Genomic DNA, 144179 nt, shown 5'->3' on the forward strand with positions numbered 1-144179 from the left:
CACACATACACACATATATGTGTATATATAATTGGAAGAAGTCATAATAATGCAAAGAAATCACATATTCCCACTTGAATATAAGGACAACTTCTCACTGCCTTTTTAGAAATTACAATAAAATTTTTTGACAACTAAAAAGGGCAAGAAGTGCTCTAAGGCAGCAGTTTTCAACCTGTGGGTTGCGACCCCAGCGGGGGTCGAACGACCAAAACACAGGGGTCACCTAAAGCCATCGGAAATACATATTGATGGCTTTAGGCAACCCCTGTTTTGGTTGTTCGACTCCCACCGGGGTCGTGACCACAGGTTGAGAACCGCTGCTCTAAGGTGTGTTTGGGGAAGAAAGCAGCAAAGCACTTAGCTGTAAATGGGTTAATAGTTAAAAAAGAAAGCCACAGCAAAGCAAGGAAAGGTCACATGTTAATTCTGAGACAACAAATGAAAGCAAAAGTTCAGCTCCTGCCCAAAGAAAGACAGAAAGGGCTCTAGGTGGAGGTGTGATTGCACCAAGCAGTACAACCTCAGTGAATAGAATTTTAATAGGTTTAGTGGCCAACAGGTATCGAATTCAAAAAGGACTTCTTGCCCTGGCCGGTTGGCTCAGTGGTAGAGCGTCGGCCTGGCGTGCAGGAGTTCTGGGTTTGATTCCCAGCCAGGGCACACAGGAGAAGCGCCCATCTGCTTCTCCACCCCTCCCCCTCTCCTTCCTCCCTGTCTCTCTCTTCTCCTCACACAGCCAACGCTCCATTGGAGCAAAGTTGGCCTGGGCTCTGAGGATGGCTCCATGGCCTCTGCCTCAGGTGTTAGAATGGCTCTGGTTGCAACAGAGCAACGCCCCAGATGGGCGGAGCATTGCCCCCTGGTGGGCATGCCGGGAGGATCCTGGTCGGTCGGGCCCATGTGGAGTCTGTCTGACTGCCTCCCTATTTCCAACTTCAGAAAAATACAAAAAAAAAAAAAGGGACTTCTTTTTGACTGAAACTTGAGAGCAGTTGGGGAGTACTTCAAGAACAGTCCCACCTGTGGGTTCTTGTCCTTCTTAAAGGGTGACAAGGGAGCTCATGAGGACAGCAGGAGAGGGACCATGGAAAACAATAGCCCAAAAAGCAAACAAAAGGCTGCCTGGCTTGCAGTCTGTGATCTGATTGGGGGCTGGTGGTGTCCTTTGACCCTTCTTTTTCTTTTTCTCTTAATTCAAGTTTGCAGCTCCAGTTGTCAAGGGCAGGGGGCCAGGGTGATGGCTGAAGGTGGAGCATACAGATGTGAAGCGTGACCCAGGGACAGAAGTGCTTTGTAAATTCCTCTGAAGTCGGACTGCACTTTAGGTAATTTCATTGTGTGTGCTTACAGTGATGCTGAGGCTGTAACTCTATTTCTTAGAAACATGATTCAGGCAGGTTGAGTGCAATGTATGCAGAGGTTCAGCACTCTGGCTTGTACACACACACTCTCTCTCTTAGACACACACACACTCTCCTTCTCCCAAAAGATTCTAGAGAAACTATGTTCCCAAAACTATATGGAGTAACAGAAAAAACAATAAAAACCACACAAGTTTCGTCTGACCAGGCAGTAGCGCAGTGGATAGTGTCAGACTGGGACGCTGAGGACCTAGGGTTTATAACCCCAAGGTCACAGCCTTGAGCGCCGGCTTATCTGGTTTGAGCAACAGCTCACCAGGTTGAGTGCGAGGTTACTGGCTTGAATGTGGGATCATAGACACGACCCCATGGTCACTGGCTTAAGCCCAAAGGTTGCTGACTTGAAGCAAGGTCACTGGCTTGAGCAAGAAGGGGTCATTCGCTCTGCTGTAGGCACAGCAGAGAAAGCAATCAATGAACAACTAAGAAGCTGCAACAAAGAATTGATGCTTCTCATCTCTCCCTTCCTGTCTGTCCCTCTCTCTCTATGTCAAATAAAAAACCCCAAAAAACACAGGTTTCATATCTCTAACATAACTACAAACCTCAAATTACCAGTAAATAGAATAAATACCTATTTCTACCAGAGCTATCTTTCCAGCTTCCACCATGAGGCTTTGAACAGAACTGGGAAAGGACCCCAGGAAAACTGAAAAAAAGAAAGGGGATCTAAAATTCACCTAACATCACAAAAAAGAGAACTTAACAATGCAGATGTTTTTTGTTTGTTTTTAAAGAGTTCTAGTGGATCAAACACTGACTGCAGGAAAATAACTTTAAAATGAGCAGGACTTGCCTGACTATACAGTGGCACCATGGATAGAGTGTAGGCCTGGGACACTAAGGACCCGGGTTGGAAACCCTGAGGTTGCCGGCTTCAGCATGGGCTCATCTGGCTTGAATGTGGGGCTCCCAGCTTGAGCATGGAATCATAGACATGACCTCATGGTCGCTGGCTTGAATAAGGGGTCACTGACTCAGCTGGAGCCACTGGTCAAGGCACATATAAGAAATCAATCAATGAACAACTAAGGTGTCACAATTGCAAGTTGATGCTTTGCATATCTCCTCTCTGTCTCTCATTTTTAAAAAAAAGAGGACTCAAGGTAATTTCCCCAAAAATGGAAAAGAAGAGGGAAAGAGACTGTAAAAAGAAAGAAGTGTTTTTTTCTGAGATTTGGTGGTAAAGAGAAAAGGAAGGAGAAATTTAGCATCCTGCAAGAATCCAAATCAAAGACCATGCAATCCTTTGCACTCCCTTCAAAAAGAAAGCCATCCCTTAAATCAATTGCACTTTACTAGTTTGACCAAAGAGGGCACTCTTGAACTAGAAATCTTGTAACCTAACCCCAAACTACCAGCACTATTCATATAGGATGCAGTTTTCATCAGCAAGAAGCTATAAGTAGGAAACAGAGCCTGAGGTGGTGGCACAGTGGATAGAGTATCAACCTGGGATGCTGAGGACCCAGAGTTTGAAACCCCGAGGTTGCCAGCTTGAGCATGGAATCATAGACATGACCCCATGGTTGCTGACTTGAGTAAGGGGTCACTAACTCAGCTGGAGCCACTGGTCAAGGCACATATGAGAAGCAAGCAATCAATCAACTACAAGTTGATGCTTCTCATCTCCGTCCCTTTCTCTTGCTAAAATAAATAAATTAATGAAAATAAAGAGCCCACAGCTAGTTGAGAATGATACAGTAAAATGATTATTGGACTTCAAAGATAAAGGAAAAATTCTCAACGCCTCTGGGTAAAAAGAATAACTTGTGGGCTGTCTGCATTAGTTTCCTATGGCTATCTTAACAAATTACTACAAACTTGGTGGATTCAAACAATGGACATTTATTCTCTCAGAGTTCTGGAGGCCAGAAACCTGAAATTAAGGTGTTGGCAGAGCACTGATTTCTTCTAGTGGCTCTGAGGGATAGTCTGTTCCATGTCATAGATTTGTCCAATTCTCTCCATTTCCACTGTAGCCAGTCTAGCCCGTTGTCACCCTCATCTCTGCCCTGGATGACTGCAGTGATCTAAACTCACTCTCACACACTTCATAGGTTCCTCACAGCTGCCAGTGATTCTGAAAAAAATCAGTAATAATTTCATTTTCTATAATGTGGCAATTAAAAGAATAAACTATGAAGATAAGTGGGCTAAATTATCTATTGTTGCACAAAGAATTACTCCAAACATTAATGGTTTAAAACAACATTTAATATCTCCCAGTTTCTGATTTGGGAATTGGGCAGACGTTGCTGGGTGCCTGTCTCGAGGTTGATCAGGAGGCCGCAATGGAGATGTCAGCCAGGGCTGCAGTCTTATCTGATGGCCTGACTGTGGCAGAATCTCTATCCAGGCTCATTTGTGTGGTTGTTGGGAGGATTCAGGTCCTCACAGGCTGTAGGTTGGTGGCCATTTTCAGTTCACGGCCCAAGGGGCCCCTCCACAAGGCAGCTCACCATTTGGCAGCTGGCTTCCATCTTTCTGCTGTGCCCCACCATGCTTGGCACAGACTGGGCTCGACAAATGTTGCTTAGTTATCCTGATGTTGAAGTGTGTGTCTATGTCTTCCTGTTGCCAGTGATATCAAGGTGGGAACAGGACTGCATCACTTTTCTGTTCTACCTGGGATAAAAGCCAAATTCCAGATAGTGCCCAGAGCCCTGCAATTGTCCAAATCCCTATCATGCTATTGTTGTCCTTACCCACAGTGCTTAGCCCAGTGGATTTCTCTGAATGTACAGGTTCTTCCCATTTGGGGATCTGGACCATTCTTTCCCCAACTCTGCCCGGTTAAATCCTATTTACCCTCCAGGTCTCAGCTTAATTATTTCTTCAGGGAGGCTTTCTCTGAATGTTAAGTCTAAATTAGATCCCATAGCATCTTGTATAGCAATTGCTAGTGTTTGCAATATTTGGCATTATTTGGTTCTGGGAGGTGGTTGTTGGTACGTCCGCCTACTCCAGCGCCATCTTGTCTCTCATATTTGGAATTATTTGATTAATATCTGCCTCTCACTCTAAACTATAATGCAACCAATGGACTATATAAGTTTTGCTTACCACTGTATTTCCACCCACTACAATAACAGACACTAACATATTTAATATAGAAATACTTCTTTTTAGGAATCTCAATCATAGGAAATTATCCAACTTGTCCTTTAACGCAGTGGTCCCCAACCCCCGGGCCGCAGACCGGTACCGGTCCGTGGGCCATTTGGTACCAGTTCACAGAGAAAGAATAACTAACTTACATTATTTCTGTTTTATTTATATTTAAGTTTGAACGATGTATTGTTTTTTAAAAAATGACCAGATTCCCTCTGTTACATTCGTCTAAGACTTCCTCTTGACGCTTGTCTCGGCCACGTGATACATTTATCCGTCCCACCCTAAAGGCCGGTCCATGAAAATATTTTCTGACATTAAACTGGTCTGTGACCCAAAAAAGGTTGGGGACCACTGCTTTAACGGGTCAAACTGACAAGAAATATTTGCATTCCTTAAATTCTATAGTGAAGATTCTGTTTACCACAAAGCAGTTTCATCTGGCTGCTATGTATGTGTTGGTAATATGATTTTGGGTGGGGGCTCAGCATAGATTTAATGGATGCTTTTCTAAAACATGTAACTGAAAGCCAGGTTAAAATAAAGACTATGTTTTTAATCCATATACTTAAATACCAATCTGGGCAATAGCAAAATGAGAAGCCTGCAAACTCAATTTTTTTTTTTATACCAGCGAAGACATTTTTAATACACAAAATAAAAACAAATTAAAAGCTAGTAATCATATTCCTTAGAGGCTGGACCTTGAATTGAAAAATTTTGGTTCCTGTTTTGTCTGTATTCTTTATTTTCCTTTATCCTAATCTTCTTTCTTTCTTTGGCTAGTCTATGATTAAATCAAAATTACAGTCATATTTTCTGAGCCTGCCAATCTAAAAAATTTCAGCTGTTTTTCCCCCACCTTCTATACATCACAGAAATTTATCACTGTGGCTCAAAATAACTAAATATTCTAAAGTTTCTTTATTCCAAAAAATAAATAATATAGCTTTTCTATACTTTCGGTATTTCAAATACAAAATGGTAACATCATCAGTCCTGTCCACATCATAGGACTGCTCTGAAGATAAAATACAACAATGCGGCCCTGGCCGGTTGGCTCAGCGGTAGAGCGTCAGCCTGGCGTGCAGGGGACCCGGGTTTGATTCCCGGCCAGGGCACATAGGAGAAGCGCCCATTTGCTTCTCCACCCCCGCCCCTCCTTCCTCTCTGTCTCTTTCTTCCCCTCCCGCAGCCAAGGCTCCATTGGAGCAAAGATGGCCCGGGCGCTGGCGATGGCTCCTTGGCCTCTGCCCCAGGCGCTAGAGTGGCTCTGGTCACGGCAGAGCGACGCCCCAGAGGGGCAGAGCATCACCCCCTGGTGGGCAGAGCGTCACCCCCTGGTGGGTGTGCCGGGTGGATCCCGGTCGGGCGCATGCGGGAGTCTGTCTGACTGTCTCTCCCCGGTTCCAGCTTCAGAAAAATACAAAAAAAAAAAAAAAATACAACAATGCAAGAGAGCACCCGGCAGGGATAACCATCCTTTGCACACCCTTGTGGACAGTAACATATACACACACACACACCCCTTATAATATTTCTAAGATTTTTGGGAAGTTTTGAGGGGCATTTTATAAAGTTCAATTACTCACATTAAAATTAGTTCACGAAAAAAAAAATGGTAAAAACCCCAGATCATTAAGAGTTTCAATTGAAATCACAAAGTATATACACGATCAATAATGTGAAGACTGACCAACCTGGTACATTCATGTTTAATCAAAGAAATCCTACGTTAAAAATAAACATAAAAACCTTCCAAATCAGCAATATTCCCACTTCTGAGAATAATTCAGACCAATTTATGAATTTCATCATTTCTAGCAATACACCAATCAAACTTAAGAATTCAATTATAGATAAGAATACATTTGAATTCCAAGCTTCTCCTATTAACCACATGGAAGGGGACACTGCCAAAGGATCCTTTTTACAATGTCTCAAATATATATTTTTATCTATAAGAAACATTTCCTATTATTTAGTACCTTAGGCTCAAGTAAAAAAGATTTTTGGCACAGAATTCCAGAGTCCTCTCATTTAATTTCCTGATAATTCTGGTGTCCTTGCCAGAAAATGATGACTCAAAGTACATTTTTAAAGTTCTGGCATCATTTAAATCTTTGAATGAATCTGTTATCTAGAATTGTTTGATAAATAAGTTTGAGTTAATTAAATAACACAGTCCTTATGCCCGTTAGTGATTTCATAATGGGGTCTTTAAAGAAAACTGGAAGGCCCTGGCCGGTTGGCTCAGCGGTGGAGCGTTGACCTGGCGTGCGGGGGACCCGGGTTCGATTCCCGGCCAGGGCACATAGGAGAAATGCCCATTTGCTTCTCCACCCCCCCCCCTTCCTCTCTGTCTCTCTCTTCCCCTCCCGCAGTCAAGGCTCCATTGGAGCAAAGATGGCCCGGGCGCTGGGGATGGCTCCTTGGCCTCTGCCCCAGGCACTAGAGTGGCTCTGGTCACGGCAGAGCGACGCCCTGGAGGGGCAGAGCATCGCCCCCTGGTGGGCAGAGCTTTGCCCCTGGTGGGCATGCCGGGTGGATCCTGGTTGGGTGCATGCGGGGTCTGTCTGACTTGTCTCTCCCCGTTTCTAGCTTCAGAAGAAAGAAAAAAAAAAAAAAGAAAACTGGAAGAAGAATCTTACATGGCAAAAGATATGCTGTCTCTGGTAAGCAACTGGCAATCTTGGATATATCAACAGTATTAAATGCTATCAATAATCCATGAGAATGCCAAGGAATCATGATTCTAAGTGAGCTGAACAAAATACAGAAGCAGGTAAGAATGTACCTCCTTTTGGCTAGGCTGGCCTACATAACTAGCTGTTACCCTGAAGAGAGGTGAGCTGCCTGTCACCACACACCCACCTCTCCTCACAGTTTAAATGAGATGCCAACACCTTTTTTTTTTTTTTGAAACTAAATACATTTTAATAGAAAACAAAATACAAAATAATCCTTTTCAGAAAACAGAAATATTTAATCCTTTTTCCACAAATTAGAACTCGCCTTATCCTCAAAGCATAGTTTTATACGCGTGCATATGTACTTACAATTTGTTTCACAAAGTGTTTGTTGAACTGCCGCTGCAATGCAGGAGGTGGGAGCCAATGATCTCAAAGAAAGACCAAAAAGCCACCCTCTGAATAAATGCTCATTGGGAAATTCAACATTTTCTAATTCTATCTTTGACTTATCACCTCAAATCATTTCTTTATGACAATCTGTCCTTTCAGGGAAGAGAATTGTTCCCAGAAGTGCAGCCATGACAAGACTCTTCCCCACCAACATCCAGAGCCCAGGGCTTCTCACTCAGATCCACCCACCCACTGCTAGCAACATGTCCAAGGGTGTAACCAATGTGTCCCCTGGAATCTTCCCTTTCTCACAGTACACTGTGCTACCAGATTCTCTGAATTCCCTGAACCTCAAAATACCGAGTATCACAGCCAGTGCCAGGAGTCAGACCTGAAGGATGAGAGCAGAGAAGGCCCTGCCAGTGCTAGGTTTCCTCTTCTCAATAATAATAATTACTATAATTTTAATAACAATAATAAAAAATCCTGTTCTCTGTAATTACGGGAAAGGAAAGACTTTCTCCAGGATGATCCTTGCCCCTCTTCCTTGTCCCCCGCCCTGCATTCTGACACCAGTGAAGATCCCCTTCCGCCTGGTGACTGATGACACGTGACCCTGCAGCATGGCTCCCCCTGGGAGCCCCTGTGGCTGTCCTCGGACAAGCGCAGCACCTGGCCAAGTCAGCACATCGTGGTTTCACAAAGGGGAAAAGGAGACAGACATGAAGGTGCTCGCACAAGGACACAGCAGGATCTTTGTAAGAGCTTGCCATCTGACCTCCAGAGCATCTCCATTCTTGATCTCAGGTCCACTAATCACTACCTCTGCGCCCCCCCCCCCCCCCACCGGTCCTTCGACACGTGGGGGCTGAGGGAAGGGGTGACATGCTCAGGATGTCTGCATGGAAGATGGGGAGAAGCGGGGAGTCTTTCACAGTCAGTCAGTGATTCCATCATAAGACTTGCGACCTGGAGGCTCTGCTCCACTGCTGCCCCAGTCCGTTTAAAGAATAAAAATAAAAAAAAAATCAATGTTCCTGATTTTCTTGTGTGATTCCAGTCACTAGGAGAAGGTTGCAGGCCATGAACTGCACACTGAGCACGTTGCTCACCTGCCCGGTGTACACACCCACGAGCTCACCAGAGGAGCCGTCAGCCGCCGCGCTGCAGTAGGTGTTCCTAATGTCCCAGACGCGCACTGAGTTGTCCATGGACGCAGAGGCGACCAAGCTGCTGTCTGGACTGAAGGTGAGGCTAGTGATATTGTCCGTGTGGCCTCTCAACTCTTTGTAAAGGGTCCCAGAGGCCAAGTCCCATAGCTTCAACCGTTGGTCCTCACCAGCGGATGCCAGGTACTTACCGTTGGGAGAAAAGGCAAGAGCAAGTACGGGGCCACGGTGGCCCGTGAAGAGCCTTACCGAGTTCCCCTGTTGAGCGCTCCATAGCCGGACAGTCTTGTCGGTCGAGCCTGTAGCCAAGTAGTTTGAATTAGGATGGAATCTGACACAGTCCACATCTGCCAGGTGTCCTGCATATATCCTCAGTGGGTACGTCCGATCAAATGACCACAGCCTTGCGGTGCGGTCATGGGACCCGCTGGCGAAGTACAGGCTATATGGGCTGATGTCCAGGTCCCAGACAGGGTAGGCATGTCCTTGGTACAACACAGTGTTGGTGAAACTCCCGAGGTCCCAGTACCTGATGGACATGTCTTCGGAACAAGAGAGCAACCCTGAGCTGTCGGCGAGGAACCGTGTGCTGTATACTGGTCCACAGTGTCCCCGTAGGACCTTCATCTCGGTGCCCACACTGTCATCCTCGTCATCCTGTGACATCGGCGGGAGAAAGGGGTGCAGAGGAGACACGTAAGAAAAAAGTGTTTAGTGGTCTGCATGGACACTACTTGGGAAATAGCATCTGCCTGGTAAATGACAGTGGTCTTGTTGCCCTTAGGGCGACCCCAGGAAAACAGCTCATAACAGTGTAACTGAATAAAAAGTCCCTTATAGCTTACAAATGGCTTTCCTTAAATTCAAGAATAAATCAAATCAAAAGATACAGAGATGCAAGGCTTGTATGACTGTGTACCTTATTCTTAGGTTGAAGATAACAGATTTTAAAAGCTGATTCAAAGTGAGCCTATGGTTAACTTTCATTGTTAAATCTGCCATTCAAAAAGATTTACTTTTGAACTTATATTCAGTTCTCAGATTCTTTTATTCTACGAGCATGTCAGGGTTAGCTGCTTTATAAGCCACACTGCTCCCCATTTCTTGTCCACTAAGACATATCCTGACATGTTCAGTGGTCCCATGACTGGGGTCAATGATGAAGGCAGCCTGGTCTCAATTCATGATTAATACAGAAACATCATAGGAGTTTAGCCAAAATAAAACCGGACATATCAGAATGGTAAGCCAGAAGGGTATAGTTATTAATAAATTACAATCAACACCCTGTGACTAGGCCTAAACTGCTGGTGTCCAAAAAAATAAAGAAAGATGAAGTTAGAAAATTCTGACGTTCTAGAGGCTCTCAAACATTTTCCCAAAGTAACAAAACAAGGCCTGGGTTCAGAACTGCTTTAAAGCCAACTGACTCATGTGATTCTTAGAAATATTCCTTGTCTGGGGACAGAAGAGAAGACAGCTGCTCAGGGTACTGGGAGAGTGAGTCCCCTTCCTCATCCTCTTCTCCACAAGTACATTATCTGTGTTCAAAATCCATGTCCCTTCTTTCTCTCATAGGCAAGCTCCTTAAAACTACAGCTGTCTCTATCCTGGAACTCATAAATTAAAATGAGTTTTCATTAAATGCTAGAAGAATGAGGAGTAAGATGAAGATTCTTAAACCAACTGGCTTTGTTGGCTTAGAAATATCTTTGAAAGCTTCAGGTTCTTGCACAGGAAAAAGGCATCCTTTTAACTTTTTGAAAACCATTAAATTCAAAGTAAAACAAACTCCTCCAATGTGTACACATTTGAGAAAGGAGAAAATAAACATGACTGTACACGAATATTCAAAGTGGCTATTCCAGACACTCAACATTAAAAATACATAAGCTTTTGGGAGCTTAATGTTCGACTATTACCAGAATATTAGTAATTTTACTTTCCAAAGAGGTTATTTCAACACTTTACAATTTCAAGAAAGACTACACCAGAAAGTCAATTTGAGAATTGTGGTAGCAAGACCTACCCTGAGTAGACAACACAAAGATCATCTGAAAGTTGATGGTTGAATATAGAGTACAGTACTATTTTATATAGTCTTCATTTGGAACAGGGTGTTGTAGCAGTGATCATTGCCCCCTTAGTGGGGACCAAAATGGCATGCTCGGAGATGGGGAGAGTGCACCAGGAGTCAAGTTGGCACGTTCCAAGTGTCTTGATGACTGTTGTCTTGAACCCATGGAAAAGTGTCTGGTTGATTCAACAGACCAAGAACTGACAAAATCAGCTCCTGCTAGCTATCACTATCAGCTCTTTGCGAAGACCACAGCTTAAATAACCAGCCACGTCTTCTTCTGTGGCTCAACTCAGTCCCACAGACCTCAGCACCGTCAAGATGAAACCCAAACAAGCAGCTGACTCACACATGCCCAGCCCCAGTCTTCCCTCTCTCATTCCTCTAGTCCAGGTGTGGTCAACCTTTTTATACCTACCGCCCACTTTTGTATCTCTGTCAGTAGTAACATTTTCTAACAGCCCACCGGTTCCACAGTAATGGTGATTTATAAAGTAGGAAAGTAACTTTTCTTTATAAAATTTATAAAGCAGAGTTACAGGAAGTTAAAGCATATAATAATAATTACTTACCAAGTACTTTATGTCGATTTTCGCTGTTTGGCAGAATAAATCTTTATAAAACAACTTACTATAGTTAAGTCTATCTTTTTATTTATAGTTTGATTGCTCCGCTACTGCCCACCATGAAAGCTGGAACACCCACTAGTGGGCGGTAGGGACCAGGTTGACTACCACTGCTCTAATCTAACAGGACAACACTCCAAAATTCCCTACAACTGAGCCGCTCACAGCAAATGCTCATGCATCCCAAATAGGAATTTTTGCATGTTTTTTTAATTCATTGATTTAAGAGAGAAGGAGGGAGAGGGGGAGGGAAGGAGGGAGAGAGAGAGAAACATCGATTTGTGGTTCTGCTTATTTATACATGCACTGGTTGATCCTTGTACATGCCTTGACTGGGGATCAAATCTGTAACCTTGGCATATTGGGACAAAGTTCTAACCAACTGAGCCATCCAGCCTGGGCCCAAATAGGAATTTTTAATAATTTTAAATTTTTGTTTATTGATTTCAGAGAGAGAAGAAGACAGAAACATCAATCCATTCCTGTGTGTGCCCTGACAGGGGATCGAACCTGCAACTTTTGTGCTTCAGGACAATGCTCCAACTTACTGAGCTACCCGGTCAGGGCCCAAATAGGAATTTTTAATACATAAAGTATATTTGTGTAATAATAAACTATAAAACATACATTATAAAACATGCATAAAAAAGAAATTTAAAAAGAATAAGAAATGAAGGCACAGCTGAGAATCAATCAATGAACAATTAAAGAGAAGCAACTACGAGTTGACGTTTTTCATCCTCCCCCTCTCTAGCCCCCCCAAAATAAACAAATAAAATATTTTAAAAAATAAGAAAATAAAGTATAAACAGATCTTTAAATATGGTCTGACACACGCCTGCACTGTAGTTTGCTGACCCCTGCTTTAAACCCTGTAGTCCCTAAAATCTCAGGCTAGTGATGGATGTCTACTCCTGGACTGAGGGCTCCATGTGCTTAGCTCACACTCCAGTCCCTCCCAGGTCAGGAGTGCTTTGGGGGTCTGGGATTTAGCCTTGGGTTGTTTTCCAATCAGCTGCCAGTGGAACAGAAAAAAATTAAGTGTGGCTGGGTTTGGGAGTGAGTTAAGACTTGGAAACAAGCGTGGTGCTGTTTCTACATGAGAGACAACAGTTGCCTGAACAAGATCAGAGATGGTGGTGTGGCCAGTGTGACTGGACATGTGCTCAAGTGTAAAATACACACCAGATTCCCAAGACTTGGGGCAAAAAGGAGAATATTTCATTAATAATTTTTTCTATTGCTTACATATTAAATGATAATATTTTTGCCATACTGGATGGATTAAATAAAATACATTATTAAAATTAACTATTTGTTTTTACTTTTTTCAATGTGGCTACTAGAAAAATTTAAATTACACATATAGCTTGCATTACAGTCCCATTGGTCAACACAGACAAAGACATAAATGACAGTTTTATATATAAATTACAGAACTAAATATTGACAAGACTGAATTCTTTACTTTTCAAACTTAAAGATTACCAGATTGTATGGATATACCACACTGTGTTTACTCAAGAATCAGCTGATGGACATTTGGGCTGTTTCCATTTTTTGACTATACGAATAATGTCTTTATGAACATTTGTGAACAAGTTTTTGTGTGAACATGTTTTCAATTCTTTTGGTTATATACATAGAAGTGGAATTGCTGGGTCTGATCACTGTTTTAAATGCCTACTGTTAAAAATTTTTTTTCTTTTAATACTTTTTATTTATTCATTTTTTTTAGAAAGGAGAGAGAGAGGAAGAGAGAAAAAAATGAGGGAAGGAGCAGGAAGCATCAACTCCCATATGTGCCTTGACCAGGCAAACCCAGGATTTCGAACCGGCGACCTCAGCATTTCCAGGTCGACGCTTTATCCACTGAGCCACCACAGGTCAGGCTGTTAAAATATTTTATCCACTACTTTCTGCAACAGTTATTGATTCACAAAGATTAAAGCAGAGATTGCAAACTGGCTTTTTAATTAGGTTTGCATGGTGCATTCATACTTCCTACCATCTGTTTGGTCCAGGTGACTTCACAATTTACCTGCTTGGCCTCTACAGGTATGTGAGTCTGTGGCCTTTTCATTAAGAGTCTTGATTTTAATTGTGAATTCTTCAAGGAAAAAAAGAAAGTCTAAATTCTCATTGAAGAAACATTAAAAAAACAACTTCTAGAATTAATTTATACCTTGCTTAATCACAGAATGTGTCTTGACAGAAACCAAAAGAAAACTTCCCCAAACTGATGTGATAAAATGGGAGGGGGTGTAGAAACCTCAAACAGGAAACACCTCAAAGACAGACTAGGAGGATCTCAACTTTATCCTGGCTGGGTAGCTCAACTGGTTAGAGTTATTCCAATATGCCAAAGTTGTGGCTTTGATCCCTGGTCAGGGCATATACAAGATGTTTCTCTCTCTCCCACACTTTCTCTCTCTCTCTAAAATCAATCAATAAAATAATAATAATTTGATATCTCAACTTTTAGCTCTAAAGTTTAAAATGAAATTTGTTGTCTTTACTACTTTCAATTAATGGTCAATGAACCAGAAAGTTACTTAAACCAACAGCTAACTGCTCCCCTTGTGTCCTTTGTTCTCTTTCAGGTGGACAGTTCCTCCGCCAACCCTTCCATTGTGCAAGCCTGAGACACAGATGTCATCCTTGATCTTCCTCCCCTCAGTCCTTCCATTAGTCCAGTAACCGAGCTCTTGTCTAACCCATCCACTGCATTTCTGTCCACTGTCACTACCCTAGTCTGGGCTACTATAATTTCCTGGAGAGCGGCACCATATTGCTTCCTCCAACTCCAGCCATTTCGAGTTTCTTTCATTTCCTGGAATTCATCAAGCTATTCTTCACCTTCAGAGAACAAGTCATACAGCTAGGGGAAAAATCTTAAAATTTATTTTAGTCTAATGTTTTTTTCCATCTTTGTATCTATCTTTCTTTGCTGTCTTCCCTTATATTAACTTTTAATGCCTAGAATATTCCCAAGCTCAGTATCATTGGAGCTTGTCAGTAGAAATAAAATTTCCTGTATTTACAGAGAAATAAAATTAGGGCTATATCCTCAGTTGCATGTGAAGACCCCCAAGAGGCTAGAACTGTCTCCAAAGAACAGAGAAATTTGATAATTCAATACATGTGCAATAAAAAAAACATTTTAGAGAGTGCCATAAAATTCTAGAAATCAAAGTTTATTCATTGGAATTTAGACTCTTTCCTCATGACAAGCTCCATGAATTGTATTGCTCAGTTGTAAGAAACAAACATTCAAAGGCCATACTATACTAACTGAAAGGTAAGAACAGGAATAGAAAAAAAGAGCTTAATTTGTATATCACATATATATATATTTTTCTCCCCCCCCCCCCCCTAGTGAGAGGAGGGGAGGCAGAGAGACAGACTCCTGCATGCACCCTGACCAGGATTCACTGGGCAAGCCCACTGGGGGCAATGCTCTGCCCATCTGGGGTTTTGCTCTGTTGCTCAGCAACCAGAGCCATTTTTTAGCACCTGAGACAGAGGTCATGGAGCCATCTTCACCACCAGAGGCCAACTCACTCAAACCAACTGAGCCATGGCCGTGGAAGGGGAAGAGAGAGAAAGAGAGAGGGAGAGGGGAGAGAGACAGAGAGGGGGGGGAGGGAGAGAAGGGGGAGAGGTGAAGAAGCAGATGGTTGCTTCTCCTGTGTGCCCTGACAGGGAATCGAACCCAGGACATCCACATGCTGGGCCAATGCTCTACCACTGAGCAAACCAGCCAGAGCCTACATCCAATATTCTTGATATCCTAGAAGCAGCTGGAAATTAACTCGTGGGTTTTTTTATTTAATTCCTTAATTTTCTAATCCCACACAGAGAATTTTCCCTCCAAAGCAAGTTGAAGCACAGCTATCTGATTTTCAGTGGTGATGTGATAAAAACATTCCAGCCCTCAGCATTTATGTGGTCTCTCAGGGAAAGTTAACTCTGTAAAGTTCAAGTTCTATCTCCCTGCACCCAGTGATTCTCAGTGACCTGACACTCAAGCCACTCAGCCTACCCCTTTCAATGACCATCCCCAAACAGAGCAAACAAGATCATTACACTGACTGATGGGTGAAATGTCAACTATGCTTTCTGTACTTTTCAGAACAGGGTGTGGACCACTATGGGGCACGTGATGCTAGAGGACTCCTGCTGACTCAGAAAGGCTGTGCACCCCTTGTAGGTGCACAGAAACTGGGCTTCTCGCTGATTTTGATGGGACTGGGAAATGGCACACTATTTATCCCAATTGAAAATGCAGACCCCTTCTGACCCGGGACTCTTACTTGTAATTGTTAACATTCACACGTCCATGTGCTTACTGCAAATCTCAGTATTAGCTAAAGGCCTTTAATTAGGCTTAGCAATGTTATCCACATTTCAGATGGTAGTAAATTCTGACCATCATTAGTAATGTTCAGTTAATGTTAAAAATTGTTTTCCTCTTTTCCGAGATTAGGCATGATCAGGACATCCATGCCTACAGCTTACATGGCATTAGTCTGGCTTTAACTATAGGTTGAGGGAAATGAAGTTCATTTTCCATAAGATCAGCCACATCTGGAAAAAAAATATTCTAAGCAAATTAGCAAGGCAGATGTAGGGAAGAAAAACAATATTCATACCTCCTCTTCCAGAACATCACAAGCCAAGTGGATGCGGGACACGTCTACTTGATGGGGTTCTGATTTTAACTTCTTGGATCGTAAACTCCATAGTTTAATACAGGAGTTGTCAAACCCAGCAACAAGCAGCTTGCTGTCTGGGGAGATTTCTGCGGTGTTCAGCAGCTGCTCTGTGTTATAGAAGGCATAGAAACAGATGGTGGTGAGGGAGGGAGGGCCATCCTTGACACGCTTAATACTCTCCTGCAAGACCTCCAGCGCAGCCTCGTTCTGCAGAATCGGAGCAGGCATGTCAGCAGGCTCTAAGCCGTTGCCCTCACTCCGCGAGGAGCTACCGCTGGCATAGAGTTGGTAATCTGTTCTCTTGGCAGGCTGCACATCAAGATGGATATGCAAGGTGAGGACTCTGCACAAGGCCGTGTTGTTGTCACTTTGGAGGTAGCGGATAAGGTAGTTGTAACTGTCTTCTTGGAGACGGACCACGTACTTGTTATCTAGGAATGCTCGAAGCTTAAAGTTAGACAGGATGTCCTGGACAGTCTGTGTGGTCTGTAGCTGCTCGATGACATCCTTCTGGCTGGCATTCTGCAGAAACATCCCATGGAAGCGACTGTAAAAACTTTCCACCATACTCTTCGGACTGTTCTGGACCAGGTTGAGATGGAGGTAGACAAAGAGAGGATAGAGGAGAGGCATCACTTCGTGGCTATGCTGGGAATCAGAATCTATAACGGAAAAAAGTGAGGACTTTATAATCAGTATAATCTCCAAGAACAATGTCACATTCCTGGGGGGCCCACTATCACACAACACTTTCTTGTCAGGATCCTATTTTCTGAGTCTAGTGATGAAAATATAGTGTGTCCGTAAAGTCATGGTGCACTTTTGACCGGTCATAGGAAAGCAACAAAAGACGATAGAAATGTGAAATCTGCACCAAATAAAAGGAAAACTTTCCCAGTTTCATATCTATTCAGTGCAGTTCAATGTGGCCTCACGCACAGATATTTTAGGGCTCCTTAGGTAGCTATTCCGTATAGCCTCTACAGACTCGTCACTGACTGATGGCCTACCAGAACGGGGTTTCTCCACCAAACTGCCAGTTTCCTTCAACTGCTTATCCCACCAAGTAATGTTATTCCTATGTGGTGGCGCTTCATTATAAATGCGCCGATAGATATTCACGTTGCACTTTGGTCATGGATTCGAATTTAGTGAGCCACAGAACACACTAAACTTTCCTCTGTACCGTCCACATCTTGACTGGCATGGCCATGGGCTGCTCCGCTGTATACACGGTGTTACATCATCATCTGCGCATGCGCACATGCTGCCACATCATCCTACAGAAACTGGGAGGGTTTTCCTTTTATTTGGTGCAATTTCACATTTCTATCGTCTTTTGTTGCTTTCCTGTGACTGGTCAAAAGTGCACCATGACTTTACGGACACAAAAGTCCAGGCTTTTGACTGAAGAAGGAAGAACATAGGCTCTGAAGCCCAGCAAATGTGGTTGGTGAAGTTGGCCACAAATCAGGAATTTGATGCCCAGAGAGGTTAAGTGACTGGCCCAAGTTCTTATTTTCAAGGTTCAGTATTTTCCCCAATACATTAGTGTTTCTAAAATTGGGAAACTCAGACCTCTGGAGATGTCTGCAGATATATTCTTGGAAGGGTATGTATGAGTTCTTTAGAAAAACTTTCTAAACTAGATGATAATTAAAACACAATGAACACAAGTATATTCAGACTTATCTGGAGGGCCATTTAGCAAATAAGTGTTGACATATGAATTTTGGTGCTCTATTTTGTTTTGTGATTACTGTTGGCATCCATAATCTGCAGGAATATCGGATATCAAATGTCGGGAGCGGATCAACGACTGCTGGCTGACAAGGTCACAGCAGAGAAGATCCACAACTGCTGGCTGACAAGGTCACAGCAGGAGAAGACCCACAACTGCTGGCTGACAAGGTCACAGCAGAAGAAGATCAAAAACTGCTGATTGACAAAGTCACAGCAGAGAAGACCAATGGCAACGGGGTGACAAAGTCACCACAAAGGAAAGGCACAACGATACTTCCCCCTTTGACCTTTTTGAATTAATCTGGCCTTATATCCCCCCTTTTCTGGGTGTGTGCTATTATTTATGGCACAGGGATAATAGTACCGTGCTTTCCCTGTAGATTCATAATAATTTCTTTGGAAATGAGACAGAAGGTGTAAGTTCCACAGAAAAGCCTGTAAGCCCCTTGAACTGGGCTCATAAACATATGATATCCTTCGTAAAGGGTTAAGTTTGTAGGAGAATTTCTTCTTATTAATCATGTTAGAAAGAATAAAGTTAGAACTTAACTAGTGTATGAATATAGTAAATAAATAAAATTTGACTAGACAATAGAACCTTAGGTATGGTGTAGCGGAGTGGCCCGTTGCGTGTCCTTGGATAGGAGCACAGCTGGCAAGTAAAGAATGCTTTGATAAGAGACTTGTTTTGTGACTGAAGGCAGTTGCTGGACTTTTTCTCAGTAAAACATTCTCATGAGATTTTTGTATTTTCCAAGAATAAGGAGAGGAATGTGGTGGGATCCATAGCAGCAATAGCAATTAATGCCTTCTGATATTATATTGCTACTAAGCTATCTTGCAGGTGCACTCTATGTATCTTTAAGCAAAAGTTACTCTTGATGCTATGCCAGTTTCTTAATAAGCAAGCCTTTTGAAGTCTTGTGAGAAAAATTAGAACAGTGCATGAACTCAGGGCCATTTGCCTGAGCAAGCGGTGGTCCTTTGCTAGTCCTTGATGATTTCGTCTGCTAATCTCTCTCTCTGCGCCCTTGACTCACAACAACAGTAAGGTAGAGTTATTAATTAGTACTAATCTTTTAGAAGTTTGTACCAATATTGTTATTGCTATTCAAGTTATTGTATAATTGTACTTTGAATAACTTACCACCTGATTTGTAGCTTATAGATATGAATTAACTGTTATCTGGAAATATGTAACCATAGTGAAACAAAATACCATGTGATTGTAACTTAGTGTGTGTGCATAAAAAGAAAGCTAGACCAGCATTTGGCAGAGATGCCTGGCAGTAAATGCTAACGAGAGAATAAAGAGAAAGAAAAGAATTCGGCTCTCTCACTTGATTCATGCCAACGCCGTCTCTTCCTGTGGGACCCCTGGATTCCCCCCGGAGCTGGACCCCGGCAATCAAAGTACTTATTTTAGTAGGTTCATTAACATGTCTGGCTACCCAGGCTGGCATATCCTAATGTTAAGATGACAACATTCATTCTTAATTGTCCTGTCAGTATAGTCATTTTGATTTTGTTGGTTAAACAGTAAAACTTCTTTTCTGCAGTGATCAGTTACAAACCAGAGATTTTCATGTCATTAAGCCTAAACCATTTGCCAATTTCAGGCTTGAACACCATGACAAAGAATATTCAAAAGAGTGTACAGCTTTGTCATGGGCCAATGAGAAAAGCTCAGAGGTGCATCTAACACCTACATCAGCAGCAGAGAGCAGGGCCACTGCAGGACACAGGTGCCTCAGGAGAGCTGAATGGAACCAGCCTGTGTCACCGCCATCAGCACCATCCCTGTGCCCACACGGAGCAGCCAATTAATTCCGGCAAAATCCATCCATTACACTCACTCACTGTTAATTTGAACTTTATTGCTTTTGTGGTTTTTGCTTATACTTTAAGTTTAGGTTTCATACATAAATATAGTAAGCATAAAGGTTTTATATCTAATGTAATGTTTGTACACCTAGCACTTCTGCTAGTATTCTTTTTTTTTTTTTTTTTTTAGGAAAAGAAACACACACATGGCTCAAGATTTAGGAACACTGCATTAGGGAATCTTGCCTCCCTAATTTGATGATAAATGTTACCACCATGCTATCTCTGCTTAATACCTTATTTCACTTTATCACAGGTGAATTAATTATCTTTATTATATGCGGCTTAAGTGTCTGTTTGTTGCCGATAGCTTATTGGTTGCTTGCGTAACTGTACTAGCCAATGGGGTGAAGTTGCCACAGCATTCAAATAGTCCCGCCTTCTGGCATGCCACCTCACAAATTGAGGTTAAAGATTGGAGCAATTATTATGCTGTTAAGAAATCTTAATACCAGAAGGGGTCTTTGCAATGGTATAAGACTAGAGGTTCTCCAATTGAAAAATAATGTAATAATAGCTAAGTCTTTGACTGGCTCCTCTAAAGGTGAAATACATGTCATTCCAAGAATTGATTTGGCTCCATCTCAAACAGGGTGGCCGTTTCAATTGAGACGTAGACAATTTCCTATAAAACTTGCCTTTGCTATGACCATCAATAAGTCTCAGGGCCAAACGCTTAAACGTGTTGGCATTTTTTTACCTGAGCCTGCATTTGGACACGGTCAACTTTATGTTGCCTGTTCAAGAGTTCGTGAAAGAACGGACGTAAAAATTAAAAATGATTGGTGGTCCTCTGCAAGGCGAGCTTAAAAATGATGGAAAGATCTACACAAGAAATGTTGTGTACAAAGAGATCTTTGACATGTGAATTAACATTTTATTATTTAAATCACCTTTATTTATTGAGCTAGTGGTGGCTCTTAAGAAATGTACTGCCAGTGGTTTCCTTCATTACACTCTACTTTAAGCAATTAAGAAAGTAGAAGGGAGAAACCCCGTGGGGCAGTAAGCAAAGGGGCGTCCTCGCCGCCTGCCCTGGGTAATTCAGTTTGAATTAGCAGACACCTTTGCACAAGTCATTTTAATTACAATTTATAATATCTAGAACAGTGGTCATTTTGTATGACCGCCGGGCTTTCTAGTATTATATATGCATTTTAGAATACAGGTGTCCCTACTTAAATACATATTTAGAGCATGAACTTAAATTATAATAATTCCACTGAACTGGAAGGAAAGACTTTCACCTGGCCACTTTGGGCTTTTCATGACTGCATCCATAGGCAGAGAAGGGGGTCCCTCTGCTAGCTGGGGTGACTGATCTGGACTACCAAGGGGAAACTGGACGGCTACTTCACCACAGAGACAAGGAAGAGTACGTCTGGAAAATACAAGACCCCAGAGGGTGTTCCTTAGATTAGCGTGCCCTGTAGTTAAGATCGATAGAAACCACAACCCAATCCAGGCAGGGCTAGTAATGGCCCAGACCCTTCAGGAAGGAAGGCTGGGTCACACCACCCAGTAAATAACCAGGACCAGCTGAGGTGCTTGCTGAAGGCAAAGGGAGTACAGAATGGACAGTGAAGAACACAGTTAAATATCAGCTATGACTATGTGACTTACAGAAATGAGGACTGCAATTGTCATGAGTATCCTTTCTGTTTTGTTATTAATATATGTGTGTTTATATATGTAAATGTCTTTTTCCTCTATCCCTTTAATATATAATTTAAGTTACACTGACTTTATATCATAGTATTTAAGTATTGTTAACTAGACATCACGGTATTTAGTAAGGGTATATCAGGAGAAGAGTGAGCATCACCAAGAACTCTACTTCCTCTCTGGGGGATTAGTGCGTCTTCAGCTATGCTCAGGAGAGCTGGATTATAGTAGGCCATATTATAACCTGTTAACTGTCTTTCCTTGAAGATTAAGTGTGCTTTAAAAAGATGGAAATGGGTGCCAATTTGACAGGGGCCTTGTAATGGTTAATTTTATGGGTCAACTTGGCTGGGCCACAGCACCCTTATACTTGGTCAAACGTTCTAGATCAGCGGTTCTCAACCTGTGGGTCGTGACCCCGGCGGGGGTCAAACGACGAAAACACAGGGGTCGCCTAAAGCCATCGGAAAATACATATTTCTGATGGCTTTAGCTGCCGAGAAGCCACGCTACGGTCTGCAGCAGCGCTATTCAGTTTGAACGCACGCCATTATGGGTGTGCATTCCAAATTGAATGCCTGCGGTCATGCGCAGATATGATTGCATCATCATCCGGGGCCTAAGGGGCGGGGGAAGGGGGGGGGTGCTCCACAGTCCATAGCAGCACGGCTGCTCGTCCATAGCAGCGCAATATGTGTGTCCGGCGCTTGCTGACGTCATCAGTGGGCGGGGGCAGCAAGTGCCAGAGGACAGAAGCCTAGGAGGCGGAGAGGCAAGAGGTGGACAGCCAAGAGAGCCTGTGAGACAGCCTGCTGGTGTAAAAAAGGTTAATAATGTAAAAACAGTACACACACCATACACACAATACTGTGTAAGTGTAAGGTGCTTTGTGTGTAATCATTACACAGTACACAAAGCAGCTTACACTTACACAAAGCACCATACATTTACACAGTGTGAACTACATCGGTCTTATACTATAAGAGACCACTATAAGATGTAGTTCACAGTGTTCCCCAATGTATAATTATCTCCCATATCTCCCACTATTTTCCCATATTCTGAATGAGGAAACTGCTGAAATCAGCGGTTTCCAGCATTGAATCTGCTTCCTATTGATTTCATTGGGAATGCGGCGGATTTTGTGGAAGAGAGCTCCTGAGAATCTTGGGTTACCAAACAATCCGCCGCAGCCTCCTTTTGATTTCAATAAGAGGCGGAGAAATGACAGTTTCAGACACATTTCTTCCTCTCCTATTCAAGTCAATGGGAGGCCGCAGCAGATTCCGCTCAAATATAGAGCATGTTGCTTAATTTTTTCCACGCTAGAACTTTTCCTAGAACAGAAAAATTCCAAAGGTGGAATCCGCCACCCCCAGTAGACTTCTATAGGAGGCAGATCTTTTACACTGCAGAATCTGCAGAGCAGATTCCTCAGTGTGAGGCCTCTTTCAGTCTATTGGGAGTGGCGGATTCCACTTTTGGAATTTTTCTGTTCTAGGAAAAGTTCTAGCGTGGAAAAAATTAAGCAACATGCTCTATATTTGAGCGGAATCTGCTGCGGCCTCCCATTGACTTGAATAGGAGAGGAAGAAATGTGTCGGAACTGCATTTCTGCCGTACAGGGGATCTCTCTTCTGCGGAATCCATGGGTCTCCCATTGAAGTAAAGGAGATGTGGATTCCACCGCAGAAACCGCTGCTTTATAGTGTGAAAGAGCCCTGAAAGATACCATGCTGTGCAGAAACTGCAGTGTATCCATGACGTAGTTCACACTGTTCTATATAGAAAACCTGCCACTAATCTGGAAAAAACAGATCCATTAGTTAAGCAGCTATTTACGGAACGGTAGCCCCAATACACTAGGTAAGGAGGTCCATTAGTAATAAATATTTCTCAATATATAATTAAATATTGTTTTTGTGATTAATCACTATGTTTAAATTATGTTTGATTTGTAGCAATGAGAATACATAATGCATATCAGGTATTTACATTCCGAATCATAACTGTAGCAAAATTACAGTTATGAAGTAGCAACCAAAATTATTTTTTGGTTTGGGGTCACCGCAACATGAGGAACTGTATTGCGGGGTCACGACATTAGAAAGGTTGAGAACCACTGTTCTAGATGTTTCTGGGAAGGTAACTTTTAGATGAGATTAACATTTAAATCAGTAGTCTTTGAGTAAAGCAGATTATCCTCCCTCAATGTGTGTGGGACTCAATCAGTTGAAAGCCTTAAGAGAACAAAGACCTCCCCCCACCACCACCCGCTCTTGGATTTGAACTTGCTGGGTCTTCAGTCTGTTGGCCAGCCCTGAAGACTGTGGGCCTGCTCACCCACATAATCATGTGAGTCAATTTCTTAATAAATCTCTCTATATATACATTCTGTTGATTATATTTCTCTGGAGAACACTGACTAATACAGATTTTGGTATTTCTTTAAATACTGTATTCTGTAGAAAACCTCTGTAAAGTTTCTTTCTCAAAATACTATTAAAAAAAAAGATTCCGCCCTTATCAATTAGACTGCCTATATATTCTATTGTGATGAAGAAGTGTTTTCAACTCCTTAAAATCTTAGTTTCAGGCTTATTTTCCAAATGAGAGACATTTTATTTTTGGTAAGTTTAGAAAAAAATATAGCCATCAAGAAATAAGGATGCACTGCTTTAAAACTTATTGAAATTCACTGTTGTTTGAGCTCAGTTTCAAAACTGCTTATTTTTTTTCTCTTGTTTGAATAGAACAGCATGTTATGTATAAAAGAAACATCAATCAACACATTCTATATGTGAAATACGGTAAATTCGCCTTAACTCTCATTTTGACCATTGTTCCCTTGCAGTCACAACATACACTGTGTATTTTACCAAAAGTGTGCTTGCTTATTTATTTATTTTAGAGAGGAGAGAGAGTAGAGAGTATGAGAGAGAGAAAGAGAGAGAAAGGGGGGAGGAGCAGGAAGCATCAACTCCCGTATGTGCCTTGACCAGACAAGTGCAGGGTTCTGAACCTGCGACCTCAGCATTCCAGGTCAACGCTTTATCCACTGTGCCACCACAGGTCAGGCTGTGCTTGCTTAAAGTATGTATTTTTTCTCATTACAAATTAACACATCTTCTGAAAAGTGTGTTTCATCTTCCTTCCATCCATCTAGCCACTGAATATATAATGAATGTCTACTTGGTCCTCCACTCTGCTGATGTTAAAACCTAAGAACGACGGAGTTTTTCATGGCGTTTGCAGAAATTTGTAGTGAAAAGGACATTAAGTTAAACACATACAGAGCTTGTCAGCCCTCATTCTAGTAGGGCTGGATGCCACTGACCATGACATCCTGTCCTTTGTTCTGAAATACTGACCACATCATCTGGCTTGACCCTTTACCTTCCCGCCCTTCACCTCTCGGCTTTCGGGCTCCTTTTCACGTTGAATGAACACTGAATGTGCATCCACCTCCTTTGAGCCAGACCCTTTACATCCATAATGGTCTTACTTCTGTTCAATATACTTCAGGCCCCTCCCTGGAGCTTAAGACATTCTCACCTCTTCTTCCTCCTTTACTCCCAAGCCTTGGAGAGTCTGGCTTGGTTAATCTAAATATGAAAGCAAGACCCTGCTTTCCATTCCCACCACACTGGCAATTCTGGGCCTATTCTCTGCACATCTCAAGCACTGCGGTGGACCTCAGGCTGGCTTCCTAGTCACCCCTCTTACAAATCCTATTACAAACTGCTTTCCGACCTCTAGTCACATCAACGGTTGTCTCCATCACAGAAGATGAGGTTTGGACTCCCATGTGTCTGGCTTCATCTCCAACCTGAGAGCCCTATTCTCAACAAAGCCAGACCCCCTTCACTGCTCCTGCACAAGAATGCCATTCCTGCCATCTTGCACTATTGCTCCCGTCTTTCCACGTACCCTGATCCTACTACTTCCTCTCTTCCACAGTTGGCTGAAACCCAACCCATCTTCCAAGTGCTAACTTAAATCCTGCATCCTACTAAGGCCTTCTCTGACTACACCATCATCTCAATTTGTTTCTCCTTCCATTCCAAGTGCAAATCCTCTATGGACAACATTCAACGGCTGATTTCACACTGGTTTGTAAAAACAGTTCTATGTTCAAATTTAGATTTTATTTAAAAACTTTTACTTTTAGAATTCTTATGTTATGATTAGTTTCCAATTTAGATAAATGGCTACATGTTATACTTTATCTTGGTGCCCAGGAAATATTTGTTCATTTGATTTGGTTGACTGCTCTTCAGAGACCCGAAGGTAGAGAAAAATGTTCCAGGAAAAGCAGTCTTTAAGGAGAAACATATATATTCACCCCTTCCAAATAATCTGTGACCAATGGATTAAAGAATTAAATTACAGACACTATAACAGACAACTTTCTCAGTTTTTAAACAATACACGAAATTACAAAGAAAAATGTTGTCATATCCCAATACATGGAAATGTAAATTTCTGGGCAAGAGAAATATAAAGAAGGTGCCACATTTTAGGAAAAAAACGACACCATCAAATGCGAGGAGTAGATAGTTATTTTACTTTAGGAGCTCTGGCAAATATTTTTAAAAAAGATCAAGGTCCAAAAGAGATAAATATGAACAGAAAACTTGTATCAGGATAAACCACATTAGTGATCAATATTGTGTACTGCAACATCTAGCCTGGTACGCTGGCAGTGCTTAACACAAACATAGGCTGAAGGACTAAAGAGAAAGGCAAAAGGGGCGGGGACTCTGCCACTCTCCTCTCTCTGAGCCAGCCTCGCCACCACTAGAATGCGAGAGAAATCTACCATGGAGACATAATCACCATTTTTAAAAAACCAAGTAAATTAGCTCTCTAAATACTGATTTAAAAATTTAAAAACCAATTAAAGCCTTAAAAACCAACGTCAACATAAAAAATAACTCATTATCTCCAAGTTCTTGCTTACCTCTGAATGAAATCCTTCTTATAAATTCAATTTTCCTTTTTTATCTATAGTGGAGATGGAAAGCAGCTGATCACTGTTCTGAGATATTTAACATTCATATGATATGAGGAGCTTAATGGAATTTCCTTTTTTCCAGCTAAACATAATAGACTCTTTTCATTAAAACTTTAATCTTTATGAATTTTTTTTCCATTTTTGTAACTATTTAACAAACTAGTCTGTAGTTATGAATTTCACTACTCAACAACTGTGAGACCGATAAGATAACCCTCTCTATGGTTTTATTTTGTAACTTTTATTTCCTGTACCATTTTGGCCATTTCCCCAATTTCCCCAACCAAAGAATACAGAAAGTATGGATTCTTACCTTTAAAATACTAACCTAGGCCCTGGCCGGTTAGCTCAGTGGTAGAGCGTCAGCCTGGCATGTGGGAGTCCCGGGTTCGATTCCCGGCCAGGGCACACAGGAGAAGCGCCCATCTGCTTCTCCACCCCTCCCCCTCTCCCTCCTCTCTGTCTCTCTCTTCCCCTCCCGTAGCTGGGGCTCCATTGGAGCAGGGTTTGCCTGGGCACTGAGGATGGCTCTATGGCCTCTGCCTCAGGCACTAGAATGGCTCTGATTGCGGCAGAGCGACCCCCCAGATGGGCAGAGATCGCCCCCTGGTGGGCGTGCCGGGTGGATCCAGGTCAGGTGCATGCAGGAGTCTGTCTGACTGCCTCCCCGTTTCCAACTTCAGAAAAATACAAAAAAAAAAAAAAAAAAAAAAACCCACAAAAAACTAACCTAAGGATCAAGTAAAATCAGGACAACTCTAAGTAAGTGTGTGTAAAACAGGGTATATTATTTTGGTTTACATATTGATACCTTATAAACATCTTTACCATTAAGATTAATCCAAGGATTATTCAAATAAGAAAAGAAAAATAAAACAATTTCAAAGTATTCCCACTAATACATGCTAATTACTCTCAATCCTGAGGACAGAGAATATGTTGTATTTCTTACACATAAAGTTGTTTTACATAAAGTACTCAACAAAAGACTGACTAATAACTAGAATCAACATGGTCTCTCTTACTGCAATCATCTTTCTAAGATTAAAAATATAATCAGTCATCTTAGGACTGGATGAAATCAGTTGGTTTCCCGTTTGAAATGCCTTCTTCATTTCTGGAAGCAAAGGCCCCAAAAAGGCTAAGTGACTCCATTTTAAAAAAGTGACTGATTTAAAAAGTCACACAGTGATCAGAAGAACTGATTAGAACTTATAGCTACTGATATTGTGTTGTGTTTCATTATACCACCCACAAGCTGATTGAAATTACAATTTTTAATTTTGGTTTTGCTGGTTCATGGAAACTACTGTCTTGCACTTTTGGAAATAAGGGGAAAGACCATTTGACGTATACTGTATACTAATTATTAATGATACCAATGTACATTTCAAACACACTGCATTTAAACATGTTACTCTACAGGGCTGATTTAGCTTTCATTTATTCAAAACAAGTCAGTCACTGTGAAGGCCATGGATAAAACAGTAAATAAAACACTTAGAGCCCTGGCCCTTGCAAATGTTAACCTTGTGATTTAACTCTCAGAAATTCCAACGGACTCTAAGTTTGAGGTAAGAACTGTGTTAAACTACCTTTGAGTCTCTAGTACTTAACATCATACCTGGAATATAACAGGTTTTGAGGGAAACTGGCATTATTCCCTTAATAGAAAAAAAGGTTCCTAGTGCTGAGTACTTACCGGTGAGAAAGTTCCGCAGTCGTCCGAACTGTACTTCATATTGCTGGGGCTCTGCCTGACAAGGGGCTGAAGACACTATGTTGGCACAACCCGATTCTGATTGGACTAAGGAGGAAAAGATACACAGATAGGGAGGGGAAAGAGAATTATTAGCCCAATATGTGGCAGGATGGATGGGAGAGGGTGTTGAGTTTGCATCAATAGCAACCAACATTTCAGTAGATTTTCAAAGTATGCTGGGCTTCTTGTTCAATATCCCAGACTGAGGATACACATCTATCTCCTCTCCCTCCTGATACCCAACAAAATGACAGCAGAGGAAGGAAAAGATATAATCACGGAATAAATTAGTTTAACGAGAGAGGGTAGGTCCACAGATTCATGACCAACTTATCTGGAAGCATCTGAGCCCACGTTCTGACATTTGACAATAATATGCCCTGGTGTGGGTCTATTTATAACCATTGTGCTGGGAATTTAGTGGCCCTTTCAATCTGGAAATTCATGTTTTCCAGTTCCGGACAATTTTCTTGAATCATTTTGCTGACTCTCTCTTGTCTTCTCTTTCTGGCACTCTTATTGTTTCAAGGTGAGATTTCCAGAATTGATCCTTTAATTTTCTCTCTCAAATTCCACTTGTTTTTCTGCTCTGCTTCCTGGGAGGCTTCCTTAACTTTCACTTCTTCCAATTTTTCAGTTTTACTATTATGCATTTGAGACTTGTTTGGAGGATCTAGCAGGGAGCGCAGCTACTCGTACACCCTTGACTGAAGAATAGTCCTCTCCTCTATTGGGGAATGTCGTCCTCTTTGATCCAGCGCGCAGTTTCGGGTCGGATGCACATGGAGCAGTGAGGGTGGAAGGGGACCCCCGCCTAGCCAGCCAGATCAGCCGGATCGACGACAGCGATCAATGGGGTGACAGATGTCGCAGCCAGATCGCCCTCACATTCGTATCACATATTTGAATTTATAAATTTTTTTTGGTCTAAGAATGTTCTTTCTTTTTAAAAATAGCATTCTCTCTGTCTCAAGACTATCAGTGATGGTATTTTTGAAGTTTTCTTTCCTCTGCTGTTTGCTTCCTTCAAGTTGCTTTTCACTATTTCTTTCCATCTCTATTTTTCACAGTAAGAAGATGAGTTTCTGCCAGGGCCTGACAGTCCCTAGCGGTCAGTGCACAGCTTAAAGTCCCAGCACGGAGGAACTCCGTGCATGTGCTCATCGCCCAGGATGACCCAGATGAGCCATTTCCCAAAGTCAGTGTCTTTAGGTCTTTTCTCTTGGGCAGGTCAGATTCACCAGGAAGAATCTTTTAGTTGCCTTCCTGGAGGACATGTGCCTGGCTGCTAGTGTTCTGGACAGAGGACCAGGGAAAAGAAGGCTGGAGTCTCAATATTCAGTATATACACTTAATCTCTGTTCTGTGAGTTTAGGTTTTCTAAACAGAAAAACAAAATTCCCCTTTTTTTGCAGGAAGAGGGAGGCACTGGGACAGAGAAAAGCCATGTTTCATAATAATCTGGGTGAAACATGAATACATTTCAGAGGATGGAATATGGATGCAGGAATGGTAATCAATGCAGGACTGCGGAAGCCATGACATAGAGCAGGACCCAGAGGAGGAGAGGTCTGTGTACTCTGCCAGAGCCCAAAGACACGCTGGAAGCAGGAGGGTGTTTTAGAATGCTGGGTGTAGAAAGAAGAATGAAACCCTTCCCTCACCTTTATGTTGCCACCACCTGAGTCAATCAATTACCAAGTCCTTTAGATTCTGAACACCTCTCCTCTCTTCTTCTCCACTGCTATTGCCCTTTCTTAACTCAGGCTGCTCTCCCTTCTCACTGCATGGCTCTGTGGCCTTCTAACTAGCTTCCCTGCTTCTCATCTGGGCCTTCCCACTCAGCACAGCTGCCATAGTGACCTTTCCAACATTCACACTTGATACCTGGGATAACCCCTTCAATAACCAATGACTCCTTGACCCCTGGCTATATGCTAGGCACCACGAGAACTTTTAGGAAGCTTTCTTTGACCTGTCAGGCTAATTTAGATCACAATCTTCTTTGCTTCTACAGAATCTGAAGCACCTGCCATACACAGAACTTACTAACATACGCCCTTCTGTTATGGCTGATTTATCTGCTCCATTTCCCGACTGGAAAGTTAAGCTCCTCAGTAGATGGAGCAAATCATAGCTATCTTTAGAACTTTCCAGCACAGCCTACAGCAGATGTTCAATAATTATCCGCTCAGTGAAGACAGAAGTATTCAGATTACTCAGATTAACAGAAAAGACCTAGGACAAAATCTTACTTTCACGCTTCTCACATTTGCTGGTGGTTTTCCAGGAACAACAGTGCCTCTCCTAATAAGCCATTATATGTAACTAAGGCGACTGGACTAGGGGAGTTCTGAAGTCTGCAACAGTGCTGGCCCCTATGTCCTATCAACAACTGCAGGTCCTGATGAACAGAGGGCAGCAGGGGACGATTGATGGACGTGAAAGGCTGTGACAGCAGCAGCAGGTTCTGAAAGCATTTACAAACTCTATCCCAAATCTATCATCTGGCCCTGTTCTTGTCAAGGGTGATGCGTAGAGTCTGGGGAAGGGAAGAATGGATGGCTTCCATGCTGAAGGCTCAGAAGGTCGATGCCTAACTGAGTCTCTTCTACTGTCTTGGAGAGATCAGAAACCAGGCTTTTTTTTTTTTTTCCTGAAGTTGGAAACGGGGAGGCAGTCAGACAGACCCCAGCATGAGCCCAACGGGGATCCACCTGGCATGCCCACCAGCGGGCGATGTTCTGCCCATCTGGGGCATCACTCGGTTGCAACCAGAGCCATTCTAGCGCCTGAGGCAGTGGTCATAGAGCCACCCCCAATGCCCGGGGCCAACTTTGCTCCAATGGAGCCTTGGCTGTGGGAGGGGAAGAGAGAGACAGAGAGGAAGGAGAGGGGGGGTGGAGAAGCAGATGGGTGCTTCTCCTGTGTGCCCTGGCTGGGAATCAAACCCAGGACTCCTGCACGCCAGGCCGACGCTCTACCACTGAGCCAACTGGCCAGGGCCGGAACCAGGCTTTTGAGGACATCCTTTGCTATTCGCTATCTCAACACTCTTTTCTATAGCCACAGCCATACACCCTGAGAGCAGAGAGGGTCTGGGTCCCTGACTTTGGAGGTAACAAGGAAAAAGGTAGCCAAGGTGGCTGCCACTACCAGCATGAAGGCCAAAACCACTCAGAGATGGAGCAGGTGGTGAGAGATTTTTAGAAAAGCAGAAGGAAGGACAGGAACAAAGAGGGGGAGGGTCCAGGGTGGGCAGGTAAGAGGAACCGGGCCAAGCTGGAGAAAGCACTAACTCAAACCCCACCCATGCCCAGGAAACAAGTTCGTAATCACCCTGAATGCACCACAGTGAACCGTGAACCCCCCCCCCCCCCCGCCAAATCTCCAGTGCATAAATTCAAAAACAAAATTATATCCACATAAAAAGCGGAACTCACAAAATAGTGTGACAATTATTTGCTGCTCCAGAAGAATTTAAGACAAATTTTTCAAAATGAGAATCCAATTTTGAAACAGAGAACAAAACCCCAAATTAAAAAAAGATCTCAGGAACATATTTATGTTGCCAATATTTGCAACCACTGATCCCAAAGCACTCATTCACCAAGCAAACCTGACTTCCACAGGCAAGGCCCTGGGCTACAGCAGAGGGAGCATACACAGGAGGCAGACGAGACCCAGCTCTGTCAGTCTTGCAGGATAATAGTTTATAGAAGGAGAAAGTTGCCTATAACACCTGGTAGAGATAAAAGCATTCAGCATTCTGGGGAGGGATATATTGCAACAGGAGGTTTTTAGAAGTAGCATTTGAGCATGGCTTTGAAGGACAGACAGCGTCTCGGAGGCCAGCACTCCCCTATGCTGCCTGCCCACTGAGGCTGCTGGATAGTCTGCTCTCTCCGGCACTATCTCCAGAAGGCAAATAATGTCTCATGGACCCGGACATGAGTCCTCTTGCTCCGGCTCTCCCAAGAGCAGCCCCCACCGTTACCTGTGAGGTTGGCTGCCATCTCCTCAGCAGTCTGTGACAGCCGCAGTCCTTGCTTTAGGGGACCGTCTGCGTCCACGTACTGCCGGCGTTTGAGGTAGCAGGACACTGCCATCTGAATCTGTTCGGTGCGCACTCGTTTCATGACCTGGGGGTTGGGGACCACAGGACACAGCACTGTGAGCTGGGACACCACTGGTTTAGCCAGGATGTCACACTCCCATCAAATAAACAGTAGAGAAAGACTAGCCATGTGAATAGCTAAAATACAAAACTAAGTTCCCTCAATACCAATCGGCTGCTCGCCTTCATTTTATCTATTTTCCCAGTGACAATACAACTAATGTCAATTATGAAAAACTGGAAAAATCATAGATAATGAACCCTACAGATCACCCCCCAACTCCATTTAATGCCAAGATACGGATCAGCCCCACTGACCTTTTCATTAGAGATGCTATCAAAGACTAAACAAGACCAGTTGAATTCTAGGGCCTTTAATTCTTCTGCCTACTCTGTGAGACAGGTGTTAATTAGCAGTGAGCCAGCCAAAAAATCAGGCAGGAGGCAGCACAAAAGCAAAGACCTGAGAAAGTCAGAAAATGGATAAATAGATGTTGAGAAAGTGAGAAGTTAATAATAGGGAAAGGGAATGCTATGCTGTCTCTTAATCGTCAGGAAAAGTCTGCCAGCATTAAGTCAAGGCTCTGAACAATATGTTTTCATATTAAACATATTATTCACCTCCCTCAGTCTCTATTTGTAACTGCAAGTACAGAAAAAGCATCAAAACGGTAAGACGGTATATAGATGAGTTAGAATATGTCTCATGAATTCTTGTAAAAAAAGGAAAATGGTGAGAAGTGTTCAATGGGAATAAATTACAGCTAATTTGAGGGTTTCCCTGGCACAATAACTATTTTCCTTGACTGTTAAATTTATTATCAAGAATGACAGGAATCCGTGATATCGCCAAGGGCCTTAAACAGAATACTGCGATGCAGATGACCCTTCTAGTTCCATCTATGCAAATACCGCAGCAAATTGTTCACCTTCAGGTTGAAAATATGGTGTCCATTTTGGAATGCACACAACATTATCCACATGCACATGACTGTCCCTAGCCACATTCTTGAGTCAAGGGCTCTCAATTTTTTTTTGGGGGGGGGGATCTGCTTTTGATAACATTCTTGAGTCAAGGGCTCTCAATTTTTTTTGGGGGCGGATCTGCTTTTGATAATTTTGTTTGGATATATTGAAGTTTTCAGTATTTAAACTTTGTTCAATGACATGCACTGGCTTTCTTCTTTATGATCTTTTCCATTCTTCCTAAAGATTGAATTCCCGTCTTTCCAGAAATCTATTTTTTTGTTGTTTAAACCTTAAAAATATATATCTGTGTCTAATTTTTATCCATCTGTAATTTCTTTCAGTGTAGAACATATGGTGCAGATACTGCAGCAAACAAATTGGTCCAAAGTCACTTGTAAATAATCTTTCTGACCTGATTTGTGGTGGCCCCTTTCATATAAAATGTTAGGACATCATCAATACATTATTTTAAATTATGTGTGTAGCAAGATTATATTACCTATGCATTTCATTTCTGGATTACCTAAGAGAGTATATAAAATACTTGTTTAAATGGAGGGGCACTGGGTCTGATCTGGTTGAGGTTCAGTGATATGATAAAACATATTAATAAATCTCTCAATATTAAACCATCTTTTCACTATGCATTTGCCCCACTTGGTTATGGTATATTAGTCTTCCAGTGTATTGATAACTTAGATTATTTTTTAATAGAGATTACTTAATTGCTACTCTAAGAATTCTGATACTTTGAGAGTGGGAATCCTTGTTCTAAGCCAGGGGTCCCCAAACTACGGCACGCGGGCCACATGCGGCCCCCTGAAGCCATTTATCTGGCCCCCGCCGCACTTCTGGAAGGGGCACCTCTTTCATTGGTGGTCAGTGAGAGGAGCACTGTATGTGGCGGCACCGCAAAGCACGGTGTCACTCACGTACAGTACTACTTCCGGTGACGCAGGACGCCCGCCTCACAGCTCTGGAAGCGCGTCATATCACTTGATATGGCTAGTAGTGACAAATATGGAACCAGACATTGACCATTTCATTAGCCAAAAGCAGGCCCATAGTTCCCAATGAAATACTGGTCAGTTTGTTGATTTAAATTTACTTGTTCTTTATTTTAAATACTGTATTTGTTCCTGTTTTGTTTTTTTACTTTAAAATAAGATATGTGCAGTGTGCATAGGGATTTGTTCATAGTTTTTTTTATAGTCCGGCCCTCCAATGGTCTGAGGGACAGTGAACTGGCCCCCTCTGTAAAAAGTTTGGGGACCCCTGTTCTAAGCATTCCATTAATGAAGACAGATAATTGTTTCTCTGTAGTTACTAAGAAGTACTACTGTTATCAGTTTGCACCAGTGCTCCTCTATAGTACTCTAACCTGGTTACACATAAGAATCTCCTGACTGAGTGTGTGGTGTGTATGTAAACTTCAGCCCTGAGATTCTGATTTAATGTTTAGAGGGAAAAAAATTAAATGCCCATAGAGCCTGTGACAGTACCGCCCTTTCCCAGATTGTCCCAAAGTCAGGACTAGTTAATCCACCACCTTCAACCCCCACCCCACTCCCGCCAGCTAAACCTGCTTTTAATCTAACTTCAAGAGCCCTTAGTATCCAAATTCTTCCAAAGGAGCCTGATTCCTTGTATTTTAAGAGACTAAAACTTTTCCAGATTTCAAACTGCCAATCTCTTGTTGCCATGGGAATGTATGCCTGTATCAATGTGTATCCCTTAGTGCAGTGGTCCCCAACCTTTTTTGGGCCACAGACCAGTTTAATATCAGAAAATATTTTCACGGACCAGCCTTTAGGGTGGGACGGATAAATGTATCACGTGACCGAGAAAGCGTCAACAGTGAGTCTTAGACGGATGTAACAGAGGGAATCTGGCCATTTTAAAAAAATAAAACATCGTTAAGACCGGAGTAAGAGATCACTTCTCTGATGAAAAAAAAAACCCCACAAAAACAAAAACCAAGAATGTGAAAGGCAGGAAAACTGACAGAGAATAGACTGGGTAGTGACAGTGTTCTCAAGGTGGGACAATGTAAATTCCATTTCTGAGGAGGGAGAAGGATAGGAAGGTCATTGAAGAGTAAACAGAAAGGACTGAAAATGAATGACAGTAAAAGTAGATTGCTAGGAACTAGTTTGCAAATATTAACAAATTTGCCCAAATTAGTTGCCCCTGATGGCAGTCTCTCTGGATCTAAACCACCCTTTATAACATGGGACTTTTCCTGAGGTGAGGAGGGAGCCACTAACTGTAGGAACAAGGCTCAGAAGGGCAAGAATGCTGGCATTAACTCTTTACTAGCCACACTCAACTAAGATACCAGGGACATGATCCAACCGAGTAAACTGCATTTGATTCCAATGAACATATTTCAAGAGAAATGAAAACATAAAAAGAGTTCTGCAGAGGACGCCCTGGAATAGGTTCACCTGAGATGAGCCTGTGCCTTGGGAAGCAGTGTAGTTCTGGTTCTGGCATCATCCAATCAACTCTCACTGGCCCTTGCTCAGGTATTCTCAGGTGGCTAATGAATCTTTATGGGGTTGCCTGAGAAACTTTCCTCTAGGGCATAAAGTTGTCCTACAGGGATATCCACAGCACTACTGGTGCATCTGAAGACATGCATGTAAAGGCTGGTTTTCCCTAGAAGTTTACTCCAATCTCAAAATTCACACGGGACATCCCGCATCTGATGCCAACAAGACCCACCACAGTCAGTCTCCTATTTATAAGTAAGATGGCCAAAGAAAGAATTGACATTTCTAAATTAATCTTTTCCATGCACAGTTAGAAAAAGCCAGTTTTAAAAGTAGGCAGAATGATGTCAACCCAATTCTCTGAGTTATTAAAAATGGCCATCCTTATTTTAAAAGGGCGGAAGGTCATTTGGAACTTGACTCACCAAGGGCAAATGTAAATGCCTCCAGGGCAAAATCTGGATCCAACATTGTTTTATAAACTAGCGAGTTTCCACCAAGCTTTGAGAGTCAATTCAAGAAAATGAGAAGTTGGTAACAACCATTTTCTTTCACAGAGAGTTCCCAGGAGACAAAGATTTTAAAGATCATTTGCTCGCTACCTAGAGATTTGGTTTATTGGAAAGGACATCAAATAAAAGACACTCACTCCCCTGTCTCCTGACCAGGCGGTGGCACAGTGGATAGAGCATTGGACTGGGATGCGGGAGGACCCAGGTTTGAACCCTGAGGTCACCGGTTTGAGCATGGGCTCATCTGGTTTGAGCAAGGCTCACCAGTTTGAGCCCAAGGTCACAGGCTTGAGTAAGGGGTCACTCAGTCTGCTGTAGATCCCAGTCAGGGCACATATGAGAAAGCAATCAATGAACAACTAAGGTGCAGCAATGAAGAATTGATGCTTCTCATCTCTCTCCCTTCTGGTCTGTTCCTATCTGTCTCTGACACACTCCCGTGAGTGCACATACACACGCGCGCACACACACACACAGACACACCTCAATCTCATTGGAAGGAACCTAACTACGAGTGGACATCAAAGACTCTAGAGAAGCCGTTGACACCAGAGCTCAACAGCTATTCAACAGCTATTCCAAGACATCAACAAGGACAGTACTCTGACAGAGTGCTACTGAACTCAGAACCCCTTTTGTTTGTCTCTACTTGTCTGCAAATGATTTTAGCCATAATGGTATATTTGTCCTTTAGGTTTTTCTATATAGTCCAACTATTTACCCTTATCATGGCTTATGTAAATGTAATACTACATGCTAAATACAGAAAAATGAGCTAGAAGGCAAAACCAGATCATGACAGTTCACTGGTTAGAAGTAATTCAGAGCCTCCCCCCCCTCCCTGCCCACCCTAGTGAAAGCTGTAAGACCTGACTGCATTCCACTATCTGCCCTCCCCATTTTGGGAAAATTCAGCCTCAGCTCAGATCCTATGGCTACAGTATTGCCCCACATCCCTGTGGCCACCAGGGTGTGTCTTAGGAAAGTGCCTTCTAAGTGTTGTGAGACCACACTACCTGACCAAAATGTTGGTCACTGATGCGGTTTTCAGGTTGATTAATAACCAAAATAGGCACCTATGGACAGAAAAACATAAAGGGCTTATATAGAAAGTAACCTTACGGGAGATTGGGTCATAAATTCCTAACTGGGCAGGTCATGGTGGGTTGTCATGCATCAGGCCCAGAACTTCTTTAGTGAAAAGTTTTAAACCAGTTCTGTCCATTGTTCATGTGCATCTAGGTTAACACACCTCTGAAATATCAGAAGTAATATCCCTTTAAGGGGTATTAACCCTCCAGAGGGCACATAACAAGTTAACCTTGTTAACTACCCTGTAATTCCATCCCTGCCTTGCTTTCTCCCACCTCCATGTTAATCTTCCTTAGTTCCTTCCTTAATTTCAAATGCATAAAAGTCACCACAAAACTGTTATTCTTTGGAGCATTTGAGATCTTGTTCCCCCAGCATGTGTTGTTGGTTTGCTCAAATAAATTCTTATAAAAATCCCCCCTCAAAAAATTAAAAGAATTCTGCAGAGAAGTCAGTTCCCTTCCTCCAACTTATTTTTATAGTACTAATATCCATAAATGGACACATTAAAGAAAACCCTCCTTAAAATAGATCTGCCTTTTGAGACTCAGACATGAGACTAACACTGCAATTTCAAGTTACCTGCTTAGCTTTTTAATCACAAAAGTCTTTTAAATTTGAGTTTGGATATAAATGTGTCTTTGTTAAAATTTCAGGATTTCTCATAATTTTCAATTTACCTAAATATGGTAACTTTTAAAGATAAAAATAGATGATCACATACCTTTTCTCTCTGTTATATTATTAGTATTTAAACTGAGGATTCTGACAAAATATGTATCTCTTTCTCATATGCCAATAGTTGTCCACTGTTTAATACTTCAACAATGTTGCCATATAAAATCAGGACATGATTATTTTCCTGTTTGATAGTAACAACTGTGCAGGAAGAACCTCAGCCACTCTGAATGTTTATCTACAGATATATAGGGATGCAAACACACATGGAACCCAGGCACACTTTTAATATGATGCAAATACGGGACCGCAGCTGAGTAACCCTTCCCTCTTCACTGCATCCTAACCCCACCTGCTTATATTTAAATGTACATGATACATGGTTGGTGGAGGGGTATTTGGAGAGATGCCTCCATCCCACTACCTCAAAGGCTAAGGACTACACAATTCCCTGAAATGCCAATAGAGTACTATATGGACAGCACCTGCCAGATAAGAAGTGGCAACTCTGAGCACAGATGGGTTTAAAATCAATCCAGCACATTCACCACCACTATCCTCGAATCAGCAGCCTATCTGAATATACTTACAGGTAGCTAGGTTTTTGTTGTTTATTGTTTAAAAACAGATTAAAACTATTTTGTATTTATTGTTAAATGAGATGTCATGTAAAGTGCCAATCACTCACTCTGATATTAGTTCTTTACTTTTTATTTGTTGCAGTCTGAATGGTTGAAGTAGGTATCAAAAAGGTCATTCTAAGTAGGACCTAAAAGTCTAACCTTTTCCATTAATCATGATAAAGTATATTTAATTAGCTTCGTGAAAATATAAATCATAGAGAAAAAATAAATGAGCCATACCACTCTTAGCTTCAGTCATACCTCAAGTGATTTTAAAATGATGATGGCCTTTTATATTCAGTCTTTGCTCAGATACAGAATGACATGGATATATATCATCTGTCCCAAGGTATAAATGACACAGGAATAATGCTCAAAGTTGGGGGCTCAGGATGCAACTGAAGATGTTTTTATTTTGTTTCTTGTTTTTGGCGGAGGTGGTGGGGGAGAAAAAGGGGAAACAGAAATCATACAAACAGGCAGCCAGATGCCACTAGAAACTGATTTCCTCCAACATCAGCTGGGACCTCTGTGACATCCCAGAAGTAAAGACTGCTTTCCAACTACTTTCTTTCCCTACAGCCCCCACTCCAGCAATTCCAAACCTGCACTTGTCCCCTTACCCAGCCAGCTGACCCTGTCTCCTACCTCAGTGCGCTATTTACTAAGACTTGAGATTCCTCAAATCTTGCCAAATCTAATAGTCACATGTCCACATTATCCTACATGCCTCCTTTCTCAAAACTCCCCTCTCAGTCGCACCCCCTTGCAAGCATGTCTTCTGTGCCCCCTCCCTTCTAATTCTTGGTCTGGTTCTCATTCCTCACATTCCCTACATCATTGCACTACTCACCCACAATGTACAGTCTCTAGTCAGATTGCCTTCCTGAGCTCAAGTCTAAAAGACATTTCTACCTGGATGCCGCATATGGGGGCATATGCAGCACTCCATGGATGCATCTGGCTCGCAGCCATGATGCGCAATTGAGTGGGGGCTCGGCATCCATTGGATGCCGCAATGGAGTGGGGGCTGTAGGGAAAGAAAGTAGTTGGAAAGCAGTCTTTACTTCTGGGATGTCACAGAGGTCCCAGCTGATGTTGGAGGAAATCAGTTTCTAGTGGCATCTGGCTGCCTGTTTGTATGATTTCTGTTTCCCCTTTTTCTCCCCCACCACCTCCGCCAAAAACAAGAAACAAAATAAAAACATCTTCAGTTGCATCCTGATTCAGTTGCACATAAATCAATGTGCTCAGATTTATGCTTCTTTAAAACCTTTTCCTGCTTGTAGTTGTCCTTTGGTGCTGTCATCTACCACTAAAGCCAAAAAAAGTCATCATCTTATGACTCTTTTCTAAGAGGCCACAGACTCCTATTCTACACAGGATTCTCTGTTGGAGTCATTGCTGCTTCCCGATCGTCACTGCTACTGTTCTGACAGAACAAGTCACTTCTCAGCTGGGCAGCCCCACCTCAAACCACCCTTTAGAACAGGGGTCAGGAATCTTTTTGGCTGAGAGAGCCATGAATGCCACATATTTTAAAGTGTAATTCCATGAGAGCCATACAATGACCCGTGTACGTTAGGCATTATCCAATAAAAATTTGGTGTTGTCCTGGAGGACAGCTGTGATTGGCTCCAGCCACCTACAACCATGAACATGAATGGTAGGAAATGAATGGATTGTAATACATGAGAATGTTTTATATTTTTAACGTTATTATTATTTTTTATTAAAGATTTGTCTGCGAGCCAGATGCAGCCATCAAAAGAGCCACATCTGGCTCGCGATCCATAGGTTCCTGACCCCTGCTTTAGAATGTAGCCCGAGTAAAAGACAGATCTGATTAGGCTAGTCCTAAGCTTGAACTCTACCCTCCAGCCGCGATGCAGGCCACCCATCTCACGGGCCCATAGATGCCCAGGCAGATGGAGAGCTCCCTGGGACAGTGTTTGTCTCACCTTTGAAACTCACATTGAAAATAAAGTGAGGGTTGTCTAACTTTTGTTTGGAACTGACAATTTACTTTAATGTCATGATTTGTCTAGATTTTTATGAATCAAAAAGCCATACATATTTGATTCCTACTGTAATACTGTTTTATGGCACAGAAAAGATATTTCTAGACAAAATTTCATTAACTTGAAAGAGTACGGGATGATCTACAAAATGGACATGTACAAATACCACATTTCTGACTTCATAGAGAAAACATCCATGTTTGCTTTATTTGCAAACACCACTATAAACAGAAAAAAAGAGGATATTTTACTCTCAGAGAAAGAGGGAGGATATGTCTTTTTGTGTTTATCATTCTCCCTGAAACTGAATTCAAATGCAGCAAGTGAGGATTCAGAGATGCTCTAATGACACTACAGTGTGTGTGTGTGTGTGTGTGTGTGTGTGTATGAGAGAGTGGAATGACCTTCAGTTTTTCATAGTACTGTACAATGAGACTTTCTGCAATGACAAAACTGTTCTAGATCTACACTGTTCAGTGTGTAGCCACCAGTCACAAACTGCTATTGCAACTGAGGCACTGAATTTTTAATTTTAATTAAACTAAATTTAAGTAACCACATGTGGCTCATGGTTACTGTATTGGACAATACAGTTCAGCACCTTAGCTTACAAATGTTAATTCACAAGTTTTGCAAAACACTTCTGATTACTAAATTACCAAAACTCCAAATTATAATACTTTGTAAGTAAAAAACTATCTTTTATTTATTTATTAAAGATTTTATTTATTGACTTTAGAGAGAAGAGAGAGAGAGAGAGACAGACAGAAGGTGGGGTGGCGGAATGGGAAGCATCAACTTGTTGCTTCTCATATGTGCCTTGACCAGGCAAGCCTGGGGTCTCCAACTGGTGGCCTCAGCATTCCAGGTTGAATGTCCACTGTGCCACCACAGGTCAGGTAAAAGCTATCTTTTATTATCAACAAACACTGTAAAGTTACTAAGATACAGATACACTTCACTACATCTTCCCAGATGAATACTTATTAGACTGCTAAACAAAGAACTATTGAGTGGAAGTTCTCTGAAGCATTTTCTAAATCTTGCCAGTATATATTCTTTAAACCTCTTTAGAGTTAAAAAGAGATGGGAAAAGGGAATTTGCTTCAGCAGAGCAATGGAGCAGTAATCTATGTAAAATGTCCAATGAAAAGGTAAGACCTTACCCTTGCAATGAGAAAATTACAAATTCCTTTAACTTAAAGAAAAACCTCATAGATTGTAGATAATTAGCTAAATGTCTACTTACAATCTTTAATTTATTAATTTACATGTGTTTAAAAGTATATTACATAAATATTAATTCCTTACATAAGGAATATTATCATGAAACAATTTTACTCCAACTAACCACCACCTTCAACATCAATGTCTGTGGCCCTTTGAGCCACTCTGGAATCTTTAGATTCCATTTTCCAGAGCACATCATCTCTGCTTCTACCAAATCAGCTATGACAGAGCATTGCTTGAATCCATATATGATGCCCTCAATAGAAATCTCAACCCAGCCAGCAATACCCCTTCAGGTGGGCATAGCTTTTTTCCTTTATCACAAACTTTATCGATTGATTGTATACATACTCAATCAGGCACCGACTGAGGTTATTTGAGTCCAGTATGTATTTCCCAAAGAGCATCTTGTTGTTGGAAATACAGTAATTGAGAAGTGTCTCGTAATAGGAGAGACTTGAATATGTAGTGACACTCTCTTTTCAAAGGGGTAACTGTCTTCTAATCAGGCATATATAGTGTACACATGAAGATAATTTTTAAGAGGGAAGGCTGCCTGGAATAGCTAAGTTCCTTCACGCCTCCCATAAGTGCTCTCTAGGCTTCCATATTTGGATTAGAATGTCTCTGCTAAGCCGTCCTTTTCCGTTAGAAGTCAGGCAGACACGAAGCTGCCAGGACAAGTGGATGAGCCTTCTCTACTTTCAACCCAATCTCATACAACTGCAGACACTCTTTTTCCAGAAAGATAATCTGATGTGATTTGTGCTCATCTTCAAAATGTTCTATTGCTTCCATTAGTGTGGAGAGTAAAAAAACCCACCCCTCAATCTCCACTGTGTCATTTCAAGGCTACTCTGATCCACCTTTATTAACCTAACTGGTGGTTACCACCCCGCCTTCTCACTTCAGGGATTTGGTCAGGCTCCTCCTGAAGGCACCCCCATACTGGCACTCCAACCTGGTTTAGCTAAATCCTACTCAGGCTTCACAGCTCAGCCATCTCTTCCTTCCAGAAGCTTCCTTGAGTATGGCCCCCTCAACCCACTGAACCCAGGGGCAAACCTTTATGACAGTACTCACCACACCGTTGATCTACTTCCTTCATTACCATTACTAATACCTGACACTTGCTGGGTATATACCACTTGTAAAAAACGATTTTAAGTGCCTCTCTTTTACACCTCACAACAACCCTATGAGATAGGTACAATTCTTCAGATAGGAAAGGTGAGGCCCAGAGAAGTGAGACAATGTGCCCAAGGTCCCACAGTGCCTCACTGGGAACTCTGGCCATAGATGTGAAAGCTCTCTTACTCTTTCTTTAGTGTTCCACTGCTCAAAGGGTTCTACATTAGATCAGGGCCTTTTGGTGGAAACAATAATGAAGGCTTACCTGATGCTTGTGAAGAGAGTGATCAGAACAGTCACTACCTAAGAAGCTGTCTGCCACATGGAGAGAGGCTGGAAAGTTGACTTCTAGTATTATCCACTGAGCAATGCTGGTTTAACAGGATCCCCAGGGCTCCTTTCCAGCTAAAGCTAACTGTCAAAAACAAAACCCCTTCCTTTTCTCCAGAGTTAGCCTTCATAGGTTTGCAAAAATACCCATTCCCCCAAACCCAAAAGTTACTGAGCAGTTAAGTGAGACCTTTACCTAGTTTCAGAGTGAAAGCAGCACACATAAATCTCACATTTAGAGGCAGGAGCAACAAAACTATTCCAAAGCACTTTGATCTAATTTATTGTTGATCACAAAGAAAAACGCTCAAGGCAAACCCATCTTTTGGTTTTCTAGTTTAACACTAATTTTCAAGGCAGAAAGAATTTGTAATTCATAAAGAAAATCAAGTTAGTTTGCTTCACATTTTACACACAAAAAATTTAGGCCTACAAGGAACCTTGAAGGCAGTTTGACAAAAAATAAATTATAATACCTCATAGTTAATATTTATTTACAGAGCACTTCCTGTTTGGCATTTTCATGTACAGTATTCCATTCTTTGGTACCCCAATAGCTCCATCTAAGTTATCAGTCATTTCTCTATTCTACCTTAAGAGGAAACTAAGGCTCACATAAGTTACACATAGTAACATAGTTTCAACCTCAGGTCTCTGTAGTTATCAAGCCTCCACTCCATTAAGTTTTTCGGAGTTTAAAGGTGTGAGACAAACTCCCCTTCCTACTCTCATTTTCAAGCAGGGCTGTGACCTAGGCTGGGGAACGCGACAGCGTCATCGTCCCCCCCCCCCCCCCCAACTCAGGTATCTGACACACTTGTATCACCTAACAGGAGAAAAACTCCGCCCTCACTGTTCCTCCCAACACTGCACCCAAAAATGATCGTTAACAGGAGGGGCCATTCCAAGATTTCAGTCAGCAAGGTCAGAGTTTAGTTCACTGAAAACGAGCGCCGCGTGGGGTTGGCAGACTTACCTATTGATCCTAGAATCACATGCTGCGAGATCCGCATTATAAGAACACTTCTTACATCTGATAGGAGAACTGCATCAAGCTCTCCTGCGCTGCACTTCCGCTAAGTCTAACATGACACCCCTATTCTAACCATAAACTCACTTCGGACCAACGCCTCACCTAATTCAGGTCCAAAAGCCTTGGAGCTCTGCGAATGCCACCTAAGCGCCCAATTCTTCCAGGGCTGTCATGAGTTAAACCCCCTGAAAGGCCACCTTGCAGGCAGCTCTCCAGCAACAACTACTCTAACTCGCGATCTCCCCTGTCACAAGCCGAGGTCGATCTCACATCCATCCGCCCCCCCATCACCGTGTGCGAAGTTTAATCTTGAGTTCGGGCCAAAGACGTTTCCTTTTTCCTTAAATGAAAAAGAGCTCTGGACGGGCGCCCCGGCCCGGCTGCCCAGCGCTCAGGACCCCTTCCCGGAGGGCGCCCCGAAGCCGCCCGGTCAGGACCCACCGCGAGCAGGAACGTGGTGCCCCTCCAGGTGGAGCCGCTGACTGCAGGCCACGCCGCCCGCGGGCGCCCGGGACTCGCAGGCCGAGGGCGGAGGCGCGGCCACAGCGCCCGCGCACAGCCAGCCCCGCCCGCCCCGCCCCCACCGCCCCGCCGGCGGGAGCTGCGAGCGCGCGCCCCGCCTAGGCCTCGCAGCGCGCCGCCGCCCGCGCGCCCTCCTTCCCTCGCTCCCGGCCCCCGCCGCCCGCGCGCCCCGCACTCACTGAACATCCCAGGCGGCTCCGGCTCCTCCCGCCGCCGCCGCCTCCGGGATCGGGTTGCTTCCGCCTCCGTCGTCTCTGCTGCAGGTCTAGCTCCGACGGCCAATTCAGCCGGGTCCCCGCGCCCCGCGCCTCGCCACCCCCGCCGCGGCTCTGGGCGGCCGCCCCATGACTGACTGACACGGAGCGGGCCGCGGGCTGGGCCGCTCGGGCCTCCAACGCGCAACCTTCTCCACCAATGGGCGAGGCGCCTCGGCGCTCTGCTGGCGATGCCTGGCGTGCGAGCCGCCCCGCCCCGCCGCCGTCGGGCGGAAGGAGCGCGGGGGCCGGTCCCACGTGGTGGGCAGCCTGGGAGCCCGGACTGCCGCCGCCGTGCTTGGCCCCCGCCCGCTGACCGTGTCCCGGCCAGGCCTCGAGGTGAGCTCCCTATGTGGGGACTGCCTTCCGTCTTCGCCCGTAGCGGGGGCCAGACGTGAGCCCCTTACCTGGGGACCGCCTACAGGTTGATCCCCTACCCGGGGTCGGCCTGGAGGTGAGCACCTAACGTGGTACAGCCCTCCGCCCCGCCCCCGCCCGCGGCCCCCTACCCGGCGTGGACTCGAGGTGAGCTGGTTACCTGGTGGCTACCTTCCGCTCCGGTCTCGGCCTCTCCTTCAGTTACTCGCTGGGCGAAAGCTCTCTGGGCTCACAACCTTAGCGAGATTCAGAGTAGTCGCGCGCAAGCAGCTTTTGCGTGGGAAATAACGGGGCTTTGCTGTCACACTGGGCTGTTCACACTCCTTGTAAGACCACTTGAGAAAACCCAGAGTGGACCGTTCGTAAACTCCGGGTGGATGCCTGGGGCATCTTTGTAGCCAGTTCTACAAACACTTTTAAAGTACTTTGTAGCTCTGGCGATAGCTGCGAACATATTGAACTTAGACGAAGTAACTGTTGTTAGGTATTGGACATTTTAACAAAGCAGGAAAATGACAGCTCTCCATTGTTTTTGTTCTCCGTGCTAGATACAGTGTAGGAAACCGTGCTGAGTGTGTCCGTCACTCGGTGTTTGCTCATTCGTTATGTAGTCAATCACCTGTGTGGGTGTGTGGGGGGTGGGGGTAAGTTCTGAAGGTAGATCTATAGAATTTCAAGCCCTCATAGATTTAAAAAATACAAGTGGCCCAGCAGCAATTTTTTTTTTTTTTTTTTAGTTTTGACAGTTTTATTTTAGAATCATGGGATTGCGGGTATTCTTTTGGTATTTCCATTGTTTTATTTTGTTTATTATTTACAATCATTTTATTTCAGTATTTAGTATCATGAAAAATTTTCTCTTTTAAAGAACTGACTTGTGTACTTTCATATAATTAAAATGGCTTAACCAGATATATTTTCCCTTTTTATGACTTTTAGGAAACTCACAGCTACATTTACCTCAGTTACGTAGCATTATAGCTGGTTGGTGTGTTTGCTTTCCTTTTTTGTTCATAATTTTATTGTATTTTCTATTTACAGTGTTAATTGTGTAGCTATATTTTGTAGTCCTTTTGGAAGCAGTGTGTCTTTGTAAATTTATACATTAATAAAGTTACAGTGGGAAGTTACTGTTGCAGCTGAAATAACAGTACTCTCATTGTGACTGGGTTTGTGCTATATTTCCTTTTCACTTGGAGGAATATTACTTTCTCTAAATACTTCTTATTTAATTCTTTGAACTGCTTAACAAACCTGTTGCTAATACATAGTTTATGTATATTTTAGGAGATTTGTACAAAATATAACTTTTTCAACCTAAAACCATGTGTGAATGAATCTTTTTTCACAAGTAATTTGAACACTTTGGGTTTTGTCCAGTTGAATTCTGCACACTCACCTTTAAGGATGTGAGTTCAATCACAGCAGGAACACTCCTGAATTTCCCCCAGAAAATTTTTGGGCCCCAGTAACTTATGTATAGAGTTATTTATGCCCAACAGTTCTGCTGATTTTTTTTTTAATTCATTAAAGGAAAATATACACACATATATTATGTAGATAATAAGATGTGTAATGTATAAAAAGGACTTCAAAAATGTCCTTCTCCAGAGCATTCCCAGCATGTCATCAGTTTGGCTCAAATAAACTATTATAAAAATTCTCAAAAAAAAAAAGATACGTAACGTTCATTTTTTGGTGCTTCTTGACTTTGACCTTAGTATAATTTTTTCCATTGTTTTATATTGTAGATAAAGTGTAGCAATGGCTGCTGTTTATTCTGGCATTTCCCTTAAGCTTAAAAGCAAGACAACTTCCTGGGAAGATAAACTAAAGCTAGCTCATTTTGTTTGGATTTCCCACCAGTGTGTTCTTCCAAATAAAGAACAAGTAAGTTATATCTGAAACATACATTTTTATAATCTAATATACTTATCACTTATATATATTACATGTTGACAGTTAAAATTTTTAAAGGTTAGAGGAAAAGTTTGGGAAGGAAACATGGTTGAAAGTCAATGTCTGAAAAACAATAAGTCAGGTAGGTGTTTCATTAAACAAACTTTTTCTGTTGCAAAACCTCCATTAGTGTCCCTTTTATATTTAGAAACCTCTCTTATATTCCAAATTAAGTATATATACATCAGTAAAAAATTGGAAATTAGATTACAAAAGTTAAGTTCTGATTGTATTGCCAGCTCCATTTGTTTTTAAATCCAGAGTGACACTCCATATGCTTGCTTATTGGAGCTTTGTTAAATATCTTTGCAATTTGGTGAATCAAAGGTTGAGAAGTAGCGAAGCGTTAGTATTGTATTAAGCCATTCTAGAAATGGATTAGGGACCAAGAAAGGCAATGCTCTTTGCTATCATTTCTCATCTTATTTGGCTAAGTGTATTTGGATGAGCTCATGAAATTGGGTTTGCCTACAACCCATATGTTAGAGATGTATTAAAGACGACAGCACAAAATGTGTCAAAGATGGATTACATCTGTTATATGACCATGAGGTACAGTATGTAGAACACTAGCACATCTAGTAGTTTTTAAAACTGGCTGCACCTGAGATTCTTGGCAGCTTGACAGTCACCTGGTAAGCTCTGCACAGGGCAAGATGAAAGGGGAAGTTACGGCAGACATTTTTTAAATTTTACTTTTCAATTATAGCTGACATGCTATATTATTTTATATTAGTTTCAGGTGTACATCACAGTGGTTAGACAGTCATCATTTACAAAGTGACCCCCCTGATATTTCAAGTATCCACTTGGCACCATGCATAGTTATTACAACATTATTGACTTTATTTCCTGTGCTGTATTTTATATCCCCATGACTATTCTGTTACTACTAATTTGTACTTTTTAATCCCTTCACCTTTTTCACCCAGTTCCTCTGCCCCCTTTTCACCCGAACTCCCATCCCCTCTGGCAACCATCAGTTCTCTGTATCTATGAGTCTGTTTCCTCATTTATTTTGTTCTTTAGATTCTGCATGTAAGTGAAATCATATGGCATCTGTCTTTCTCTGTCTTATTTAGCATAATACCCTTCAGCTCATCCATGCTGTTGCAAATGGTAAGATTTCCTTCTTTTTTATGGTCATAGCAGGCAACTTGATCAAGGTCTCCACTCTTCTCCTCATAGGTTCTTTTTAGCATCTGTCACTGTTCATACTATTACTGACAGTTCTGGTATTGAATAAAGAAATGTCACAATAATGGAAATTACACATGCCCATCCCTTTTTTTCATAAAGCACTAGTGCATTATTTTATAGAAGAATCTCTCTGCTTTTTAGACGAGGTAAGTGTATTTAGCAGTTACATGGGAAGCCAGAATACAAACCCGTCTTTTAACTTTGCAGTTTTGTTTCATTTTGTGGCCATTCTGAGCAACTATTGTGCTTCTAACACTTGAAACTTAGTATATAACTATATAAAGAAGTTAGAGGAGGCTGTTAGAGTTTAACATAATAAAACTTGCTGTTAGCCTCAGATGAAGACAAAATTGTTTTTATTCTTGGATAATAACATCTTGACAAACCAGACCATTTATGTAACATAATATTGTCAAAGGTGAGTCTTAACCCTTTGAGTAGTTTGAACATTCATGTATGTCCTCGTGCCTCCTGACCATCCAAAATAAAAAGAATTTTATTTTAAAAATGTGTAAGGCAACATTAAAAAAAGGCAAATGTATGTTCTTCTTGTTTCCATAAATTGGTTATCAAACAAACGTGATTTTAAGTTAATAAAACTAACTGGAACTGATTTCATTTTTTTAAAAAACACTCACTTCTGGGGGTCAGCAAGCATGAAAACTCACTACTCAAAGGGTTAAAGGAGCGCTTTCTCCCTGGTAGTTGGATTTATTTGTACATGGAATGTCTCTGTAAATGTTCAGTGTTTTTATTTGTTGGAAAATAAGTTCATTTATATTCAGATTATTTATTTATATTCAAATTATTGATTTATTTTTCCAAATTTAGGTATTACTTGACTGGGCAAGACAGTCATTAGTTGCATTTTATAAGAAGAAGCTTGAACTGAAGGAAGACATTGTTGAAAGGCTTTGGATCTACATGGATAACATTCTGCATAGCAAAAAATTACAGAATTTCATCAAGAATGGAAAGACAATTAACCTTCAGATTTCCCTAGTCAAGGTAATAGTGTCAGGTGTTCACTTAGGCTGTCCTGTATGTTACATGCATCTTTGTTGATTTTCTCTTAGTGCTGGAGGCTTATTTGTTTTAGGATTAATTGTATGAAGATTTAGAATATTCTAAGGTAGGAGAGAAGAAAAGAGTACAGGTATTTGAATTATAATGACTATATTACCTGACCTGTGGTGGTGCAGTGGATAATGCTAGTTTGAAACCCTGAGCTTGCCCAGTCAACGCCCATATATTAATAGGAGTTGATTATTTCTGCTCCTTGCCCTCTTCTTTCTCCTCTCAGAAATGAGTAAATAAAAGTAAAAAAAAAGATATTTACTGAATAAGTATTGTGTACTCTACACTGTGTGCTAAGAACTTTGTTAATATTTGAGAAAAGCTTCGAGTTATCTTATGGAGTGGCTATTGATTACCTTTTTAATTAGAAAAACTAGCCAGCAAATGATGCAACTTTGTGATTCCCCCCACACACCCTGAACTTTCTTTTGCCCTGAAGAGATAGCAAAGGCCAAAATCTGGATAGGAATTTTCTCAGATTCTTGACTCAAAGTGATTTTGAAGTCTCAGATCAGACTTACGAACTTCATTGTCAAAACTGAGTATTTGGAAATGCTCTGAGAATAGGTAGTAACAATGAAAAGCACTAAGAATGAGCACTTACTGTGTACCAGGCTCAGAGAGGTTAAATAACTTGCTGAAAGCCACAGCTTGTGAGTGGCCCAGACTGCCCGACTACAAAGCTGTGCCCTGTACCATCACACTGCCTTGCCCATGTGTGTGCAGGAAGAAGGAGAAACCAGTGAAGGCTGCTAACAGGAATTAAATAGTGCAGCTGCCTGATGGTTTATGTACTTTACTGGTTCTTTAAATTATGTTCTAAATTATATGTCACTTTTTAGAATAATAGACTGGTGACCACTAAAGTGGGTTATTCTGAATGATTCTTTGAGAGAATGGTAATAAAGTCTTTATTTTTTCAAAAGTCATATTCTAATATTTTTGTGTGCATTGTAATTATATAAAATATTAATTCTGTAGTATATGCATTTAGTATGTAGATAAATTATCCTTATTTGAGTATAAATGTGGAGAAAGTGTTACAGGTTAGTTGTGTGATCAGAATAGTATAGCAGTACATTGGCCTTTAAGTAATATGAGATTTTTGTTTCAGCTTTTCCAGAGCCAGCAGTTACTTGAATGCAGATAATCACACCTTTCATTGAACTACTGACAACTTAGCACCTAGAATAAATTTGATTCCCAGATTCTGTAAGGCTGGGATCAGGTCACTTAGCCTATGAGTGGATTTTAGAATCTGCCCAACCATCATAATTTCTGGTGTTTATGGATTTCAGAATTTTGAAAGCAGTACAAGAGGGGTTAGCCGTATAATACACAGTAACTGAAAACATTTCCTTTCCTCTTTGAAGAGTGTCCTTTTCTTTCAGCATTAAAAACAGAAACAGTATAATTGACTACAAAAATATCATTTGAACTGCAGGATCACAACCGAAGGCCGCTGTCCATCAAGCTGTAATATCTAAGCTGAATTGCCAGTTTAGGATCTTTGGAGTTTAAGCCTTATAAAACCCAGCTCTTTAAAAAGGGACAGCAGATTTACAAAGGCACTCCTCTGCATCCTTTTCTGAATTTATATTGGTAGGAGAAGGGTATGTTCAGGAATTGAAACAGGTTCAAGTTCACGTAGATGTGATAATCTGGTATTTCTTATCAAGATGAGGGAAGGAGAGAGTTGATTAATTCTTTTATATTTTTTATATGTATGTGTGAGTTAAGGGTCACTAATGAGTTTTCTTTCTCTCTTAATGCTCAGATCATAAATGAGAGAATAGCTGAGTTCTCACTTTCGGGATCTCAAAGAAACCTCTGTGCTGTGCTCAGCTGCTGCCAGGGCATCCTTTCGATGCCTGCCCTTGCTGTCATCTATACGGCCAGACAGGAGCTGATAGTGGCCTTGCTGAGCCAGCTGTGCTGGTCGGCCTGCAGGCAGCCAGAAGGCACTGTGGTGGCCCTGTTATTCAAGGTCATTCATCTGGCCCTTGGCCATTACCTCTTGATCCAACAGCAGCAGGTCACCCCAAGGCGTGCCTTTGGAGAGGTGACTGGGCATCTGCTCCAGCCCTGCTTGGTCCTGAGGCACCTACTCTCAGGGGGCACGTGGATGCAGGCCCGCCAGGGCCAGCTGCAGCAGGCGCTGAGCCGGGACCTTAGGAGTCAGATTGAAGCCATGCTTCAAGGTGGAATCTTTCAGCTCGAGCTGCTCTCATCCTACAAGGAGGAGCTCTTGGACCAGCAGCAGGATAACACAAAGATGGGGGCCATGAAGAATCTTCTAGCGCCCATGGGCACTGTGATTGCTAGGCTGGTAGAGGCTGGCTACTGTGAACCATCCCTGCATGATGCTGTTGTGGCCAGCTCGGTGGCCTTGCTCTACAAACTCTTTTTGGATTCTTACTTCAAGGAGGGCAATCAGCTTCTCTGCTTCCAGGTGCTCCCCAGGCTGTTTGGCTGCCTGAGGATTTCACGCCTGCAGGAGGAGCAGACGCAAACCCTGTCCACATCGGACTGGACCACAGAACTCCTGGTTGTGGAGCAGCTGTTAAACTCCGTGGCAAACAACATCTACAACATTGCGGCTGATAGGATCCGGCACGGAGAGGTTCAGTTCCGCTTCTTCCGCCGTGTGGCTGAGCTGTTGATAAACCACTCGCAGGCGTCTGTGCCCGCCTGGTTCCGCTGCCTCAAGGTTTTGATGTCTCTGAATCATTTGATCCTGGAGCCAGACCTGGACGATTTGCTGGCTTCAGCTTGGATCGATGCAGACATAACAGAATTTCGAACTAAAAAGGCCCAGGAGGCCCTTATTCACAGTCTCTTCCAGACGTATATCAAACTTCGACAGGTGCCACGGTTGTTTGAGGAGATTTTGGGGGTGTTGTGTCGTCCAGCAGCCGAGGCACTGAGGCAGCCATTGCTGACCGCAGGCCTCTCCACAGTCCTCTGTGAGTGCCTTGTGGAGTTGCCTCCAAGTCAGGTCTTGGACACATGGTCCCTTGTGCTGGACAAGTTCCAGTCTCTGGTCCTGCCTTATTTGTGGGGTGATTATGACATGGCCCTGAAGTCACTGTCGCTGAGCTCACTGCTGCATTGCATCATGTTCAACATGAGGAGCCTGGACAGCAGCACACCTCTGCCCATCGTCAGGCGAATGCAGGGCACGATGGAGAGGATGCTCCGAGAACTCATGAAGCCCTTGCTGGACCTTCTCCTGGACCCCCAGAGCCCAGAGCTGGAGCTGTGGCTGCAGAAGGTCAGCGATTCTGTGCTGCTGCTCTCTCACACCTGGGCCCAGGTTGACACCATGCTCAGGTTAAACTGTAGTCAATATCACGCCATGTCTGGGCCCCTTACAGGCATTGCCCTGGAGATCTCAGACCTCCCTTTATTGCTCCCAGGTGTAGAAACACACCATTGGAAGAAGATAGAAAAGATTGCAGCTCAGTTCAACTCTCTTGGCAGGTATTGTTTAGAACAGCTCTACCTGCAGAAGATGAAAAGGACTTTAATGCAAACTAGTTCCCAGTCTGAAGAAGCCCTCTGTGCTCTGAGGGACGATGCTGCCCATGTTCTTGGTTCTGGCAGAGAAAGATTGACTCAGGGGATAACTGCTTCCTGGGATGGCCAGGTTGGAACAGTAAGCGCAGTCACATACCCTATAGCACACTGGCACTTGATTGTGTCGAATCTCACAATCTTACTATCCTATCTTTGTCCAGATGATGTGACATACCTGGCTGATGTCATGCTGAGAACTTTGCCAGTGAACAAAGCCCAGGAAGACTCAGCAGAAGAAGAGCCAAACACTACACTTGAAAAAATATCCGAGGCCATGCTTCACAGTCCTCTCTTTCCAGAGTTGCAGTCCCTTCACTCTGCTTTCCTGCTGGGCATCACCAAGCAGTGCGCTAGCATCCTGTGTGCCGGCGCCCAGAGTGACCCATGTCTTCTCAGTCAGAAGTTGCCCTGGCTTTTTGAAAAGGACCTCATGGATATGGCTCATTGGGAAAACAGATTTGCCAAAGTCAGCCGTGAAGGTCCAGAACCAAGAGGAGAAATTGCCCAGAACTTACTGTCCTTGGTCAAGAGTGACTTCCCCATTCAGTTGCAGGGAGAGCAGTTAGAGCGTATCCTGGGGCTTTTGGAAGTCATGTCTGCCCTGCAGCTGGACAGCCTCTGGGTTCCTCAGCATGTGCACTGTTTCCTTCTGTTACTGTCCACGGCCATCACCAGGCTGGGAGGCTCTTGCTCCTCCTCACTGACCGTGAAATTTCTGATGACTTGCTGCCGGCTGCTCGGTTACCTGCAAAGAGGGAAAAGCGCCCGCTCAGTGCTCAGGGTTGTGTACGCCAGTGATATTTTTGAAATCATACTGACCTCCTTGTTCAAAGTCATTAGTGGCTTTCTGATCGATAGGGATGACCCCTCTTGGTTGGAATTCCTCCAAGTGATGGGGACATTCTTAGAACAGCTGATGCAGATGGTTGTCCAGATGAAGCTCAGCTTGGTGCTCAACTTTGGGAAAATCGTCGCGTTCCTTTCAACGTGCCAAGTGGACGCTGGTGCAGCTTCAGGCAGACGGTTGAAAAATCAGAATCCTCTGGGCTGGCAGCTCCTTCTGGTGTCCTTAACCAAGTTGTGCCATGTCCTAGGGCCTTTGGTCAAAGAGCAGAAGCAGCAGCAGCACGAGGGCCCCACCGCTCTGCTGGGGCTGCTGCAGCAGGCTGTGCTCCAGATGGGCACCTTGCTCCAGACAGGTGCGGCTTGCGGGGCCTGGCGCCTGTCCTCCACCTTCATCTTGGCGGTCAGCACGCTCTTGGAAGTGGATGTGGGCCAGCAGGGCAGGCATAGGGGGGCAGAGATCTCTCCAGGGGTGGACGAAGTGTTCTCCCACCCTGCCCTCTACCAGAGCGTTTACTCTCAAGTACTGTCCGAGCTGCCAGCTCTGGCAGGAAGCTCTCAGTCTCTCCAGGCAGCCGTGCGGTTTTTAACTCTCTTCCTTTTGGCCCCAGAACTACATTCCAAGGAGGAGTCTGTATTTACCTCCATGTTTCATTCTGTGAGGAAAGTTCTTGCAGGTAAGTCTTTTCTCAAGCTAATTCTGTACTCTAGGGCTTTCGGTAAAAGCTAGTGAACCGGCCCGCAAACTGAGTTGTAGCCTCTCCCCATTAGGAACAGGTGTGCATTTCAGAGGTGCAACACGTGAGCCGTGAGGATACCTCTCCCCAGCCCTCCCTGGGCATTCCAGGGCAGTGTGGGTGTTCCTGCACAGGTCAGCCGTGGCCCCCACACTTTTCAGTGTCTCACACAGTAGCCTTTGAGGTGTGTTGTGTAGCACCTGAGTTTTTCACTTATTTTTGCAGATGGTTCTAGTTTGTAGATTTGAAATCTCCACTTCTCTTTTCCAGCTTTTATCTGTCCTGGCTGGCCCTGGGTAGTCAACACAGATCATTCCGTTCATATTAGTGGGCTCTTTGTATCAGCTCCTCAGTGCCAGCAATTGCCTTAAGAAATGTACAAAATCTGCTAACATTTGATAAGTGACAATGACTTGATTCATAGGGAATCCCATAAAATTCCTTAGGGGCTGGGCTTCAGCCCCCTAGGTTTCAGTGTGGTACTGGCCATCATCAACTGATTGGCTCAGACTGTGACATTATTGCGGTGTTTTAGTGGGATGTCCCGGGACCACACAGCCAGCCAGTGTCTTCATGTACTGGAATTCTATACCTGCTGTCCCCTAGGTCAGAGGTTAATGGGCTAGATTCCATCCCTAACTGTTTCAAGATACCCCATATCGTGTACTACACCTGGTGTGGGTTTATCTTTTTGTTTTGGTTGTCCTAGGGGTTGCGGTTAGTTAGGATGATCTTTTGAGGTGAGGTTGGGGACTCTATCAGCCAAGCCTGACTTCAGACGTGTGCCAGCCCCTCTGTTTCCCAGCAGATAAGCTGTGATGGGCGAGGAGGAGCCATGGACCAGCTCAAGTACGAAAGTGTTAAATGGGGCCGCAAAGAAGCAGAGCCACTGGCTGCCTGGACCAGTTCCAGGGCTGCGGTGTGGTGCCTGAATAGCTGCTGTCGTCTCCCTGTCAGTCAGTGGCCTTTCTGTCTCTTCCTGGGTTCTGGACTGATGAAAGACTTCCATGTGACATGTTCTATGTTATTCTGTCAGCAACTCTTAGAGAATGGAGGCTGAAAGTTAGTCTCTTATTAACATGCATTACAGCATTCTAAATGAATGTCCTAAGAAATGGCAGCTGATGGTCTGAAGCTCTGGCCCCAGGGCCCCTTTGTTAAACAGAATGCTGGGTCATCCTATGTCCCTCCAGCGTCATGAGTAGTGGTAGCCCGTGAGTCCTAACTGTGCCCCTGGACTTGTGGTACCTCTGACCTCAGGGCAGTCTGAAGGCAAAGCTGGCCACCCCACAGCCCCCTCAGACCACGTGCCCGGCTGTTACCTCTGTGTCCAGGCCTCATACCTGGGCTGCTGGACTTTGTCTAGAGAAGGGACCAAAGTGGTGAGAGGTCTGGAAGGAGTGCCAAGTTAGGAGAAGCTCAGGGTGTTGGGCAGAGAGAGCCAGCGGTAAGGTGTACTGAAGGGTGGCCACCTGTGTCCATGGGGGACTCATCTGTGCTTCCCCCATAAAGGTGACGGTAGAATAGACTACTTTAGTTCAATTAGGAAGACTTTCACTTTTAAAAGTGCTCATATACATGTGGAACTCGATCCTATTTGGAGATAAAGTATTGATTTTCACTTACCTAATTAAGTAAACAGACTATGAAATGCTGTAAAGTGAACCAGACTTTGGGACTGTGGGTTGAGAGACTGCATGCAGACAGAGCTTTAGTAAGCAATGGCCTTGGAAGGATCGGTAAGCCAGGTGGAGATGGTACTCACGCTGAGCCTCCCAGATGGTCCAAACTGCAGTGCCAAACCCAGGAGTGGTGTGGTTATGCCCATCTCACTGGTGAGGGCATTGAGGTTCAGAGAGGTCATGCAACTAGGATCTTACAGCCTGTAGGAGACTGGGAACCAGATTTCTCAAAGTCTTTAATCCCTCTGCCCTCATGCTGTACATAGTGAGTAAAGACGGACACAGGAATGCATACCACAGTGTGCAGTAGTCTGATACAGTATGCAACAGACTGCTGGCTGAGACACAGCTGGAAACAAGCTGGGTCAGATTGTAAAGGGCTCTGTTATAAAATTCCAGGCTGGGGGAGGGACCCCGGCACATTGGGAGGCTTTCCTGCCATGAGTGAGAGAACTGGGTGACTATAACAGGAAGTTTCCAGATGTTTAAGTTTCTTTTTTTTAATTTATTTATTTATTTTTGTATTTTTCTGAAGCTGGAAACGGGGAGAGACAGTCAGACAGACTCCCGCATGTGCCCGACCGGGATCCACCCGGCATGCCCACCACGGGCAACGCTCTGCCCACCAGGGGGCGATGCTCTGCCCCTCCGGGGCGTCGCTCTGCCGTGACCAGAGCCACTCTAGCGCCTGGGGCAGAGGCCAAGGAGCCATCCCCAGCGCCCGGGCCATCTTTGCTCCAATGGAGCCTCGGCTGCGGGAGGGGAAGAGAGAGACAGAGAGGAAGGGGGGGGGGTGGAGAAGCAAATGGGCGCTTCTCCTATGTGCCCTGGCCGGGAATCGAACCCGGGTCCCCCGCACGCCAGGCTGACGCTCTACCGCTGAGCCAACCGGCCAGGGCCTCTAAGGTTCTTTTAATCACTTTAACATTCCCATCTGTTTAAAAGTACGAGCCCACCCCTAAGACCCTGCTGGTTTTATAAAAGCACTCAAGAAAAGTAGGAAAAACTACAGAAAGTCACAGTCATCTGTCTCCCCGGTCCAGAGCACTGTTGCTGTCCCTCAGACTTCCCTGTACTGTGTGCTGACAAGCACTCCACTGTGCATGCTGAGGGGGTTGGGCCTGTGCTGGGGTATCCCCATGCCCCTGGAATGGGGACTTCAATGGCTGTACACTGTTTCATCATGTGGCTGCTCTGATTTATTTCATCTCCCTTTGTCACATCTTAACAGTTGTGGTTTCTTTTCCACACAGATCCTGCAATTCCAGTTCAGGTAATTCAGGACATTGAGCCTCATTTGGGAGCCTTGTTCACCCACATGTTCGAGGTTGGGACAACAAAGGACTTCCAGGGGATGATGCAGTATATTCTCCAAGGACTGGACATCAGGAATGTGTGGACTGCAGACCAGCAGGTAGGTCGTTCCTACCTCCCTTGCGTGGCAGACACGTGAATATTAGCTCAAATGGGAAAACTTAAGATGTCACGTCACCCCTAAAACCACACACACAAGCCGACAGAGACTCTAGGCAGGGAGGGAGTTTATGGAAGGAGCTCTGGCTTCCGGAGGCCCAGGGCCTCCATGTAAGAGATATTATGTTTCACATTACAACTATATTCTTATTATGTAAAATATTAAATATATACTCAAAATAGACACATAAGTTAAATTCTGCCCATCCTTTCGATATCTCTTACTATACCTTTTTGAAAATTTTTAGTTGATTTGGTTAATAGTCTGGATCTCGTTTAAGAATCAAGTTAGCAGGCTGCCCTTTGGTCCTTTGCACCTTTGTGCATTTGGTAGTTTCTAATAAAGCCCTGCATTGCATTTGGCCTTTGTGTTTTGAAGAGCCTCTGCACGGAGCCCACACACTGGCATCAGCTCTCTAACTGGCCCCATGCCCTGGACTGGTGAGATATGCTTTCTTACCCAGGAGGCAGAAGGCCACAGAGCTGTCATGGGGCCAGGATTACAGGCTGGGTTTCTGGTTCTAAACTTTCTCTGCCTCAGAATTGTCTTCTTGACTCTTGATTATAATCTGCACAGGGATTGGGCTTTGATCTGGGTGGGAGGGGAGCTGGAGAGGGTGCTATATGTTAGAGTGGGTCAGCAGAGGAGACTCCCATCTCCCTGTGTGAGCCTGAGGCATGGTGGGACCAAGGCTGGCTTTTCTGCCCTCCACAGTGCTGGCCTATCTCCTGGAGTTTCATCTTGTGTGTCTGCAGCGTGGCTGGGCTCTGGCTTTGAGAAGGCCTTTGGGCTTTCCTTCAACGAGCCACACATTTCTATTCAAACCAGTCAGATAGAGAAGATTCACAGAGGAGGAGGTGAGACTAAAGCCCAGCATTTAGAGATGGAGAAGATTTTGGTGGGATGGCCCAGAGCAGGGGGACATTGCTTGATAGCAATGACAAGGGTGGTGTGGGCACAGCACAGTGAGCAGAGGGTGTGCGTGTGTGTGTGTGTGTGTGTGTGAAAATGGATGGGCATGGGAGGTGCCAGTGGGCAGGCCTTGGTGTGGAGACATACCCTGCAGGCGGGTGGGAGGGAGCAGGGCCACTGATGGCTGTGGGAGAGTGTAGGGGTGTGTGTAATCAAAAGGAGTCAGGGAAAGAAGCAAAGGGTGGAAGTCAGAATTTGTGGGTGGTGATTTGCAGTGTCGGGAAGAAGGTGAGAGGCTGAAATTGATGTTGTGCAATGCCCACTTATTGACGGCACCACGTAAAAGTGGGTTCTTTTCTGTGTAGTTCCCTTCTCATGGTTTAAAACCATCACCTATAATCACAGCATCTAATCCAATTATTTATTTATTTATTTATTTATTTTTAATGGGGTGACATCAATAAATCAGGATACATATATTCAAAGAAAACAAGTCCAGGTTATCTTGTTCAATTATGTTGCGTACCCACCACCCAAAGTCAGATTGTCCTCTGTCACCTTCTATCTTGTTTTCTTTGTGCCCCTCCCCACCCCCTTTCCCTCTCCCATTCCCCCCTCCCACCCGTAACCACCACACTCTTATCAATGTCTCTTAGTTTCACTATTATGTCCCACCTACGTATGGAATAATGCAGTTCCTGGTTTTTTCTGATTTACTTATTTCGCTTCGTATCATGTTATCAAGATCCCACCATTTTGCTGTAAATGTTCCGATGTCATCATTTCTTATGGCTGAGTAGTATTCCATAGTGTATATGTGCCACATCTTCTTTATCCAGTCATCTATTGATGGGCTTTTTGGTTGTTTCCATTTCCTGGCCACTGTGAACAATGCTGCAATGAACATGGGGCTGCATGTGTCTTTACGTATCAATGTTTCTGAGTTTTTGGGATATATACCCAGTAGAGGGATTGCTGGGTCATAAGGTAGTTCTATTTTCAGTTTTTTGAGGAACCACCATACTTTCTTCCATAATGGTTGTACTACTTTACATTCCCACCAACAGTGTATGAGGGTTCCTTTTTCTCCACAGCCTCTCCAACATTTGCTATTACCTGTCTTGCTAATAACAGCTAATCGAACAGGTGTGAGGTGGTATCTCATTGCCGTTTTGATTTGCATTTCTCTAATAGCTAAAGAAGATGAGCATCTTTTCATATATCTGTTGGCCATTTGTATTTCTTCCTGGGAGAAGTGTCTGTTCATATCCTCTTCCCATTTTTTTATTGGATTGTTTGTTTGTTTGTTGAGTTTTATGAGTTCTTTGTATATTTTGGATATTAGGCCCTTATCTGAGCTGTTGTTTGAAAATATCATTTCCCATTTAGTTGGCTTTCTGTTTATTTTGTTATCAGTTTCTCTTGCTGAGCAAAAACTTCTTAGTCTGATGTAGTCCCATTCATTAATTTTTGCTTCACTTCTCTTGCCTATGGAGTCAAATTCATAAAATGCTCTTTAAAACCCAGGTCCATGAGTTGAGTACCTATGTCTTCTTCTATGTACTTAATTGTTTCAGGTCTTATGTTTAGATCTTTGATCCATTTTGAGTTCATTTTTGTACAGGGGGAGAGACTGTAGTCCAGTTTCATTCTTTTGCATGTGGCTTTCCAGTTTTCCCAACACCATTTGTTGAAGAGGCTTTCTTTTCTCCATTGTGTGTTGTTGGCCCCTTTATCAAAAATTATTTGACTATATATATGTGGTTTTATTTCTGGACTTTCTATTCTGTTCCATTGGTCTGAGTGTCTATTTTTCTGCCAATACCATGCTGTTTTGATTGTCGTGGCCCTATAATAGAGTTTGAAGTCAGGTATTGTAATGCCCCCAGCTTCATTCTTTTTCTTTAGGATTGCTTTGGCTATTCGGGGTTTTTTATAGTTCCATATAAATCTGATGATTTTTTGCTCTATTTCTTTAAAAAACGTCATTGGAAGTTTGATGGGAATTGCATTAAATTTGTATATTGCTTTGGGTAATATAGCCATCTTGATTATATTTATTCTTCCTAGCCAAGAACAAGGTATATTCTTCCATCTCATTATATCTTTTTCGATTTCCCTTAACAATGGTTTATAGTTTTCATTATATAAGTCCTTTACATTCTTTATGTTTATTCCTAAGTATTTTATTTTTTTTGTTGCAATCGTGAAGGGGATTATTCTTTTGAGTTCCTTCTCAGTTGTTTCATTGTTGGCATATAGAAAGGCTATTGACTTCTGTATGTTAATTTTGTATCCTGCGACCTTACTGTATTGGCTTATTGTTTCTAGTAGTCTTTTTGTGGATTCTTTGGGGTTTTCGATGTATAGGATCATATCATCTGCAAAAAGTGATACCTTTACTTCTTCTTTTCCGATATGGATGCCTTTTATTTCTTTGTCTTGTCTGATTGCTCTGGCTAGAACTTCTAGTACCACATTAAATAAGAGTGGAGAGAGTGGACAACCCTGTCTTGTTCCTGATATAAGGGGGAAAGCCTTCACTTTAGTGCCATTTAATATGATGTTAGCTGATGGTTTATCATATATGGCCTTTATCATGTTGAGATATTTTCCTTCTATACCCATTTTGTTGAGAGTCTTAAACATAAAATTGTGTTGTATTTTATCGAAAGCCTTTTCTGTGTCTATTGATAAGATCATGTGGTTTTTGTTCTTTGTTTTGTTGATATGGTGTATTACGTTAACCGTTTTACGTATGTTGAACCATCCTTGAGATTCTGGGATGAATCCCACTTGATCATGATGTATTATCTTTTTAATATGTTGTTGTATTCGATTTGCTAGTATTTTGTTTAGTATTTTAGCATCTGTATTCATTAGAGATATTGGTCTGTAGTTTTCTTTCTTTGTGCCATCCTTGCCTGGTTTTGGTATGAGGGTTATGTTGGACTCATAAAATGTGTTTGGAAGTATTGCTTCTTCAATTTTTTGGAAGACTTTGAGTAGAATAGGAACCAAGTCTTCTTTGAATGTTTGATAAAATTCACTGGTATAGCCGTCAGGGCCTGGACTTTTATTTTTGGGGAGGTTTTTAATGGTTTTTCTATTTCTTCTTTACTGATAGGTCTGTTTAGGCTTTCTGCTTCTTCTTGACTCAGTCTAGGAAGGTTGTATTGTTCTAGGAATTTATCCATTTCTTCTACGTTGTTGAATTTAGTGGCATAAAGTTTTTCATAGTATTCTACAATAATTCTTTGTATATCTATGGTGTCCGTGGTGATTTCTCCTCTTTCATTTTGGATTTTGTTTATATGAGTTCTTTCTCTTTTTTCCTTGGTAAGTCTTGCCAAGGGTTTGTCAATTTTGTTGATCTTTTCAAAGAACCAGCTCCTTGTTCTATTAATTTTTTCTATAGTTTTTCTGTTCTCTAATTCATTTATTTCTGCTCTGATTTTTATTATCTCCTTTCTTCGGCTGGTTTTGGGTTGTCTTTGTTCTTCTTTTTCTAGTTCCTTAAGGTGGGAAGTTAAGTGGTTCACTTGGGCTCTCTCTTGTTTGTTCATATATGCCTGAAGTGATATGAACTTCCCTCTTATTACTGCTTTTGCTGCATCCCATAGATTCTGATATGTCGTATTGTCATTTTCATTAGTCTGTATATATCTTTTGATCTCTGCACTTATTTCTTCTTTGACCCATTCATTGTTTAAAAGTATGTTGTTTAGTTTCCACATTTTTGTGGGATTTTTTTCCTCTTTTTTGCAGTTGACTTCTAGTTTCAAGGCTTTATGATCAGAAAATATGCTTGGTACAACTTTAATTTTTCTGAATTTGCTGATGTTGTTTTTGTGGCCCAACATATGGTCAATTCTTGAGAATGATCCATGTACACTGGAGAAAAATGTATACTCAGTCACTTTGGGATGAAATGTCCTGTAGATGTCTATCATACCCAGGTGCTCTAGTGTTTTGTTTAAGGCCACTATGTCTTTGTTGATTCTCTGTTTGGAAGACCGATCTAGAGCCGTCAGCGGTGTATTGAGGTCTCCTAGTATGATTGTGTTTTTGTCAGTTTTTGTTTTAAGATCAATATGTAGCTGTCTTATATATTTTGGTGCTCCTTGGTTTGGTGCATATATATTAAGAATTGTTATGTCTTCTTGATTCAGTGTCCCCTTAGCCATTATGAAATGGCCATTTTTGTGTCTGAGTACTTTTCCTGTCTTGTAGTCAGCATTATCCGATATGAGTATTGCTACACCTGCTTTTTTTTGGATGTTATTTGCTTGGAGTATTGTTTTCCAGCCTTTCACTTTGAATTTGTTTTTATCCTTGTTACTTAGATGAGTTTCCTGTAGGCAGCATACAGTTGGATTTTCTTTTTTAATCCATTCTGCTACTCTGTGCCTTTTTATTGGTGAGTTTAATCCGTTTACATTTAGTGTAATTATTGATACTTGTGAGTTCCCTATTGCCATTTTATATCTTGCTTTCTGTTAGTTTTGTGTCTTGTTTGATCCTTCTCTTTCGTTTTTCTATGTTTTGTTTTTATTTGGTTGTATTCCATACATCTTTCCTCTGTTGCTATCTTTTTTATCTCATGTGCTTCTGTGGTGGTTTTTTCAATGGTGGTTACCTTTGAGTAATGAAAAGGGTCCATACCCTGTTCATTGTAGCGAACTATTTTGTGAGTAATTTTGCACTCCATCGTCCTTTGCTACTGTTAATCTCCATCTTCTCCCCCTCTTTCTTTTTGTTGTTGTCACAGTTTAAATTTGGTTTTATTGTGTTCTTGGAGCTTTTACTTGTGGCTCTGTTTTTTTTTTGTTCTTTGTATCTGATTGGAGAACCCCCTTTAGTAATTCCTGGAGTGGGGGTTTTCTGATGATAAATTCCCTCATCTTTTCTGTATCTGTGAATGTTTTTATTTCTCCTTCATATTTGAAGGATAGCTTTGATGGGTATAGTATTCGTGGCTGAAAGTTCCTCTCTTTCAGGACTTTAAATATTGGGGTCCACTCTCTTCTAGCTTGTAGAGTTTCTGCTGAGAAATCTGATGATAATCTAATGGGCCTTCCTTTATATGTTGTATTCTTCTTTTCCCTGGCTGCCTTGAGAATTTTTTCTTTGCTCTTGGTTTGTGTCAATTTCATTATGATATGCCTTGGAGTAGGTTTGTTGGGGTTAAGAAAACTCGGAGTTCTGTTTGCTTCTTGAACTTGAGGCTTTAGTTCTTTCCACAGGCTTGGGAAGTTCTCATCTATTATTTGTTTGAGTATGTTCTCCATTCCATTTTCTCTCTCTTCTCCCTCTGTTATACCTATTATTCTTATGTTATTCTTTTGGATGGAGTCAGATAATTCTTGTAGGGCTATCTCATTTTTTTTTAATTTTTGAGTCTCTTTCTTCTTCTCTCTGCTGTGCCTCAAGTTGCTTGTCTTCTATTTCACTAATCCTCTCTTCTATCTGACCTGTTCTATTAGCTAAGCTTGTTACTTCGTTTTTCAGCTCATGAATTGAGTTTTTCATCTCTGTTTGATTTGTTTTTATAGTTTCAATTTCCTTGGACATATATTCTTTGTGTTCATTGAGTTGTTTTCTGAGCTCCCTAAATTGTCTTTCTGTGTTTTCTTGTATATCTCGGAGGATTTTTAGGATTTCTATCTTGAATTCTCTGTCATTTAGCTCCAAGATTTCCAATATATTAAATTTTTTCTCCATAGATTTTTCCTCATCTAGCTGTGTTACCTCTCTTTCTTTTGTATCCATGATATTTGATTTTCTCTTCCTTAATGGCATCTGAGGGTGGTTTTGTTGATAGTATTAATGAGATTTAATAAAGAATAAAAAGTTAAAGAAATAATAAAAAAAATAAAAAATCGAAAATAGTTATTTTTTTAAAAAAAAATTAATAATGAAATAAAGAAAAATAAAATACAATAAAAAATTTTTTAAAAAAGGAAATTATTCCCCCCCTCCTTTTTTCTTCTCCTCTCCTCTCCCCTCTTTCTTGAGAAAATCTTGTGGTGAACTGTGAATTATAACAAACAATGCCTGTGATGGAGGGCCTGAATTGGGGAAAAGTAATAAAGGGGCAAAAAAAAAAAAAAAGAAAAAAAAGAAAAAACAAGAGCGTATGGACCCACAAAAAGCAAATAAGGAAAAAATTTGGGTCAAGAATAAAATGATTTGCTTTTAGGTGTTGGTTGTCTAAGAGTTATGATGAGAGGAATAAGAGGAAAACGGAAAAATGGGGAGACAAATTAAAAAATTTCTATTGTATTTAGTGGAACAAGAACTAGATAAAATGGAGAACCAGGGATGGGAGCACTGCTAGTGAGTTAAAAAGTGAAGTAAAATCCCCCCCAAAATGCCACAAACATAAGTTTGAGTCCCAGATAAGATAATTTGTTTTTTATTGAGGTTTGAATGAGAGGAGATGTAAAGGAGAAAGGAAGAAACTAATATAGAGGGAGAAAAGAAAGAGAGAGAGAAAAAAAGAGGGAACCACTAATAGAAGAAAAAAGAAAGGAGAGAGAGAGAGAGAGAGAGAGAGTTAAGGGTTTTGGAGTGCAACCCTCATAGAGAAAGGAAGAGAAGAGAAAAGATAATGGGAGATGTAACACTTATGGGTAGTGTAGTTCAAGGAGAGGAAAGAGTAAGACCGACAGAGAGTTAATCGGCCAAATTGGAGGAGGAAAAAAAGTATCAAGAATGAAGATAAGAGAAACAAACGAACAAATATAATAAAATGGGATAGGTTATAAAGTCTGCAGATTATTCTTGATTTTGAGAGGTTATCTTCTTGCTTTTTCTTTTCTCTCCCTCTTCCTGGTTGGTGACTCTCTACCCCGGGTTCTGCCCCTTTGGCACGCTCAGGTAGAGGTTTGCAGTTGATAAGTCTCTATGGTAATGTCATGTATTGTGCTTTAGTCTCGTTGGCAGTCGAGGCTCATTAGCATTTATAGGCTCCGACAGTGAGAGAGTCCGTGTTCCTGGAGCCTTTCTCCTAGTCTTTCCTTCCTCAATTAGTAGCCTGAGAATCCAGTTATGGGGCTGCTGCTGCCTCTGCCGGGATAGTAAGAGGCTCAAAGAGCTGGCAACTCCCCACTCTATTTCCACTCAGCACAGGGCTCTGGGTAAGGCTCAGTCAGTCAGAGCTGCTAGCATAATCAGGCGGGCTTTCCGCCCACTCAAAGACCTCTGGCTCTGTCTGCCACTCTCTCCGGTAACACAGGCGGGCGCCCACTTCCGGGGCGCTTGGAGGAAACTCTCACTCACTGGCTGCGCGCGCAGACCAGGATATCCGGCCAGCAGTCTCACGCTCTGAGTGAAACCCCCAACCGCAGGGAAAAGTTGCAGCGTTGGAATTGAGTCTCGCTCCGTCCCCGTGTGCGGCTTTTGCAAGGCGCTGGGGCGGCCCGAGATTCCACTTTGGCCCACACAAAGGCCCCTGACTCTGCCCCTCAGTGCGATAACACGGGCGCGCACTGCCGAGGCACTCGGAGGAATCTCTCATTCACTATCTGCGCGCGCAAACCCGGATATGAGGCCGGCCGCGTTTCCCTCTGAGTGAAACCCCCAGCAGCACGGAAAATTTCCACCGTTGGAATTAGTTCTCACTCCCTCCCGTGCGTGGCATTCCCAGGGCGCTGGGGCTGCCCAGAGACTCTGCCCTTGGCCCACAGAAAGGCCTCTGACCCTGCCTCTCCGTGGGGCAACACGGGCACCCACTCTCGGGGCCTAGGAAGAAATCTCTCGCCCACTAACTGCGCACCAACCAGGAGACCAGGTAAAATGGCCGCCCCGCTTGTCTTTCTTTGTTTGGGTTTGGCGCGAGTGTTAGCTTGTATTGCCCGGGTTGCCACAGGATCAGTTTTTCCTCGGCTTGGATCTCCATGCCACAGCCTGGTTCAGCCGTTTGTGCCGTGGCCTGAATCTATTCACCCCCTTTGCCCGCCTCAGTTTCTATATTCACAGTTACCAGAGAAAGCCGCCCTGTTTAGGTTAGTGAGGAAGGCGGAGCATTTCTTACTCCCTATTTCCTTCGGGGTTTGGTTATATATTTAGCCAATTTTTCACTCGACCATATCTTTGGGTGTATTGCAAAGCATCTGGAGGCTCCAAGTATAGGTTTTTCTGTTTCTGGTTGAAGATCTTGTTGAGTTTTGGGGGAGATTTATCGGAATCGCTTCCTACCCCGCCATTACTCTGACGTCATCTACCTAATCCAGTTATTTTACTTTGTCCCTGTTTCCTCTCACCCCTTGCGTCCGTGAGCACTCACAGTTCTTGAATGGAAAGTGAAACAAGTAGGTTGCAGCCGGCCTCCTCACAACACTGTCATGACAAGACAGGACAGGATCTCTGCATTTGGATCGCTGTACCCATTTGTGGCTGATCATTGCACCGTCCTGACACTTGTACATGTTTGGTGTAGTGCAGTGGTTCTCAAACGTTTCGAAGTCAGGACGCATTTAAAATCCTACACATAGGATGATGTCAGAGTAATGGCGGGGTAGGAAGCGATACCGATAAATCTCCCCCAAAACTCAACAAGATCTTCAACCAGAAACAGAAAAACCTATCCTTGGAGCCTCCAGATGTTTCGCAATACACCCGAAGGTATGGTCGAGCGAAAAATTGGCTAAATATATAACCAAACCCTGAAGGAAATAGGGAGTAAGAAATGCTCTGCCTTCCTCACTAACCTAAACAGGGCGGCTTTCTCTGGGAACTGTGAATATAGAAACTGAGGCGGGCAAAGGGGGTGAATAGATCCAGGCCGCGGCACAAATGGCCGAACCAGGCTGTGGCACGGAGATCCAAGTTGAGGAAAAACTGTTCCTGTGGCATTTCCGGCAATACAAGCTAATACTCGTGCCAAACCCAAAGAAAGACAAGCAGAGCAGCCATTTTCTCCGATCCCCTGGTTGGTGCGCACAGATAGTGGGCGAGAGATTCCTTACAAAGCCCCGGGAGTGGGTGCCCGTGTTGTCCCACAGAGAGGCAGAGTCAGAGGCCTTTGTGTGGGTCGAAAGCGGAATCTCTGGGCAGCCCCAGCGTCCAGGGAAAGCCGCGCATGGGAGGGAGCGAGAACTAATTCCAATGGTGGAACTTTTCCGTGCTGGTGGGGGTTTCACTCAGAGGCAAACGCGGCCGGCCTGATATCCTGGTCTGCGCATGCAAATAGTGAGCGAGAGATTCCTCCGAGTGCCTTGGCAGTGCGCGCCCGTGTTATCGCACAGAGAGTCAGAGTCAGGGGCCTTTGTGTGGGCCAAAGCGGAATCTCTGGGCAGCCACAGCGCCCTGGGAAAGCCGTGCACGGGACCGAGCGAGAGCTAATTCCAATGCTGGAACTTTTCCATGCGGTTGGGGGTTTCACTCAGAGCGTGAGACTGCCGGCCTGATATCCTGGTCTGCGTGCGCAGATAGTAAGCGAGAGTTTCCTCCAAGCGCCCCAGGAGTGGGCGCCCGCCTGTGTTACTGGACAGAGTGGCAGAGCCAGAGGACTTTGAGTGGGCGGAAGCCCCGCCTGATTATGCTAGCAGCTCTGACTGACTGAGCCTTACCCAGAGCCCTGTGCTGAGTGGAAATAGAGTGGGGAGTTGCCAGCTCTTTGAGCCTCTTACTATCCCGGCAGAGGCAGCAGCAACCCCATAGCTGGATTCTCAGGCTACTAATTGACGAAGGAAAGACTAGGAGAAAGGCTCCAGGAACACAGACTCTCTCACTGTCAGAGCCTATAAATGCTAATGAGCCTCAACTGCCAACGAAACTAAAGCACAATACATGACATCGCCATAGAGACCTATCAACTGCAAACCTCTGCCTGAGCGTGCCAAAGGGGAAGAACCTGGGGTACAGAGTCACCGACCAGGAAGAGGGAGAGAAAAGAAAAAGCAAGAAGATAACTTCTCAAAATCAAGAATAATCTGCAGACTTTATAACCTATCCCATTTTATTATATTTGTTTGTTTGTTTCTCTTATCTTCATTCTTGATATTTTTTTTTCCTCCTCCACTTTGGCCGATTAACTCTCTGTCGGTCTTCCTCTCTCCTCTCCTGGAACTACACTACCTATAAGTGTTACATCTCCCATTATCTTTTCTCTCCTCTTCCTTTCTCTCTATGAGGGTTGCACTCCAAAACCCTTAATTCACTCTCTCTCTCTCTCTCTCCTCTTTTTTCTTTCTTCTTTTAGTGGTTGCCTCTTTTTTTCTCTTACTCTCTTTCTTTTCTCCCTCTATATTAGTTTCTTCCTTTCTCCTTTACATCTCCTCTCATTCAAACCTCAATAAAAAACAAATTATCTTATCTGGGACTCAAACTTATATTTGTGGCATTTTGGGGTTTTTTTACTTCACCTTTTTAACTCACTAGCAGTGCTCCCATCCCTGGCTCTCCATTTTATCTAGTTCTTGTTCCACTAAATACAATAGTAATTTTTTAATTTGTCCCCCCATTTTCCTGTTTCCCTCTTATTCCTCTCATCATAACTCTTAGTCAACCAACACCAGAAAGAAAATCATTTTATTCTTGACCCAAATTTTTTCCTTATTTGCTTTTTTGGGTCCATACCCCCTTCTTTTTTCTTTCTTTTATTTATTTATTTATTTATTTTTTGCCCCTTTATTACTTTTCCCCAATTCAGGCCCTCCATTACAGGCGTTGTTTGTTATAATTCACAGTTCACCACAAGATTTTCTCATGAAAGAGGGGAGAGGAGAGGAGAGGGGAAAAGGAGGGGGGGAATAATTTCCTTTTTTTTTAATTTTTATTTTACTTTATTTTTCTTTATTTCATTATTAATTTTTTTTAAAAAAAAACCAACTCTTTGATTTTTTATTTTTTAAACTTTTTATTCTTTTTTAAATCTCATTAATACTAACAACAAAACCACCCTTAGATGCCATTAAGGAAGAGAAAATTGAATATCATGGATACAAAAGAAAGAGAGGTAACACAGCTAGATGAGGAAAAATCTATGGAAAAAAATTTAATATATTGGAAACCTTGGAGCTAAATGACAGAGAATTCAAGATAGAAATCCTAAAAATCCTCCAAGATATACAAGAAAACACAGAAAGGCAATTTAGGGAGCTCAGAAAACAACTCAATAAACACAAAGAATATATTTCCAAGGAAATTGAAACTATAAAAACAAATCAAACAGAGATGAAAAACTCAATTCACTGGTTGAAAAATGAAGTAACAAGCTTAGGTAATAGAACAGTTCAGATAGAAGAGAGGATTAGTGAAATAGAAGACAAGCAAGTTGAGGCACAACAGAGAGAAGAAGAAAGAGACTCAAAAATTTAAAAAAATGAGATAGCCCTACAAGAATTATCGGACTCCATCAAAAAGAATAACATAAGAATAATAGGTATATCAGAGGGAGAAGAGAGAGAAAATGGAATGGAGAACATACTCAAACAAATAATAGATGAGAACTTCCCAAGCCTGTGGAAAGAACTAAAGCCTCAAGTTCAAGAAGCAAACAGAACTCCGAGTTTTCTTAACCCCAACAAACCTACTCCAAGGCATATCATAATGAAATTGGCACAAACCAACAGCAAAGAAAAAATTCTCAAGGCAGCCAGGGAAAAGAAGAATACAACATATAAAGGAAGGCCCATTAGATTATCATCAGATTTCTCAACAGAAACTCTACAAGCTAGAAGAGAGTGGACCCCAATATTTAAAGTTCTGAAAGAGAGGAACTTTCAGCCACGAATACTATACCCATCAAAGCTATCCTTCAAATATGAAGGAGAAATAAAAACATTCACAGATACAGAAAAGATGAGGGAATTTATCATCAGAAAACCCCCACTCCAGGAATTACTAAAGGGGGTTCTCCAATCAGATACAAAGAACAAAAAAAAACAAAGCCACAAGTAAAAGCTCCAAGAAGAACACAATACAACCAAATTTAAACTGTGACAACAACAAAAAGAAAGGGGGGGTGAAGATGGAGATTAAGAGTAGCAAAGGATGATGCAGTGCAAAAGTACTCACAAAATAGTTCATTACAATGAACAGGAGAGGAACCCTTTTCTTTACTTAAAGGTAAGCACCATTTGAAAAACCACCACAGAAGCACATGAGATAAAAAAGATAGCAACAGAGGAAAGATGTATGGAATACAACCAAATAAAAACAAAAGATAGAAAACGAAAGAAAAGGATCAAACAAGACACAAAACTAACAGAAAGCAATATATAAAATGGCAATAGGGAACTCACAAGTGTCAATAATTACACTAAATGTAAACGGATTATACTCACCAATAAAAAGGCACAGAGTAGCAGAATGGATTAAAAAAGAAAATCCAACAGTATGCTGCCTACAGGCAACTCATCTAAGTAACAAGGATAAAAACAAATTCAAAGTGAAAGGCTGGAAAACAATACTCCAAGCAAATAACATAAAAAAAAAAGCAGGTGTAGCAATACTCATATCGGATAATGCTGACTACAAGTCAGGAAAAGTACTCAGAGACAAAAATGGCCATTTCATAATGGCTAAGGGGACACTGAATCAAGAAGACATAACAATTCTTAATATATATGCACCAAACCAAGGAGCACCAAAATATATAAGACAGCTACTTATTGACCATAAAACAAAAACTGAAAAAAATACAATCATACTAGGAGACCTCAATACACCGCTGACGGCTCTAGATCGGTCATCCAAACAGAGAATCAACAAAGACATAGTGGCCTTAAACAAAACATTAGAGCACCTGGGTATGATAGACATCTACAGGACATTTCATCCCAAAGTGACTGAGTATACATTTTTCTCCAGTGTACATGGATCATTCTCAAGAATTGACCATATGTTGGGCCACAAAAACAACATCAGCAAATTCAAAAAATCGAAGTTGTAACAAGCATATTTTCTGATCATAAAGCCTTGAAACTAGAAGTCAACTGCAAAAAAGAGGAAAAAAATCCCACAAAAATGTGGAAACTATACAACATACTTTTAAACAATGAATGGGTCAAAGAAGAAATAAGTGCAGAGATCAAAAGATATATACAGACTAATGAAAATGACAATACGACATATCAGAATCTATGGGATGCAGCAAAAGCAGTGATAAGAGGGAAGTTCATATCACTTCAGGCATATATGAACAAACAAGAGAGAGCCCAAGTGAACGAACCACTTACCTTCACACCTACTGGAACTAGAAAAAGAAGAACAAAGAAAACCCAAAACCAGCCGAAGAAAGCAGATAATAAAAATCAGAGCAGAAATAAATGAAATAGAGAACAGAAAAACTATAGAAAAAATTAATAGAACAAGGAGCTGGTTCTTTGAAAAGATCAACAAAATTGATAAACCGTTGGCAAGACTTACCAAAGAAAAAAGAGAAAGAACTCATATAAACAAAATCCAAAATGAAAGAGGAGAAATCACCACGGACAACGTAGATATACAAAGAATTATTGTAGAATATTATTAAAAACTTTATGCCACTAAATTCAACAACCTAGAAGAAATGGATAAATTCCTAGAACAATACAACCTTCCTAGACTGAGTCAAGAAGAAGCAGAAAGCCTAAACAGACCTATCAGTAGAGAAGAAATAGAAAAAACCATTAAAAACCTCCCCAAAAGTAAAAGTCCAGGCCCTGATGGCTATACCAGCGAATTTTATCAAACATTCAAAGAAGACTTGGTTCCTATTCTACTCAAAGTCTTCCAAAAAATTGAAGAAGAAGCAATACTTCCAAACACATTTTATGAGTCCAACATAACCCTCATACCAAAACCAGGCAAGGATGGCACAAAAAAAGAAAACTACAGACCAATATCTCTAATGAATACAGATGCTAAAATACTAAACAAAATACTAGCAAATCGAATACAACAACATATTAAAAAGATAATACATCATGATCAAGTGGGATTCATCCCAGAATCTCAAGGATGGTTCAACATACGTAAAACGGTTAACGTAATACACCATATCAACAAAACAAAGAACAAAAACCACATGATCTTATCAATAGACACAGAAAAGGCTTTCAATAAAATACAACACAATTTTATGTTTAAGACTCTCAACAAAATGGGTATAGAAGGAAAATATCTCAACATGATAAAGGCCATATATGATAAACCATCAGCTAACATCATATTAAATGGCACTAAACTGAAGGCTTTCCCCCTTAAATCAGGAACAAGACAAGGTTGTCCACTCTCTCCACTCTTATTTAATGTGGTACTAGAAGTTCTAACCAGAGCAATCAGACAAGACAAAGAAATAAAAGGCATCCATATCGGAAAAGAAGAAGTAAAGGTATCACTTTTTGCAGATGATATGATGCTATATATCGAAAATCCCAAAGAATCCACAAAAAGACTACTAGAAACAATAAGCCAATACAGTAAGGTCGCAGGATACAAAATTAACATACAGAAGTCAATAGCCTTTCTATATGCCAACAATGAAACAACTGAGAAGGAACTCAAAAGAATAATCCCCTTCACGATTGCAACAAAAAAAATAAAATACTTAGGAATAAACATAACAAAGAATGTAAAGGACTTATATAATGAAAACTATAAACCATTGTTAAGGGAAATCGAAAAAGATATAATGAGATGGAAGAATATACCTTGTTCTTGGCTAGGAAGAATAAATATAATCAAGATGGGTATATTACCCAAAGCAATATACAAATTTAATGCAATTCCCATCAAACTTCCAATGACGTTTTTTAAAGAAATAGAGCAAAAAATCATCAGATTTATATGGAACTATAAAAAACCCCGAATAGCCAAAGCAATCCTAAAGAAAAAGAATGAAGCTGGGGGCATTACAATACCTGACTTCAAACTCTATTATAGGGCCACGACAATCAAAACAGTATGGTATTGGCAGAAAAATAGACAATCAGACCAATGGAAGAGAATAGAAAGTCCAGAAATAAAACCACATATATATAGTCAAATAATTTTTGATAAAGGGGCCAACAACACACAATGGAGAAAAGAAAGCCTCTTCAATAAATGGTGCTGGGAAAACTGGAAAGCCACATGCAAAAGAATGAAACTGGACTACAGTCTCTCCCCCTGTACAAAAATGAACTCAAAATGGATCAAAGATCTAAACATAAGACCTGAAACAATTAAGTACATAGAAGAAGACATAGGTACTAAACTCATGGACCTGGGTTTTAAAGAGCATTTTATGAATTTGACTCCACAGGCAAGAGAATTGAAGGCAAAAATTAATGAATGGGACTACATTAGACTAAGAAGTTTTTGCTCAGCAAGAGAAACTGATAACAAAATAAACAGAAAGCCAACTAAATGGGAAATGATATTTTCAAACAACAGCTCAGATAAGGGCCTAATATCCAAAATATACAAAGAACTCATAAAACTCAACAACAAACAAACAATCCAATAAAAAAATGGGAAGAGGACATGAACAGACACTTCTTCCAAGAAGAAATACAAATGGCCAACAGATATATGAAAAGATGCTCATCTTCTTTCGCTATTAGAGAAATGCATATCAAAACGGCAAGGAGATACCACCTCACACCTGTTCGATTAGCTATTATTAACAAGACAGGTAATAGCAAATGTTGGAGAGGCTGTGGAGAAAAAGGAACCCTCATACACTGTTGGTGGGAATGTAAAGTAGTACAACCATTATGGAAGAACGTATGGTGGTTCCTCAAAAACTGAAAATAGAACTACCTTATGACCCAGCAATCCCTCTACTGGGTATATATCCCAAAAACTCAGAAACATTGATACGTAAAGACACATGCAGCCCCATGTTCATTGCAGCATTGTTCACAGTGGCCAGGACATGGAAACAACCAAAAAGCCCATCAATAGATGACTGGATAAAGAAGATGTGGCACATATACACTATGGAATACTACTCAGCCATAAGATATGATGACATCGGATCATTTACAGCAAAATGGTGGGATCTTGATAACATGATACGAAGCGAAATAAGTAAATCAGAAAAAACTAGGAACTGCATTATTCCATACGTAGGTGGGACATAAAAGTGAAACTAAGAGACATTGATAAGAATGTGGTGGTTATGGGGGGAAGGGGAAAGGGAAAGGGGGAGGGGGAGGGGCACAAAGAAAACAAGATAGAAGGTGACAGAGGACAATCTGACTTTGGGTGATGGGTATGCAACATAATTGAACGACAAGATAACCTGGACTTGTTATCTTTGAATATATGTATCCTGATTTATTGATGTCACCCTATTAAAAAAATGAAATTTAAAAAATAAAATAAAATAAAATAAAATCCTACACATAATTGTAGGCAGACTATATACAAATTTCTGAGAAATATGTTATAATAATTAAGTCAAATATTAAAGAAAAAATATATAAAGTCCAAGCGTGCTTTTATGGTAATTAAACAAAATAAATACAACAAAATTAAATTTATTCTGACATTAAGAAACATTTTTGTGTTACATTTTTTGAGTTATGCTTTTTAGAATTGTAAAAAAGAGGGGTTAAAAAATTTAAAAAAGGACAAAAAGTTAATCTTTATATATATATAGATCCATCTTAGTAAGATTTAGTAAATTTGGCAGGTCCAGCTTGAATGTGTTAAGTTTTTCCATTCTTGTGTTTATGAAAAACATGAGCCTGATGTGTCTTCGCGATTTCTTCAATGTTTGGGCATATATTTGATAGGCAAACTCTCATTTCCTCATCAATACATTGAAGAATTCCTCTCTTTTTACTCTTAATTGTGTTGAGTGCAGAAAACCCCCACCATACATATCATCTTGATACCAAACAAAGGATAAAAGAAACTTGCCTCCTGTCTTTCCGGGGAACATGGGGGGGGGGTAGTGTAAACAATCCAGCACCACAGCTTAACAGCCTTTTGCAACCTAATCAGGAAAGTGAGGTGGGGGGTTGGGCAGACTGTCAGCTTACAGCCAATTCCCCACACTCTGTCCCCCAAGAATCTAAACTCCAAAAACCCTGTTGGTTTTTTGATCCCTAACAGGCACGTATTTCTCTGGAATACCATAGGGCGCACCTGGAAATCTTATAGGGTGCACCAATGCATCCTGGTGCACATTTTGAGAACCACTGGTTTAGTGCGACACTATTGGAAAGACCTACTTTGCCCCAGTTCTGCGCACCTTATTCATTTATTCCCTGTTTGGGGATGCAGAGCATTCCTCTCAGGACCTCGCCCAGCCGGGCCTTGCCCATGACCCTGACACTGTGTCCTAATGGGCTCGGCTCTATGACCTCAGCACCAGTGACAAGCTTCTTCCCAAGGTGGACTTCTTAGGAGAGAGGCAGCTATTTCTGCAAAGTTTTTTCTCTTTTTTCCTTAGGCCATTTTGTCGGCTCTTAAATTGATCAAGTTGCTGCTGAACTGCCCATTTCGTGGAGAGAAAGCCAGTCTGTTCTGGCACACCTGCCCCCAGATCATCACGGCGCTGACTGTGAGTGCTCCACCTCGTCTCCCTATGCAGACAGAGGGTGCTGTTTGCTTCTGCTGGTCTCTGGTTCTGTGTGGAGTGTTCCAGGGGCTGCGTCCTGGAGAAGGCTGTCAACAGGGTGCTTCTCTGTCAGTGTGTGTCCGTCTTCTGTCTGCGCACATCAGGGTCACCAATGGAAGATAATGGCGTGGAGGTGGTGTGAGGACATTGAAGAGCATTAGGAAGCATTAGAGTTTTTATTGTTGTATTTTTCTGGGTGACAGTGTTGATATTAATGGCATTAACATCTAGGAGGTCACATCAGTTCTGGTTGGTAACTTCTTCCAAGGGTGAGGGGTTGCTGCCTTGCTGTGCTGGGCTGTGACCCTGTAGACAGGCAGCAATAGAAGAAATGTAGTGATAGATGGGGCTACTATGGAGGCCTGTTTATTTTTTTTCTTTTTCTTTTTTTTTTTTTTTTCCTGAAGCTGGAAACGGGGAGAGACAGTCAGACAGACTCCCGCATGCGCCCGACCGGTATCCACCCTGCACGCCCACCAGGGGCGACGCTCTGCCCACCAGGGGGCAATGCTCTGCCCCTCCGGGGCGTCGCTCTGTCGTGACCAGAGCCACTCTAGCGCCTGGGGCAGAGGCCAAGGAGCCATCCCCAGCGCCCAGGCCATCTTTGCTCCAATGGAGCCTCGGCTGCGGGAGGGGAAGAGAGAGACAGAGGGGAAGGGGGGGGTGGAGAAGCAAATGGGCGCTTCTCCTATGTGCCCTGGCCGGGAATCGAACCCGGGTCCTCCGCACGCCAGGCCGACGCTCTACCTCTGAGCCAACCGGCCAGGGCCGGAGGCCTGTTTAAATCAGATGAGGTGAGAAGTAATTCTGGAGCTTCCTTTGTCCCCACAAAATTTTGTGGTCATTTTAGTGCATTCCTTTATTGTAGGTGTGTGTGTGTGTGTTTAAAGTCTGTGCTACAGTGAGAGAAAAATAGCTTTATAGAATGGGATGATAATGTCGCAGGTAGATTATTGTTATAATCCCACCCAAACGTTATGTATCGGCACCTAGTGATTATGTACAGTCATCACAGGTCTTTTGTGTTTAAAAGCCAACTTCAGATTGGGACTGACTCAGTGTTTCTGTCCTTTGAAGAGTCTGGCATCAGTGTTATACTTTGGTTTGAATGATCAACATCTATTTGCCATCCTCACCAGCCCTGATGCAAGCTTGTGCTGACTGAGAGGACTGCCCTAGGTTAGCACATTTCCAGGACAGAGGGTCAGAAGAATAGACTTGCTGTTCTTGCTTGTTCTTCTGTTCTGTTTTGCTGTTTTCCTGGGAACCTGAGTTAGGTGATGAATCCCATCTCTAACTAATGTGTATGTGGAGGCGGGTTAGAGTTGGAGAAGAGGGGCCATGTGGCTTGTGGTCAGTGTTGGCTGTGTGCATGGGTAGGTCTGTGTTGCTATAAACACCAGGCTAGATATGGCTTAGATAGATCTAAACGGGATAATGTGACATTAGCACAGCCAGAACACCCAGAAAAAGATGAGCATTGTTAGACCCAGGCCTTAAGAGGCCTCAGCAGAAGTGCTGTTTACAGATAGTGGCACTGGGAAGAGGGTCGCAGGGGCTTGCTTGCAGGTTACGGAGGCAAGACTGAGCTACCTCTCGTCTGGAGTCTGTTCTCTTTATGCTCAAGAATCGTAATTGAACATCCTTAACTAGAACTGATTGTTCAAAACTGTAACAAATAAGTTTAATTAGAGACATGTAGAACTAATCTTTTAAGGAAAATATTATGTGTTTGATGTGAAGTTTTGAAAAATTGGATGAATCACAGTTTGATAAGAAATGGCTTCTTTTCACAGTAGATGGATCCAAAAAAAGTATGGCCTAAAATGGCCAAGTCCATAGTGGTCGCCCTTGGAGATGCCCATTGACCAACCACATGGATAAATTTGGGAGTTTGAATGTTCTTACTTCTGTCACTTCAGTTCTTACCTGTCTTCTTTATTTTTGTGTTATGTCATTTGAAAATCACCTTTATTTTCTCTCTCTCATTTCTTCCTGCCCTGTAGCTGCAAAACCAAGAGGCTTGTCAGGAGCAGCCCCTGCCCTTGGCGGTGTTTGAGCCTACCTTGGACGTCCTGGCCGCGCTGCTGCGGCAGGGGGAGGAGGCCATTGGCAACCCGCACCACGTCAGCCTGGCCTTCAGCATCCTGCTGACAGCGCCGGTGGACCACCTGAAGCCCTCCGAGTACGAGAGCATCTTCCCACGGGTGCACAACGTGCTCTTCTCGATCCTGCAGTGCCACCCGAAGGTGAAGACTGAGAGTTCGGGTCGCCTTCTCTTTGTTGGCATGGTGATTTTGCCTTCAGAAAAGCAGCAGTAAAACTTCACTGTAGCGGGATAAAAATGATTTGCTCAGTGAACAGTTGGCTCTAGTACTTTCCGGAGCCAGAGTGTCTTCTCAGGCACAGAGATGTTTGACCTTCCCATTGGGCTGTTTGAGTGTTGGATCTGACACTTTGAACAGTGTTTGCCTACTGGCTATTTAAGGAAGCTTATTAGAAATTACTCTGTTTTTGCAGATCAAGTGTTTAAATGTCACTCACTTGCTTAGCTTTCTTTTTGAGTTTGTAATTCAAGTGGGTATAGAGAGGGAGGCATCCTGAGTTCCAATCTTTTAGTATGCTGCCTTTTTTTTTTATAGAGAGAGAGAGAGAGAGAGAGAGGGTTAGACAGAGACAGACAGGAACAGAGAGATGAGAAGCATCAATCATTAGTTTTTCGTTGTGCATTGCAACACCTTAATTATTCATTGATTGCCTTCTTATACGTGCCTTGACTGTGGGCCTTCAGCAGACCGAGTAACCCCTTGCTCGAGCCAGCGACCTTAGGTCCAAGCTGGTGAGCTTTGCTCAAACCAGATAAGCCCTCGCTCAAGCTGGCAACCTTGGGGTCTCGATCCTGGGTCTTCTGCATCCCAGTCCAACGCTCTATTCACTGCGCCACCACCCGGTCAAGCTAGTATGCTGCCTTTTAAATTAAACTGACACTGGAAACTAATGCCTCAGAAAAGGTCCAGCCAATATTTATTGAACATTTGCTATGTGTCTCCTTTCACTGCTGCATGCAAATGTAAAAAGCAGGTGGTAATCCGATTTTACTGATAAAGACACAGAGGCTCAGAACTGCAGTGTCATCCAGCTAAGTCTAAGTCTTACATTTAGGACTGGGTTTCTCTGGCCAGTGTTCTTTTTACTGTGCCACGTCTACACGTGGGATGCCTGGGAACTCATAAATAAGGATAGAGATGTATCCACAGGCGTAGTCACTAAGTTCTGAGTGTTTTAATGTCTTAAGGATGGAGACCCGCCAGTGATGTGGGTTTTGAAACATTCATTCCCTGGCACACTAATCCCACATGATACTGGCCCACTCCAGCGCTGTCCCCTTACTGAACAGCTGCCTTTGGCTCTGCCTCTCTGGTCAGAATCTTTGTTATTCAGACTCTCTGCTGACAGAGTTTTATGTGACCACATAGTATAAATACAGTAGCAATCAATAACAAACTGAAATTGCAGGTCTTCTGAAAGATGTAGGATTTCACACAACTGATAAAAGTAATGTTAGGGTGTTTAAATCTCCTGCGAAACCAGTAACAAATGTCCATTTAGCAGAATCAGACTGTTTAATGAGAGAATTGACAAGGATAATGGCATAAGGATGATGTGACTAATAATAATTGCTCACCCTCATATTGCCTGTGGGGTAGAGAGGGGGAATGGGGCCCCTGTGGTACCTGGTCAGTGTTGGCAGTGTACGCAGTAGGTCCAAGCTGATGGGTGCACCAGGCTGGAATCTGCTTAGGTCGGCCGAAAGGGGAGAGGTGGCATGAAGCGAGCCCGGGCAGAGCACCCAGCAGAAGGGTCAGCAGCGGATGTTCTTCTAAGCATCTTACATGTTGTAGCTATTTCATTCTTATGATCAGTTATCATTCTCATTTTGTAGCTATGGAAACAAGCACAGAAAAGTTGGGTGACCTGCCCAAGATCACATATAAGCCAGGGTGTGAACTCAGATAGTCTGGCCCTGGGTTTTTGCACTTTCAATTATATAATAGAGGATTAACAGATCCTAGGAAGATTTGATGAAGCTCTGGAGTACTTTGCAGAAATAACCTTTTTCTGAACTTGTTGAAAATGTTGATAATTTGATGAAAAGAATGTGATGTTTTGTTGCCAAGCATTTGGCTGGATAAGTTGGACCAAGGAAAACAATTCCGCCCTTGGATTTATTGTTTGTTCATTCTAAGAATTAGAGCAGTGCCATCTGAAAGAACTTTCTGTGGTGAGGGATATGCTCCGGACTTGCACTGTCCAGCATGGTGACCACTGGCCACACATGTCTTAACCAGTTGAAATGTGGTCTAAGAACTATATGACTAAGACTTGAATTTTAATTAGTAAGTTGTCACATTTGATTTGTTTGTGGATACTTTATTGGACAGTTTTTTGTTTTGTGATCTAAGGATGGTTGAATATAAAAGAAGTGTGTTCATAATTTTCATATCATTTTTCAAGATAAAGTTCCAACCAGCCCTTTCATCACTAAGAAATGAGAAATTTTCTTTTATTTATTTTTTTAAAGTAAGAAGTGGGGAGCTAGAGAGACAGACTCCCACATGCTCTCTGAGGAGGATCCAACCAGCAACCTCCATCTGGGGCTGATGCTCAAATCAACCAAGCTATCTTTAGTGCCTGGGGCCGACGCTGGAATCAACCAAGCTATTCTCAGTGCCTGGGATTGACGCTCAAACCATTTGAGTGACTGGCTATGAGAAAGGAAGAGAGAGAGAAGGGGGAGAAAGAGGAGAAAAGAGGCAGATGATTGCTTCTCATGTGTGCCTTGACCAGGGATTGAAACTGGGATGTCCGCATGCCAGGCCAGTGCTCTTATCATTGAGCCAACTGTCCAGGGCAAGAAAGAAGAGCCTTGATCCTTATTTTAAATGTATTGGCTTTACATAATTTTTTTTCTAGTGCTAGTTATATTTGAGTACATTGGTTTTTGTTCCTTTTATTGCTTATTTCTACCCATTCCCATAATACAGATGTAATAGTTTATAGTAAAAGATACAGATTCAGCAAATAATAAACTAGGGTTGCCCCGTTAGATTCCTAACATTCTGCAGCATGGAAACCCTGCCTCAGACCTTAAGTATTAAGGAGTCAAGTAAATAGATGAACAATTTCCCCAGAAAGTCCAGGCAAAAAAGACGTCACCACAGCTGCTTGGAACATCCTAGCGGATGAGGTTAAGAGGGAAATGAAGATGAACGCCTTCAAAGAAAAGTTGAACTAACAATTACTTACATATTTTTACATTCTTTTGTCTGTTATCATTACAGGTAATGCTGAAAGCCATCCCTTCTTTCTTGAACTGTTTTCATCGGTTGGTGGTTTCAGTTATGCATGAAGGAAGGCAGAAAGACAAAGGTAAGTAACTTCATAGTCAGAGTATCAGCCACACAATTTCAAATGTGTTTATCTTGCGGTGTCTCTGGCCACATATGCTACTGAAAATAAAACCATTCAGTTGGGTGTAAGCAAAAGAAATACTCCAACCATCAAATGAATATGAAAAACAATTTTAAAAAATTTCAGACTATCATAATTTTTTTCTATATCTAGAATTGAATGCATTTGATACCTCCTAATTGAACTAGTTCTTTTTCTGGGGGAAAAAACCCCATATCTAGATTCAGAAAATATTTACTTTTATATAAAAGGGATATAAAAGCAGCTAGAATCCCATTCTTGGCCCTAAGAACTTCATATTTTAATGGGAGATAAAGAGGAACAGGCAGTTGTAGCTCTGTCTCGCTTTATGAAAAGGGATGGGTCCCTCCTGCAGCTCCACATGTCAGCCCCGTCCTGGTGAAGTCCTGCTTGTTTACCAATGAAGCCGGCTGCCGTGTGGCAACACATACATGATATGGACGACTTGTTTTCCTGCCTTGAAGATTGTTGATTCCTGCTCAATTTCTGATTTGGGGAGATTCTTATTAGAAATTTGGTTTTAAATTATAAATGTAAATATAAATAAGACATGTAAAGTGAGACTGTGTATATTGCACACTGTCTAGCTTGCTAAGCATGGACTGGCATCATGCCATATGATGGGAGCCTGGGACTGCAAGGGAGGGCTTTGTAAGTACAGTTGGAGGGTGTCAGAGACGACCCTGGGCAGTGGTTCTGGACTGACTAGGAATAGACAAGAGGTGCTCAGCTTCTCCCCTGCCACTGTGGATCAGTTCAGCAGGTTCAGATTTATAGATTTAAGCTGTCTCTATTCAAACCAACTAACTTTTGAGGGGAAAGAGCAGGTATAGTTAGCATTATAATTACCAATTTATTCTGCCTGGTTTGGAGACTAGTCAGAGATTACACAGTTAGGTGTTTGGCTGTCTCCCGTGCAGAGAAAGCTTCCATGTGATCTTGTAAATATATTTAGGGGCAGGATTGGGAAACAGGCTCCAGATCTGCCGCGAGCCTGGGTCGGCTGCTGGTGGCCAACTGCAGTTTCGTGTCGAGGCCTCCAGGGCACGTCTCAGCTCAGTGAGAAGGAAGCCCTGGTCGTGGTCTCACCAAGCAGCGCAGCAGTCCTCAGAGTCCTGGTCACACGCTGTCGCAGGTGGTTCTATGTGCAGCTCACCATGTGTCCTTTGTCTGAGGAGGCATGGGGACACAGTATGCGGGCTGATTCTGCCATATGGTCTGCTGCCTCCAAGCTGGTGTGGCTCAGTCATCTCCAGTCAGCCAAGACGTGGTCCTCTAATGTATTTGAGGAATGACCGAGTAGAATTTTAACCACTTGCTCTCTTTTGGTTGGTATCTGATGTACTATCTAGTGAATGTTAACAATTTACATAGTTTTATGAAATAACATTGATCTAGAAAATTTGCACATACGTAAGATGTTTGTATGTATAATCAACATCTTAAAGAAGACATTGTACATTCTAAAAATCAAGTTTTTATTAAGGCATAATATCTGAGTCACAAACTACATTCATTTAAAGTATACAATTAGGCCCTGGCCGGTTGGCTCAGTGGTAGAGCGTTGGCCTGGCGTGCGGGGGACCCGGGTTCGATTCCCGGCCAGGGCACATAGGAGAAGCGCCCATTTGCTTCTCCACCCCCCGCCTCCTTCCTCTCTGTCTCTCTCTTCCCCTCCCGCAGCCAAGGCTCCATTGGAGCAAAGATGGCCCGGGCGCTGGGGATGGCTCCTTGGCCTCTGTCCCAGGCGCTAGAGTGGCTCTGGTTGCGGCAGAGCGACGCCTCGGAGGGGCAGAGCATCGCCCCCTGGTGGGCAGAGCGTTGCCCCTGGTGGGCGTGCTGGGTGGATCCTGGTCGGGCGCATGCGGGAGTCTGTCTGACTGTCTCTCCCCATTTCCAGCTTCAGAAAAATACAAAAAAAAAAAAAAAAAAAAGAAGACTGCCATACTGCTTTCTCCTCCTTATTAAAAAATAAATAAAAAAAATAAAAATAAAGTATACAATTAATGTACTTTCATAAGCAACTACATGCAGGAAACCCCCACCATAATCAAACTACAGAACATTTGTATCACGCCCTAGAGTCCCACTTTTAAAAAACTTTTATTTATTAGCTACAGACAGAAACAGACAGGATGGGAGAGAGAGATGAGAAGCATCAACTTGTAGTTGTGGCACCTTACTTGTTCATTGATTGCTTCTTATACATGTCTTGACTGGGGGCCTCCAGCTGAGCCAGTGACCTTGGGCTCAAACCATGAGATCATGTGTGTGATCCCATATTCAAGCTGTTGACCCCTGTGCTCAAGCTGGAGGTCCTGGGCTCAAGTTGGATACCTCAGGGTTTTGAACCTGGGACCTCAGCATCCCAGGTTGTTGCTCTATCCACTGCACCACCACCAGTCAGGCCTCCAGGATCTTGCAGTCTGTTCCTGCTGAGGCACCAGCCCCTGGCAACCACTCATCTGTTTTTATGGCACTGTAGCCTGTTTGCATTTTCTAGGATTTTATAAAAGTAGGTATATCATTCTGTTGAATGATGAGAATGGGGCAGGTCCTCTGGCTGAGCTGGGGTTCTCCACCTGACTCTGTGGTGGAGGCCTGGGGGAGCAAGTGTAATCTGGGCTGTGGGTAACACTTTAGAATTCTTGGTTTAGCTGTCTCACCCTGTTCAAGTGTTCAAGTTCTTGAGTGGGATTTGTTAAAGAGGGCTTGCATGGCCCTGGCACCTTAAGATGGAAGGAACTAGGAATCAGAATAAATCTGGGGTCTGACCAGGTGGTGGCACAGGATAGAGCATCAGACTGGGATGCAGAGGACCCAAGTTCGAAATCCCAAGTTCACCGGCTTGAGTGCAGGATCACCAACTTGAGTGCAGGGTTGCTGGCTTGAGCATGGCATCATAGACCTGATGACCCCATGGTCGCTGGCTTGAGCCCAAGGTTACTGGCTTGAGCAAGGGGTCACTCACTCTGCTGTAGCCTCTGGTTAAGGCACATACAAGAAAGCAATCAGTGAACAACTAAGATGCTGCAACAAAGAATTGATGCTTCCTATCTCTCTCCCTTCCTGTCTGTCTGTCCCTATCTGCCCCTCTCTCTGTCTCTGTCTCTCTGCTTCTGTCACCAAAAAAGAAAGAAATGTGGGAAGATAGTAATAATAATTGATTCTAATACATGTGTCTGCCTATAAGAGAAGAATCCTACATATTTTCTGAAATGTAAGGAGGTAATGACATAATTAGGCCATCTTTAAAGTCATATGATGTCAAAAACCATTTTTAAAGAGAATTTTTCATCATTTCTATATTTTAAGCCTTCCTTGTAGAGCTCCATCCCTTTTCAAATACAATATATATCCTAGATTTCATCCTAAAAATCTTGCTTATTTCAGTAGAGTCTTAAAAAAAGTGTTTAAGTATATTAAATGTTTTTCCCTCTGTTATACAGGCAAATATTTGGACATAGCATCTTCCCTCATTCTGGCTACAGAATAGTCTAATTAAAGAGTGAGACAAATGGAAAGTTTGAATAATTTGGGGCTAAATGAAAAGTATAAAATTGGAAGAATTACAACACATGGTTTTTGAACCGATTGGTTTGGCAACCTTGGCTCCTACAGGCAGCGCGGATGACTTGCCGGTGGTCCTGGAGTGCGCCCGCCTGGTGGAGAGGATGTATAGCCACATCGCCGCGCGGGCCGAGGACTTCACGGTGTTTTCCCCCTTCCTGGTGGCCCAGTATGTGACGGAGCTGCAGAAGGTGAGCCTGTAGCCCCCTCTCCGCAGTATTTCAGCCGGCGCCCTTTGGAGCAGCTTCTCCACCAGAGTGTCCAGCGCTGTTCTGGCCGGCTCATCCAGTTTTGAGGCAGCTGTCCTGCATGTCCTCAGGGGCAGAGCAGCACATCTGCATTGTAGTTGAGGACTGAACGAAGTGACGTTCAAAGGGCACAGTGCTGGTGCATGGCACTCACCCAGTAACTGTTAGGTCTCTTCTCGCCCCTGTTTTGCTTAGCCTCTTGAGTAGTCAGGAAGATGAAATGCTCCCCAGGAACACAGGAGCTCTCATAGGACCGAGCTTATTGGTGACCAGAAAGAGGGGCCCTGGGACCCCTCAGCAGCAGGAGTTCACGGATCTATTCTCATTGGGTCCGCTGTGCATGTGACTCTGCTGCTGTCAGATCCTCAGAGTAGATGACATGGTGGGGGCAGCAGCAGAACAATTAAAACCATTGGTAAACTTGTAATGTTAGAGATGCTGCATTTTTCAAGGGCCATTAGGCTGGATGGCCTTCCTCACAAAACCTGGCAGTGCACTAGCTTTCATCCTGACCCCGTCTTGGGATGAGTGTATAACTACTAGATAATTTTCAATGCCACTGGCCCTGCTCACCTCAGCCTGTGGAGATGCCTGTTAATGGTGGGCCATTGGCCAGGTAGGGAGGAGGGACCACGCTTTAGGGGACATTCTGGCTCCAAGGGAGCACACTTTGTCCTCACCAGACCCTCTGTGTTTAAGACCTTCAAATTGTCCTCTGAATCAGCCTCTGAATGAGATGTGGGCTTGGAGTTTGGTTTCCTTGGGATTGTTTAGCATTTTTATAGAGTCTTGATATTTTCCAAGCACTTAAGTATTAATCTGTAAGGGTTCATTTAAGGAAAAGCTGGCATTATTTTCTGTTTCGTTGAAAAATAAAATGAGTCACTGATATCACTTAAGTAAGAGCCAAGAAGGGAAGTTATAATTTGAATCCGTAAGTCCCTAATTATTACTCTTGAAATTCACCTTATGAAAAGTCTCTAGTTTCCTGACCTCATTATTCCTGTCTAATTTATGCTTATCAGTTATTTTTTTATTTTTAATCTTGAAAGCCAAAGACCCAGGGAATTAACAAGGGCTGTAGTATCCCAGCATCCATTGGCAGGAGAGTCTGTGCTTATCTTTCATTTGTTTCTCAATTTAGTGATGCAGAAAATAGTCCTTATGCACCAGAGGCTTCTACTGCGAGAGCTATGAATCTTTGTAGACCAGAAGGACGATTTTAAAGTTAATTACTAATAGATAGCAAGTATAGCTGAGCAAACCTCTTTGCGTTCCCCTCATAATTCTGTGGAATGGACATTAGTGAAGGTCTGTCAGTAGTTTGAGCAGATGACCTGGTGGGACCGTCATTCAGAAGAAGCAGTGACTCTTGCAGATCTTGTTCCCTCCATGCAGTAATGTATCACAGTGGAGACGAGTCAGGGCATTTCTTTTATGGTCACTTTCCTCTTTTACCCATAGATCAAATTTACAACTGTTCCTCTGCAATAGCTTAAAATAATAGTTTGTGCTGCTCATCCTGCCCAAGACTTTTTGGAGCTACTCAGGGATGTTTTCATTTATTGGCCAGTGATCTTAGTGCTGTAGAAATTGACTTTTATCTCCTTGTTTTATAAGTAAGTTGTCTAAAACACAGTTTTTCAACTGCTGGTCCATGGATTGTCCCCCAGAAATTTCATACTGGTCTGTGAAAGAGTTAACCCACTCTCAGGTTGTATGAAGATTACAGACCCCATGAACTAAGTCGAATTTTCTTATGCTCAGGGTGATTTCTGCCTTAGTGGTCTCTGAAATAATTCTGTTTTCACTGTTCCCCAAATATAAAAAGGTTGAAAACCACTGGTCTAAAACATAAAGATGCGATGGTCACGTGGGCATCCTGTTAGCCACCAGAGCTCTCGGCTCTGGTGTTGACATCCTATCTGTGAGAAGGAATCCTGACAAATGTGGCTCCAGTCTCAGTTCTTCACCTGGGGAAGTCACTTCACCTCTTCTGCCTTTGGAAGCGGAGTTACTTGTTTAGTGTGTGATGATTGAATGAGGGAATGAACAGTTGACTTTAAAGTCCTCACCCTCCTTTTGTTTTTCACTTATCCTTCTTGTTCTATTCTTCTTTCCCTCCCTGCTGCTGTATTGTGAAGTCTACCAGCAAGGCAGTGCACCTTTCTTCCTTGAGTGTTCTCATTTATAAAACAGTGCAATTTAAGATGATCATCTGTCACAAGTGTTTTGAACTCTCATGTGAACATGATCATGACTTTGAAGAATAGCATCCTTTTAGTGACAGACACAAATGGCCTCTTTAGGAATCTGCCTCCCAGTGGTTGCCTTGGTAATTCAGACTCCTCCCAGTTAATAAGCTAGGTCCCCGCTGCAAGCTGTAGTTAGCGGAAAGGCACTGTGGTTTGCAGATGACCTCTTCTAGGTCATCAGCACATTAGTAAAGTCAGCCACATCCCGGCCTCTCTGCTGGTGGGACCTTTCGACTGCTTTTTGTTTTCAGTTCGTGGGACACTCAGACTCTGCTCAGCTCCACGTTCAGCTGAAACCTGAGCAGCGGTCACAGAGGCCAGTCCTGCTCTCCTGGCCTTTTGTCTAGATATTAGTCTGAGTCTGATCTGAAAGTTTGTGTGTGATATCCAGTATAACCCAGTCAGAGCCAGACTGCCCACTCCCCTATTGTAGTCTAGGTTTTAGTTAACCCAGAATGTCAGGAAAGAAATCAGTCCTTTTAGACACAGGGACCAATGGACCATTCTCTGGCAGTTAGAGATTTAGGGCCCATTGTGCTGTTGTTGATGGAAATAAAAATATCCATTAAGTGATAATCAAATCACATCTGATGCTGGGTGGTATAATGGGATTTAGTTGCTAATGTAGGCCTGTCAGTGATCTGTTTGTTGAGTGTCAGAGCCTTTCTGCTCCCCTGCCTATTCACTCACTGCCCTGCTCGGGGGCGGTGAGGTCAGTCAGGGTAGTAAACATTGCTGCCAGTTAGTATAGCCTCCAGCGCAACTGACCATGTGGAAGAATTTAACACCATGTGCAGGCAGCTTAGATGTAAAGACGAGTCCCATTTTTAACTGCCCCTGTTAAACACATAGGCCTCCAGTGTTTATTTATTCAAAGTTACCCCTGTGATGTCCAGGTTTTTGTTCACTTGAGTTGGCTTCTATTTCTCCAAAGTAGAAACTTTTAAGATATGAATATTCAATTATGTAAGTTGTGTACAAATTGGTATTTTAAAAGGAATATCTTTTCTCAAGTTGGAGGCAGACATTGAAATGCCTCATCAGGACTGCCTAGCACCTGCCTGTTTTGTCTGATGGAGACATGTGTCCCTCCCCAGGTCACCTTGTATCCAGCAGTGAAAGGCCTTCTGCAGGAGGGCATCTACCTTGTCCTGGACCTCTGCATAGAGCCAGACGTCCAGTTCCTGCGGGCCTCACTGCCTCCAGGAGCCAGAGACATCTTCCGGGAGCTGCACAATGACTATGTCAAGTACCACAAGGCAAAACACGAAGGGGAGAAGCGGTACACCGTCTAAGACTGCGTGATGGTGTTCTGCGCAACGTGGAGAGTGGAGACTTCAGATATTCTCATCCACCATGGGAAATGTGCGAAAACCTTCTGGGTTTATTTACTGTACATACTGTGTTTTACAGTCCTGTGTTTAACACTGAGTGTTTTTTACATTATTTTTATGTAGTAAGTATTACAATAGAATCCTGAAAATACACCTCAGAATGGGCAAACTCAATAGAGTCGCGGAGCCTCTCGTGGCCATTTCCAGCATGGTTCTTGTGGTGCTTCTGTGCACTAGGACCTGCACAGAACTCGGGTTTTACCTCAGGTACATGGCTGTGCAACCAAGTCCTACTGAAATAGCTTTGCCTTTTATGTTTATCGAGTCACATGAGAAGTATTGTTGAGATACCATGTTTTCTGACCACCTTCTGATGGAGCTGGGGAGGCTGGAGCTCTGGGTGGGAGTGGCTAGCCTGAGGGTGGGTGGTCGGCAGCCGAGGATGGGGCTCGTGCTCCTGCCTGTCTTCCTGCTTCAGCACAGTTTGTTTATCTCTTACAGTGGTTTTCTATTCAGTCTAGGAAATTCTCTTCATTATTTTTTTTCTTATTACCTAAAGAATATATTTCATTATAGCAATTTGAGAAAATAAAAATGAAAGGGAAAAAATTATTTATTTATTTAAAGGGAAACTGTTTTAAAGTAAGTGGTTTCAGCTGCCTGTACAGCTTTTGTCCCTTTGATTGACGTCTTACATAAGCGACTGTCGTTGCCAGATTGGATCATACATGAAGTTTTTTGTTGTTATTGCATTACCTAGCTTTTATTCCTGTGTAATATTCCTTTCACATCTGTGGATCTATAAAGGCATTTGATGTGCTTTTTAATGGCCGCATAGTAGCCCGTTGAGTAAACACAGCTGTTTTATTTAATAAACCTCCATGGTTAGATAACAGGGTCTTTTCAAATTTCCCTTTACACATGGTGTTTGCAGCTGAAGCTCTCTCTGTCTTTATTTCCATGAGATAAATTCCCGTAAGTTGTACTGATGGTCAAAAATCCTATCAAGTTGTGTTTTTTAAGAGCGAGAAGAAGGGAGAGAAAAAGAGACAAATACTGACCTGTCCCTGTATGTGCCCTGACCAGGGATTTAACTTGTAACCTTTATGTATTGGGATAATGCTTATAACCAACCAAGCTATCTAGCCCGGGCAAAAATCCTGTTTGTTTTTAAAGATTTATATCAATATTGCTAACTTGCCCTCCAGAAAGTATACTAATTTATATTTTCACTAGTGAGTCAATTTTAATATTATTGGTTTTCTTTATGTTATGCTTCTTTGATGGCAAAATGTTACTTTGTTTGGAATTTCTTTTTTTTTTATTTTATTATTATTATTTTTTTAATTTTATTTTTTTAATGGGGTGACATCAATAAATCAGGATACATATATTCAAAGATAACAAGTCCAGGTTATCTTGTCGTTCAATTATGTTGCATACCCATCACCCAAAGTCAGATTGTCCTCTGTCACCTTCTATCTAGTTTTCTTTGTGCCCCTCCCCCTCCCCCTTTCCCTCTCCCATTCCCCCCTCCCCCCCGTAACCACCACACTCTTATCAATGTCTCTTAGTTTCACTTTTATGTCCCACCTACCTATGGAATAATGCAGTTCCTGGTTTTTTCTGATTTACTTATTTCGCTTCGTATCATGTTATCAAGATCCCACCATTTTGCTGTAAAAGTTCCGATGTCATCATTTCTTATGGTTGAGTAGTATTCCATAGTGTATATGTGCCACATCTTCTTTATCCAGTCATCTATTGACGGGCTTTTTGGTTGTTTCCATGTCCTGGCCACTGTGAACAATGCTGCAATAAACATGGGGCTGCATGTGTCTTTACGTATCAATGTTTCTGAGTTTTGGGGGTATATACCCAGTAGAGGGATTGCTGGGTCATAAGGTAGTTCTATTTTCAGTTTTTTGAGGAACCACCATACTTTCTTCCATAATGGTTGTACTACTTTACATTCCCACCAACAGTGTATGAGGGTTCCTTTTTCTCCACAGCCTCTCCAACATTTGCTATTACCTGTCTTGCTAATAATAGCTAATCGAACAGGTGTGAGGTGGTATCTCATTGCCATTTTGATTTGCATTTCTCTAATAGCTAAAGAAGATGAGCATCTTTTCATATATCTGTTGGCCATTTGTATTTCTTCCTGGGCGAAGTGTCTGTTCATATCCTCTTCCCATTTTTTTATTGGATTGTTTGTTTGTTTGTTGTTGAGTTTTATGAGTTCTTTGTATATTTTGGATATTAGGCCCTTATCTGAGCTGTTGTTTGAAAATATCATTTCCCATTTAGTTGGCTTTCTGTTTATTTTGTTATCAGTTTCTCTTGCTGAGCAAAAACTTCTTAGTCTGATGTAGTCCCATTCATTAATTTTTGCCTTCACTTCTCTTGCCTATGGAGTCAAATTCATAAAATGCTCTTTAAAACCCAGGTCCATGAGTTGAGTACCTATGTCTTCTTCTATGTACTTAATTGTTTCAGGTCTTATGTTTAGATCTTTGATCCATTTTGAGTTAATTTTTGTACAGGGGGAGAGACTGTAGTCCAGTTTCATTCTTTTGCATGTGGCTTTCCAGTTTTCCCAGCACCATTTATTGAAGAGGCTTTCTTTTCTCCATTGTGTGTTGTTGGCCCCTTTATCAAAAATTATTTGACTATATATATGTGGTTTTATTTCTGGACTTTCTATTCTGTTCCATTGGTCTGAGTGTCTATTTTTCTGCCAATACCATGCTGTTTTGATTGTCGTGGCCCTATAATAGAGTTTGAAGTCAGGTATTGTAATGCCCCCAGCTTCATTCTTTTTCTTTAGGATTGCTTTGGCTATTCGGGGTTTTTTATAGTTCCATATAAATCTGATGATTTTTTGCTCTATTTCTTTAAAAAACGTCATTGGAAGTTTGATGGGAATTGCATTAAATTTGTATATTGCTTTGGGTAATATAGCCATCTTGATTATATTTATTCTTCCTAGCCAAGAACAAGGTATATTCTTCCATCTCATTATATCTTTTTTGATTTCCCTTAACATGGTTTATAGTTTTCATTATATAAGTCCTTTACATTCTTTGTTATGTTTATTCCTAAGTATTTTATTTTTTTTGTTGCAATCGTGAAGGGGATTATTCTTTTGAGTTCATTCTCAAATGTTTCATTGTTGGCATATAGAAAGGCTATTGACTTCTGTATGTTAATTTTGTATCCTGCGACCTTACTGTATTGCCTTATTATTTCTAGTAGTCTTTTTGTGGATTCTTTGGGGTTTTCGATGTATAGGATCATATCATCTGCAAAAAGTGATACCTTTACTTCTTCTTTTCCGATATGGATGCCTTTTATTTCTTTGTCTTGTCTGATTGCTCTGGCTAGAACCTCTAGTACCACATTAAATAAGAGTGGAGAGAGTGGACAACCCTGTCTTGTTCCTGATTTAAGGGGGAAAGCCTTCACTTTAGTGCCATTTAATATGATGTTAGCTGATGGTTTATCATATATGGCCTTTATCATGTTGAGATATTTTCCTTCTATACCCATTTTGTTGAGAGTCTTAAACATAAAATTGTGTTGTATTTTATCGAAAGCCTTTTCTGTGTCTATTGATAAGATCATGTGGTTTTTGTTCTTTGTTTTGTTGATATGGTGTATTACGTTAACCGTTTTACGTATGTTGAACCATCCTTGAGATTCTGGGATGAATCCCACTTGATCATGATGTATTATCTTTTTAATATGTTGTTGTATTCGATTTGCTAGTATTTTGTTTAGTATTTTAGCATCTGTATTCATTAGAGATATTGGTCTGTAGTTTTCTTTTTTTGTGCCATCCTTGCCTGGTTTTGGTATGAGGGTTATGTTGGCCTCATAAAATGTGTTTGGAAGTATTGCTTCTTCTTCAATTTTTTGGAAGACTTTGAGTAGAATAGGAACCAAGTCTTCTTTGAATGTTTGATAAAATTCGCTGGTATAGTCGTCAGGGCCTGGACTTTTATTTTTGGGGAGGTTTTTAATGGTTTTTTCTATTTCTTCTCTACTGATAGGTCTGTTTAGGTTTTCTGCTTCTTCTTGACTCAGTCTAGGAAGGTTGTATTGTTCTAGGAATTTATCCATTTCTTCAAGGTTGTTGAATTTAGTGGCATAAAGTTTTTCATAGTATTCTACAATAATTCTTTGTATATCTACGGTGTCCGTGGTGATTTCTCCTCTTTCATTTTGGATTTTGTTTATATGAGTTCTTTCTCTCTTTTCCTTGGTAAGTCTTGCCAAGGGTTTGTCAATTTTGTTGATCTTTTCAAAGAACCAGCTCCTTGTTCTATTAATTTTTTCTATAGTTTTTCTGTTCTCTAATTCATTTATTTCTGCTCTGATTTTTATTATCTCCTTTCTTCGGCTGGTTTTGGGTTGTCTTTGTTCTTCTTTTTCTAGTTCCTTAAGGTGTGAAGTTAAGTGGTTCACTTGGGCTCTCTCTTGTTTGTTCATATATGCCTGAAGTGATATGAACTTCCCTCTTATCACTGCTTTTGCTGCATCCCATAGATTCTGCTATGTCGTATTGTCATTTTCATTAGTCTGTATATATCTTTTGATCTCTGCACTTATTTCTTCTTTGACCCATTCATTTTTTAAAAGTATGTTGTTTAGTTTCCACATTTTTGTGGGATTTTTTCCCTCTTTTTTGCAGTTGAATTCTAGTTTCAAGGCTTTATGATCAGAAAATATGCTTGGCACAACTTCAGTTTTTCTGAATTTGCTGATGTTGTTTTTGTGGCCCAACATATGGTCAATTCTTGAGAATGATCCATGTACACTGGAGAAAAATGTATACTCAGTCACTTTGGGATGAAATGTCCTGTAGATGTCTATTATATCCAGGTGCTCTAGTGTTTTGTTTAAGGCCACTATGTCTTTTTTGAGTCTCTGTTTGGATGACCGATCTAGAGCCGTCAGCGGTGTATTGAGGTCTCCAAGTATGATTGTATTTTTGTCAGTTTTTGTTTTAAGATCAATAAGTAGCTGTCTTATATATTTTGGTGCTCCTTGGTTTGGTGCATATATATTAAGAATTGTTATGTCTTCTTGATTCAGTGTCCCCTTTGCCATTATGAAATGGCCATTTTTGTCTCTGAGTACTTTTCCTGTCTTGTAGTCAGCATTATCCGATATGAGTATTGCTACACCTGCTTTTTTTTGGATGTTATTTGCTTGGAGTATTGTTTTCCAGCCTTTCACTTTGAATTTGTTTTTATCCTTATTACTTAGATGAGTTTTCTGTAGGCAGCATACAGTTGGATTTACTTTTTTAATCCATTCTGCTACTCTGTGCCTTTTTATTGGTGAGTTTAATCCGTTTACATTTAGTGTAATTATTGACACTTGTGAGTTCCCTATTGCCATTTTATATCTTGCTTTCTGTTAGTTTTATGTCTTCTTTGATCCTTCTCTTTCGTTTTTCTATCTTTTGTTTTTATTTGGTTGTATTCCATACATCTTTCCTCTGTTGCTATCTTTTTTATCTCATGTGCTTCTGTGGTGGTTTATTCAATGGTGGTTACCTTTGAGTAATGAAAAGGGTCCCTACCCTGTTCATTGTAGCGAACTATTTTGTGAGTACTTTTGCACTGCATCGTCCTTTGCTACTGTTAATCTCCATCTTCTCCTCCCCTTTGTTTTTGTTATTGTCACAGTTTAAATTTGGTTGTATTGTGTTCTTCTTGGAGCTTTTACTTGTGGCTCTGTTTTTTTTGTTCTTTGTATCTGATTGGAGAACCCCCTTTAGTAATTCCTGGAGTGGGGGTTTTCTGATGATAAATTCCCTCTTCTTTTCTGTATCTGTGAATGTTTTTATTTCTCCTTCATATTTGAAGGATAGCTTTGATGGGTATAGTATTCATGGCTGAAAGTTCCTCTCTTTCGGGACTTTAAATATTGGGGTCCACTCTCTTCTAGCTTGTAGAGTTTCTGTTGAGAAATCTGATGATAATCTAATGGGCCTTCCTTTATATGTTGTATTCCTCTTTTCCCTGGCTGCCTTGAGAATTTTTTCTTTGCTGTTGGTTTGTGTCAATTTCATTATGATATGCCTTGGAGTAGGTTTGTTGGGGTTAAGAAAACTCGGAGTTCTGTTTGATTCTTGAACTTGAGGCTTTAGTTCTTTCCACAGGCTTGGGAAGTTCTCATCTATTATTTGTTTGAGTATGTTCTCCATTCCATTTTCTCTCTCTTCTCCCTCTGATATACGTATTATTCTTATGTTATTCTTTTTGATGGAGTCCGATAATTCTTGTAGGGCTATCTCATTTTTTTTAAATTTTTGAGTCTCTTTCTTCTTCTCTCTATTGTGCCTCAACTTGCTTGTCTTCTATTTCACTAATCCTCTCTTCTATCTGACCTGTTCTATTAGCTAAGCTTGTTACTTCATTTTTCAGCTCATGAATTGAGTTTTTCATCTCTGTTTGATTTGTTTTTATAGTTTCAAATTCCTTGGACATATATTCTTTGTGTTCATTGAGTTGTTTTCTGAGCTCCCTAAATTGCCTTTTTGTGTTTTCTTGTATATCTCTGAGTATTTTTAGGATTTCTATCTTGAATTCTCTGTCATTTAGCTCCAAGGTTTCCAATATATTAATTTTTTTCTCCATAGATTTTTCCTTTTCTAGCTGTGTTACCTCTCTTTCTTTTGTCCATGATATTTGATTTTCTCTTCCTTAATGGCATCTGAGGGTGGTTTTGTTGATAGTATTAATGAGATTTAATAAAGAATAAAATGATAAAAAATTAAAAAATTGAAAAGAGGTTTTTTTTAAAAAAAATTAATAATGAAATAAAGAAAAATAAAATAAAATAAAAATTTTAAAAAAAAGGAAATTATTTCCCCCCTCTTTTTTCCCTCTCCTCTCCTCTTCCCTCTTTCTTGAGAAAATCTTGTGGTGAACTGTGAATTATAACAAACAATGCCTGTGATGGAGGGCCTGAATTGGGGAAAAGTAATAAAGGGGCAAAAAAAAGAAAAATAAAAAAAAAGGGGGGTATGGACCCATAAAAAGCAAATAAGGAAAAAATTTGGGTCAAGAATATAATGATTTGCTTTTAGGTGTTGGTTGTCTAAGAGTTATTATGAGAGGAATAAGAGGAAAACAGAAAAATGGGGGGACAAATTAAAAAATTACTATTGTATTTAGTGGAACAAGAACTAGATTAAATGAAGAGCCAGGGATGGGAGCACTGCTAGTGAGTTAAAAAGGTGAAGTAAAAAACCCCCAAAATGCCACAAACATAAGTTTGAGTCCCAGATAAGATAATTTGTTTGTTATTGAGGTTTGAATGAGAGGAGATGTAAAGGAGAAAGGAAGAAACTAATATAGAGGGAGAAAAGAAAGAGAGAGAGAGAGAAAAAGAGGCAACCACTAAAAGAAGAAAAAAGAAAGGAGAGAGAGAGAGAGAGTTAAGGGTTTTGGAGTGCAACCCTCATAGAGAGAAAGGAAGAGGAGAGAAAAGATAATGGGAGATGTAACACTTATGGGTAGTATAGTTCAAGGAGAGGAGAGAGTAAGACCGGCAGAGAGTTAATCGGCCAAATTGGAGGAGGAAAAAAAGTATCAAGAATGAAGATAAGTGAAACAAACAAACAAATATAATAAAATGGGATAGGTTATAAAGTCTGCAGATTATTCTTGATTTTGAGAGGTTATCTTCTTGCTTTTTCTTTTCTCTCCCTCTTCCTGGTCGGTGACTCTGTACCCCGGGTTCTGCCTCTTTGGCACGCTCAGGTAGAGGTTTGCAGTTGATAAGTCTCTATGGCAATGTCATGTATTGTGCTTTAGTCTCGTTGGCAGTCGAGGCTCATTAGCATTTATAGGCTCCGACAGTGAGAGAGTCCGTGTTCCTGGAGCCTTTCTCCTAGTCTTTCCTTCCTCAATTAGTAGCCTGAGAATCCAGCTATGGGGTTGCTGCTGCCTCTGCCGGGATAGTAAGAGGCTCAAAGAGCTGGCAACTCCCCACTCTATTTCCACTCAGCACAGGGCTCTGGGTAAGGCTCAGTCAGTCAGAGCTGCTAGCATAATCAGGCGGGCTTTCCGCCCACTCAAAGATCTCTGGCTCTGCCACTCTGTCCGGTAATACAGGCGGGTGCCCACTCCTGGGGCGCTTGGAGGAAACTCTCGCTCACTATCTGTGCGTGCAGACCAGGATATCCGGCCAGCAGTCTCACGCTCTGAGTGAAACCCCCAATCGCATGGAAAAATTGCAGTGTTGGAATTGGCTCTCTCTCCGTCCCCATGCGCGGCTTTTGCAAGGCGCTGGGGCAGCCAGAGATTCTGCTTTGGCCCACACAAAGGCCCCTGACTCTGCCCCTCTGTGCGATAACACGGGCGCGCACTGCCGAGGCACTCGGAGGAATCTCTCACTCCCTATCTGCGCGCGCAGACCAGGATATGAGGCCGGCCGCGTTTCCTTCTGAGTGAAACCCCCACCAGCACGGAAAATTTCCACTGTTGGAATTAGTTCTCGCTCCCTCCCGTGCGCGGCTTTCCCTGGGGTCTGGGGCTGCCCAGAGATTCTGCTTTCGGCCCACAGAAAGGCCTCTGACTCTGCCTCTCTGTGGGGTAACACGGGCACCCACTCCTGGGGCTTAGGAAGAAATCTCTCGCCCACTAACTGCGCACCGACCAAGAGATCGGGTAAAATGGCTGCCCCGCTTGTCTTTCTTTGTTTGGGTTTGGCGCGAGTGTTAGCTTGTATTGCCCGGGTTGCCACAGGATCAATTTTTCCTCGGCTTGGATCTCCGTGCCACAGCCTGGTTCGGCCGTTTGTGCCGCGACCTGGATCTATTCACCCCCTTTGCCCGCCTCAGTTTCTATATTCACAGTTCCCAGAGAAAGCCGCCCTGTTTAGGTTAGTGAGGAAGGCGGAGCATTTCTTACTCCCTATTTCCTTCGGGGTTTGGTTATATATTTAGCCAATTTTTCGCTCGACCATACCTTCGGGTGTATTGCGAAGCATCTGGAGGTTCCAAGTATAGGTTTTTCTGTTTCTGGTTGAAGATCTTGTTGAGTTTTGGGGGAGATTTATCGGTATCGCTTCCTACCCCGCCATTACTCTGACGTCATCTGGAATTTCTTTAATTACTACATTATACATATTTTATATTTACCATTTTTATTTTTTTCTAAATTATGTAACTATGTTTTTTATGTAATGTTAGCCTGTTCTCAAATTCCACTTTTTTTCTTACTATCATTTTTTAAAATATTTTTTTCTTTTAAAGATTTTATTGATTTAGAGAGAGGAGGGAGAGAGAGAAGGAGAGGGAGCAGGAAGCATCAACTTGCTTCTCGTATGTGCCTTGACTCGGCAAGCCCAGGTTTCAAACCAGCGATCTCAGCATTCCAGGTTGACACTTTATCCACTGCGCCACCGCAGGTCAGGCCTTTCTTACCATCTTTGTGCACTTCCTGTTGGAGTTCTCACACCCCTTTTTTAGTCAAAATGTCAACTTAAATTATTTGAAGGAGCAGATAATACAAAAATGGATTTTTTTGTTACCTAAAAGAAACAGTCCATTTTTCATGACCCAAATTTGATGTTATTTCTGACTGACTGAGTGGGGGAGATGGTTCTGCTTTGCCTGCTATGTGTTTATCCATTTCCTTCCTTCTGTCTGCAGTCTGCACACACAGTGCAGAGGCTTTCTAAGCTCCGGTAACCAGAGATAGGTTCAGGTGGTCCTGCATCGTTATTTTGTGTGATGCTCTGTATTGACAGAATTTTGCTTCTGTGCTGAATTCCCCGCAGGATCCTCTAAGAGATGTTGATGACGTTATTTCTTGTTCATACCCGGAGGCGGTGTATTGGAGCAAGCGGCGACCTTTTGAGGACACAGGCTGTAAACAAAAGCTGGTATTCAAACAACATTTTACTTTTATCCGTTTTGGTCAAGTGCCCAGACAGGAGGGTCACTGTCTCAGAGGCCATCATAGAATTATATCAATTCTTTTCTCCACTTGAAGTTTACAAAGGCCAGAAGTTAGCAGTAATTCGTTTTCTTTCTGCTTTTGGAGTGTTCCTGGGGTGCAGACAGACATGGAGCAGTTCCTCAGGTGTCCTGATGGTGGCACTGCAGGGCAACTGCTAAGGGCCCTGCACTGCTTTGAAAAGGGAGTCTCTGGTGGAGAGCTCAGCGCCCTGGGAGAAGGGGAATGAGGACGGAAGGCTGTCATCACCATCCTACAGGATTCCCATTCCTGAAAAAGGCTAGCTTCTGATAGTCATTTCTCTTTGGACTAAATCTTCCTCAGGAAAGAATAGTTTTCAGCTCTATCTTGTTGGGTTTTGGGGAAGGGGAAACATTTTTATTAGGGGTTATAATACTGTATCCATTTTTATTTTGTTGAGTAGACCTAATGGGCAGAGAGAATTGGCCTGGGCAGAATGGGGGGGGGGCAGAAGGAGTGACAGTGAAAGACGGGGCTGGAGACCCCTCTTTCCGAGCTGCCGTGGCACCAAACCGTCTACAGCGGGAGGCCTGTGCTCATTCACCTGACACAGGGGCGTCACTCTCCTCTGTAGTGTGCCAGCTCTGGGGCTGCATTCCAAGTCCAGAGGCTGGTCACAAGGGAGGGGAAGGAAAGAAAACAAGTGTAGGGGCTGGGACAGGGGAGGCCATCCTGGAGGTGGCATCTCAGCTGAGACTACCTGAATGATAAGGACTGATCCTGGGGAGACCAGCTGTTTTAGAGAAGGGAAAGAGAGGAGCTGCTAAAGATGAGAAAGAGAATTGAAGACACCTGGGACCCTGGAGAGAGGAGTCCGAAATGCCAATGGTGGGCTTAGAAGCCAAGGGCACCTAGTGGTGAAGGTCAAGGACCAGCCAGCCGGGAAGTTGGTCCCGGTACCTTTCAGGGGCAGTTTCCAGCAGGAGGATGACCAAGATAAAAGGGTGGGCAGCAGTGGAGCTACTCCTTATATCTGGTTGCCAGTCAGGATAAGGGGCTGGCTGGTGGCAGTTTGAGAGGATAGCAGGATTAATACTCAAAATTTTTAGTTTTCCATTGCTCTCTTCCTCTCCACCCCTTCCTCCTCTGATGTCACCAACTGCTTTTACAAGTCTCTCTCAAACTTCCCAGGTCCACTCATTGCATCGCTGTCTTGTCTGGAGTTAACAACCTGCGCGGACAGACCAGTTTGTCACATGCACCTTTCAGAGCGGCCAGCTCTCTGCTTAGGTCTAAGCTCCCATCACTGTGTCCATGTGCTGTCCTAGCCCTACCCTCCTTCCCCTTAGTGCCTCTGACCCGTCCCTTGTGCTGTTTCTAACAGTCTTAATGACCACCCTTCCATCTTGCTCAAAAGTCTTCAAGGACCCTTTCTCTTGGAAAACCAAAGTTCTTATCTTGGAACTAGAGGCTTTCTGTGCTCTGACCACAGTCCATCTCCAATCTTTCCACCTGTCAGGAAGCACCTTCACCAAAGTGGACTCCTTGGCATCCTCCAAATATGTCCTGCTTGTTAAATCTGTACATCATCTGTATCATCCCTTCACATTCGGACATACAAGGGCAGTTATCTTCATCTTCATCGTGGCCACAGTTGGTAACAGAGTGGCCGTGTCCCCATGATGACATTAGGCACATGCCTGCACACTGGCATGGGTTCCCTCTGTGCCCTTTCTCTGAGGCTTATCACCAGTGTGGCCCTGGCCAGGCATTCTCCCTAGTTCACCTCCTGCGCTAAAACACTGCCCATGGCTTCACTCCTGGGTTGCCTCCTCCTGGTCCCTGTAGCTGGAAACAACCGATTCTGAGCCTGATACTGCCTTTACTGTGCCCTGCGTGCACATGTCACCCGGCATACTGGCTGAGTGGTCCTTGCAAACAGGTTCCATCTGTCTGAACATCCCTCAAGGGCAACCTAAATGTGGGATGGACAGGGGCACCGTCCACTGAGCTCTGGTAAGTTCCAAACTCTGTAAAGTTCTCTTAAGTGTCCCCATGCTGGGCGTTCAGAGAGTTAGGGTCAGAGAGGGTTAGTGAACTCCAGGAAACTCAGGCCCCAGATGACCCACCAAATGTATACACAAGTTGTTTTCAAACTTTTTTACTCCCTTTTAGCAGTGAACAATTTTCCAAAGCAAAATCTGACATATAACATCAGTATTTTAAACAAATGAAAATAGGCTACTATGGTGCAAGTACCCGGTCAATGTGGCATAGCCCTCTCCACCCTGACCACTCCACCCCCATCCTGGAGCTTAGCTTTCTCTAGGATCTGCCTGCCTTCCCCTCCCTCGCCCCTGTCTCAACTCTGTTAGCTCTTCTCCTTTTCTCCCTCCGGGCCCTCTGAGCAACCAGGGTCCCCTTTTCCCTTAGAGCTTTGCTTGAAAGTCTGAAAAGCAAAGCCTAGAAACCCCAGCCTCCTGCCTTGCCCATCCTGTCATCTTTCCTGCTTTATTACTTTTTCCTTGGTGTTTATTACTCTTAATTTACTATGTATTTTACTTATTAATTTTATTTGGTATCCCTCCTCCCAGTAGAAGTTAACTCCACATAAACAGGGACCTTGTATGCAGTTCACAGCTGTATCTGGGCACCCAGGACAGCGCCTGGCACATTAGTGGGTCTAAATTCCTATTTGTTGAATGAAACCCCCTGGCAACTCTGGGCTGTCATCAGAGCACTTCGAACACTAGCACCCCACCCACCTGCCTCTATAAATGCCAACCAATAAATATGTGAGAAACCAAGTGAGTGGATGAGTGAGGTTTCCCTTGCCTGTGTTCAGCCCTGTGGCCTGAATCGGTGCAGATCTCTTACTGCCAGGAGATGTGGCTGCCAGCTTGGATTGAAATGCATTGTCTTCCACTTAACACCAGCCGTGGACACCCTAATAAAATTTGGAAATGGGACGCCAGCATTGCAGTTTTTAGCTTCCTGCTTGTCACACTTTCCACATCCCTCATCCCTAATTCAGTGCCTGTCAGGATGGCTGCTTCTGCTCTGGAGGCTGAGGTTTTCAGAAACTGGGACGCACCTAGTTTTGGTTGTGATTTGGATTGAAGACCAGGCAGAAGAGCCTCACCAGATTTGACATTCTGATGAGGCTCCCAGCCACATGTCCTGCTGCCCAGGCCGGCTTGCAGTGTTACAAATGCAGAGACCAGTGGTTCCCTTTGCAATGGAAGGGAGCCCAAAAGAGAGGAGGAAGTACTCTGAGAAGCTGGAGTGGGTTAAAAGCATCCAGTTCGTCTGTCTGTGCCACCACAGGGGTGCCAGGCCAACTTCAGTGCCTATTTGCCTCTTGGGTTCTCTGGCTGGCACTTAGATGCCACTGTTGGTTCTCAATTGACAGGTTGTCAAGATGATTAGCACCATGTCCAAGGCTGGCACATTAGCTGTGCATTCAGCAGTTGCTAATGGTTTCCTCCAGTCCCTTAAATGCACATTCATCTCAGATACAGGCGTGTGGCCAGGGGGTTTCTCCTTCCTCCTTACGGGAGTGGGGGGAGAACTCTAAAGCCACTTTTGAGGTCTTCCGAAGGGCAGCCTTTTCTCTTTTTGGGATACCCAGGTTGGTGTTGCCTCAAAGGAACCCACCCAAATCCCAGGTGGCATTTTCCTTTCCCTGTGTGTGGGGAGGGGGAGCAGGTACAGTGACCTGCTGCAGGGCAGAGGGGCGGTGAGCCATCCTGGGCTTCTGGAGTGCAGAAGGCTTTGTAAGGAAACTTTTTTTCTACTAAACAATTTCAGTGCTTCTTGCTAGGATGCAGAAGGCATTTTCGGAAAAGACAACATGAGCTGAGGTTGGAAGTGGCTGGTCAGGAGCCAGCGCAGAGGGGGGAGAACCTCTCCTGTCTCCAAATCCATTCCAGTCCCCCGCGCAGGTCCTCAGCGGTCTCAAACCTCTGCCTTGGCCTGTTCACTGTTACCTCTGATGATCTTTTTTTGTTTGTTTTTGTTTTTAAGTGAGAGGAGGGGAGATAGTAAGACAGACTCCTGCATTAGCCCCAACCAGGATCCACCGGGCAGCCCCCATCTGAGGCCTATGCTCAAATCAACCAAGCTGTCCTCAGCACCTGAGGCTGATGCTCAGACCAACAAAGCCACTGGCTGTGAAAGAGGAAGAGAGAGAGAGAAGGGGGAGAGGAAGGGGGAGAAAAGCTGGTGGTCGCTTCTCCTGTGTGCCCTGACCGGCAATTGAACCCAGGATGTCAATACTCTGGGCTGATGCTCTAGCCATTGAGCAAACCAGCAGGGCTCTGATGACTGTTTTCGGGCTGCTCTGTGCTATGTGGAGCTGCTGCTCCATGTCCAGCTCTGAGCCCTCCCTGAGTCAGAGGTGGGGCATGTCTGAGGATAGGAAAAACTGTCATTTCTACCTTTCACCTTTGGGCTGAGATTCTCCAAGGCCTTCAGAGGAGCCCAAACCCACTGAGAGCCCACGCCTCAGTCAGTATACGCAGTATAGTGCTGCATGTACTGACTGTGGGTGGCTTCCGTTTACTCTGTCTTAGCCTGGCTCCCTGGACGGCAGAGTGAGACACAGAGCCTGTGACCATTTCCTATGCAGTCCGATCCAGGGACCAGGACTGAGGGACACAGCTGTGGAGCAGAGAAGAGGGAGCCAATCAGAGGGCATGTTCCACCTTCTGGGCTGCACCTGCGTAGTTTGGGCATCAGGTAAGGGGTGGGGAGGAGGCCTCCATCAAGTGAAGTGGAGGGGCTGGAGGCTGTGGGAGGCCAGGCTGGGTCTACAGGAGGTCAGAATCCACAGAGAGCTGTGACAAGAGACAGGGCGGTCCAGAGGCTCTGCAGTGGGGCAAAGTGGGGTCTGATGCAAATTCCTCAACTACCCGATGAACTTCAGGACTGCTGTGTGCGTTTGTACATTGCACCCTGCCCAGAAGTTCCTGGCTGAGGGAGCAAGTGGCACATAGTGTCTGACCTAGCTCTTTGTGTACCAGGGGGCCTGCACCCACGCAGAGAAGGTGCCTTTTTGTATAACTCTGGGGCTTCTGCTCACCTGCTTTACCAAAGTGACCAGTGGGTCACTGATGCCACCGACATTGCCATGCCCTGTGACCCAGCCATGGCACCTCAAAGAATACCTCAACACCTCCTTGTGAGCAGTTTCCCACCTGCTCCGAGTTTTGTTCAGACCTGTTTTTTTGGAGGTAGGGGGTGTTGCCTTGGATTTCCTGGGCATGCTCAGATGTGAGGATGTGGTCCCAGGGTGTCTTCCTCCCCCGCTGGCTCCCTCAGTGCACTCCCTCCTTCCAACGAGTGCCCCCAGCCTGCCTCAGTCCAGGCTGTCTTTGCTGGGGCAGGATGCTTGGGCTTTGGCCATAGCTCCCTTTGGGCAAACAAGTCCATCTAGCTTATGGAATGGCAACCTTCGTATTTTAATTTTTAACTTAGGAAATGGAATATTTGTGCTTTCACTTAGCAAACATTCACTCACTTGATAGCAGGAAGCACTTTCTCATTGTGAGGCTCAGGGAAGTGACTTAATTTTCCGAGTTTCGAATTTTGTGTTCTTCGTTGGGAAATGGGGATGACAGTCACCTCCCCCAGAGTGGTCCTGCACCTCACACGAGGCAATGGATTTCAAAGGGCTTCACCCAGTGCCAGCGCAGAGAAGGTGTTCACAGGTGCGAATGTTCTTCCCTGCCAGAGCCCCCTCCCTTCCCCAGCCTCTGGGATAGCACACCCATCCGAAAGGAGAGCTCTGTGATTACATTTCCAGGCTCCACTTCCTACACATGCTTCTGTACCTCCTGCCCCTTCTCGACCACACCTCACAGGTGTGTTGGGACAATTAAGTTAAGTACTACAAAGAGCACTCAGAACAGTTTCTGACACATAGCTTGTTCAATGAGCAGCATCTGTTATTGTCATCATTATTATTCTATAACCAGTGAGAGGAAGTGAATTGAAATTCCACTTTGCTTAAGAGCCAATAGAATCTGAATTGACTTGTGTTAGTCCTTTGCTTGTGGGTGGTTGGAGGAAACCCTCATTATTATTGGAGACATGAGACTGAGAGAATGTGAAGTCCTGTTGACTCTAGAAGGCAGCATAGGTCTGGCCTGTGAGGAGGTCAGTGGCCCTGGCTGCACAGTGGGTGAGCTCGTCCTCAGGGTCTTGAACAAGACTCCAGTCTAAGTCCACATCCCACTGCAGCTGGGTCTTTAGAAGAACGATTACACTAACAAAGACCTGGAAGTGACTTCTCTGAACTATAGTTCTTCTGAATGCTGAGGATGTGATATATACTGCTCACAAAAATTAGAGGATATTTCAAAATGAATATGAAGCTATAAAATATCCTCTAATTTTTGTAAGCAGTGTACTTTTGTGATTCACAACCGGTATTCTGAGCCAGGCACACTCAAGTCAAATCTTACTTGTGACTGGTCTCTGGATTAGACTATCTGTGGCTTTGTGCAAATCATATAACCTCTCTGTTCCTTGGTTTCCCTGTCAGGAAGAGTGGGACAATAATGACACCTACCTTGTATGGTTGTTTCTGGGACTAAATGCAATAACATATGAAATTTTTACTACATTCCCTGGAAGGAAGGAAGTGCTATAAGTTCAAAAAAATTTGTCCTCAACTTGTTTTTGTAAAATATTTCAAAATAACTGGAAGATTGAAAAGAAAACACAATAGACACCTTATACTCTGTACCTAGATTCAAAAATTAAAAATATTTGAAATATTCACTCTCCATCAGTCTATCAATACCTCAACAAAAGTTTTTGCTAATGCAGTGTGAAAGGAAGTTGCCAGCATTATGGTGTTTCACTCCTAAAAACTTCATTCTGGCCTGACCAGGCAGTGGCGCCATGGGTAGCGTATCGCACTGGGATGCGGAGGACCCAGGTTCGAGACCCCGAGGTTGCCAGCTTGAGCATGAGCTCATTTGGTTCGAGCAAAGCTCACCAGCTTGGACCCAAGGTTGCTGGCTAGAGCAAGGGGTTACTCAGTCTGCTGTAGCCCCATGATCAAGGCACATATCAGAGAGCAATCAATGAACAACTAAGTTGTCGCAACAAAAAACTAATGATTGATGCTCCTCATCTCTCTCCGTTACTGTCTGTCCCTATCTCTGACTCTCTCTCTGTCTCTGTCAAAAAAAAAACCAAAAAAAACCAAACTTCATTCTGCTCCTAGGAATAAGGACATTCTCCTGCCTAGCCACACTGCTCTTATCACACTTAAGAAAAAGTAAAATAATTTTATAAAACTATCTAATGTTCTGTCTCTTTCAAATTTTTCCAATTATCCCAAGCGGAATGTTTGTATGATACCAAAGTATCACCCTAAGGATTACTTACTGAGTTCAAAGAGGGAGGGAGGGGTTTATTACTGAGAGATCTGGTTGTGTTAACATAAACAATATCACTAGGTATGTCCTGCTTACATGCCATCATGTAGAGATATTGTCACCAAAGTTTTTACCTGTAATCTTTTTTTTATTTTTACTTTATTTATTGATTTTAGAGAGAAGAGAGGGAGAGAGAGAGAGAGAGAGAGAGAGAGAGAGAGAGAAAGGCAGGGAGAAGAAAGAATGGGAAGCACCCAACAGCAGTTGCTTCCTGTATGTACCTTGACCAGGAAAACCAGGGGTCTTGAACCAGTGACCTCAGTGTTCAGGTCATTGCCTTATCCACTGTGCTACCACAGGTCAGGCTTTTACCTATAATCTAATCAAGCCTCTAGATTTGTGCTGTTCAGTATAGCAATCACTAGTCAGTGATTGCTATATGTGGTTACTGAGTCCTTGAAATGTAGCCAATCCCAGTTGAAATGTGACCTAAATATGTCCCAAGTTTTGAAAACTTTGTATAAAGGAAACAAAAACTATTTCATTAATAACTTTAAAAATATCAATTGTGTCACAATTGTAAGATTTTAGATATAGTGAGTTAAATAAAATATGCTATTAAAATGAACTTCACCTGTTTTTAAATTTTTTTAAATGTGGCCATTAAAATATTAGAAATTCTGTATGTGGCACCATTGTATTTCTATTGGACAGCATTGCTTGAGACCTAAGTCAGAGTCAAGGAACGGAGGAACAGAGTAAATCACATCACAAGGAAATGATGCGATAAAGCCAGAAATGTGGGGCATTCTAAAAATCTCTCCAAACAATGTCATGGAAGAAAGAAAAAGGCAAAGGGACCTTTCCAGATTAAGTGACTGCCAAGATAAAACAAGTATTACTTGACTCTGGATGAGATCCTTAATTAAAGTAACCAAACATCTCGCCCTCACTATCACCAAATAAAGTCATAAGGGACAGTCTTAGAAGTTGTTATTACTAAAGATAAGTGAGAACGAGACGGCATTGGGAAGCTATACATTTGATGAGGACCATCCAGGTAGCTTATGAATATGTTGTTATCAGATGTGGTCCTTATGGAGGTTTCCATGGAAACTGAGATGCTGACATTTTAAGATGTCATTCTAGTAGGTGGTCAGATGAGATCCTTCCCATCCTCTTGGGACAAAGAGGCACAAGGAGAAGGACATTTCTGTTGAGAGATCAGACGGCATGGAGGAGGGATATAGTTGGTTTGCTTTGTGAACATTGATCTCAAAAGACTCAGAAGTTAGGTTTATAACAGAACCAGGGATAATAAAATACAGAATAAAATTTAAGACAAGCCTTGACCTTCTTAACCATTGTTCTCTTGTGGTCTTTGCCCTTGGGATATTAGACTTAGTTGCTATCCCTAGCTTTGGATAACAAAGGATATTTTAACACAGAAAAAAAAAAAGACTTTTTGGGTTTCTAAAGTGGACACAATTCTACTGGAATCAAAATATCTTGGGAGGTGCTGGAGGCTGACTCTGCTACAGATGTTTCTCTGAGGGTCTGGCAGGTGTTTCATTTGTATGTGTTACCTCTTCAAAACAGCTCACTTTCTCAGAGCTTTCACATTATTTCTGCTCTATTTTGTTTTGGAAACATCTAAAAACCAACTGATAGAGATAAATTTTATGCCAGCTCTGGGCTTTTCTCCATCTAAATTACACATTTATTGAGAATAGCTGTGTCTATATTTCCCACAGAACATGAAAAGATTGTTTAAAAAATTGATAAGCAGGGCACTAAGTACCTTTGATTATATTTACAATGTATTTCCAATTTGGGCTTTCTGTAGTTTCATTATTATATTTCTATTGTAGCAGATTGGCAAGAGATCTGTTCCTTTTTTCTTCCCTGATATATGAATCTCAAATCAGAGAGGTTCAACTGGAAATATAGGAACACCTTGTTTTTTGGTCCTAGGGAAAGGCATTTGGGGATGCCTGTGCTTATTTGCTCTAAGACTTTCCATGGTTCTCGGTGACTTTAGTAGCACCTCCCATCGCAAATGGCTCACTGTGTGGACATGTTCTGCTGCCACATTGCACCTGCTAGCTAGTGCTATTTTGGTGCACACATGCATATTTAAGCCATGAGGCCACACAGTGTCAGGTTAGCCTTCTGTTGCCTAGAGACATGACTGTGATAGAAATGCTGAGGGGTCACTAGCTGATACAGGGGCAGGGCTCACAGCAGGGCAGGCACCTAACCACAGGGTCCCTGTGTTCTGGCGACATACATTCATTTAGCAATTTCAAAAACTTCACTGTCTCAGTGAGCCCAGTATCAGACCTAACTCAACGTCATGATCAACAAATTTGAAAGAGGTTTGCAATGGACAGGATCCATGGACAGTGATTACCACGTTTAATATATTAATAAAGAGACCAAGCTCTACCTCATTTCAGATCCTTGGGAAGCTGGTCCATCATCTTGGGTAAGAATAATATTTGTACAAAGGGAACTGCATGGCCCTAAAGGGTATTTCACAGGGGTCTTCTCACGACAATACCTATCTGCCAGGACTTAACATGCGTGGTTTTCCAATCCATGCCTCTGTGCCTGCGCCCAGGCAGGTGCGCTAGTTAAGAGAGGTCCTGTGCTTGTCTCCCTCCTCCTCCCCCTGCTGTAACACACTTGCCTGCCGAAGTTCACAGGTCCACTAGATGTCACGCTCACTTATCCAGATGTCTAGCTGCAGCTCCTCACCTTTGTCTTCAGTCAGAATCATGCTGAAATAAAAGACAATGAGAAAGAGATACAACTTGCAAATTGCAAGAAGTCATTCACAAACTGCAGTATTTTCATTTTTATTTGTGTCAGATTACTCAGAAAATACCCTGTGAATGGTGCCAACACCACTGGGATCAATTCTGCCCTCTGCCCCATTCACAGTACCAGAGTTTTACAAGGCATGGGGCCACTGACCGAGCCTCCCTCATGTGGTCATGTGGCTAGTGAAACATGAGCCAAACTAGTGTGTGCATCTTCACGCTTATTCCTTTTAAAGAATAGGAATTGGGTTCTTTCTCTTGCTGACCAGAGTGCAGCCATGTTAGGCCATGCAGACAAGGCAGGCACCCTGGGACAGTTGATGATCTTGGGGAGAGTTGGGTCCTGTGCCTTGAGTGCTGCACCTGCTGAGACAGAGAGGTTTATAACAGTTCACTGACGCTTCATGCCCCCCACTCTCTCTGGCACTTAGATAGAGCCATGTCAGTTGTGACACGATAATTTCTGAGATGAAGCATGCACAACCGTCCAGTCTGTCCCTCCCTGCCGGTGCAGTGGAGATGATGGAGATGCAGCTGTGAGGCGAAAGTCCAAGGGCTCTGCTGTGAACCAAAGTCTTACCAGCAAGCCGTGGATCCTTCTGGAATAAGAGACAATGGGAGGTTTGTGTGGAGCCCTGTGAGGCCCTGGCCCAAGCTTTCTTTCTCCCACTAGGTTGTGATTTGGTTTCTTCTTGTCTACTGGGCCCCTCAGGACAAAGCTGTGGACAGAAAAGCACTTGGCTCCTCTGTCACTGGGTGTCCCCCAGCATATGCTGCAGGCACCGGACCTCTTCTATGTCAGGCTCAGCCTTGCCGTGGGGCCAGAAGCTTGGGAGCAGATACCTGTGGCTCTGTGTCCTCACTGTCCATGCAAAAAGCAAACCATTTAAATCAAAAAAGGCTTTTGTTGCTTTACTGGCAGAATCGGCTAGGCCTCGGCCTTGTGCTTGACAAAAAGAGTGACTTGGTCTGGATCCCAGGCCACTGTTTGCAAAAAGCTCTCCCATCTTGCAGGCTGCCCCCCCCCCCCCAGCAGCTGCTCTGTGAGCAGGGAAAGAAACAAAACTCATTGAATTCTTAAGCCATTGAGATTTCAGCATTGTTTTTCCTGCAGCATAGCTTAACCTAACCTGAGTGGTACGCTGATGCTTTGATAGAGCAAACTATTGGAGCCGAGCCACCATGCAGTCCAGATAGGCATGTATGAGAGGAACACATTCTACCCTCTTCAGGCCTCTGTTATTTTTGGTTTTGTTCAGAGCCAACTGATCACCTGTGCATCTTGACATCTCATTTGAGAACTATGCAATAGTAAGTGGTCAGTAAATGTTTATTAACTGAACAAAACCATGGTAGAGCTGGGTTACCCATCTATTCCAAAATAAAGCATGTCATTTTGGGAGCCAGAAGCCCTGTGTTTGACACATTCACTGATTCTCTTTCCTGAGTCATGATGAATTAACTTGTACAAATTCTTCAATACGTGAATAAATGAGTGAATTACACTGGGGAACCAAATTCTTGTTGCATCCACAAAAACATTTGTTCTTACCTAATTTGAGTATGCTGATCTCAAATCTGACATTAGTTTTTCTCTGTAAGCTACAGTTTTTTTTGCAATTCAAAATTTTAGGTTTTCATCTTATTGTAAAATTTTCAACATTTAGTTTAACATAATGAAGTAAGAATGTCTTCTTGGGCATCATCTTTGTGAAAATATAATAATTTATATAATGCAGTAAATACACTAATAGATATGATTGCATCAGAATTTGTCTAAGATTTCAAAATAGAACATATTAACACACTATTTTAATCATAAAATTTGTGCAAAACTTATTTAAATTCTATTCAGGCAAACATTTGTGTTTGTAGCTCTTGCGTTTGTGTACTTGTTGAGGACAATCTCGTTTGATGCTCCAGCAGTAGTCTGCTCATCACTAACAGCTCCAAGATTTTCAGGAAACTTATCAAGGTGATTGTTCAGGAAGTGAATCTTAACGCTTATGTTACATCCAGTGTCACGGAAAGCCAACAGCATCCTTTGAACCAGAAGTTCATAGTTTTCTGCTTTTTTGTTGCCAAGGAAGTTCTTTGTAACTGCCACAAAAGACTGCCATGCTGCTTTCTCCTCCTTATTCATCTTCCTGGCAAATTCTTTGTCACACATGAGGGTTCAAATTTGAGGTCCATCGAATACACCTACTTTTATCTTCTCGAAAGACAAGGCAGGAAAAGCAGAAATAATATGTTGAAAGCATTCACTTTCTCTATTCAAAGCCTGAACAAACTGCTTCATTTTAAGCCAAGTTTGATGTGAAGTGGGGGAAAAATGATCCTGTCTCGATTAACTACAGTTTCATTCACAATATTTTGCATCCCTACTTCCAGAGCTTCACTTTTTGGCCACTCCTTCTGTGTCTAGTGTTTCTCCTGAGCTCAGCTGTCCCACAAACACAGAAAGCAAGGATATACTTCGTGAAACCTCTCTGTTGTCCTAGCAGGAAATTTGCCATTTTAAGATTCACACAAATGATCCAGTTATGCTCCTCATACTTCAGAAAGTCGAGGACAATTTTTATGTCATTATAATCTTCTCGCAGATGAGTTGAATCACCAATTGGAACTGCTGAAAATAGGCAATATATGCACATGTCACAAATGATGAAATATTGCGCCTTTGACGTTGAAGTGTTTAACAGCTACATATATAATATATAGCAGAAGGTATTAGGACTATTCTTACATTTATGCCTACTTGAAGAAGCCATGATTCAATCTTAAAACAAAATAAGAGGGTGTTTTTTTTATCAAATATTAATTTTTTACATTTAAAAACTACAATTATGTAAAAGTGATGTTTGTAAAACATTAATTGCCTTGTGATTATGTTCAGTCCAAGAGTTGTTGCTCTTTAACTCCAATTTAAAAACCAATGCAGGATTGACGTCATGGAAATGGCGCCGTGAGCAGCGCGTCCGACAGATCTCCCCAAAATCACAACAAATTTATCAACTAGAAACAGAAAAATTTATCCTTGGAGCATTCTGGAGTTCCACACAAACTGAAAGCGAAAGGACTGTTATCACTTGAATCTGAGAGATGAGGGTGTGGAGGAAGCTAACTACCGCAGGGACGTTCATTCAAGCTGCGGAGGGAGTGCGCCTGTGGTGAGTCGGCCCACACTCGGGAGCAGTGAGCAGCCGCCGGCGCGCACCTGGTCCGGTTTCAGAGCGAGCACCGCTAACGTTCCCAGCGGCCCGCGCACTGCGAGTGAGAGTCCCCAGCCACCGGTGCCTGGAGCACCCCATTCGCACACGTGCCCTACTGGCCCGCACACCCAGGGTGCCCCATTATCCTGCGCCCGGTGCGCCCTACTGGCCCGCACACCCAGGGTGCCCCATTATCCTGCGCACGGTGCGCCCCAGCCGCCAGCGGCGGGGCGAGCGGGAGAGGCGCCAGGGCGGTCTTCCCTACTTGGGAGATTCTCTCCATGGGCGGGGCACCTCACCCAGCCATTCAAGCTAACAATCAAGCATTGGGGGAGGGGCGCGCAGGCAGCCTGAAATACCTTTGGGAGCACAGCTGCGGACCCAATCACTGAAATTAGCTTAACCCATGAAATCTGCGCACCCACGGGCTCTAATTGATAAGATCTCTCTCAGTTCAGCCATCCAAGACAAGAGGCGTGATATTTCTTAGTACCTCTCGCTAAAGGGGCGGGGGCAACTTCTGATTGATAGAGCCTCCATATTCAGGGATAAACGCTAACAAGAGGGACTTGGCAGATAATAAGATCTTTACTACACTAGTCGCAAGCAGAGACTAGTGCCTCTTCTTCCCAGCCAAAACAGGCTACAAAGTGTGGAAAGCCTGGGTTGAGTGGTCCAACTGAATGCTAGGCGGTGAACAGTCACCTTGACAACAATTGACTCCCACCCCCGCCTGATTACACTGGAAGCTCTGACTGCCAGAGCCTTTCCCAAAGCCTTGCGCTGAGTGGGGATAGAGTGGGGATTTCCTAGCTCTTTGAGCCTCTTACTCCCCAGGCAGAAGCAGTAGCAGCCATATAGCTGGATCACCAGGCTGCTAATTCAGGAAGGGGGGACTAGGAGAGAGACTCCAGGAAAGCAAACTCTCTCATCGTTGGACCCTGCAAATGCCAACAAGCCTTGACTACCAGCAAGACTAAAGCCAATTATATGACATTGCCATAGAATCCCATCAACTGCAAATCCCTACCTAAGTGTGACACAGGGGCAGAGCCTGGGGTACAGAGTCACCGACCAGGAAGAGGGAGAGAAAAGAAAAAGGAAGAAGTTAATCTCTCAAAATCAAGAAAAATCCACAGACTTTACAACTTGTTCCACTAATTTTTTTTGCTGTTGTTTGTTTCTTCTATCTTATTGCTTTTATTATTATTATTTCTATTTCCTCCACCTCAGTCCTTCTATTCTCTGCCCATCTTATGCTTCCCTTTTCTTGAATTACACTACCCATGAGTGTTACATTTTATTTCTTATCTTCATCCTCACTCTCCTTTAAGGTTATACTCCAAAACACTTAACTCTCACTCTCTCCTCTTTTGTTTTTTTTTGTTTTGCTTTATTTTGTTTTTTTCTCTTCCTTTTTTTTATTCCTTCGTTTTTCTCTTTTTCTTATTTTTTCCTTTCTATTCATTTTTTCTTTTCTCGTTTTACTTTTCCTCCCATTTAATCCTCTATCATGAACAAATTAGTTAATTTGGGACTCAAGGTTTTTTTTTGGTTTTATTTTTCGTTTTCGTTTTTGTTTTTTTTGTTTGTTTGTTTATTTTTGAGGCATTTTGGGTACTTTTTACGTTGCTTTTTAACTCACTAGCATTCCTCCCAACCCAAGGTCTCCATTGTATTTAGTCTTCGCTCCACTTAATACAACAGATTTTTACTTATTATTTTTATTTTTTTCTTTATTATTATTTTTTTTTCTCCTTTTTTCTGGTTCCCTCTTATCCCTCTCATTATATCTCTTAGTCGACCATCACTTACAAGCAAATCATCTTATGCTTGTCTAAGATTTTCTTCCTTTATTTATTTATTTTTTTTTTGCATTTAGTAGGTCCCTACTCCCTTTTTTTGCCCCTTGAACTCTTCACCCCAAATCAGGCCCTCCATTATAGGCAGTTTTTGTTCCACTTAGCATAATAAAATTCACAGGTCATCACGATATTTCCCTGAGGAGGGGAGAGGAGGGAAAGAGAAGAAAGAAAAAAGGGGGAAATAATAAATTATTACTGTTTTTTTTTTGTGGGGTGTTTTACCTTTTTTTTTTTTTCTTTTCTTTTTACTCTTTATTAATTCTAATTAGTGCTATCAACAAGACCACCCTCAGATGCCAATAAGAAAGAGGAAATCGAATATTATGGATACAAAAGAAAGAGAGGTAACACAAATAGATGTGGAAAAATCTATGGAGAAAAGACTTAACATATTGGAAGCCTTGGAGCTAAATGACAGAGAATTTAAAATAGAAATCTTAAAAATACTCAGAGATATACAAGAAAACACAGAAAGGTAATTTAGGGAGATCAGAAAACAACTCAATGAACACAAAGAATATATTACCAAAAAAATTGAAACTATAAAAACAAATCAAACAGAAATGAAAAACTCAATTCACGAGCTGAAAAACGAGGTAACAAGCTTAGCTAACAGAACAGCCCAGATAGAAGATAGGATTAGTGAAATAGAAGACAAACAACTTGAGGCACAACAAAGAGAAGAAGAAAGAGACTCAAAAATAATAAAAAACGAGAAAGCCCTACAGGAATTGTCTGACTCCATCAGAAAGAATAACATAAGAATAATAGGTATATCAGAGGGAGAAGAGAAAGAAAATGGAATGGAGAATATACTCAAACAAATAATAGACGAGAACTTCCCAAGCCTGTGGAAAGAGCTAAAGCCTCAAATTCAAGAAGCAAACAGAACACCAAGTTTTCTTAACCCCAACAAACCCACTCCAAGGCACATCATAATAAAGATAACACAAACCAATGACAAAGAAAAAATTCTCAAGGCAGCCAGGGAAAAGAAGAGTACAACATATAAAGGAAGTCCTATTAGATTATCATCAGATTTCTCAGCAGAAACTCTACAAGCTAGAAGAGAGTGCACCCCAATATTGAAAGCCCTGAAAGAGGAACTTTCAGCCAAGAATACTATACCCATCAAAGCTATCCTTCAAGTACGAAAGAGATATAAAAACATTCACAAATACAGAAAAGATGAGAGAATTTATCAGCAGAAAGCCCCCACTCCAGGAAATACTAAACGGGGTTTTCCAACCAGATTCAAAGAACAAAAGAAAACAAAACCACAAGTAACAGCTCCACCAAGAACACAATAAAACCAAACATAAACTGTGACAACAAAGGAAAAAAAGCGGGGAGAGGATGGAGATTAACAGTAGCAAAGGACGATGAAGTGCAGAAATACTCATAAGATAGGGTACTACAATGAATATGGTAGGTACCCTTTTCAATACTTAATGGTAACCACCCTTGAAAAAACCACCACAAAAACACTTGACTTAAAAAAGGAAGCAACTGAGGAAAGAAGTATGGAACACAAACAAACAAAAACAAATGATAGAAAAACAAAAGAGAAGAATCAAACTAGATACAAAACTAACAGAAAGCAATTTATAAAATGGCAGTAGGGAACCCACAAGTGTCAATAATTACACTAAATGTAAATGGATTAAACTTACCAATAAAAAGACACAGAGTAGCAGAATGGATTAAAAAAGAAAATCCAATTATATGCTGCCTACAAGAAACACATCTAAGCAACAAGGATAAAAACAAATTCAAAGTGAAAGGCTGGAAAACAATACTCCAAGCAAACAACACCCCAAAAAAAGCAGGTGTAGCAATACTCATATCTGAGTACAATAATGCTGACTACAAGACAGAAAAAGTACTCAGAGACAAAAATGGTCATTTCATAATGATTAAGGGGAAGTTGAATCAAGAAGACATAACAATCCTTAATATATATGCACCAAACCAAGGAGCACCAAAATATATAAGACAGCTACTTATTGATCTTAAAACAAGAACTAACAAAAACACAATCATACTTGGAGACCTCAATACACCGCTGACGGCTCTAGATCGGTCATCCAAACAGAGAATCAATAAAGATATAGTGGCCTTAAACGAAATACTAGAGCACCTGAATATGATAGACATCTACAGGACACTTCATCCCAAAGCGACAGAGTATACATTTTTCTCTAGTGTACATGGAACATTCTCAAGAATTGACCATATGTTGGGCCACAAAGACAATATCAGCAAATTTAGAAAAATTGAAATTGTACCAAGCATATTTTCTGATCATAAAGCCTTGAAACTAGAAGTCAACTGCAAAAAAAGAGGGGAAAAACCCACAAAAATGTGGAAACTAAACAACATACTTCTAAAAAATGAATGGGTCAAAGAAGAAATAAGCGCAGAGATCAAAAGATATATACAGACAAATGAAAATGAAAATACGACATATCAGAATCTCTGGGATGCAGCAAAAGCAGTAATAAGAGGAAAGTTCATATCACTTCAGGCCTATATGAACAAACAAGAGAGAGCCGAAGTAAACCACTTAACCTCACACCTTAAGGAACTAGAAAAAGAAGAACAAAGACAACCCAAAACCAGCCGAAGAAAGGAGATAATAAAAATCAGAGCTGAAATAAATGAAATAGAGAACAGAAAAACTATAGAAAAAATCAATAAAACAAGGAGGTGGTTCTTTGAAAAGATCAACAAAATTGACAAACCCTTGGCAAGACTCACCAAGGAAAAAAGGCACAGGACTCAAATAAATAAAATCCAAAATGAAAGAGGAGAGATCACCACAGACATCATAGATATACAGAGAATTATTATAGAATACTATGAAAAATTATATGCCAGCAAATACAACAATCTAGAAGAAATGGATAAATTCCTAGAACAATATAACCTTCCTAGACTGAGTCATGAAGAAGTGGAAAGCCTAAACAGACCAATCAGCAGGGAGGAAATAGAAAAAACTATTAAAAACCTCCCCAAAAATAAAAGTCCAGGCCCAGACGGTTATACTAGTGAATTCTATCAAACATTCAAAGAAGACTTGGTTCCTATTCTACTCAAAGTCTTCCAAAAAATTGAAGAAGAAGCAATACTTCCAAACACATTTTATGAGGCCAACATAACCCTCATACCAAAACCTGGCAAGGATGGCACAAAGAAAGAAAACTACAGACCAATATCTCTAATGAATACAGATGCTAAAATACTAAACAAAATACTGGCAAAGCGAATACAACAACATATTAAAAAGATAATACATCATGATCAAGTGGGATTCATCCCAGAATCTCAAGGATGGTTCAACATACGCAAAAACGGTTAACGTAATACACCATATCAACAAAACAAAGAACAAAAACCACATGATCTTATCAATAGATGCAGAAAAGGATTTTGATAAAATACCACACAATTTTATGTTTAAGACTCTCAACAAAATGGGTATAGAAGGAAAATATCTCAACATGATAAAGGCCATATATGATAAAGGATCAGCCAACATCATATTAAACGGCATAAAACTGAGGACTTTCTACCTTAAATCAGGAACACGACAGGGTTGTCCACTCTCTCCACTCTTATTTAACGTGGTGCTAGAAGTTCTGGCCAGAGCAATCAGACAAGACAAAGAAATAAAAGGCATCCATATCGGAAAAGAAGAAGTAAAGGTATCACTTTTTGCTGATGATATGATCCTATACATCGAAAACCCAAAGGACTCCACAAAAAGATTATTAGAAACAATAAACCAATACAGTAAGGTCGCAGGATACAAAATTAACACACAAAAGTCCATAGCCTTTCTATATGCCAACAATGAAATATTAGAAAACGAACTCAAAAAAATAATCCCCTTCATGATTGCAACAAAAAAAATAAAATACCTAGGAATAAACATAACAAAGAATGTAAAGGACCTATATAATGAAAACTACAAGGCATTATTAAGAGAAATAGAAAGAGACACAATGAGATGGAAAAATATTCCTTGTTCTTGGATAGGAAGAATAAATATAATTAAAATGGCCATATTACCCAAAGCAATATATACATTTAATGCAATTCCCATCAAAATTCCTATGAGATTTTTTTAAAGAAATGGAACAAAAAATCATCAGATTTATATGGAACTATAAAAAACCCCGAATAGCCAAAACAATCCTAAGGAAAAAGAATGAAGCTGGGGGCATTACAATACCTGACTTTAAACTATATTATAGGGCCACAACAATCAAAACAGCATGGTATTGGCAGAAAAATAGACACTCAGACCAATGGAACAGAATAGAAAGCCCCGAAATAAAACCGCATATATATGGTCAAATAATTTTTGATAAAGGGGCCAACAACACACAATGGAGAAAAGAAAGCCTCTTCAATAAATGGTGCTGGGAAAACTGTAAAGCCACATGCAAAAGAATGAAACTCGACTACAGCCTGTCCTCGTGTACTAAAATTAATTCAAAATGGATCAAAGACCTAAATATAAGACCTGAAACAATAAAGTACATAGAAGAAGACATAGGTACTAAAATCATGGACCTGGGTTTTAAATAACATTTTATGAACTTGACTCCAATGGCAAGAGAAGTGAAGGCAAAGATAAATGAATGGGACTACATCAGAATAAAAAGTTTTTGCTCAGCAAGAGAAACTGATATCAAAATAAACAGACAGCCAACTAAATGGGAAATGATATTTTCAAACAACAGCTCAGATAAGGGCCTAATATCCAAAATTTACAAAGAACTCATAAAACTCAACAACAAACAAACAAACAATCCAATAAAAAAATGGGAAGAGGACATGAACAGACACTTCTCCCAGGAAGAAATACAAATGGCCAACAGATATATGAAAAGATGCTCAGCTTCATTAGTTATTAGAGAAATGCAAATCAAAACTGCAATGAGATACCACCTCACCCCTGTTAGATTAGCTATTATCAACAAGACGGGTAATAGCAAATGTTGGAGAGGCTGCGGAGAAAAGGGAACTCTCATCCACTGTTGGTGGGACTGTAAAGTAGTACAACCATTATGGAGGAAAGTATGGTGGTTCCTCAAAAAACTGAAAATAGAACTACCTTATGACCCAGCAATCCCTCTACTGGGTATATACCCCAAAACCTCAGAAACATTGATACGTAAAGACACATGTAGCCCCATGTTCATTGCAGCACTGTTCACAGTGGCCAAGACATGGAAACAACCAAAAAGCCCTTCAATAGAAGACTGGATAAAGAAGATATGGCACATATACACTATGGAATACTACTCAGCCATAAGAAATGATGACATCAGATCATTTACAGCAAAATGGTGGGATCTTGATAACATTATACGGAGTGAAATAAGTAAATCAGAAAAAACCAAGAACTACATGATTCCATACATTGGTGGAACATAAAAATGAGACTAAGAGACATGGACAAGAGTGTGGTGGCTACCAGGGGTGGGGGGAGGGAGGACATGGGAGGGAGGGACGGAGAGAGTTAGGGGGAGGGGGAGGGGCACAGAGAACTAGATAGCGGGACGCGGAGGACAATCTGACTTTGGGCGAGGGGTATGCAACATAATTTAATGACAAGGTAACCTAGACATGTTTTCTTTGAATATATGTACCCTGATTTATTAATGTCATCCCATTATCATTAATAAAAATTTATTAAAAAACAAACAAACAAAAAAAAACAATGCAAGGCCTGACCTGTGGTGGCGCAGTGGATAAAGCGTCCACCTGGAAATGCTGAGGTCGCTGGTTCGAAACCCTGGGCTTGCCTGGTCAAGGCACATATGGGAGTTGATGCTTCCAGCTCCTCCCCCTTCTCTCTCTCTGTCTCTCCTCTCTCTCTCTGTCTCTCTCTCTCCTCTCTAAATGAATAAAAATAAATAAATAAATAAATAAATAAATAAAATAAAAACCAATGCATGCCATTAACTGTAACAAAAGAAAATTAAAATTGCATAAAAGCTAGAGCATGCACCAAAAAAACAGATTTCATATTTGGAATCAGCAATGCAGAAATATATAGAAACAGTTCTAAAACCTCGTGCAACAGAAAATGGAAAAAAAAAATTGTTCCTCAGTGTTATCTGTCTATTTCTATCTCTCCCTCCCTTCATCCATAAATCAAAGCATGCATCCATCCAGCCAGCCATCCAGCCAGCCATCCATCCAAACAGAAAAAAGTCCCTGTGCTCATGCTGCTTATTTTCTTACTAGTGAGGGAGTTGGAGAAATTGAAAATTTTAATCTCTGATCCTCTATTTCCCACGCCACATTCTGTTACATCATTTTCCAGTAACATAAAAAATTAGCCCTCTATTTTCCTAGTTGCAAACATGTTTGTATCACAATTCCCTGTTACTGTGCCCCATAACTTTAATTATAACTTCAGAGTCCCAAATATCCTCATTCTCACATATATAGGCAATCTTTTGGGTTCTTTTAATTGATAGCTATAATTATTTTTAGTATATCTAATTAGCTTTATGTATTTATTATTACCCAGAAGGTAACCTTATTATTGAGTTTTAGGAGTGTTGGGCAAATGAGTTTGTAAAATTTGTATTTTTTGAGTTTGCTCACTTTTTTTTTTATTAAATTTAATGCAGTGACATTGATATATCAGGGTACATATGTTGAGAGAAAACATCTCTAGATTATTTTGACATTTGATTGTGCTGTGTACCCCTCCCCAAAGTTAAATTGTCTTCTGTCACCTTCTATCTGGTTTTCTTGTGCCCCTCCCCTCCCCCAACCCCTCTCTCCTTCTTCGCCCCCTCCCCCCTCCCCCACCCCCCACCCCTGTTGCCATCACGTTCTTGTTCATGTCTCTGAGTCTCATTTTTATGTCCCTTCTATGTATAGATTCATATAGTTCTTAGTTTTTTTCTGATTTACTTATTTCACTCCGTATAATGTTATCAAGGTCCATCCATGTTGTTGTAAATGATCCGATGTCATCATTTCTTATGGCTGAGTAGTATTCCATAGTATATATGTACCAAAGCTTTTTAATCCACTTGTCCTCTGACGGACACTTGGGCTGTTTCCAGATCTTCGCTATTGTGAACAATGCTGCCACAAACATGCGGGTGCATTTCTCCTTTTTGAGCCGTTCTATGGTGTCCTTGGGGTATATTCCTAAAAGTGGGATAGCTGGGTCAAAAGGCAGTTCAATTTTCAGTTTTTTGAGGAATGTCCATACTGTTTTCCACAGTGACTGCACCAGTCTGCATTCCCACCAGCAGTGCAGGAGGGTTCCCTTTTCTCCACATCCTCGCCAGCACTTATTCTGTGTTGTTTTGTTGATGAGCGCCATTCTGGCTGGTGTGAGGTGATATCTCATTGTGGTTTTAATTTGCATTTCTCTAATGTTTAGTGATGTTGAGCATTTTTTCATATGCCTATTGGCCATCTGTATGTCCTCTTTGGAGAAGTGTCTATTCATCTCTTTTGCCCATTTTTGGATTGGATTGTTTGTCTTCCTGGTGTTTAGTTTTACAAGTTCTTTATAAATTTTGGTTATTAACCCCTTATCAGATATATTGTCAAATATGTTCTCCCATTGTGTAGTTTGTCTTTTTATTCTGTTCTTGTTGTCTTTAGCTGTGCAAAAGCTTTTTAGTTTGATATAGTCCCATTTGTTTATCCTGTCTTTTATTTCACTTCCCTGTGGAGATAAATCAGCAAATATATTGCTCCGAGAGATGTTGGAGAGCTTACTGCCTATGTTTTCTTCTAAGATGCTTATGGTTTCATGGCCTACATTTAAGTCTTTTATCCATTTTGAGTTTATTTTTGTGAGTGGTGTAAGTTGGTGATCTAGTTTCATGTTTTTGCAAGTAGCTGTCCAATTTTCCCCAACACCATTTGTTAAAGAGGCTGTCTTTACTCCATTGTATTTCCTTACCTCCTTTGTCAAATATCAGTTGTCCATAGAACTGTGGGTTTATTTCTGCATTCTCTGTTCTGTTCCATTGATCTATATGCCTGTTCTTATGCCAGTACCAGGCTGTTTTGAGTACAATGGCCTTGTAGTATAACTTGATATCAGGAAGTGTGATACCTCCCACTTTATTCTTCTTTTTTAAGATTGCTGAGGCTATTCGTGTCCTCTTTTGGTTCCATATAAATTTTTGGAATATGTGGTCTATATCTTTGAAGTATGTCATTGGTATTTTAATTGGTATTGCATTGAATTTATAGATTGCTTTGGGTAATATAGACATTTTAATGATGTTTATTCTTCCTAACCATGAGCACGGTATATGCTTCCACTTGTTTGTATCTTCCTGGATTTCTTTTATCAATGCTTTGTAATTTTCCGAGTACAAGTCTTTAGTCTCCTTGGTTAAGTTTATTCCTAGGTACTTTATTTTTTTGGTTTTAATTGTGAAGGGGATTGTTTCCTTAATTTCTCTTTCTGACTGTTCATTGTTGGTGTATAAAAATGCCTCTGATTTCTGAGTATTGATTTTATATCCTGCCACTTTGCTGCATTCATTTATCAGGTCCAGTAGCTTTTTGACTGAGACTTTAGGATTTTCTATATACAATATCATATCATCTGCAAATAATGATAGTTTTACTTCTTCTTTTCCAACTTGAATGCCTTTTATTTCTTCTTCTTGTCTGATTGCTGTGGCTAGGACTTCCAGGACCATGTTAAATAAGAGTGGTGAAAGGGGGCACCCCTGCCTTGTTCCTGATCTTAAGGGTATTGCTTTTAATTTTTTCCCATTGAGTATGATGTTGGCTGTGGGTTTCTCATAGATGGCTTTTATCATGTTGAGGTATGTTCCCTGTATTCCCACTTTGCTGAGAGTTTTGATCATGAATGGGTGCTGGATTTTATCAAATGCTTTTTCTGCATCTATTGAAATTATCATATGGTTTTTCTCCTTCCTTTTGTTTATGTGATGAAACACATTGATTGATTTATGAATATTTACCAGCCTTGCCTCCCCAGAATAACTCCCACTTGATCATGGTGTATGATTTCTTCCATATATTGTTGGATCCAGTTTGCTAATATTTTGTTGAGGATTTTAGCATCTATATTCATCAGAGATATTGGCCTATAATTTTCTTTCTTTGTGTTGTCTTTGCCTGGTTTTGGAATCAGAATTATGCTTGCCTCTTAAAAGGAGCTTGGAAGTCTACCTTCCTCTTGAATTTTTTGAAATAGCTTGAGAAGGATAGAAGTTAGTTCTTCTTTGAATATTTGGTAGAATTCCGTTGTGAAGCCATCGGGCCCCGGACTTTTCTTTGTTGGGAGTTTTTTGATAACTGTTTTGATCTCATTTGTTGTAATTGGTCTGTTTACGTTTTCTGATTCTTCCAGATTGATTTTTGGAAGATTGTATGTTTCAAGGAATTTGTCCATTTCATCTAGGTTGTCTAGTTTTTTGGCATACAGTTCTTCATAGTATTTTCTTACAATATTTTGTATTTCTGTTGTGTTAGTTGTTATTTCTCCACTCTCATTTCTAATTTTATTTATTTGAGTCCTCTCTCTTTTTCTTGGTGAGTCTAGTTAAAGGTTCATTAATCTTGTTTACCTTTTCAAAGAACCAGCTCCTAGTTTCATTGATCCTCTGTATTGTTTCTTTAGCCTCTATGTCATTTATTTCTGCTCTGATCTTTATTATTTCCTTCCGTCTACTACATTTGGGCTTTACTTGCTGTTCTTTTTCTAATTTTTTTAGTTGCAGGGTTAAGTTGTTTATTTGAGCTTTTTCTAGCTTCTTAAAGTGTGCCTGTAGTGCTATGACCTTCCCTCTCAGCACTGCCTTTGCTGTGTCCCATAAATTTTGAGTTGTTGTATGCTCATTGTCATTTGTTTCTAGGAGTTTTTTTATTTCTTCTTTGATCTCATTCTTAATCCATTCATTATTTAACAACCTGCTATTTAGTTTCCATGTGTTTGAGAATTTTTGAGCTTTTCTGTTGTGATTCATTTCTAGTTTCATGCCGTTGTGATCAGAGAAAGTGCTTGATATGATTTCAGTCCTCTTAAATTTGTTGAGAGCACTTTTGTGCCCTAACATGTGGTCTATCCTAGAGAATGTACCATGAGCACTTGAAAAGAATGTATATTCTGCTGCTTTAGGGTGAAAGGTTCTGAAGATATGTATTAAATTGAGTTGATCTAGTGTTTCCAATAAGTCTGCTGTTTCTTTGTTAATTTTCTTTCTTGAAGATCTATCTAGTGATGTTAGTGGGGTATTGAAATCCCCTACTATCATAATATTGCTGTTGATCTCGCCCTTTAAATCCATCAAAGTCTGCTTTATATATTCAGGTGCTCCTATATTAGGTGCATAGATATTTATAATAGTTATATCTTCCTGTTGGATTACTCCCTTTATCATTATGTAGTGGCCTTCTTTATCTCTTACTATATCCTTTGTTTTAAAGTCCAATTTGTCTGATATAAGTATTGCTACCCTTGCTTTTTTTTCATTTCCGTTTGCATGAAATGTTTTTTTCCATCCTTTTACCTTCAATCTATGTGTGTCTTTTGTTCTAAGGTGTGTCTCTTGTAGACAACATATGTATGGGTCCTGTTTTGTTATCCACGCAGCTACCCTATGTCTTTTGATTGGATCATTTAATCCATTTACATTTAAGGTTATTATTGATATGTAGTTCTTTATTGCCATTTTCTTCTTTAAAGGTGTATTCCTTTTTTGCTATATTCTTTTCCCACTTTGTTCTGTTTACAACAGGCCCCTTAACATTTCCTGCAGCATTGGTTTGGTTGTAATGAATTCCTTGAGTTGTTTTTTGTCTGGGAAGCTTTTTATTTCTCCTTAGATTTTAAACGATAGCCTTGCTGGATAAAGTAGTCTTGGTTATAGGTTCTTTCTGCATTACTTTGAATATTTCTTGCCATTCCCTTCTGGCCTCAAGTGTTTCTGTTGAGAGGTCGGATGTCATCCTTATGGGAGCTCGTTTGTAGGTGATTACTTTTTTTTTCTCTTGCAGCTTTTAATATTTTCTCTTTATCGCTTAGCTTTGGTATTTTAATTATGATGTGTCTTGATGTAGGTTTCTTTGGGTTTCTCTTTAATGGAGTCTTCTGTGCTTCTTGGACTTGTGAGAGTTTCTCTTGCATTAATTTAGGGAAGTTTTCAGCTATGATATGATTGAACAAAGTCTCTAGACCCTTGTTCTTTTTCTTCTTCTTCAGGAACCCCTATGATGCGGATGTTATTTCTATTCATGTTGTCACAGAGCTCTCTAAGGGTTTCCTCTGTCTTTTTGAGTCTCTTTTCTCTTTTCTTCTCTGCTTTCATGCCTTCATTCCAGTTGTCCAACTCGCTGATTCGATCCTCAGCTCTATCTATCCTGTTTTTAATTCCTTCCATTTTGGTCTTTATTTCTGATATTGTATTTGTCATCTCCGACTGATTCTTTTTTATACTTACTATTTCTTTATTTAGGTGTTCATAATGACCATCCATTGTTGTTTTAAGATCCCTAAGCATCCTTACAATCATTATTTTGAACTCCGCATCTGGAAGTTTGATTATTTCTATATCACTCAGTTCATCTCCTGAAGGTGTCTCTTGTGGTTTCATTTGGATTGCACTTCTTTGTCTTCTCATTGTCTGTTTTGGGGTGTTTTATTTGTAGAGTTGGTTGAGTCTAGGCTTGGTGTTGTCTGCCTCCAGTTTTCAGTTGTGTTTGTTATTTCTAGGTCTTCTTGGGTTGGTATCAGCTGTTATCTGTAATCCACTTTTGGATTTGGGCAGCTTTGAAGTCTTGATTTATTTGTTTTCTTAACAGGTGATAGTCTTGTTTACTGATCTCAGCAGGGGGCTTCCTTGAAACTGTATCCAGGAATGTGATGGGTGTAACCTGAGACTCTGAAGGCCTCTTTAGCCAATTAATCTTCTGGGGGCAGGGTGTTTTCTCAGCTTCAGTAGGGGGAGGTGTATCTCCATGGAGACCTGAGTTACTGCCCCTCCTCCCCACTTCTTGTTTTCAGCTGTGTCTTGTTGTGCTGATTGGAGCTGGATAGATGTCTGGAGATCTCTGATCCAGAAGCAATTCAGCTCTGTTTTGTGAAAGGTTCAGTCCCTCCCACAGCTATGGCCACCTCCAGCATGGATGAGTCAACTTTTTTAGGTCGTCTCCTTCTTTCCTTAGCCCCTCACAGTCTGTCCCTCTCTCTTTCCTTTCCACTTGGGAGATAAGCTGGTCTTTTCAACACACCTCGCTCTCTGGTCACCAGGCAAGTGGCTGTGAGCAGTAGTTTCTGCTCTTTTCCCTTGTATGAGATCCCCTCTGGGCTCTCAGCCTCACCCCCCCTCCGTTCCTGTAAGCAGGGGAGATTCAGGCGCTCTCTACCAGGTTTGTTGTGGCTTCTTCTTTGCTCCTTGGTTTTTGAGAGCTATTCTTGTAGTTCAGAGTTGGTTTTTCATGCTGATTTTTCCTAAATTGATTTGTATTCCAGTTTGGTGGTGATAGCTGGGTGTCTGTGCATCTGCCTACTCCGCTGCCATCTTTTCAGTTCCTTGAGTTTGCTCACTTTTATTGTTAAAAAGTGGCACTGGGCAGCCATGTGTGTGCTTGCTATCAGAGCAGGGCAGTTGATTGCAAATTGTAGATTGCATTCCTGTTTGGGAGGGGCCATTGTTTTGCTAATGTTTACTGGAGGAGGGGTCTTTGTGGCCCCAGAGAGTTTTGCAGGGAGAGTGAAGAGAATGCAGCATGCTGAAGAAAAAGCCAGTTTTTGCAGAGAGAAGGTGTGCAGATGGGGAACCAGAGCTGAGGGCTTTGCGAGCTCCACTGAGACTGGTGGGGCCTTTGATTCTAGGAGGAACCAGAGAAGATTCTCCTTGTTGTGGAACTGGAGAATGCGTCAGGGCTTTGGGAGCCCTGAATGAAAGGGAAGTGTTTTCCCTGTGTGTTGTTCCTTGGCTGGTGATAGACTTTAATAAAGGAATGGCTCACCATTTTTTAGCTCCACTGTTTCTTTACTGTCTGTCCAAATTCAGTGAGAACCTGCATAGCCATGATAGTGGTGGCCACTGGCCTTACAGGGAGCCATTAACTTCTCCATCTGAATGGTATTCATTCATTCTCTTAACAAATACTTCTTGAGCAGCAATGATATGCCATGACCTTCTGGGTGCTTGGGGTAAAATAGACCTTCTGGGTGCTCGGGGTAAAATAGACCTTCTGGGTGCTTGGGGTAAAATAGTGAAGGGCATAGATAAGTTTGCCCTCATGGAGCTTACTCTCCAGTGAATCAATGGGCAGTCAGGTACCATTCAAGCTATGATTGCAAAGGTACATGTGAGTGAGGCTATAAGAAAGAGTATTTTTGACCCAATTATTTTAATTCTCATTGACAACTGCAATGGAACAATTCATCTAAAATTAGCCTCATAACCTAAATATCAGTATATAATTTCTTTACCATATGTCACAGCAGTAAAAGTGCTTTTTTAAAAATTGATGCAGGTCTCCACATTTTTCTTGAGTGCAGTATTTCTGGTTTCTGTAGTTTTACAAAGACATTAGTCCTCTTCTCTAATCACCATCTCATTTTTCTTCATTGAGATCTGCACTCAGCACATTCCATGCTTGCTGAACCCTTGGGTCTTAGCCCCCATCACCTCAATCAGTGTTACAAAAACCATTTCATGGGCAAAACGATCACAGGTAATTCTCATGTAAATTTAATAGTTTTATTTTTATTTTAAAACCCTAGAATACTCTTTATTTATTTTTATTTTTTTATTTTTTTCTGTATTTTTCTGAAGCCGGAAACTGGGAGAGACAGTCAGACAGACTCCCGCATGCGCCTGACCGGGATCCACCCGGCACGCCCACCAGGGGGTGACGCTCTGCCCACCAGGGGGCGATGCTCTGCCCCTTTGGGGTGTCGCTCTGTTGCGACCAGAGCCACTCTAGCACCTGGGGCAGAGGCCTAGGAGCCATCCCCAGCGCCCGGGCCATCTTTGCTCCAGTGGAGCCTCGGCTGCGGGAGGGGAAGAGAGAGACAGAGAGGAAGGAGAGGGGGAGGGGTGGAGAAGCAGATGGGCGCTTCTCCTGTGTGCCCTGGCCGGGAATCGAACCCGGGACTTCTGCACGCCAGGCCAACGCTCTACCACTGAGCCAACTGGCCAGGGCCAGTAGAATACTCTTTAATGAGCCAAATTGTAAATTTTTTACTTTGTGGCAGTAGGCATATTAGTTTTTCATTTTATTCCTGATTTAAATGAAAACATCGGAATATTTTGTTGTCCATACAAAGCTGTATTACTACTACCTGACTGACATTCCAAGTCATATTTTATTTGACATCCTTATATATTTTGATGTACGTTCTACTAATACATCTCACCAATTCCACCTCATTTCAAGTTCTTTTTATTCTCCTTGCTTTCTTTCAATGCCTAGTAAAACCTTCATTTATAAGGTACTTTATTTCCATAATAAAGAAGAAAGGAAAATCTCTCAACAATTTTGTGTTGCATGATCAAAGCCATCCTTTAAAAGGAGCCACCTCATTTGCTGCTGTCTATAATCGGATTGCAGACACTGGTTGTTGTTTATTAGATTATTAAAATGATTTTATGTTTACAATTAAACAGTAAGAATCACTGCTTTCATTTCCAAAACAATAGAGGGACCATGCAATAACATTGGCATATAAATTTGTATTTCACATATTGTTCTTGCAGTAATTTTTCCTAGAATTTTGCTTATTGATGTTTAAAGATAATATTTATGAGATAATATGGATCAAAAACAAATCATTTCGTGTAAGTTAGGGTGACCATCCATCCAGGTAAATCTTTCTTGGGTTTCTCTTTAAAGATTTTATTTATTGAGTATTATAGAGAGAGGCTGGAGGGAGTGGAGAGTGAGAAGTATAGTTGCTTCACTTTAGTTGTCCATTGCTTGCTAGTTGCTTGTCATGTGTGCCTTGACGGGGCAAGCTCAGGGTTTCAAACTGGCGACCTCCGCATTCCAGGTCAATGTTCTATCCACTGCGCCATTACAGGCCAAGCAATATTTCTTAGTTTTTTAATTTTAATCCCCAACTCTCTCTGGGGCTCTGTTTTTTGTGTCATTTTGGCTTCACACAAAATCTCCTAAACTCGTATGTCCTTTGTTTTTATATTGAATGTGATGCAGTATGGGACTTGCACATGTCTGAGTTATAAAACTCATCATGGTATTTGTTGTCAAGATGTCAGGACATTTTCTATGACATCACACAGTATTATTGTCCTTATGAAGACTCACAGGTAAAATTCTCTTGGTATCAGAAAAAAATTGGGCTATTCTAAATTGGTTTTTATCTTAAGGATGTTGTGACTCTTATAATTAGTGTCCCTTTTTATTTTTTTGCTTTGTCTACTAGAAATCTTTAATAGTTTGGGCTCATTCCTGGCTTCCATTCATGACAATATGGGATATAATTCTAGGGGATAATCAGGCTATAATTTCCTAGTCATGTTTTTCCTTTTCCTCAACTTCTCAAGTATTTAGCCTAACAGTTTAATGACTCACACCTGACTTGAATTCTAGCTTTGCCACTTACTAGCTTATCACATTGTGCAAATTAAAGTCTCTCTTATTTCCAGTTTTTATTCCAAAAAGAAAATGCAGATAATGCCACTACTACTGTGAAGGATTAGTGCCGATAAAATACAATAATGTAGGTGAAACCATTAGCATGTGCCTGCCACATGGTAAATGTTGAGTAAGTAATTTTTGAAAACTGTTTATTTTTATATGCCTCTCTGAAACTTTATATAAGACAAGGCGTATTAGCAAGCAAACAAATGAATAACTCCATGAGCTTTTCTGTTTTATACTTGCTTAGATTGGCAAAATCTCATTCTACCCCCAGAGTTGTCATGATGAGAGGACAGAGCAAGGGCTTTGGAACTGGATACACTTGGTCTCAGCATGCACTCTGCCAGTTGCTGGCTGTCTGACCATGAACTATGAATTTTCCTGGCTCCTCAGATCCTGAGTTTCCCATCTCCACCTTGCTAGACCTGTCTTTCTTGGTTTGGGTTTTAGAAAATAAAAACAAACAAACAGAATGTAGCTCAACTTGTGTGTGGCAGCTTAATTCATCTCCCTCTCCATCCCTACCATGTGGATTTTAGGGTCCCTCTGATGTTGTCCTATATTCCCTGGGCTTACCACCAACCTTGAGTACCCTGTAGTATTGATTATATTCAGATACTTCCCACCCACCATAGCAGCACCTCTTGGTTTGTTTGCTGTTTTGACCCTTAAATCCACACAGATGCCATGGTGGGCTCTTCGCAGTTCTCTGTGCTTTGTGACCTTGTCTCCCTGGTTATAATAAATTGGACCAGGAGTAGGCAGCTAATACAGGCCTAAATTACTGTCCCTTATTTAGGTCAGAGTTGTAGAATTTATGAGTAGATACTTGTCCTCAAATGTCTCTTCCTAAAATTTGGAATTGGGACAAAGAATGAGAGCGAGTGGTGTTTAGACCAGTAATGTGCAAATGTTGGCCATATTTTGTACAACACAGATGGGAAGAGCAGTGGAAGGCAGCCCATGAGGAATAGAAAAAGAAGCAGATGTTCAGAAAGAGAGATATCACTTTAAGACCACTGTGACATAGGAGAAGGGTCTCCAAAAGAGCGAGAGAAACTTTATATGTTTTTAGAGGACCTCTTCTTAATTCGGCATTCATGTGGTAGCTGTTAACTTTTGACTGTTTTCCAGAGTCCTTAAAAAATATGTTCAGGGCCCTGGATGGTTGGCTCAGTAGCTAGAGCATCAGCCTTGTATATGGATGTCCTGGGTTCGATTTCTGGTCAAGGCACACAGGAAAAGCAACCATCTGTTTCTCTCCCCTTCCCCTCCCCCTTCTTCCTCTTCCCCTCCTGCAGCCAGTGACTTCATTGGTTTGAGCACTGACTCTGGGCACTGAGAATAGCTTGGTTGATTTGAGCAGGTTGGCCTCAGTTGCTAAAAATAGCTTGGTTGATTCAAGCATCAGTCCCAGATGGAGGTTGCCAGGTGGATCCCGGTTGGGACGCATGCGGGAGTCTGTCTATCTCCTCTCAAAAAATGTTCTGACAGTTTCTTCTTGTTTTATTTTATTTTTTAGTGTCTTTGCTAGGGAGGGTGAGAGCTTGTGGCTTCCTATTCTGTCATTTTGCTGACATCACTCTATTTGTTTTTACATCCAGACTTCCCTTTTGTAATAAAACATGCCTGGAAAGGCACCTTTAGTGGAATGCTGTCTTTTTTATTTTTTTAGATTTTATTTATTCATTATAGAGAGGGGAGAGAGAGAGAGAGAGAAGGGGGGAGGAGCAGGAAGCATCAACTCCCATATGTGCCTCGACCAGGCAAGCCCAGGGTTTTGAACCGGCAACCTCAGCGTTTCCAGGTTGACGCTTTATCCACTGCACCACCACAGGTCAGGCTGGAATGCTGTCTTGACTTCCAATTTAAGAATGTGCACTATCCTCATAAAATTGCAGGTGGAGCCATCAGTGTCCTCAGCAGGGCTGGCTGTACTCTAGAGCTGTCCCTGTGGTCTCTGCAATGTCCATTAAGTGGTGACCCTTCTCCTATCATGAGAGTCTCAGTGTTTTCAGCCAGACAGCAATATGTGTGCCTTTGTTTGCTGCACAGGTAAGCATGTTATAAAATCAGTTCAGCTGAAAAACTTTTATTGAGTGCCTACTGTATGTCATGTACTATGGAAGGCAGTGGGCTCTAACTAAGGATAAAATAGAGTCTCTATGCTAGAAACTAATGTCTAGTGAGGTGGTAAGCAGATAATCTCAGGACAATATGACGTTGCCGTGATGACGTCATGCAGAGGATACCATGGGGGCACAGAGCAGGAACTTCCGGTGGTCGAGACTTGAACATTAGGAGTTAGCCTGGTGAAGAGGGAGGGACTGCCAGACAGAAAATTCATAGCAGCACCTGAATTAAAAATCAGGTTGCCCATGTCCCGGTTTAGGGTTTTTCTTATCTGTGTTTCAGAGTTTCATCTAAAGCAGAGCCATGTTCTCATTGGATCTGATGGGGCTGTTTTTCTAGTAAGGTTTGTTGGGAAATGAAGCATTTTGCTCTACTTGAAGATTCATGTATTAAAAGCAACTGTCGAGTCACTGCTCTGGACCATCCTGTCCCCAGTGAAATTCTGTGTCCTAGGCTTTCCCATAGTACTGTCCATCGTTCTAACCTGTTTTCCAACACACATCACTAAACCATTTGTATAGTGGATTCTAGAAGTGAGGCCTTGCCTTTTTTCATGGGATAGACTCATCTGAGTGCTTGTCCAGGCTCAGTTCTAAGGAATGGTCTCTGGAGGAGCAGATGTAGGCAGCCTCCCATGTGACTCAGTGTCCCCCTGGAATCAGATGACTGGACTGTGGGTGGACCCGGCCAGCATCGCTGAACAGTCAGAGCCTGTCTCTGCGCATCTAGAATTGGGACACATCCAGACTCCAGGACCGATTTGGTTGGCTATAGTGTCCACGTGCAGACAGAGCCTAGGCTCGTGGTAAGGCTCAGCGAGACAAAGCAATAAGCAGGCTGAAGTTCTGGGGGAGTAGGAACCCTGAGCAATTAGGAGGCCAATGTACAGGGAGGCTAATGGAGCAGATACACAGAGAAGCTGAGATGAGAGAGAGATCCATTCATTCTTTGGTTCCCCTGAAGCCCAGCTATACCTCTGTTAGATCGCTTTATGTCCTAAATACTAAACACGAACTGCTGGCTTGAGTTAGCTTGTGTGGGTTTCTGATCCCTCAACAAAAACTGCCCCTAGTTCCAGCAGTCTCCAATTATTTTCCCCCAAGGTCCTTCAGTGGACATATTCTCTTGGGCTCTTGGCCCTTTTGTCCTCTGCTCTCTGGGAGTGAAGGAGAGTCTGTCAGTTGCAGGGAGGGCCTTTTCCCAGCTGTCGTGAAGGCACAGCCTCATAGACAATGACCCTGTTTGTCCTGTGGAGGCAGAGACCTCTGCAGGTGATGAGGGCAGTTCCACAGACGCTGTGGATTAGTCACTGGACAGCCTGCTACCGAGACTTCACTGTTATTAACTGAAAGCAGAGCTGCACTAGCAGAATCTACATGTAGCTCTGTGACAGGCTAGGAAATGTGCCAGACCAGGAGCCAGGCACACCAGATGCCCAGTTCCAGCTGCTTCCAATTGGCTGCCAACTCGAGGCACTGGTGGCTTCCTGTGCAGAGTGGGGTTCTGAGGCCTGCCTGCCTCCTGTGCAGGGTCAGATAAGATGTGTATAGGGAAGCTCTTTGGAAAAGTACAGAGTACGTTATCCAGAGATGTGTGAAGAGCTGTATTTGGCTACTGGGACTAGAAGGGGCTGCTTCTTTCCCAAATGTCCTTCCAAAGACCCACCAAGGACAGCTGAAGGAGAATGTGAGGCTGGTGGAGAGGGAGATCTTAGTTGTGGCTGTGGTGCTCTACAGACCAGAGGGGACACTCACCCAGTCCCTGTATCAGAGCTCCTTGGGCAATACCGGGAGGCCAGAGCTGAGAACCTGTTCCAAGGTCCCATCTCCCCACTAGAGGCGGAACTCTGTGGAAGACAGGCCTGGGTTGGCTCCAGGTAGACGGTGAGTTCAGAGCTGAATGAAGACACAACTTGAGCCAGAGTGTCAGGCTGAACACAGACACACACTCACCCTCCCCCTTTCTGACCACACGGATGGGAACCAGGAGGAGAGAGATGTCATCAAGACTAACAGGCTGCAACTGCTGGGGTGGTGGCTGCCAGGTGGTGAGTTGGCATGGCAACATTGGAGTTAATTTGCACTGGGAGTCAGGCCACAGTGGTCATTGCCTTCTGCCTCTCTTTGTCCTCGATGACACTGCATCTCTTGGTGAGCAGTGTCACTAGGAGACAGTCAGATTTGATGAACATGTGGTCTTATGGAACCAGAGTGCTTTAAAGCACTTTGGGTTTTTCAATGAAAAGAAAGGCAGGCCGTTTGTTTCAAGACTTGATCCCAGCTCCTGAAAAGACAAGCGATGGGAAGTTATCTCATATGTTTATGGTTAGAATTTTGGCCATTGCAAATGGCCAAGTTGTATCAAATAACAGAATTTGACCCTGAAAATAAATTTGGGACTCTTCTAGAATTTTCTAGAGAATTGCCTGGCCTTTTCCACCTCTCTGGCATCATCTCTTACACATCACAGACACATTGGTGTCTCCCAGGCATATGTCTGCCTTGCACTTTCATTCTGTGCACACGTGTTTTTCTCCACACAGGTCACCTTCATCCTAACTGGTCCCTTGCCAGGATAATACGTGCATCTGTCAAAACTCAGGTCAGAAGTCATGTATCCCAGAAACCTTGTAGGTGCTCTCTTCCCTCATCTGGAGATCATTGAATGGGCTGGTTTCCATCACAGAAAGCTGGTGCAGGCATGATCACAGGTCAGCTGTTGAGTGGACAGGTTGCCTCCCCCTCTGCCATGCATTGCTGTGCATGTGGGCCAGTGCTGTGCCTCTCTAAACCATGCTCTCCTGTGAGTAAAGGGGACTGATAATATCCATTCTGTAACAATGTGGCCAAGATTAAGTGAGCTCATTTGTGTCAACTGTTTAACATGCCACTTGACATTTAGTGAACATCTGAAAAATGCTTGCCACCGTTCTTCTGCTGACAGGATTGGTTTTGGGTGTCACTTCCAGAGGTGAGCTCAGAGCCTGATACTCAGGGTGGGCTCAGCAATGTTTGAGGCAGAACTAGGCCATCCTGAGCCTGCTTAGTGTGCCTCGTCTCTTTCTTCCCATGGAAATGCCAATATAGGCATGTGCCCACAGTTCCCATGATGAATGAATCGAAGGCACTTTCTAATTGTCTCTTGAATTTTCAAAGAACAAGGTACTTCTGGAAGTGATTTTAATGCTGTTTCTTGACCTGGGTGCAGGTTACATCCATAAGAAAATATACGTATGTTTCAAAAGGTAGTATTCAGGTGTGGCAAGTCCAACAGAACAGGAGACAGCTGCTATTGAAAAGACTGTCTGTTACAGTTCCCAGGAAGAGGGGCACACCACACCATGGCGGAGTAGCACTTGAGAAGCACCAGGGTCATCCAGGTGGCTTGAGGGTGTGAAACTGAGACTAAAAGCCACTGCTGTAGCAAATGATTTCAAGGTGAAAATTGGTTTCAGCTCCTTGTCTACCTCTTCAGTTCTCACTTTCTTGAGTTGCTGCCTTATAGGTATTACTTAATTCTCCCTATGTTTATTGTGTTTAAAAGTTGTCCTATATATTATCCAGAACGGAAGCTATTTTATAATATAACATGAAAGTAAGGTTGTAGGGTTGAATTCAAGGTAGATTCTCTGATTTCTTTTTTTGTTTTTAAGTTGAGAGAAGGTTAAGATAGAGAGACAGACTCACTCATGTGCCCCGATCAGAATCCACCCGGCAGCCCCCACCTGGAGCCGATGCTAGAATAAACCAAGCTATCCTCAGTGCCCAGGTCCGACACTTGAAACAATCAGGCCACTGACTGTGAGAGAGGAAAAGAGAGAGAAGGGGGGTAGGGAAGAGAAGCAGATGGTCGCTTCTCATGTGTGCCCTGACCGAGGATCAAACCCAGGATGTCTACACACTGGGCCGATGCTCTATCCACTGAGCCAATCTGTCAGAGATGTTATAATTTCAAAAACAAAAGTTGCCTCTGTCTAGACTCCGAGATCTGTGGATTAAGATAGTGTTGTTCAGAATGAAGTTCTTTATTACCCTCATCAGGACTGCTTCTTTAAAAACACACAGTCCTAAGGCTAATCGAACCTATTGAATCAAAATTTTTAGGAGGATGGTGCCCAAGACTCTTCATATTTAACAAGTAATGTTGTTTATTTTGATGAACTCTCCTATATGAATATGACTCCACTACATCTACAGAATGAAATAATTCTCATATAACCTCACTGGAGTATTGTGGAGATTAACCAATAAAAGATTATAAAGTTGAAAGAATGCTAAAAATTATTATGCTAGGAGGGCATCAACAAAAAGTCATTAAAACACACTAGAAATCTATTAAAACCCTTAATTGGACTTGATTGAAGGAATTAGTCAATAAATCACAAGGTAGCTGAGGCTCAGGTTTAATGTATGCAGGGATGCACTCCCTAGTGGTGAGCCGAACTTAAATCAATTCTTCATTGTTTGCCCAGTTAAGTAGCAATACGTTTGTCACCTTTGAGGAGAGAAAAGCACCAGATTTTTTCAGGTATGTATGAGTAGAAAAATTTAGGCCTCTTCAAATGAGGCAAAAATTCTTTCATTTTTATTAATTAAGAAACATAAGTTATTTATTTTTAAATTTTAATGAATTCTTTACTTTTTCTTCTATTGGTATCTAAGTAAATTTTGTATACTCTCCTTTTTCCCATATACTTTAAAACATGTGTATCACACCAAAGAAACTAAATTAAAAGTGGTGGTCTGATAATTACTTCCAGATATTCCCTACCATCCCCGGGTGAATGAACCTGCTATGCCATTTTCAGGAATGCTGGGAGCCTGGTGTAATGTTTTTGTGCCCCGATTTCTCTAGATAACAGGTAGTTAATCTTGTTTAGAAAGATGAGGACAGGATATGCTTTAACTTTTTAAGGAAACTTAAGGACACCATTCCCCCCCCCCCCACTTCCTAATAATGAGAACTGTTGATTACAATAATAATACAAAGGTTTGAGAAAACACCAAGTTATATTGGAATGAAGTTTTTGTTTATTATTTAAATTAAGCTAGTTTTAATCTGAACTATATAGTTTTAAGCTATGATGTTAATTGCTATCTCCAGGGAAAACACTAAGAAAATAGTTTTAAAAATATAGTAAAATGAAACCAATAACAAGGGAATAAGAGGAATATGTTAGAAAATATCTAACTAAAAAGAAGACAGTAATACAGGAATAGAAAATCAAAAAAGATATAAGATCTACCAAAAACAAATAGCAAAATGGCAGGTGTAAATCTTACCTCATCAGTAATTATCAATACTTTAAATGTAAAGGAACTAAACTCTCCAATTAAAGGCAGAGATGATTAGCACCATTGTTTTAAAAAAAATCTAGTCTAACTATATGTACTCTCTACAAAAAACACCATTTATTCGAGACACAATAGATTGAAAGCCGCCCTTTGAAGGAACAATAGGTTTTAACCTCTTTGTTCTCCTGGAGAAGTCTGTTCACCCCAGCAATTGATCCATTTTCTGGTTCTTAACCTTGTACAGTATAAGCCCATAAACACAGTTTTAGAACTATTGTTTTATGCAGTTGTCCTTTAAATTAGATAGAGAACAATGATAAAATAAATACAATCTTACTGTCATATTTACATATTTAGTTACTATTATTAGTGATTTTTATTCTCTCTGGTAAATTCAGGTTATTGCCTAGTGTCCTTTCATTTCTGCCTGAAAGACTCACTTTACTATTTCTTGTAAGGCCAGCCTACTACTGATAAATTCTCTCTGTTTTTGTTTTTCTGGAAATATCTTAATTTCTTTTTTGTTTTTTGAAGGATTCGTTTTTCTGGCTACAGAATCCTTGATTGATAGTCTTTTTCTTCCAATACTTTGAATATGTCATCCTACTACCTTCTTGCCTCCAGGTTTTCTGATGAGAATTCAGCTATTAATCTTATTGATGACCCTTCGTATTTGAGGAGTTCATTCTCTCTTGATCCTTTTCTTATTTTCTCTCTCTTTTGTCTTTGGACTTGACTATGGTATGTCTAGGTGTGAATCTCTTTGATATATAATATTTAGAGTTTGTTGAGCATCTTAGACATGTAGATTAATTAATGACTTCATCAGATTTGAGAAGTGTTTGGCCATTACTTTTAAAATACTTTCTCGTCTTTTTTTTCTCTTCTTTCTCATATGTAAGTTAATATGCTTAATAATATTTCATAGGTTCTATTCATTTTTATTCATTCTTTTTTATTTCAGTCCCTCAGACTAAATAATTGCAATTAACTTGTCTTAAAATTTGCTGATTCTATTTTTTGTCAGTTCAGATCTTCTGTTGAGTCCCTCTAATAAATTTTTTATTTCAACTTCTGTACTTTTCAGCTCAAAAATTTGTTTTTTTAAGTGATTTCTACTTTAGATAGTCTCTATTTGGTGAGATATCATTCTCATGATTTTCTTTAATTCTTAGATATATTTTCTTTTAGTTCTTTGAACATATTCATAACAGTTTACCTAAGATAGTTTTCTAGTAAGTCCAGTGTTTGGTCTTCCTCAAGGACAATTTATAGTGACTACTGTTTTAATTATATATGGGTCTTACTTTCCTGTTTCTCTGCATGTCTTTTAATTCTTTTTTTTTCTAAATATACATTAAATAATATAATGTGGTAATTCTGAAATGAGATTTTTCTTACTCCCCAGGATTTGTTGTTTCTATTTGTTGTTATTACTGTCTGTTTAGTAATTTTCCTGGACTAAATCTGTAAAATCTGTATTCTTGGTCATGTATGCCCACTGATATTTATGCTTGGTCAATTTAGTGATCAGCTAGTGATAGCATAGATTTGTTTAAATGCTTTGAACCAATATGACTCTCAGCCTTTGCCACTGGCGATGTATGTGTATGTGTGTTTGTGTTAAGGTATATCATAAAGAGTACTATCAATCAATTTATAACTTTTCCTTAGTCTTCACTTCTTATAGTCAGACAGAAAGAAAAAAGGCCTTCTCAGGTATTTCCCAGTCATGTACATAATTCTGCACATGTGTTGTGACTTTCCAAATTCCCAGGATTATATTGTAAAATTTCAATACCTCCTACAGATATTTTATCCCCCTGTTTTTTCCTTTTAAATTTTTTGGTCAATCTGTTGTGAGCCCCAACTGGTAATGCTGCCTCAGGCAATTGAGATATTAAACAATTGCTGCCGATTGTTCTTGACAAATGTCCTGGGGACAGAACTTCTTACACTGAGTAATTTTTGAGTCAGGTCAGTTGAAGGCAAGTACAGAGGACAGAGCTCTTCACTGAGTTGTCAGACTTTAAATAGTGATCATTCTCTGAGGATAGGGATTTGGGGGAGCTCCAACTCGTCTGTCCCCTCCAGTGGCTATTAGGCTGCTGGTTTTTACAGCTACTCTATTATGAAGCTATTGGTTTTTAAGGCTGTTGTGGAACTGGGAAGAGGGCAGCAGCATCAAACAAGTTAAATGCTACAATTTTCATCATTTATACTGATATTTAGTTGTTTTCCTTGAATAAATATTTATTGGAATTTTGCAATCCCTTAGTTAATTTCCAGAGTTCTGAAACATTGATATTGGTGAAATTTTGCCAATATTTTAGTTGATTTGTGGAGTTAAGAATTTTGGAGATCCTTGTTCTTCCATTCCAAAAATGCTTGCTCTCTTCTCATCTTTAGAAAGTCGTGTGTAAACAAGGGCTCTTTCCTGGGGAAGGAGAAATAGAACTAGTAATTGGTTAGTAATCTGGACATGGGGCTAAAGGAATTTGAACAGCCTAGTTCTTTAGGATAGGAAACAAAATAAGGATATAGGCTTAAAATGTGCATAGTTCTAAATTATCTTCTTAAGAAATTGTTGGAAATCTATTGAAATGGTAGGTGGCATTCTGGGTTTGGAGACACTGGGTTTACAAATATCCTACACCAAGGTTTTCTTCATTCTGTCTTCCAAATTCCCTTAAGTGTGAGTGTGAATCTTGGCTCATTTTCATTGTCCATCCATCATTCCTCCGTCATTCTTTCTTGCTGTTAATTATGCTGTTTCTTTCTATGTCTCAGCACCTCAATTAGGGTTTTAACATTACTCTCTAATTCTAAAGGCCACCATGTGTGTTCTAATGTTACAGTTTAGAATGGGGACAGATAATGTCACCATTCAAAGTCAATTTATTAGTTATAATATAATATAGTAATCTTGGTAATTATAACATTTTAATGGTAAAAGTCAACTGTAGGGTGGTAGTTTACATGGAGTATAGGAAAAAAACATTTCAGAAGCAAAGAGTTTGTGTTTAGTACTAATTGGGAAAGGAAGAGACTTGGAATTTAGAAGAGATAAAAATTGTAGTTATTTTAACAACAGACTCTAGGGTAACACTGAGATCATTCTCCATGGTCTTCCCTTGACCAGAGAAAATAACCTACAAAACTCCCTTTGCTCTAATTCTCTGCTTAATCTGCCAATTGCTATTTCAGATAACTTGCTAATGAGGAAACGTACAGTCAATCTGAATGTTTCTGTCTATACAAATGTCTGTCTTCCTCCCTACTCTCACTCCTAGCTGTACATCAGTGGCCTTCTCCTTTATAACTCAGTCTCCTGTGGCCTTAGCGATGTGACTTTGTTCCTCTAGACTCTAGAGAGTGGTCTGAGATCTGTAGATCCATAGAAACCTCCTGCTGAACTAGCCTTCCAACTTCTCCCTTTGCAATCCATTTCCACATTGGAGAAATCTACAATCACAACCAGAGGCTTAAAGAAAAAAGGCACTGTGAGAAAGCAGTGCATCTCTTTTGGAAACTTGTACAGGTCAGTAACCTTGTTTGCAAATAACCAGGTCAATTCAAAAGAGCTATTGATGTGGACAATTACATGCCTCTAAGCATCCATCACCAGGATCTGAGTGGTCCATCTGCATACCTGCAGGGGAGGCCTGTCATTTTCCCTACAATGCTTCAGGTCTTCTCATTTAAGAAACACACCATTTCACTTATCCTGCCAAGTGTAAGCCACCCTCATTTACATTAGTGAGGATTTTCAGTGCCTCTGGGTCCCTTGCTGGTGTCTAGACAGCTGCTGCTTGCATTAGTGAGGCTGTGATATGCTTCCAAGCAAAAGGAGCATCTCCACAGAAACATGTTAACATCCCTGGGCACAGTGTGCCCTCTCCCTGTGATATTCTCTCCAAATTTGCATCTGTGCTGTCAGTCAGGGAATTGCAGAGAATGACAATTGAAAGAAGGCATAATGGGAATAAGGGATAGGGGAAGAAATAGGCTTGTTAATTAATGGCTCCAGAAGGGAAAATGGGGTCTCTCGGCTCACATAAGCTCTCTGAACTCAAGCAGGATTAATTGTTCTCTATACCAGCCCCACAGGCAGTTTAGGAGACAGCAGTGAATGAGTCTCAATGAACCAATTTGACCTCATCTCATAGTCATCTACATACAGGACATCACCTGGTTTGTTCTCAGTTCCTCTGGAATGGACACATGCACACGCACATGCACCTAGACAGTGATTAGTCATCCTTTCATTGAAAGCAGTGGAAGAAAGTGTTCTCATTGTCACTCTAAAATGTTGGAATGGAACCGAGCTTGAGGCAGGCCCCTATGGATGTGTGGGTGGGCAGCTGCCTTGGGCTCTCTGCTGAGAGACAGACTAAGAGATGGAGATTCCCAGCAGGGGATTCCTAGAGAGGTGTTCTCGGGAGAAGTGTGGAAGGCAGAGGGGGGAGTTTGACTGCGACAGTTCTAATAAAGGCCTCATTTACCTCACAGAGACTCTGCAACTAGGACTGCCCTATGAGGTTTTCTTGTTTTGTTTGTTTTGTTTTTTACTTATTGATTTGAGAGAGAGAGAGAGAGAGAGAGAGAGAGAGAGAGATAATTTTTTGTTCCACTCTTTTGTGCATTCATTGGTTGATTCTTGTATATGCTCTGACTGGGGATCAAACCCGCAACCTTGGTATATCAGGACAATGCCCTAATCAACTAAGCTGTCCAGCCAGGGCAGTTTTCTTAAAATGAGGCCAGAGCCTGGACCTTCGGACCCCACAGGATGAGGGAGTATAACCTGGTGCCCAGGCATTTCCTTCACATACTATGGGCAGTTCTCAGGTGTGGCTATTAGCTGCCAACCTCCTGAACCCTTCCTTGTCCCTGAAAGTTAGCCCGGGCCGGGGGAGCACCAGGGCCTCCATCACAGGGCTGTTGCCCCTTTAAATAAATGGGACAGAAGTGAACATGGCAATTACCTTACCACCTTACCACCTTTCTGCTTTCTGTCTAGAGCAGAGTTTAGAAAATGGTGCTAGCAACATAATGAAGCACATATAGAGATTCCAAGTGTAACTCTTTTCACAGAGGTACGGAATGAAAGACCTACTCTCAATCTTCTGAAAATCAGGGTCCAGACACCAATGGGCTCAACGCACCTTCTGAAATACACACTGTATGCATGGGGTTAAAATGAATAAACCAAGGCTTCTGACTGTCAGGAAGCCACTGACCCAGAACTAATTTGGGATGGAGCTCAGATTCCTGGTCTTCTTAAAATGAAGAACAGTCAGTATTTCATCAACAATGTTGCCTTCAAAATGTGTGCTGTTCTTTTAAAGAGTAAGGAGGACACATTTATAAATGTTAGCTTTCTGTGATATGGCTAACTCTGCTTTCCCTCAGATTTCTTGAGACATTATTGACATATAACATTGTGTAAGTTTAAGGGGGACAATGTGATGATGTGATATTATTTCCACAATGTTAGTTAATATACCTCTCATAATTAATAATAATTTTTTGTTGTGAGGACATTTAAGAACTACTCATAATGACTTTCAAGTATATAATACAGAATTGTTAACTATAGTCACCATGCTGTGCGTTAGATCCCAGAACTTACTCATCTTATCCCTGGAAGTCTGGACACTTTGACTAACATCTGCCCATTCCCCCACCTCCCAGCCCCTGACAACCACCAATCTACTCTCTGTTTCTGAGATTGGGTTTTTTAAATTCCACATATAAGTGAGATGATACAGTATTTTGTTTTCTCTGTCAGATTTATTTCACTTCCCGTAATGTCCTCAACGTCCATGCATGTTGCAAATGTCAGGACTTTTTATGGCTGAATAATATTCCTCTGTGTGTAGCTCATGTTTTCTTTATTCACTTAAGTTATTTCCATGTCTTAGCTGCTGTTAAGAAATCTACAGTAAACATGAGGGTGCAGATATTTCTTCAAGGTATTGACTTAATTTCCTTTGGATAACTACCCATAAGTAGAATGATAGCTCTATTTTTAATTTTTTTTAATTTAATTTTTTTTATTTTATTTATTCATTTTAGAAAGGAGAGAGAGATAGAGAGAGAAGGGGGGGAGGAGCAGGAAGCATCAACTCCCATATGTGCCTTGACCAGGCAAGCCCAGGGCTTCGAACCAGCGACCTCAGCATTTCCAGGTCGATGCTCTATCCCCTGCGCCACCACAGGTCAGGCTCTATTTTTAATTTTTTGAGGATCCTCCATACCGATTTCCATAGTGACTGTGCCA

At 41.9% G+C, this 144179-nt stretch overlaps 2 protein-coding genes across 8 annotated transcripts; one reads left to right on the top strand and one right to left on the bottom strand.

The window, feature by feature from the left end:
- Positions 1 to 7423: 7423 nt before the first annotated feature.
- On the bottom strand, positions 7424 to 45558 carry TAF5L (TATA-box binding protein associated factor 5 like). 5 transcript variants are annotated; one of them, XM_066383607.1, is made up of 5 exons: positions 44955 to 45081; positions 32280 to 32424; positions 28223 to 28327; positions 16149 to 16873; positions 7438 to 9447 (listed from the first exon to the last, which is right to left on the bottom strand). In XM_066383607.1, the coding sequence occupies exons 2-5, from the start codon at positions 32419 to 32421 to the stop codon at positions 8650 to 8652; spliced, it is 1770 nt and encodes a 589-aa protein (XP_066239704.1). In that variant the 5' UTR covers positions 32422 to 32424; positions 44955 to 45081; the 3' UTR covers positions 7438 to 8649. The 5 variants fall into 5 exon arrangements, with proteins under 5 accessions (XP_066239713.1, XP_066239708.1, XP_066239704.1 ...); XM_066383609.1 differs by lacking the exon at positions 44955 to 45081 and adding an exon at positions 44457 to 44931; XM_066383610.1 differs by lacking the exon at positions 44955 to 45081 and adding an exon at positions 45215 to 45558 and having other exon boundaries at positions 7453 to 9447.
- On the top strand, positions 45513 to 90468 carry URB2 (URB2 ribosome biogenesis homolog). Of its 3 annotated transcripts, none has more exons than XM_066383601.1 (10): positions 45513 to 45628; positions 47419 to 47557; positions 49658 to 49834; positions 51681 to 55002; positions 57998 to 58158; positions 76508 to 76618; positions 78682 to 78924; positions 82018 to 82105; positions 85790 to 85929; positions 89339 to 90468. In XM_066383601.1, exons 2-10 carry the CDS (start codon positions 47432 to 47434, stop codon positions 89534 to 89536), a joined length of 4566 nt encoding a protein of 1521 aa, XP_066239698.1. In that variant the 5' UTR covers positions 45513 to 45628; positions 47419 to 47431; the 3' UTR covers positions 89537 to 90468. The 3 variants fall into 3 exon arrangements, with proteins under 3 accessions (XP_066239698.1, XP_066239700.1, XP_066239699.1); XM_066383603.1 differs by having other exon boundaries at positions 52356 to 55002; XM_066383602.1 differs by lacking the exon at positions 45513 to 45628 and adding an exon at positions 45650 to 45814.
- The last annotated feature ends 53711 nt before the right edge of the window (positions 90469 to 144179 follow it).

Source organism: Saccopteryx leptura, chromosome 1, assembly GCF_036850995.1.
Source record: "Saccopteryx leptura isolate mSacLep1 chromosome 1, mSacLep1_pri_phased_curated, whole genome shotgun sequence".
Taxonomy (NCBI): domain Eukaryota; kingdom Metazoa; phylum Chordata; class Mammalia; order Chiroptera; family Emballonuridae; genus Saccopteryx; species Saccopteryx leptura.

What these genes read in the sequence shown, in the direction of transcription:
- URB2 (XM_066383601.1), top strand. Translation starts at nt 47,432, where the DNA reads ATGGCTGCTGTTTATTCTGGCATTTCCCTTAAGCTTAAAAGCAAGACA. An exon ending in TTCAGATTTCCCTAGTCAAG is followed by an intron (nt 49,835 to 51,680) that starts GTAATAGTGTCA and finishes CTTAATGCTCAG; the next exon opens with ATCATAAATGAGAGAATAGC. An exon ending in AGATCATCACGGCGCTGACT is followed by an intron (nt 76,619 to 78,681) that starts GTGAGTGCTCCA and finishes CCTGCCCTGTAG; the next exon opens with CTGCAAAACCAAGAGGCTTG.
- TAF5L (XM_066383607.1), bottom strand. Translation starts at nt 32,421, where the DNA reads ATGAAACGAGTGCGCACCGAACAGATTCAGATGGCAGTGTCCTGCTAC. An exon ending in GATGGCAGCCAACCTCACAG is followed by an intron (nt 28,328 to 32,279) that starts GTAACGGTGGGG and finishes TTTCCTCCTTAG; the next exon opens with TCCAATCAGAATCGGGTTGT. An exon ending in GTGATGTTCTGGAAGAGGAG is followed by an intron (nt 9,448 to 16,148) that starts GTATGAATATTG and finishes CCGATGTCACAG; the next exon opens with GATGACGAGGATGACAGTGT.